Genomic DNA, 144,179 nt, shown 5'->3' with positions numbered 1-144,179 from the left:
AAGCTAGCCTAAGTGGGAGATTTTTTTCAGATTCTAGGCAAGTGGTTCTCAAAGCGTGGCCCCAGACCACAGAAGCAAGCTCACCTGGAGCTTGTTAACAATGCAAATTCTGAGGCCTCATCCCAGGCCTAATAGAATCACTATTTCTGAAAATGGGGCCCAGGAATCACCAGCGTCCAGCTGATTCTGATGCCAGCTGAAGTGTGAGAACTGCTGCTCCATCAGTCTAGTGTGAGAACAGGTGCCTTGAATCGAATCATGCTACGAGTACAGAGAGCACATTTCAGCTTCCTGTACTGCAGTCTAGCCAGGTTAACAAATACAGGGTCATAGTTAATAGATGGAACATTGAGGACCACTTCTCTTTTAAAGTGGCTTGTGGCTGGGGACACCATTCCTAAGCCTTAGTTAATGGCGTCAGTAATTACTTGACTGCTTACAATTAGATAATGGTGTCAACAAATTGGATAGTTAGTAGCCAATCTTCTGAGGAGCCACCTGAACATGGGCACAGCCCATGGCTGAGTACCCAACCATAACAAAGGGCACATCAGAGACAGATAACCAGATACTATAGAACACATTATTTCTTGAACTGCAACAACCTTGATACTCCAGACAGAAGTATGTTAGCACTTAAGTAACCCAATCTCTGTCTCTGCTCTGTTTTTCTGTGTCCTTTAACAGCCTCCGTGACCCTTGTTTTAAGTGCATGTCCACATCTGCGTTTTACAATGGTTCCTATAAAATTGTGAAAAGAACATTCCATCGGAATGTGCAATCAAAAGATAAGTGCTGCCATCAGCACTTTTTTTTTTTTTTTTTTTGATGGAGTCTTGCTCTGCCGCCCAGGCTGGAGTGAAGTGGTACAGTCTCGGCTCACTGCAACCTCTGCCTTCCGGGTTCAAGCCATTCTCCTGCCTCAGCCTTCCTAGTAGCTGGGATTACAGGCATGCTTCACCATGCCTGGCATTTTTTTGTATTTTTAGTAAGGACAGGGTTTCGCCACGTTGGCCAGGTTGGTTTGGAATTCCTGACCTCAAGTGATCCGTTCTCCTCGGCCTCCCAAAGTGCTAGGATTACAGGCATGAGCCACTGCACCTGGCCCATCAGCACTCTGAATAGATCTTTCTAATCACTTGAACCCAGGAGGCGGAGGTTGCAGTGAGCCGAGATTGTGCCATTGCACTCTAGCCTGGGTGACAGAGCGAGACTCCGTCTCAAAAAAAAAAAAAAAAAGATCTTTCTGGGCCTTAACTTCAGCAATAGCCAGAAGAGTGTGTGTGCACCCAGCCTGACCAGGACAGTCTTCTCCCTTTCTCGTGCATTTCTCTCTTAATGAGATGGGCAATTGCTAAGGAAAACTGCAGTGCCAGAGGATTGCAGCCAAAGCCTACCTGCTCTGGGCTTCTCCCTATACATGGAGACACTGCTGCCACCTAACCCACTACTACTCTGCCCCAACCATGGCCGGTTCTTCCTCTTGGACACGTGTGGGAACTGTTGTTCCTTTTTGGGAAATGCCATCATTCTTCTTTGTTTCACTGTTGTCACTATGAGACCCAGGGACCTGAAAACAAATCGATTAGAACAAGGTAGGAATTAGCATGTATCAAATAAGACTGAGGAGTAATTACTGCCTGGGTGAACCTGTGCAAAAACAGTCACGCTGGTCACATATTTATGTACTGCCATTTGTTAGAAACTTTCAAGTGTCTACTACTGTTACTTTAAAAATGTCTACGTGGAAATTCTATCCCCAGCCTAACCTGAACTTAAGCCTGCAGATGAGGATCAGACTCCCCAGCCTCCCGGCACAAGCAGACAGTTATTAATGGAAATGTTCCACCAGTTCAGGTATGTGCTAACGTCTGTTAAAATTGCATTTGTACATGATTGCATGAATTACTGATACATGAACACATTGCTTTAGCCAAACACAAGCTTTTATGATGAGGCTTCCCAGAGTTCTAGGTTACGACAACCTGACTTTCAAAGTTACACATTAAAGCAATCTGCTTGCATCCCAGGCTGACTATGCAGAAGAGATTTGCGGTTGGGACAATCTGCCATTTAAAGAGAATGAGGTGTCTAGTCATTAAGGGAGCCAGAATCTGTGGCTGGGACTTTTTCTGGGGTATCCTGAGTAGGTAGCTGTGTGGCCTGTCACAGTGCAGTTTTTCAGAGGAATGCGTGTCATGTTCAGGATAGAGAAATTTACTCCTGAGCATTTTTATTTTTTTTAGCGAAAAGTTCTTGCTCTGTCACCCAGACTGGAACACAGTGGTGCAATCATGGCTCACTGCAGCCTCAAACTCCTGGGCTCAAGTGATCCTTCCACCTCAGACTCCTGAGTAGCTGAGACTACAGGTAATGCACCACCATGCCTGGCTAATTTTCTTTATTATTATTATTTTTTTAGAAATGGGATCTGACTATGTTGCCCAGGCTGCTGTTGAACTCCTGGGCTCAAGCAATCCTCCCGCCTCAGCCCACCACAGCTTTTGGATTACAGGCATGAGCCACCTGGTCTCTTGAGCATCCTTAAATAAAAATCAGCAGGTGCAAGTGCCAGGGCCTTGTCAAGCCTCCACTATTGCTGGATCGACATCTCTTCTGCCCATGGCTTTTCCCAGGATCATCTCTGCATTGCTATAGACTCCACCATCTGTCTCACCCTGCTTTTGAGTTGGTGCATCTTACTGGGGGCTCTAGACAAATTAAGCATTGTTGTGAAGTGCACTGGCTCCGTGCTGAACTTGCTTTTTATTCCACCTACCTTCTTATAAAAAATGTTTTGGAAAGTAAGGCATCAGAGAAGGTTTCTACAGTTTTGGTGCATTATTAGGCCAGGTCCTTGTTTCAGTCTCCACTTAGCCTAACTAAAGACACCTTCCGCTTTGTAAAAAAGGTTATCGTTACGGACCCTGTGGGAATTGGTGGCATGAAGGGACCACTAGGGGGCGCCCAACGCCTCAGAATAGTCCACCTTTAAGCAACAAGGCGGGCAGGTCGCCAGGCCTGGTCCTGGAGGCTCTGACTGCAGGCTCCGCTAAGGTTCCTGGAAGGCTTTCATGTGCTATTACTGGTTGGATAGAGGAGAGCACTGCCAGCCCCAGATGGGAGTGAGAAGGCCGGTCGGGGAGAAGGTAAGCAATTGAGAAGGCGGAAGGGGCAAGAGGAAACTGGACAGGGCGGCAGGGAGAGAGAAAAGGAAGAGAGCAGAGGCGTGGAGAAAAGGAAAAGAGCAGGGCAGGGAAAGGGGAGGCTGCGTTTTGCAGGACTGGGCAGCTCCAGAGACAGTGGAACACCGCTGTCTTTTTGGACTCTATGGTACATCGGGGGACAGGGAAGGAGTCAGGTTTGGGCTTAACTGGGGGATGCTGGGAGTCTCTCTGGTCCAGGAGGTCTTAGGCATCTGTGTGCCTGAGGCTATCTGGGTCTCCCCAGTGTCTCCCCCACACCTGTGCCAGCTTGCCCACTTCATACTTCTCCTGTTGCCTTCGATTCTCAACTTGCCTTGCTCACGACCTTCTAGAAAACAACGATACATGTTGATGTCAATACCTCCCCGTGGAAGCAGGAGGGGTGGGTGGAGAAAGCGGATTTAGTCATCACTTCCGGCCCTTTAGAATCACACTACCGGCCAGGCATAGTGGCTCACGCCTGTAATTCCAACAGTTTGGGAGGCCGAGGTGGGCCGAGGATTGCTTGAGCCCAGGAGTTTGAGACCAGCCTGGACAATACAGTGAGACCCCCATCTCTACAAAAAAAAAACTTTGAAAAAACTAGCCAGGTGAGGTGGCACGCACCTGTACTCCCAGCTACTAGGGAAACTGAGGCGGGAAGATTGCTTGAGCCTGAGAGGTCGAGGCTGCAGTGAGCCGTGGTTGTGCCACTGCACTAAAGCCTGTGCAACAGAGCAAGACTCCAACTCTAAGGAAAAGAAAAAAGAATCACACTTTATTATTAATTATTTTGAACCATGAGATAATTAAAAAGGAAGAACCTTTTTCCCAGTTAAAAATGTTTCAGACTAATAGTAATTGCTAACATTTACTGGGCTCTTACTGTGTTCTAGTAATAGGTGACAGCATTTAGAAATCTAATCATTTAAGGCACGCAGCAACCTGGTGCTATAGTCATCCCTATTGACAGAAGCAAAATGGCTCACCCAAAGCCACACTGCCAGCAAACAGCGAGGCTAAAATTAGGGACCCAGGTAATCTGACTTCAGAGCCTGCACTTAAGTAACTTAACAGAAATTAATGTCAGTTAAGTGACAGAACTAGAACTCGAATTTAGATCCTCTTTCTCCAAATCCTATTGAATCCTCTTTATCACTGTTCTTAAATTTTTTGGTCTCAGATCCCTTTATTCTCTAAATATTGAAGACTCTAAAGAATATCATTTCTGCAGTTTTTGTGTGTTGTTATTTACGGCACTATAAATTAAAGCAAAGTAATTTAAATATTTATTAATTCATTTGAAACAATAATAATAAACACACTCCATGTAAACATAAACAACATCTTTATGAAAACATTGTCGGCCAGGCACGGTGACTCACGCCTATAATCCCGGCATGTTGGGAGGCCTAGGTGGGTGGATCACGAGGTCAGGAGTTCCAGACGAGCGTGGCTAAGACGGTGAAACCCCGTCTCTACTAAAAATACAAAATTTAGCCGGGATTGGTGGCGGGTGACAGGAATCCTAGCTACTCGGCAGGCTGAGGCAGGAGAATCTCATGAACCCAGAAGGCGGATGTTGCAGTGAGCCGAGATCACACCACTGCACACTAGCCTAGGCGACAGAGCAAGACTCTATCTCAAAAAAAAAAAAAAAAAAAAAAAGAAATAGGTAAAGAAAACATTATGAAGAGAAAAAATGTTTTCATCTTCTGCTACATGTCAGTGTAGTAATATTTGATACAGAAAACTTAATATAGAAAGGCACAAAGATAAAAACAAAATCACCTGAAATGCCACCACCTAAGAGGGAACTACTGTGAAATTTGTTTTATATATTGTCCCAGCTTCCTGGGAAGATTATGAATTCCAGACATCGTGCCTTCCAGACACTGAAATAGTAACCTTAAATTGTGGCAATTTAAAAGTGCCTGTAAAATCATCGTAGGAAATCTTAAGCCTGCACCAGGACCTGAAGAGGGTCTCGGTGACCCTCGGCCACATATTTCTAGACTTCACTGGAGAGCACAGAGCTCAGAGCCCATTCTAGTTTATTAATAGTATAAAGCGCACACCAAAGGCAAATGATCTAGCTACATAAATTTTGTTTCCTGCCCCAGGAGCCAAAGCTAAGCCCTTCACTGCTTTATGCTAAATGTGCATTAAATTGCAGAGAGAAATTGGTGCTTCTCAGTGCCCCAAGTTTCCACCTGCCTGTTTGATACCAGGCGAGGGTGTGGCCATTTCCTCTTGAACTTTGGGTTAGAGAGAGCTGGGTATGAGAGGTTGGGGTTCAGGGAAGGTGAGCGAAAGCCCACTCAGGGGTCATCAGCTGCCTGGTGGTAATTCCTGGCCAGTCATTTCTCATTCTGTGTCTCCCTGCGGCAGAGCAGCTCTGAGCCTCCCAGGACACCACGTGATGCCTGCATTTCACTCCATGCCAAGTTCCACATGCCAGAGAGCTGTCGTAGAACTTTGGCAAGGAGAAGTGTCTGGGCCAATGGCCTGTGGCAGTTACTGCTCCTGGCTCTCACAGCCTTTGTAGAGTTTGTAGGGAATCTAGAACTTACTGTGTCCCCTAGAGAGGGGGTCACCAGACTGACAGAAGCCTGGAGTTAGAACAGAGAAACCGGAGAGCACACAGAATTTATGGACAGAGGCAAATGGTTGGGACTATGATACCAACATCGTATTCCCTTCCTCCTGGAAGGAAGGCCAGATGCCAGCAGTTGTCTCTCACTGGTCTCTTCATGGGGCCTGGTAGTCTACAGACCTCTAGTCACCAGATGCCATCTTGGGGAGAAATTGGGTGGGAGGCCATGCAGGGAAGAAGGAAGTCTGCCACATCAGTTATTTATCTGAAAGAGATTATCCAGAAAGAAATAGCAACTGATAAGCAGCAAGCCGAAATTTTTCCTTTCCTTTGCTGGGTATGGTGGTGAATACTCTTAAGAAATTTCAACCAGACCGGACACGGTGGCTCACACTTGCATTCCCAGCACTTTGGGAGGCTGAGGCAGGTGGATCACTTGAGGTCAGGAGTTCAACACCAGCCTGCAACATGGTGAAACCCTGTCTCTACTAAAAAACAAACAAAAACAAAAAATTAGCCAGATGTGGTGGTGCGCACCTGTAATCCCAGTTACTCAGGAGGCTGAGGTGGGACAATTGCTTGAACCTGGGAGGCAGAGGTTGCAGTGAGCAAGATTGCACCACTGCACTCCAGCCTATGTGACAGAGCAAGATTCTGCCCACCCACCCCCCCCAAAAAAAGTTCCACCCAATTCCAGACAATGGTTTGTTCTTTCTTAGAAACTCATTTCTTTTAATGTTGTTTTCTCTACATGGTGACAAATGTAAGGTTTTAGTTTACAAAGACAGCATAACACGTCCTACCCCATCTAAGACCTCACCATACAAACACCTGCTCTCTGCAACCAGTGGAAAGATCTTCCTTCAGCTGTTGGCTGTCAGCAACTTTTTGCAGACTGGTTGAAGTTGGACAGGAATGGTAGTTAGGGCCTGTGTGGTATTATCCATATGCCATGTAATCAAAATTATGTTTTCATGCAGGCAGAACAAAAGCAGGATTCCAAGTAGGTCTCAGATCAGTTCCAGATCCTCATGCCAATGTCTTATATCCAGTTCCCCAGCCTCGTTTTACATTTCAGCAAAAGACAGTGTCTTGCGAACCCAGCGGCGCTTATATGGCCAGTGTCATCTGAGAATGCAACGGGGTGGTTTGTGGTGGGAGAGCTGTGTTAACCGGGCCCAAACTGCTATCCAATATCCCAAACATAAACCTCTTCCTGCGCGGTTGAGAAAGAAGCCAAGGCTTTTGGAAAGTTCACCTTTCATGTGCTGAAGCCTTCCAATTTCTTGGTTGCAGCTGGACGTGCTCTCAGAGCAGATCAGACACCCTGAGAAAGAAAAGGGGTACCCCATCGTCCAGCCCGGATCGGGGTAGCGACAGCAGAGCCTTCCAGGGACGGCCCACCTGTGTCGCCTGGCCCCAGGGCTTGGCTGAGGATGGCAGGATCCCTGAACTGATTAGATTCTCCAGAAATAGCTTCATCCAACAAAACGACCTTTCATCCAACAAAATGACCTTTCAACTTCTATATATTTTATCCTCCCAGCCAAGCATCCTCTCATGAGTATTTATTAAACACCTACCATGTGGCAGACATTGTGCTTGGACACACTTGCCAATTGTTTCCTCGGAATTTGTTTTCCAGGCAAAAGGAGGTGTTGATGGATTAGCCACAAGCCTTAGCTCTCTCCGAAGCATTTCTTGACTTATGATTGGGTCTTGTAGGAAAATGCTTCATTTTAGTGACTCTTAAACTAATGACCAGTGTTTATTTCTGACGGACAGAGATCGTGTGATTTGTGCCAGATAAAGATGGGAGCTGAGGGGATTTGCGAGAATTGTAGGTTCTACTTTTGATGTTTTTCCGCAGTAGGTGGGAAGGAGGAGTCTCCCCAAATGAGAAAGAAGTTGGACAGGAGGGGGTCCTGCAGCCTTTGCTTCCTGGGAGGCACTTGGATGACTCACAGCAGGGAGTACGGAGCAGCCGCTGGCCGCTGCAGCCCTGGTTACTGCTGCAAATTTATCTCCCCAACTACGGCCTCTCCATCTGTTCTAATTGCAAATGCAAAAAATAGCTAATTTGCAATGGCATCATAAAGAGGAAAATCTAAGTGATTTAAGAGCTGCTCTGTGTTACATGAAGTGTGTTTTACACACTCCAGTCAGAAACTGCTTGCTTCCTGTGTTTAGAGAGTCCCCTCTTCTTGGCCAGTTTCTAATTTGCCCTGACTGTGGGAGAATTATTATAAAAAGTCACAAAGGGCAAGGAGCTGATCCTGAGAATGGGACACACCCGACTCTGCTTCTGACAAAAGAGGCAGCCACTGAAGTTACAACTCAAGGCCACTAATCTGCCTTGATTTCTAGATTATTTCAACTTCTTGGCAAAATATATAATGTGGACACAGTACCATAAGTCTAACTTTAATACAAGTTATTTTCTTTTTTAGCCAGGCATGGTGACTCACACCTGTAATCCCAGTGCTTTGAGAGGCCAAGGAGTGGGGATTATGTGCGGTCAGGAGTTCAAAAACAGCCTGGGCAACATAGGAAGACCCCATCTCCACAAAATTTTTTTTTAAATTAGCCAGGCATTGGCCAGGCACAGTGGCTCATGCCTGTAAACTCAGCACTTTGGGAGGCCAAGGTGGGCAGGTCACTTGAGGTCAGGAGTTTGAGAGCAGTCTGACCAACATGGTGAAACCCTATCTCTACTAAAAATACAAAAAACAAACAAACAAACAAACAAAACTAGCTGGGTGTTGTGGCGGGCACCTGTAATCCCAGCCACTTGGGAGGCTGAGGCAGGGGAATTGCTTGAACCCGGGAGGCAGAGGTTTCAGTGAGCTGAGATCGTGCCACTGCACTCTAGCCTGAGTGACAGAGTGAAGCTCCATCTCAAAAAAAAAAAAAAAAAAATTTAGCCAGGCATGATGGCACGTGCCTGTAATCCCAGTTATTCCAGAGACTGAGGTGGGAGGTGAGAGTGAGAGGATCACTTGAGCCCAGGAATTGGAAGTTGCAGTGAGCTATGATGGCACCACAGCTCTCCAGCCTGAGCGACACAGTGAGACTCTGTCTCTAAAAAAAATGAAATAGCAGCTATTTTCTTTTCAATTGTACCAGTGATGAAATGATGAGAATGATAGTATTCAGGACATCCTACCCCAAAAAAGCAGCACCTTGGCATACTGAATTTTTCTTTTTTCTTTCTTTTTTTTTTTTTTCTTCTGAGCGGGTGACACTCTCCCTGAGCCTCAATTATCTTAGGTGTGGGTGGGATCAAGTAGCACCTGTCCTCCCTCCCTGACCCAACCTTTCAGTTCATAGGTGGGAAAACAAGGCCCAGAGAGGCATCTGGCTTGGTCTCATGGCTAAGATCCTGCAGGGCTAAGAGGAGACCCTGGCCCTTGCATTTAACCCCTGCAGTCACAGCAACCCAGGAGGTGTTAGACACACTCTTGGGATCCAGGACTGTGCTGGCTGCTGGAGGAGAGTGGAGGAGAGGTGTGGGGTGGAGAGGGCACAAGCTCTAGTGTAAGCCATGAAACAAGAAGACACTTTCTCTGCTGTTGAGGAGCAGGCTGGTCCTCTTCACCCCTCCCTCAGGAGTAATTGAACTGCTTGACAGATTCATCTTGCCCACTGCCCAGATAGAGTCAATTGATCAAGACAGAGGAATTGCAATAGAGAAAGAATTTAATACACATAGAACCAGCTAAACAAGAGACCAGAGTTTTATTATTACTCAAATCAGCCTCCCCAAAACTTTGGAAGCCAGGGTTTTTTGAAGACACTTTGGTGGGCAGGGCACCAGGGAATGGGGAACACTGATGGGTTGGTTGGTTTGAGGATGAAATCATAAGGCGCTGAAGCTGTCCCCTTGCACTGAGTCACTTCCCCTGGGTTCAGACCCCAAGACCAGATGAGGCAGTTTACTGGGCTAGTTGGCACCCGCTGATCCATTGGAATTCAGGTTCTGAAGAATACCTCAAACACCAATCTTACCATTACGATAGTAATGGTATCCATAGAAATAATTGGAGAGATTAGTAATCTTGTGACTTCCAGCTGTGATATGGTTTGGATATTTGTCCCCTCCAAATCTCATGTTGAAATGTGATTCCCAGTGTTGGAGGTGGGGCCTGGTGGGAGCTGATTGGATCATGGGAGTGGATCACTCATGAATGGGATCCTTTTGGTGATAAGTGAGTTCTCACTCTGAGTTCACTCAAAATCTGGTTGTTTAAAAGTTTGTGGCACTACCCCCATCTCACCTGCTCCTGCCATATGATATACCTGCTCCCCTTTTACCTTCCGCCATGATTGTAAGTTTCCTGAGGCCCTCACCAGAAGCAGATGCCGGAGCTGTGCTGCTACAGCCTGCAGAACCGTGAGCCAATTACACCTCTTTTCTTTATAAATTACCCAGCCTCAAGTATTTCTTTATAGCAATGCAAGAATGGCTTAACACAGGCTGCATGACTCCTGGGCCATAACTTCTAATCTTGTGGCTAATTTGTTGGTTTTACAAAGGTGGTCTGGTTACCAAGCAAGGAGGGGGTTTGTTTGGGGAGGGGCTGTTATCATCTTTGTTGCAAAGTTAAAGTAAAAACTCAATTCCTGCCAAAGTTAGTTCTGCCTATGCCCAGGAACAAACAAGGGCAGCTCAGAGATTAGAAGCAAGATAGAGCTGGTTAGGTCAGATTTCTTTTACTGTCATGATTTTCCTATGTCAAATTTTCCTCACTGTCATAATTTTTGCAACAGCGATTTCAGTAAGAAAGTAACTTCCCTGGGAATGCTGAGACCTGTATTCTGAATCAGCATAGCCGGGAGTTTATGAAAAAGACCTGGGGCAAATCACTTTGCTCCTCTGGGCCTCAGTTTTTCCCTCGCTGTAAAATAAGATTGAACAAGATGGACTCTAGAAATCCTTCAAGCCCTAAAACTCTATTATAATATTATTGAACCTAATTGTAGCACAAGCCTTTGTTTCATTAACTGTAGATTCGAAACCCTCATTTGCCCTAGGAATCCTTTGGTTGCCGTAAGAATATTATGACTTGTTCTTTCTACCTTTAGTGATGGTATCTATGCAATAGGGAAGATAATAAAAAGTTCTTTCTGGAAAAATAAAAAATAAAAAGTAAATGGGTCATTCATGTAAGTGAACTCTGAATAAGCCGTAAGTAGACTATTTGAAGCAGGGAGAATAATCTATTTTCTAGGATACTATAATCCCTTTTAAGTGAATTCTTAGTGTGATTATCAGACAATAAGTTCTTCAGAGTTGTTTTGCAAATAAATGATGAAAGAGGGGAGGGTGTGTAGTGAGAGGGTAAGTTCCACTGGTTGATGAGACTCAATCCTCAGGTTGGTCTCACACCCATATTTGCAGGAGAGCTTGTTCAGAAATCTCAGATTACATGATACAGGATGAAACTACATCAGAGTCAACCACCTAGACTAGGCTAACCTTTATAAAAACAGCCTCCATCACATAATATTTAACATGTAAATATAAGTGCTAGAATGTTTCTTCCCTTGCTCACTGTTCTGTCACTTTGCATAAGAAAAAAGTCTTCATAACCCCGCGTACTGTTCACTTGTGTTCAACACATGCTCAGGAAGCACCACAGGTCACACTGTCTATACTGCAAGCTTCCATATCTGCCCTGTTTCTGCTCCAACTGCATACGCACTTAGGATTCTGTTCCAGAAGCTCAGTGATACTGTCTAGAGCACTTCAAACAGGAGAACAAGTTTTCTTCTATTTTTAATTTAAAGATTAACATAAGTTTTCTTTCTATTTTTAGTTAAAGAGTTGAGAGTTCAAACAGTTTTAAAAAAGGTTTTGAACTTAGAGGAGAGCAAATCAGGTGTCTGTTATTACTTTCTCTCTGGCCTCAGGCATTTTGCCCTATGGGCCGGGGTGGGGCTGGTTTGGATATGCCTTGCAGATGCATTGGACCTGCTGTCCAAGAGTTTCTGGTTAATACAGAAACGCTGTCCTGAGGTGCACAGGATCACTGGGACAGGTGTGTCAGAGAACACTCAGAATAGAAGAAAGGTTAGCAGACATAGACAAAGGAATCAGAGCCTTAAACACCACCTTTCAAAGTCCGGGAAACTGGGAGCAAAATTTCCATTTTTGTTTGGCATATTCTCAGGGTTTTGGAAGCTTTCAGAAGCAATACAGAAAAAAAAATGACAAAACAAAAGAAACAGCATTTTCTTTAAAAGGGAAAAAGGAAAAAACTGTTGGCCACTCATTGTCATATCTGGAGAATGGAGAAAATTAAGAAAACCAAAGGGCGTTTTACTTTTCATTTATATGCATGAGTAAAACCTTAGTTTTATCTTGTTGCTTTTAGTGGAAGAAAGACATTTTCAAATTGTATTCACAGATTGATTTTTTGGAATAGATGTAGCTTCTTTTGATTTCATCAGAAAAGAATTCTTTTCTATTTTAACTATTTGAAAACAATATATTTTTAGCCATTAAACAGAACTTTTGGAGCTGTGACCAAGTAGTTTTTGGAGCAGTCTATGAGTTTGGGTGTTTGTATGGATGGAGTTCAGAACACACTGCTCCATATACGATACGCTGACATTTGAGAAAACAGCAGAAGCAGGAAGGTCTCTTTCACCTCCTTCTCGCCCTTCTCCCCTGAAACAGGTAATAAGACCTTCATCTGAGAAGTTCCCACTCTACACCTGTCTTTATCTCTGAAGACACAGGGACACAGAGAACACTCTGAACAAACAGGTCTTGCTAACTTTGTAACCACAGGACCAGCCCAAACTGGGCCTAGTCTGTTGATAACAAAATGTCAAGTTACTTTGTAGGTAAAGCAGGGCCTAAAACTGCAAGCCATGTACTTTTAGGTAAAACAGGGCCAAAAACAGCAGGCATGCACAATAGATAAAGCTTTGACCTCTAACAACACCTGGAACCAGTGATTCCTCCCCTCAGAACCAAAAAGACCAGGGCGTGACCCGAACCTGAATGCTGGAACTCTTTCAGAAGATCTGGGGCAAAAATCTGCCTCAACATCCCTGTGATGGTTAACATAGAGTGTCAACTTGATTGGATTGAATGATGGAAAGTATTGTTCCTGAGTATGTCTGTGAGGGTGTTGCCAAAGATTAACATTTGAGTCAGTGAACTGGGAAAGGCAGACCCACTCTCAATCTTAGTGGGCACCATCTAATCAGCTGCCAGCGTGGCTAAGATAAAAGCAGGCAGAGGAGCGTGGAAGAACTTGAGTTGCTGAGTCTTCCAGCCTTCAGCTTTCTCCTGTGCTCAGTGCTTCCTGCCCTCGAAGATCAGACTCCAAGTTCTTCAGCTTTTGGACTCTCGACTCACACCAGTAGTTTGCCAGCAGCCCTCGGGCCTTTGGCCACAGACTGAAGGCTGCACTGTTGGCATCCCTACTTTTGAGGTTTTGGAACTCAGGCTGGCTTCCTTGCTCCTCAGCTTGCAGACAGCCTATTGTGGGACTTCACCTTATAACCATGTGAGTCAATACTCCTTAATAAATGCCCCTTCATATATACATCTATCCTGTTAGCCCTGTCCCTCTAGAGAGCCCTGACTAATACAATACCTTATCATAAATGGTGAAACTTGAAGCCCTCCAATCAGACCCTGCCAAGCCAACATTCCTAAATCCTTTCCCGTTCTCTCTGATCTCTTAAAACTTGCCCCAGATCCCACATCTCAGAGACAGATTTGAGCCAATCTGGCTGAATTTGTAATAAAGCCTTTCTTTTCTTAAAAGCTGGTGTCATAGTTATTGACTTCTGTGCACATTGGACAGCGAGCCCATTTTCTTGATCACAACTTTCCCCACAGGTTATGATAGTTAGATCATTCCCCCTTTCTCCAATCATACTTCACAACTATCTACTGAGTTTTTCATCAGACTTAGCATAAAAATAACAGGCTTCGCTGTGTCTTCGGGTTTTCATTTCCTTATGAAGGCTCTCATGCTACTTAAAACTAACATTAAATAAAGTTGTACACTTTTCTCTTGTTAATCTGTTCTTTGTTATAGGGGCCTCCGCCATGAATCCAGCCATGGGAAAGAAAGATGTTTTTTTTCCCTACAGTATTTTATTGTACTCAGGCACAGAGACTTCAGAACCTGAGTGAAAAGGCCTCCCCCTAAGCTGTAAATGACACAGTATAAAATAAGTTGTTGCTTTTGACACGGAAATCCAGTCAGAGCAACTCCAAGAGCGAGTTCTCCGGTTAATCTGACATGACTAATTCAACTAAAGTGGATTTTAAAAAATGACTTTAAAAGTAGATTGCATCCCAATTGCTTCCATCTAAACCACCCTCATTTCCTGTTCCTCTACATTTTCTATTCCTGCTCTCTCCCCTCCTAGAATTCTGACCTAGCGTTTCCATAACACCCCGTGAACTGGAGGAGCTTTCTGGGTAATTAGCATGCAAATGCGCATTTCAATGCACAATCATCGACAAGCCTTCAACTCTCCTGCTGAGGAATTGATTTTGTTAGAGGGCCTGGAGAAGGTATGTTTTTCATTTAGACATGCTTGTGTGGCTGTGAACACAAAGGGTAAATTCCATCTAGGCAGTAATTGATAAGGAACCATACGTGAAATGAGACATATTGCCATGGCAAAAAAAAAAAAAAAAAAATCCTGTGCTCTGGATTGGTCTATTAGGTGGTGGCTGAAAAACGAGGCTATCTCGAGGAATATTAATTTTGAGCAATTCTTTTTTTCATGTATTTAAAATATTGTTGTAAAGAAATTTATTTTAAAAAGCTTCAGATTACCTGCAAAATGACTGTATTAGAAGTTTATTAGATCATACAAACTCAATGTATTATATCTAAATGTGACTCCCTTAAAAGTGAGAGAATAGAGCCTTTGTTCCTTCCTCTTTTTCTCTTTTACTGGAGAGAGGTTAGTAAAGGTTTACTCTGGTGGCATTTGGAAATGACACTGGGCTTGCCATTTTCTTTGGTAAACAGTTCTGCTTGGAGTGCCTAAAACATGTATCCTTAAGACCAGATTTCCCAGGCTTTCAGATGAGTTTTTAAAATGTGGTTTTTTGATAGGAAAATATTGTTCCTGTCCATGTTGGTATTTCATGGCTGGGATGACACTTTTTGTTGTATCTGAATGAGACTGAGCAGCGGGGATTTTGCAGCTCAGTTGTCAGGGGAGCTAGAAGCTTTTGGAGCCATCTTTTGGCAAGAAGGTGGTTGCCTGAAATTTGAGCTCTCTGCCTTTTCAACAAGGAGAGCTCAATTGACCCATGGGATGGAGGAGGTAGGGAGGGGAGCTTTGAGGATGAAAATGCACCCCTTCTTAGCATCCAGAACTGTCAGAAGCCTGTGAACCAGAGCAACTCCTTCTTGAATAGGAGCTGGGTAAAATGAGGCTGAGACCTACTGGGCTGCATTCCCAGATAGTTAAGGCATCCTAAGTCACAGGGTGAGACAGGAGGTTGGCACAAGATACAGGTCATAACGACCTTACTGATAAAACAGGTTGCAGTAAAGAAACCAGCTAAAACCCACCAAAACCAAGATGGTTACGAGAGTGACCTCAGCAGTCCTCACTGCTACACTCCCACCAGCGCCATGACAGTTTACAATTGCCATGGCAACGTCAGGAAGTTACCCTATATGGTCTAAAAAGGGGAGGTATAAATAATCCACCCCTTGTTTAGCATATAATCAATGAACAACCATACAAGTGGGCAACCAGCAGCCCTTGGGGCTGCTCTGTCTATGGAGTAGCCATTCTTTTGTTCCTTTACTTTCCTAATAAACTTGCTTTCACTTTACTCTATGGACTCACCCTGAATTCTTTCTTGCTCGAGATCCAAGAACCCTCTCTTGGGATCTGGATCAGGACCCCCTCCCTGTAACAGAACTATGGGTACATCTCTTTTCTTTTTGTTTTTTTAAGCCTATAAGGGGACAAAATGTTAGCAGTAGTTAGTTACCTCTGGTCATGGGACTGTGAGTGATTGTTAGTTGCTTCTTTAAATACTTGTCTACATTTGACTCTACAATGAGGCTGTATTACCGCGATAGTCCTAAAGTGTCAATTATTTTTAAAGCTCTCCATTCTGGAGAAGGTCGAGAGGTATCAGGCATGGAGCTGGCTGGTTGTCAGCAGGAGTGAGCCCCGTTTTAGCTGGAACCTCATCCTGAGCTGCCCAACTCTGTACGGGCAGCAGAGTTCTACTGGCCACAGCATGGTGCATCTGGGGGTGTCTGCTCCCCACGAAGGAAACTTCCATTCTCTGCAAGGTGTCAGAAGAGCTGCCTCTGCTCTCCATGTTCACCTGGCAGGGCTGCAGTGCATTCCTTACAGCTGCTCTTGACTGTGGTACCAGCTTCCAGAACATTGCTTTACAAAACTATTTGGTGTCAGGTGATTTCTCATCAATATCCTATCACCCAGCTTTTCATGGCTTGTGGCTGCTATTCCACAAAGCTCAGGCCTTTGAGAAAGCACCAGTGACTCAAAGCACAGGAGAAAGAAGAAGGTCCAAAATGCAACTCCCCAGTTTGCTTCTTACTGCTCAGCTTTCCTTTGAACAAATGACAACACTAGGGACCTGGGAATGGTAGCTGCTGAGGATAGTGTGACTTCTGAGCACAGGGGTGTCCCCAGCCCCTCTCCCACCCCATGCCTTTCCTCAATAAATGCCTGTGTTCTATACTCCAGACAGGAACACAATCTGCATATTCAGTAGGCCATTAAGTTTAAAAAAAAAAAAAAAAGGTCCTGATGAATAGACTGGAAACAAACAGATCAAAACACATACTCTGTGGTTGATAGAAAAAATATTTTCCTTTCTTGCTGTATCTTCCATATTGTCCATAATAAGCATGTATCTATTAAACAAAATATACATTTTCTATTTCTTCACCCATACGTGAATTCCACAATGAAAGAGTCAGTCATTTGGCTTCAAGTTTTTTATGCTTTCATGATGCAGATTCTCCTAGAAGGTCTTTTACAGTCATATGGTGGAGTTCATCCTTCTAGAATGAAGGTTTTGGAATTGAGGGACCCCAGAGAGCAGGCCCTGATAAGCCTGAGGAGGTGTGTGGCAGGAGGATGCAGGGGACTGGGAGAAAATGCTGGAAGGTGAGTTGGAAAATCAGGTTTGCCCATCACGGGCTTTGCCAGGGGTGGAACCTTGTGACTCAGCACATTTTGAATCTTAAGTTCAGACTTGAAGAGCAGCCCTCCTTCTACACACCCTCCCCACTTAGCAATACTGGAATTCCTAGAAAGCCCAGCTGTTGCCTGGAGCCCTCAAGATCAGGAAACAATGGCTCTTCTGAGCCCCTCCCTCACCCTTGAATTTCCAGGGCTCTAGTCTTGAGCTCTGCTCTTTCTCTCTGGGAGAAAGGGAAGCGGGAGTCTTTGAATGTTTCACAACACAAAGTCCCACTCCTGCAACTGAGTGATTAAATGTGATTTTTCTTTTAAAAAAAAAAGAAGCCTTTTATCATACTCCTAGGGCTGTCAGAAACCATTTGGGCAGATTTTCCTACTCTTGTTTTTACATGCAAAAATGGGAGGTGTACGGGAGGGGAAAAAAATCTTTCTCTTCTAACCATTTTATGTTCATTGGATGAGGCCCTGCACATTAGGCTTTCAAAAGATAGATTAACAAGAGGAAGTCCTATTAATTTACTTAATCTGAGTTTTATAAGACACGGGAACCTTCATGAGAAAATGAAGACTCGAAGAAATGGTTAAACCTGAGTGTTTTTATGCTTGATTTGGTGAAGAGTGGAAAGTCGTGGAAAAACGGGATAGGGCAAAGGTGTATGAACAAAAGTAGCCAACTGGAAGAAACTTGGCAAGACCTGTTCATTCAAATTCTTCTCAGCATCCTTCTGTCTTCAGAAATAAGGATTCTCCTTTCCTCTGGATAGAGGTGTTACCAGAAAGGGATCCTGATCCAGACCCTTGGATCTTATACGCAAGAAAGAATTCGGGGCAAGTCCACACAGTAAAGGGAAAGCGATTTAATTAAGAAAGTAAAGAAAAAAAATGACTACTCCTTAGAAGACCAGCCCTGAGGGCTGCTAGTTGGTTATTTTTATGATTATTTCCTCATTTTATGTTAAACAAGGGGTGGATTATTCATGAGTTTTCTGGGAAAGAGGTGGGGAGTTCCTGTAACTGAGAATTCCTCTTCTTTTTAGACCATATAGGGTAACTTCTGGACATTGCTATGGCATTTGTAAACTCTCAAGGCACTGGTGGGAGTGTCTTTTAGCATGCTAATGTATTATAAGCAGTATATAATGAGCAGTGAAAGTGACCAGGGGTTTATTTTGTCGCCATCTTGTTTATGTTGGGTTTGGCCGGCTTCTTAACCACATCCTATTTTATCAGCAGGGACTTTGTGACCCGTATCTTGTGTTGACCTCCTATCTCCTCCTGTGACTAAGAATACGTAACCTCCCGGGAATGCAGCCCAGTAGGTCTCAGCCTCATATTACCCAGCCCCTATTCAAGATGGAGTCGCTCTGGTTTAAATGCCTCTGAGAGAGGGAGAGCACTTGAACGTCTCATGACCTGCTTCAAGGGAAGGTGAGAGAGACCTGTCTGCTTCTGCCGCTTTCTCACATTCCTTTGGCTTAAAATATTCAATATTCTAAGGTGCCATGTTTTGGAGTAGCACTTTCTGAACCCCATCAGAGGACATACCTGTCCTCACCTTGGCTCATTCTTACAAAGCACAGCAAGAACAAGAGAGGAGAATTTTCAATTTGCTCAGAAAAATGTCACCAAACCAAACTTGGGTTCACCTACCCAGCGCAGCAAAGCCAAACACTGACATTGGGATTTGAAGCAAGAGAAAGTGAGGCATTTATTGCAGGGCACCAAGCAAGGAGAGTTGGCAGCTCATACTTAAGACCCAAACTCTCAGATGGTCTACAGGTATGGGTTTTCAAAGGCAGAGAGGCAGAGGTTACAGGCAAAGTCATAAATTCATACACGGAGGCTATACATTGGTTTGACCTAAAAGGCAGGACACCTGAACAGAGGGGACACAGGCCATAGGTGGATTCAAAGATTTTTCTGATTTGCAGCTGATTAAAGAGGTGATGTTTTGTCTAAACATTTGGGCTCAACAGAAAAGAATGTTAACTCTGGCTTGTGGAAGTGACCTCCTCCCGGCCCCTCAGGAAGAAATTTAGAACAAAAAACTACAGTCAGAATGCAGTCCTTAATTCCCCCCTTATCTAAGGTCTACATGCCAGTGGAGAGTTTTGTTTGTTTGTTTGTTTGTTTGTTTGTTTTTTGAGACAGAGTCTCGCTCTGTCACCCAGGCTGGAGTTCACCCAGGCTGGAGTTCAGTGGCGCCATCTCAGCTCACTGCAAACTCTGCCTCCCAGGTTCAAGTGATTCTCATGATTCAGCCTCCCAAGTCACTGGGATTGCAGGCATGCACCACCACACCTGGCTAATTTTTGTATTTTTAGTAGAGACAGGGTTTCACCATGTTGGCCAGGCTGGTCTCAAACTCCTAGCCTCAGGTGATCTGCCCACCTCGGCCTCCCAAAGTGCTTGAATTACAAGCGTGAGCCACTGCGCCAGGCCTAGTTTAGGGTGTTTTTCATTTAGTAGGATCTGGGTTTCTGAAAAACAGCTCAGGGACATATGTTAAGATCTTTAGTTTCTATGGGGAACCCAACATTTTGTGACTCTAACTTCCTGGGTTATTCTTTTAAGTTACTATTACCTTCTTGCTTATCAACTTGCTCATTTACTTCTCAGGGGTCGCTTAGGGACCTGGAATTTTCCCTTGAAGGAACTCAAGATTTTCGTTTATTTCCATGCTTGTGGGTGTTTCCCAGCAGGCCCCTAAGAGGGCTCCTTGCTCCCTCTCAAAAGTGGTTTGATCGACTGTTCTCTTTACTTCCAGTGGAGCCCTAGCTAAAAGGAGAGAGGCTATGGATTATTTCTATTTTTTTCTACAAGTTACCAAATAATTCTTTCAGCTTTTAAAAATTAATTTTATTTTCTAATTAATAACTACAAGCTGTGTATACATTCAGGGTGTATGTGGTAATTTAATATAGTCATATAATTTGTAAAGATCAAATCAGTGTACTTGGGATATCCATCACCTTAAATATTTGTCTTTTCTTTATGCTGAAACATTTGAATTATTCTCTTGTAGCTACTTTGAAATGTACAACAGATTATTGTAAATCATACTCTACTGATCTATCAAACACTAGCTCTTATTTCTTCTATCAAATTATATATTTGTACCCCTTTATTTTTATGTCTGAAAATCTGGGTCCCAGTGTTACCGATCACAGATTCTTAGGCTCTCATGCAGTGGAAATTGACAGGAAGCTGAGAAAGTTTCCCAGACAAGCTTTATTGGGGCTTATGCTCAAGCACAAGGCAGACAGTATAGGAGCAAGAATTCTACAGCTGGCTCCTGGAGGGTAGGTCTTTGCAGTGTTTCAAGGAGGGTGATATGAAGATCATGAGGTATGTGAGCATCATTACATGTGCAAGATAGAGCAAGGGGGTGCAGGTACAGGGAGAAATCATGTTAGTGCATACATTGCATGATCAAAAAATGGCACATCAGCCCCTCCTGAGGTGGGGATTTTAGTAGTATAATAAGGCAAAGAGTCAGGATCAGTTATTCTCCTGGTCCTGCATGCATGCAGGTGATTGAGATTAACTCCCTTGGGTAAGAGGTATGGTGGAATGCTGCTTCTCTTAGTTTTCTCACATAGTTTGCAAGGCCTCGTGGTCAGCAGGTATATATGGAAGAAATACATTAGTGGGGTTGGTGCCAAGTTCCGTCTGTGCTCTGTCTAACTGGAGAATAGCATGAATGGGCTGAGGATGGATGATGCTCATCAGGGGCAACCTCTGTGTCAGGAACCGTTTCCACTGCTTTATGTTCATTCATCCACTTACTTCTCAAACGACCATATGAGGAGGGAGCTATCGTCATTGCCGTTTTCCAGGCAAAGAAACTGAGGGCCAGGGGGTGACTTATCCGAGGCTGCTCATTTAGTAGCAGAGCTAGGATCTGAACTGGGTTGTTCTCGGCTGGCGTGTCAGCTGAAAACCACTACACATCCTGCCCCCAACCATGGTGCTTGTGGAGGGTCTTTTCTGATTTTGCTCACATCTATATGTAGCAGTTTTTTTTAAAGTTTATTTTAAGTATCTTTCCGGGTGTCATGCTAATTATAATGTACTAACAATTTACATCTGTAATTATGTACGAGTCTAGGGAGTGAGTGATTCTGTAGCTTGGAAAGAGACGATTCACTTATTATTGCTTCTGAAAGCCATATTGCCAAGTCCCAAGAATAGCAATAGTGTACCACCGGGTACTGGTGCCCAAAGGGAACCCATCATCTAAATATCTTCAAGGCCCAAGGATTTCAGTGCTTATTCCGGTGGCATAAGAACATAAAGGCAAGGAGGTAGGACAACCAACTCCAGTGTGTCTCCAAAACTTTTCATTTCATTGTTTTACAAACAGCAAAACTGGAGTGACAAAACCTTCAAGCTGATGGCATCTTGCAACCAAGTCATTTAGTACAACATGTGTCTCCAATTTTCTTTTCTTTTTTTCTTTCTTTATTTTTTTTTTTTTTTGAGATGGAGTTTTGCCCTTGTTGCCCAGGCTGGAGTACAGTGGCGCGATCTCAGCTCACTGCAATCTCCGCCTCCCGGGTTCAAGTGATTCTCCTGTCTCAGCCTCCCAAGCAGCTGGGACTACAGGCATGCGCCACCGCGCCCAGCTAATTTTTTGTCTTTTTAGTAGAGTTGGGTTTCACCATGTTGGTCAGGCTGGTCTTGAACTCCTGACCTCAGATGATCCGCCTGCGTCGGCCTCCCAAAGTGCTGGGATTACAGGCATGAACCACTGTGCCTGGCTGGGTCTCAAATTTTCTAGACAATTTATTTCATGTATTTTTAATTGTCTTTTTTATGAGATAGGGTCTTATTCTTGTACTCAGGCTGAATGCTGTGGCATGCTCTTGGCTCACTGCAGCCTTGACTTCCTGGGCTCAAGCAATTCCCCTGCCTCAGGCTCTGAGTAGCTGGGACTTACAGGTGTGCACCATCACACCTGGCTAATATTTTTTAAAAAATCATTTGTAGAGAAGGGGTCTCACTGTTTTGCCCATACTGGTCTCAAATTCCTGGACTCAAGATATCCTCCCATCTCTGCTCCCAAAGTGCTGGGATTATAGGCATAAGCCACTGCACCTGGCTAATTGTCATATATATATATATGTACACCCATTAACAATGGCTCCAATTTTGTTTTAGAGAACAATCTCATATTTAAGGTTAAGTGTAGACATTGAGACCTTAATCTGAGCAGAGATTTCCAAGTACACTTGACCTGGGGGAATAATTTGGAGCTGAAAGGGCCCAGAATATGCTATTGTGGCATATAAATTATTTTGAGCAGAGGCATTTGAGTTCCTGAAATCTGTCTAAAAGTAGAGCCTCCCAAGATAACTCAAAAGAATTCAATTATCTTAAATTCTCTTCCTGGAAGCAAACAGAGAAGACTGACTCATCACCAGAGGCTAGAAGTCAGCACCACACCTAAACAACCATTGTGACCAGACGATCATATCTCCTAAGGCTCTATATATCTTTCCAAAAGGTCATTTGTTTTCCCTAAGTGCCCTTTTCTCCCTCCTCTTCCCCAGTTAAGACAGTATAGAAGCCACGAATTCTAACCATCTCTTTGAGTGACACTTTTCTGTGAACTCCCATAAGTACATGATTAAGTCTGTCTTTTGCTAATGTTTCCCGTCAGTTTAATTCACAGGCCCCCAATTACAGAATCTAAAAGGTTAGAGGAAACGTTTCCTCTCTGTCAGAACACCTGCTAAGATCCATTCTGACCTTCTCTCTGGCAGTTCCTAGCTCTTATCTGAGCTCTAAAGGCTTTTGTATCCCTTCTGCATGGTGTCTTTGAGAGACGTCAACTGCACATGAAAACTAACAGAACATGCCCGTGGTGGACCTACTCTCCATGCATTCTCTCCCATGTTTCTGACTCTGAGGGCTCTGAAACTCAACCAGTGACAGGCGGAGGGCAAGAACTGGCTTCTCTCCTGCAATGATTTACTTTAAAGCTGTGGACTGTGATTCCTGGGGGGAAGCCATTCCCCTGCTCTCACCCTGCCTGCATTTTGGGGCCTTTGAAGAGTGGAAACTTAGCAGTTTACAACTATGCCAAAAACTTGATGGTGAGACTAAAGCTAAGCCTAAAAGAAATCAGATGGTTGATATTAAGAGATTTACCGAGACTTTTCTTGTTTCTTGATTTCCTTTCTGGGGATTTCATATTAGTGAGTACATTCCCTGAATGTAATGGTTTAGCAGCATCAGACACAGCAAACTTGAGTCTCCGGACATTTATTTTGTAAGGAACATGTTTGAAAAGGGGCATTTTAATTATCCTGTAAACGTTTTTAACTCAGCAGTAATGTTTACATACCTAGTAATCATGGCTGTCAGGCATGGTGAGAGTTTTACTGTTGTTAAGTTTTGTGATGCTCTTTAAAGCCAGCTAGGATAGGTTTCATGTTGTTACTTCTGAGTGGGACTCTGAAGTCTGTTGCTGGCAATTCATTGCTCCCTTTTTATTATTTATTCTATTATTATCTTATTTAGCTAAGGAAAATAATAACTGCATAAAGAAAATCTCCTCATTCAACAGTTAATTTTTCTTTTCATTCTAATCCTCAAAAGAACAAATAATTGCATACAAGAAAAATAAGCTAAGCTTTCTATCCTGTAAGAGTCTATGGAACTAGCGTATTTATCTCTCTTATTTGTATTAATAAAATGAGACTTTTAATAAAACAATTTTCTGGAAAGCTAAATAAATGAAATCACAGAGCTAGAAAATTGTGTATGCAGATAATGACTATCAATGAGTTAGCAGATAAATGACTTGATAATACAGATATAAATGCATTCATCTGGGCTTTTTAAAGTTTTTCTAAAAGTAAAGACTGTAGAATCAAAAGGACAGCTAGACACAAACTCATATTTTTCAAAGAAAGGAACCTATAAATAAACTAATTGGACTATCACTCGATTTGTATGTCAGATATCTGAGTACTTACAGAGGCCGCTGTTTGCTTCAGCTGTTCTCATCAGTATGATTAACGACTACTTAAAAGTGCCTGATTCCATTTGTATGCCAGCTGTTCTTGTGTAAAACAAACTGGGACTTTCTCAAGATAATCAGAGCCTGACTGTCTGCAGCATTTGGGGGCTGATACCTTTGAGCTGGAAAAGGAAATTAATGACTCTTAGCTCATCGCTCTGAGGTCAGACCCAGACGTTTGTGACTGAAATATACCTAAAGCAGATGCTGCTCACTGGGGACTTGTCAAAATGGGAGCCCGCTCCTTTCCAAGTTCTGGTGGGAAGAAAGCTCTTACCCTATATGGAGCCTTATACATTGTTAGCAGGTTAACAAGAGCCCAAGTCATCTTAATTACACAAACAACCATACTTTAAAAGGTGATAAGGCCAAGTGCGGTGGCTCACACCTGTAATCCCAGCACTTTGGGAGGCCTAGGCGGGTGGATCACCTGAGGTCAGGAGTTCGAGAGCAGCCTGGCCAACATGGCGAAACCCCGTCTCTGCTAAATATACAAAAATTAGCCCAGCATGGTGGTGGATGCCTGTAGTCCCAGCTACTTGGAAGGCTGAGGCAGGAGAGGCTGGGCTCAAGTGTGAGCCCAGGAGGCAGAGGTTGCAGTGAGCCAAGATTGTGCCACTGCACTCCATCCTGGGTGACAGAGTGAGATTCTGTCTCAAAAACGAAACAAGAAAAGGTAGTAAGTATGCCAGTATGCAAGGGGAGGCATTCAAAGTCACAGGTAAGCTCTGTCCACCAAGCAGCAATACTGAGTCATATAATCATAGGAAGTAATGCTGTATCCTCTCTTAATGAAACATTCACACACAGGTAGCAAAGGTGTTGGTGATGGGGAGTAATTTCAGACATTAGCTCCAAAGACAGAATTTCTGCATTTTGACATTCTATTCTACAAATTCAAAAGTAACTGTGTGATGCCAGGCACCGTGACTCACGCCTGTAATCCCAGCACTTTGGGAGGCCGAGGCGGGTGGATCACTTGCGGTCAGGAGTTCAAGACCAGCCTGGCAATATGGTGAAACCCCAACTCTACTAAGAATACAAAAATTAGCTGGGTGGTAGTGGTGTGCGCCTGTAATTCCAGCTACTCGGGAGGCTGAGGCAGGAGAATCACTTGAGCCTGGGAGGTGGAGGTAGCAGTGAGCCAAGACGGTGCCAGTGCATTCCGGTCTGGGCAACAGGGTGAGACCCTGTCTCAAAAAAAAAAAAAAGTAACCGTGTGGTCGTCATATTTGCTACACTGAAAGGCCAAAGGAAATCAGTACCTAATCAGCAATGGGAGTGATTTTCTTTACCACCCAACTACTTTCAAAAATATCCAAAAGAAAATAAAAATGAATTCGAATTCCATTTTAGTCTTTAAGATCAGTTAGTTTAAGGCATTCAGATAGTCAACAAATATTATTCACGTTATCCCTTTGCAAGGAGCTCTTGATAGTAAGGTGTATGCCCAACATAAAATTCTTTTCCATCTCATCGGGAGAGATCAAAGCATAATAGCTAATAATTGTCAAATGCTTATAATTTGACACAGCCCAGCTGCCCGTAGCTGTGTAAACAAAACTTAAGTCATCCTGATTTTCCCAAACCTTTCACCATAAAGGTAAACATAACACAAATGTAAGCTTTTTGTCTTTATCAGCCTGATTCAGTGAAATTAAACCAATAGCCTATCAATAAATCAGCTTAAATAGTTTGGTTTGCCTTAATAAAGACTATATGACAGCCAATCATGAAAAAGACCAAAATGCTTCCTCCTTTGTGCTCTATGAACTGCACTGTTACTGCTGTAAAATTGAGACATTGAGGTCTCCCAGTTTGTGAACTATTCTTTTTTATGCAGGATAAACTCTTAACATTCTAACTGGATCTGATTTTATTTTTTACATTATGTTCAGTACTGTACATGGACTTATTTACTTCTGAGAGCAACCTTATGAAGTGGCTACTATTATTACGTCCCCATTTTAGAGATGTAGAAACCAAGACATTTGCTAAAGATCCCACAGCTAAGAATGGTATAAGTAGGACACTCCAACCCGAGCCTCTCTGACTCCAAGGATCTGCATGCTTCTAATCATGATATCACATACATGTGCATTAAGAAAACAACAACCCCAGGCAGTAAGCATATGAAAAAATGCAAAATGAGTGCCAAAGATGCTATGATAGAAGGTCCCCAGTAGAGCATAAGGCATCAGGGGAAGCTTAGGGAAGAAAGTGAGGCTTGATCTGAATTTGGACTTGAACTTGTAGACAAAAGATTAGTAGGGCAATGTAGTATGATATAGCAGATAACCACCATACTTTTTTACAAATATTCCTTTGGGGTTGCCAGAAAAGAAAATTGGCCTTAATGACTTATGAGGCCCAGCTATTGTGACCTTTTTAATGTAATTATAAATAATATACATATATAATAAGTTTTATATTATATATCTGTATAAAACATGTGAATATCTATATTTATACATATTATAGGGATACTGGCTAGGGTAAGTTCACATATCCATGTATGAATCGTCTCTATTTTACAGATGAGAGATTTCATAAAGACTGTTAAGTATTGATGAAGCTATTGGGAGATAATGATCCATGGGTCTCCCTTGTTCTGCACATTTTCCTGATTGACTTTTGTTCCAGACTATCTTTTCAAGGGTATTGGTGAATAGCCTTGGCAAATAATATAGTGTCTCTCTTGCTGCTAATTATACTCATGTTTTTTTTTTTTTTTTGAGACAGAGTTTCACTCTTGTTGCCCAGGCTGGAGTGCAATGGCGCCATCTTGGCTCACTGCAACCTCCACCTCCCAGGTTCAAGCAATTCTCCTGCCTCAGCCTCCTGAGTAGCTGGGATTACAGGCATGTGCCACCATGGGCGGCTAATTTTGTATTTTTAGTAGAGACGGGGTTTCTTCATGTTGGTCGGGCTGATCTCGAACTTTCAACCTCAGGTGATCCTCCCGTCTCAGCCTCCCAAAGTGCTGGGATTATAAGTGTGAGCCACTGCGCCCAGCCCTTCCTGCTCGTTATAAAGGATTTGGGTTCTCTAAGCTCAGAGTTCTTCTCTAACACAAACCACTGCATTGATAGGCATCCATCTGGGTCTATCCATGTTTTCCCCATGAGACTTGGGAGCAAGGAGATTTGACACAAATAGCCTGGCTCATGCTGCTTGCTTTGCTGTGAGTAATAAAATCCTTTGTCTCTGATCCAGATATCTCATGTCTTATTCCAGCAACAATAAAATTGGCAGTTAGCTTGCAAGTAGGATAAAATCTCAGACCCTTCACAGTTCTTGACAAAAGTATAGAAGATAGGAGGTTTATTTTCTTATGTAGATTGGTCAAATCTGTCCTCATCCCATTGAAAAATAAGGCATCTGTGTTGGCATCCATTGGAATAACATCAAGCAGATCCGTCTTAGAGCCCAGAGAAACCAGGAAAGGCAAATGCCAGGGTGGGAGTCTCCCCTGAATACTTAGCTAAGGTGCCCAGGGATTATACTAAGTAAAGTGAAGCCTTTCCATGTCCTTATCCTCAAAGTGCTCATCATCTAAAGCAAGGGTTGACCTACTATGGTCCATGAACCAATCTGGCTCCCCACCTGTTTTAGTAGATACAGTTTCATTGGTTAGGTATTATCTATGACTGCTTTTGTGCTGCAATAGCAGAGTTGAGTGGCTGCAGCAGAGATGGAATGGCCTGCAAAACCTAAAATATTTACTCTCTGGCCCTATAGAGGGATCTAAAGAGAGAGACAAATGCTTGAAGAATGAGGAATTCCCTTAAAACATGCTAAAGGCAAACAGAACATTATGTGTGCATAGAATAGAGAGCTACACACACACACACACACGTGCACTCACATATACAAATGCATATGCCACCCCCCACCTGTCATTTATATGCATGGTCTTATTTCACCCTCACAACAGCTTTATGAGACATATAGGTTGGAAGCATGGCCTCTGAAGCCAAACTATGTTTAAATTGAAAGCTTTGCCACTTACTAGCTGGACAATCTTGGGCAAATTACTTAACCTCTCTGTGCCTGGGTTTTCTCACTTGTTAACTGTAGGTAGTCCTACCTATGCATCACAGGATTACTCCAAGAGTTGAAACTACAAAGAACAGCTTCTGGCACATTGTAAACGATATATAAATATTTGCTATTATTTTTCCTTACTTTCCAGAAGACTAAACTGAGGGAGAGAGAGGTTAAGTAATTTTCTCAAGGTCACACGGCTAGAAAAAGTGAGAGACAGAGCTTAATCTCAGCTCTGATTCTAAAGAGGTGCTATTGTATTGCTTCTCAATAATAAAGACTTATTGAATTTTTTATCCCTGCTATTATTTTAATTCTCAATAATAAGGGCTTATTGAATTTATAAGTAAAATCACCACAAGAAAATTTCTTTACCTTTTCCAACAATGCTTTTTATTTTTTAAATTGTGATTTGTGGTTTATTTATTGGTAGATCCTACAGGTCTCTTGTACTATGTGAGTTCCACAAGAACTTTATTTGAATTCACTATATTAATATATTCCCACCTGACACTTCGATGATTGTCCTTGGAAATGAAGTCCACTTTTATTATTAAATTAATTATATTCATGGCTTTAAAATGTTAAACCTAAGCAAAGCTTTTGCTAGTGATCTATATAATACTACTGAGGTAATTTTAAATAAAGAATAGGACTTTTAAATATTAATCCCTAAATAAGTGACTTGACACTATTGTATTGCTCCTAGAATATACCAAGAACAGTGATATTTTTCCATATAGTGTTTAGTAAGTTCATCCTACCCCTGTATTCAGTTGAGTTTAAAAACAAACAGTGGCTGGGTGTGGTGGCTCACGCCTGTAATCCCAGCGCTTTGGGAGGCTGAGGTGGGCGGATCACCTGAGGTCAGGAGTTCAAGACCAGCCTGGCCAACATGGCAAAACCCATCTCTACTAAAAATATAAAAATTAGCTGGGTGTGGTGGCAGGCGCCTGTAATCCCAGCTACTCGAGAGGCTGAGGCAGGAGAATAACTTGAACCCGGGAGGTGGAGGGTGCAGTGAATCGAGATGGCACCACTGCACTCCAGCCTGGGCAACAGAGTGAGACTCTGTCTCACAAAACAAACAAACAAACAAACAAAGAGCATGTAAATACAGCCTCTCTCTAGATAGTTCTAAGGAAAAATGCACCATCTCTTGAAACCCCATTCCTCATCTCCAGATTGCCAACTCTGGCAGGGGAATACTGTAAGAGATATCTTGCTGAGAAACAAGTTACTTGCCATTGAAAGTAATGACAAAAACCGTAATTACTTATGAGATGGGAGGATCACCTGAGCCCTGGGAGGTCGAGGCTGCAATGAGTTATGACTGTGCCACTGCATTCCAGCCTGCGTGACAGAGTGACCCTGCCTCAAAAAATAATAATAATCCATTTGATTTTACATGTTATTTTGAGCTTCTGGAAAAGTATTTTTCATGGATGAAGTCCTGCTTCTTTGGCAAGGAAATAATACATTTGATGTGTACTTATTAAAAGTATTAAACACATTTGATGTGTACTTATGAAAAGCACAGTGCAAACTTCAATTCTCATTTATGATGCTTGCTTAAAGATCAAAGCTTGTGAAATGGATTTTATTTAACTGTCCATTTTCCATTTAATTAACAGCTATTTTTAAAAGTTAGTTATTAATTTTAATGAAATGTTTTGATCTCCAGAAGTAAAACTCTGGATTTTGGATCTGACAGAACAACTACAAGTTACTTTATATAAATTGTCTTGAAATGTCACCACCACAACAATTGCCAGGGTTTTAAGGGACATCCAGGATTCTGACTAAAATCTCTGTAGTTTCAGATATTACCCCATATGGTTTGGGTCTAGTTCTGACCAAATTACACATTATTCCAGGCCAAAGCATATAATTCCTGAAGGATATCCTTAGCACTTTTCCCTCTCGCTGTAGCAACTGAGGAGATCTTGTATTCCAGGTGCTGCAGGTACAAAATGGAGGAACTTCTGTCAGCCTGGGTTCTTGAATGACTGTGTGGAACCGAGCTCCCACTATTGACCTATGTTTGATATGTAATGTGATAAAAGACCTAAGCCACTGAGATCTGAGGATTATTACCCCTATAGAAAAGTGTTGTCATCTCTGTCTATTTTTCAAGTGTATTGTCTTTTTCTTATTGATTTTTAGAAGATCTTTGCTTATTGAGAATGTTAACATTTTGCTTGTTAAATATGCTGTGTTTTTTTCTCCCTGTCAATAATTTTGCTTACAGTGTATTTTGCTGACAGGAATTTAAGAGTTTTATGTAGCCAAACTTGTCATATATGTTCTTTTATGACTTCTAGTTTTTCTGGCATAAATAGAATCTCCCTTCTCACGATTATAATTTTCCCCAAACCAGTTACTGAATAGGCTATCATTTTTCCACTGGGCAAAAAAGCTACTTTTAACAATGCTAAATCCTACCTATATGTATGGATTTGTGTCTGGAGTCTTAATTTTTTTTAATTTTTATGACTTTACCTTCCTAATTTGCTTTTTATTTCTTTTTAATACATGTTCTGATAAGTGAGACAATTCCTCTGTATTTTTCTATTTCAAAATATTCTTAGTTTTTATACACATTCATTCTTCTAAATAAATTTTGCTGTTTGTCAATTTCAGAAAAGAAATGTGTTGGGATTCTAATAGAAATTATACTAATTTTAGATATTAATATGGGGGACTGAAATCTTTTTACTACTGAATTTCCCATCAAAGAGCATGCTGTTCCTGGAAAGGACATCTCCATTTATTCGAGTCTCATTAAAATTCTGTAGTTTTTCTTGCATAGTTCTTGTTAAATTTATTTCTATGTATTTTATAACTTTTGTTGCCATTGCAAATGTATTGTCTTTGTATAATTGGCTGATTATTAAATTTTATGGCTCTACATTTAAACCAAGTAAAACAGAAGAAATGAACTTTGAAAACCTGTATGAGAACTAAATTTAAAGTATCTCTGTTCAGTAATTATCTAGAAACTAGTTGAAAGAGACATTGTACAGAATTGTCTCAAAGATTAAAAAAAAAAGATCTTTGGCATGCACCAGATTTTAAAAAGTAGTGTATACCCGGGCCCTATCCTAGTGGCTCTGCATAGAACGTTTGCCTAATTCCACTTTGATGTTGGGGCCTTGGCCTGTGAAACTTCTCTTCAGAACTTACTAGGAGGTTGGTTTTTGACGATGTTATTTTCTATATTACATTTTGCCATCTCTATGAATCTACCAAAGAGAAATTCCCCTGATATTTGTTCCACCTGAGAAATTGGTCTGTGCTTTTATCTAGCAGATCCTAGTGTAAATCACATAATGGATAAATAACATTTCCCCTCACACTGGCTGCCAGTGAGTATAGAGGCAAATTTCCATTCATCTCTAACAAATGCACTGCATTTTTGTGAATTCTAATCTTTGGATCCAAATCTTATTCCTGCTTTGTTGGACTTTTCTACACTTATGCCTGTATTTCATTTATTTTTTTTCCTTCTTATATCCCATGGATCTTTGTAATCCACTTTAAATACTTTCTGGATCAAAACAGACTTTAAAATGCAGAGGAAAAACCTACAAATAGGTTTGTATCCCATAATCCACACTTTAATTTTATAAAATTCTATGATAAATAATTACCACGCCATTTGAAATAAATTTATTCTGAAATAAAGAATTATATTATTTGAAATTACAAATTAATACAAAATAATTTTAGCTTTAATTTCTAAAATCAAATTCACTTTAAAACGTCTTCTAGGAAAATGACTATACAGGTCAACACTGGACTTTAGGCGTGACTAGGCAATATGTACTTCATGAGATTCATCACATTAGTAGTTTTTGTCTTATCATTTGAAATGTGAATTTACTCCCCATTTTGTGCTCAATACTAAAACACAGTTCCTCAGCAAAGATTTGCTCTACCTTTATGCTTCAAAGTTTTCCAAAAAATAAAAATTTTTAGTTCTATAAATTGAAAATAATATATTAATGGCCCAGCATTAAAATGTGGAAGAGCAAATCAGAATTGTTTTTAGCTGAAGGTATGTTTCCAAGCTAACACAGACAAGATGAAACCAAAAACATTTTATGGAAATATACTTTAGAAATATTTTTAATTCACTATATTAAAGTGTTTTTAATGATGAATTTTTAAAAATAGAAACAAAAATTTTTAGAAAGGAATTTTTAACACTCAGACAGATCTGTGTTTATTCTATCTAAACTATCAAAATCTTAAATGAAACTGAGACAAGGTAACTGCAAATACTAAAAATTCACTTAGTTTGCTTAACTGAGCGTGCCTGAAGCATTCTGGGCACGAAAGATGACAGTCATGAGGCCACAGTGTTGTCTTGGGTGCAGCAGCTGAGCACTACATGTGATTCCTATATGACAGAGACGCTCCTCAGGACACAGTAGGCTGGATGAATTTCGACAACAATCAGCTTTATGTGAGGGTCAGTGAGCAGAAAATGACCTAATAAGACAGAACTCTTGCCAAAAGCCTGAAATCAGAAGCACAGCAAAGTTCACTCCAAGTTTCCTAATTTCTACGCAGAGAAAACATTTCTAATACTTTTATTTAAAGTTTTTATTTAAAGAGATAAAATCAATTTGGAGAATGTCTTACAGAGTGTACACAGTGAATTTCTTGTTTGAGCCTCTCTTGTGTTCGTCTGATGGCTTAAAGGAATCTGTAAAGATCAGCCTCTCGACTTCTCAACTTCATCAGTCCGCCTGGATGGAACATGAGGTCAACCACGTACATCTCAGGAGCGGGGAGGCCCCCAGTCACTCCCTTCCGAGATTCATTCTGCAGCATGACTTCATTCCACGCTCTACCGTACTCTCCGCGAACTAGGGAGCAACCAATGCCAATTCTGTCAGCCAGAGCCTGCAGGAGAAAACAAGAGATCAACCAAGGGTGATGCGGGAGAGGGGTGGGGAATATCCTATTTGTAATTGCACACCTTGATTGAAGGTGAAATACACAAGTCTTGCAAAGAAATGTTTAGATAGGAGGCTGAAAGATGTGGGCTACTGGTATAGGGGCCAATCAAATGTGATAAATTCCCTTTATCAAATGTGATAAATTCACTCAAGTTTCTGTAGATGCAAAATCTCTGTGTAGGTCCTGCTGGGAAGTCACCTTTTTCAGGTAGTAACACTATTGTATCAGATGGGGAAGGTGGTTGGAAAAAAGCTATTCTGTGCACTCTTGGCACTAGTGCATCTATCCATCTTTCCAAACTTCTGGGCTCTCCCTGGCTGTGAAATGCAGTGGGACTGAATGGAGGCATCACCCTGGGGCGTGGGCTCTTTCCAGCTAAACTATTCTGCGTGCCATGGGGCAGGAGAGGCAGAACTGTCGGTGCCTGGTCCTAGGGCTTCTTGCTGCCACCTCACCAGAGACTACTTTGGTTCCTTGGAAATTGTCTCTTCAATTTGCCCTCTGATGATTCCTGATTTTGAGGTTATTAAAACAAAGTATCTCTAATCTGGAGACTACTCAGCCACTTTATAGTAAACAGGATAGCTGGCTCAGCCTGCCTGGGTCTGGATTGTAGCCCAGATCTGAGAACGACTAGCCGTGCACCCCAGCGAGGGACTTGGCATCTCTGGGCTTCCATGGCTTCATCTGAGAAATGAGGGGAGCAACAGTACGTTCTTCATAAGGTGTTAGGAAGATGAAGTCAATTATCTGTCCAGTGCTTAAAGCAGCAAACACCAGCAAGGCTACATACTCAGTTAATACTCCATAGCACCAGAAGGCAGGAATTGTGTTGTTTTAGTACCTTGTATATGTATATATTAATTTATTGATTACTGACAATATAATGACTGCACCAGGTCACTGTGTCTTGGGTGGACCATGATGATTAAGACATGGTTATCATTTTTAGAGCCTTACATTCTACATAGACCTACTGGTAAAGAATCAACTATAACACAAACAGTACCTGAATGTATGGCACTCACAGTTCAGTGGGGTAGAGAGACAAAAATAAATATATAATTATAAGATGTTTCCAAAAGTAACACTCCATGTCAAAGCCTTGTGAATCATCAAAACAACCAACCCTGTGGAATAGATGCTATTGTTTTTCCCGTTTTATAGAGGGTAAAACTGAGGTCGCATAATTTTCCTAAGGTTATGGTATGTGGTGACGGAGAGTGAGAGTAAGGGCATCTGTCTCTGGAGTCTGAGTTCTTAATGTCACGTTAATAACTGCTGCTGACTGAGGTGAAGGAATTCCCATCTGAAACTCCCTGTTTTCTTTGTGAAGCGGGACACAAGGTCACCTGCTTAGAGGGGAGCAGTGCAGATGGAAGGGCTTGGCAAAGGGCAGATGTGGGGCCCAGTAGCTGAAGGAAATAGGAAAAAGCCTGCCACTAGGAGCTGGGAAAGGGTGGCCTATAGAGGAGTGGCCTGTAGGTGGCGTGTATGAGTGAAAAGACAGGCAATCAGAACAAGGCCTGGTTGGCAAGGCAGAGGGTGGAAGGATGGGAGGAGAGGGAATGGGGGAAATTAGTGAGCAAGTGAATTATTAAGGCTGTGGTATATTTGTCTATCCTGCCTAGGGAAGAAAGTAAAGCCAAACAGGCCAAAAAACTGGAAGAAAATAAGGGAGATAAAGAGTATACATAGAAGGGCTGAAGGATTTAGGAGGAGGGGAAGGATAAGATATTTTACCAGTGAGTATTGGTGTTCAGAATTTCAGTGGTGGGAGATTTCTGGCTAATTAATTGCATGACTCAGTTGAGATGTGAGGGTAATTCTGTTTGGCATAATGAGCTTAAGATGCCTGCTATGAACTGAATGTTTGTGTACTCCCCCAAATTCATATGTTGAAGCCCTAATCCCTAATGTGATGGTATTTGGAGGTGGGAGTCTTTGGAAGGAGACTAGGTTTAGATGAGGTCATGAGGGTAGACCCCACGATGGGATTAGTGTCCCCATAATAAGAGACAGGAGAGCATGCTTGCTCTCCACCATGTGAGGATACAATGGGAGCCTTTTCTCTGCCATTTGAGGATACAGCAAGAAGGTGGCTGTCTGCAAACCAGGAAGGGAGCCCTCACTAGACACTGAATCTGCTGGCACTCTGATCTTGGACTTCTCAGCCTCCAGAACTATGAGAAATAAATAAATGCTGTTTAATCTTCCAGTCTATGGTATTTTGTTATAGCAGCTCAACTTGACAAATACAGTGCCTATGAGACACTCATATAGAGCTAGCTGGATATTAATCACATACATAGATCTGGAATCAGGGGAGGTTTGAAGGATGAAGGAAATAATCTGTAGATTTTAGGTATTTAGGTACTATTTAAGGCCATATGAAGGAAAACCTCGCCCTGCAAAGTACATAAAGGGAGAACAGAAGAGTGTCTGGGTCAGAACCTTGAGGAACCCCAATATTTAAGAGAGACCTGGAGGTGTTCTCCAATTCTTTGACCTGTTAAGAAAGGCAGACAATAGGGAGATCACTAAGGTCCTTATTGAGAGAGTGGGAGCAAAAGCCAGATGGCCGTGAGTTAGGACAAAAATGAGAGGTGTGCCAAAGAATGACAAGGAGCTAAGATGACTCAGAATTTTGACCAGGAATGGGAATTATCTATGGGTAGAAGCAGTGTGGTAGGTCTTTTATTCAGGTAGGTGTGGGCTCAAATTTCAGCTCCACCTATGGTTGACCTTGGGTAAAATTATTTCTCCAGGTATCAGTTTGCTCACCTTTAAAGCAAGGGTAGTCATTTCTATATTTGGCATTTTTGAGACTCTTCACAATTATAGTTATCAAGACCCTGGCATATAGTTCAAAATGATGTTAGTCATGGTAATAGGATTTAAGGTAGTAATTGTAGCTATTATGATAAAAGCTTTATATTTTCTCCTTATATACTGCAGACTTAAGCATGTTTAGATTTTAAAGGGGAAAATAGCTAAGAGAGAGAAGAGTTAAGACAGGAGAGAAGGAAGAATTGATAGAGCAGGCAATCCAAGGGAATAGAAAAGGCTGGCACTTAGATAATAGGATTAGCTTGGAACTGGAGGTAAGATGCATGTGAATGCAATGATGTTTATAAGTATTTGGGAAAGGGTAGGAAATTTATGCATTTAGTCTATAGTTCACATTTTCCCAGCTTCTGTTATATGCCAGACACTGGATATGATGGAGCAAAAGATCACCCCCTCTCTTCAACCTGATCCTTCTCTGATGTCCCCATTTCAGGGAATAATGCCATCATTACCAGCTGCCCCACTCAAAGCCCAGAAATCGTTTTGTTCTTCTCATGTACTCTCTCGCACCACGCCTAGGATTTAGCATGGATCAACCACATTTCTTGCTCAGTCACCTTCTAACTGGTTTTCCTGCCTCTAGTCTTACCCCTGCTCTAATTCATTCCCCGTTCTGTTGCCTGAATAGTGGTTCAAAATGATGTTAGCCTCTTGAAAACTTCCAGTGGCTACTGTTATATTTTAGGGTAATAAAATAATGGCCAAACTTACATGATGCGTTATGATCTAGCATTCGCCCCTCCTCTTTTCCTCATGCACACAAACTATTCTACCTTCCTCAGATAGACCACTGATTCTCATACCTGTATTATTTTGCATAAGATGTTTTCTCTGTTTAGAATACACCTGTTTTCCTTCTTTACTTGATAAACCCTGTGCAGCCTCTCATACTTGGGTTATATATCAGCTCTTTCTCTGGAATTTTCCCTGACTTCACTTTGGAAGCTGCAAGTCTGGTTTAGGGACTGTCATTTTAGTATCTCTGTGCTCTCAGGCCCTAGCAGAGGCCCTCACCATAGTAGGTGTATGGTCACTATTGAATAAATATGCTTCTAGTAGTCTGGTGACTATATAGGCAGGTATGTGTGTGTATGCATGCATATATTCATATATATGTATGTGTATGCTTGTATATATGTATATATACACTTATGTGTCAGATATAAACAAATCTAAATGGTAGAATTAATAATATCCAGTTAAATGTTAGCAACTGGCCTACTCCAATATGATAAAGACAAAGCATTTTTACTTAATGGCAAATGAGGCAAAATACTTTACATACCTTGAAAAGCAAAGCTCGATGGTAGAAGATCCCTTTTTTGACATGTCCAATTGGTATAACATTGGATTTAAGTTGAAATTTCAGTTCACTTATGTGAAGTTCCCAGCTGAAATCAGGTAGTTTCTCTTTTGGAATCTTACCACCCATTTTCTCTGCCACATACCTGTGTCAATTACATTGAGATCAAATCAGTCAATTTTAATAACTCACTTAGGATGCTTTGAGTGTAATTACATGTAAATATACATGTAAAAATGACATTTGCTGTGACTTTTATTGTGTTTATTTTTGAGAAAGTACTAACCATAAATAGGTTAGCATGCTTACTGTATGGAAACCATCATATATAAACGGAAATTCTAGCAATTTCATTCAATTTGAAGGAGAAAATGGGCGCTAATTTTTTCCAATACTTATAACAAGATAAAATCAATATAACACTAAATATCAATGCAGTTTTACAATTTTATCTTACTCTTGAAAAGTATTTTTTAATATTTTAATCTGAAATCCAAGGAAGGAATTGAAGTAACATACCGTTCTTCTTTTAAGGAATTTAAACTCAGAGACAAGACACACACACAGAAAATTTTCCCATTAGATTTACGAACATTTTCAAGTTTTATATTTTTATTTTTTCTTTAAAAATTTATTTTAATTTAGAGAAAGACATGGTGTGACTTAACACTGAAGTCAGGAGCAAGGAAGAAGAGGAAGAGGCAAAAAGAAAAATAAAGTCACAGATCTGCGGGCAAGGCAGGATAAATGTGGTATACATTGCTTGTGGATTTCTCCTAATATTAGGCTCTCACTGAAGAAGTCAGTAAACACACCTGCAATACCCTTTGTCTCTGAAGACCACTACATTCTTGGAGTAAAGGCAGAATTGCAATTTTATTTTTTAATTTGTATTTATAAAGAGAGATGAGAGTCTCACTATGTTGCCCAGGCTGGTCTCAAACTCCTGGCTTCAATACATCTTCCCATCTCGGCCTCCCAAAGCACTGGGATTACAAGCATGAGCTAGTGTGCCTGGCCCAAATTGTGAATTTTAAAGAAATTCCTCTTGCTGCATGTGAAACCAAGCAAAGAAGAACAATGATTTAAAAAAAGAAAAAAAGAGAGAGAGAGAGAAAGAGTTGGAGAGAAAGCTGTTGAACTGACTGCAGTTCCACCAAGCCAGGGGTACTTTAGTGAATGCCAGAGAACGAGAGCCATGGGAACATATCTCTGCCTCTCTCTGTATCTTGGTGTGGGCTCAGGTTAAAAAAAGACAATTGTTTGAGAATGATGAAAAGTGTTACTGATAGGAACAAAGCATGAAGAGATTTGACAAATGTTCACATAAGCCAAGACAGAGTTCCACTTGAGCCATCACTTCTCAAGGACATCAGGAACACTTCAGTAGCCAAAAATGTTCTCTTCCAGTTCTGGCTGACAAAAAGTCAATGATCTGGCAGCTGTGTTACTTGCACTTGTCACATCCAGGTTTCATGATAGCAACTCACTGCTATTTGGAGGAGATGCAAGCTCCCATGGAGACCGCAGCTGTTGCACAAGCCAGCAGCTTACCTACTGAGTGGTGTCAGTCACGAAGCCTGTCATCACTTCTGGTGATTCCTAACCCCTTACAGCTACCAAGTCTAATTCCAGCCTTTACCTGGTGTAATTAAACACTCTAATGAAGAAGACAACTTCACTGGCTTATACAGAGCCCTGAGCCTGCCTAAGCAGCCATTGTTTAGAATGCTCACACCCCACTTAGAGTAACATGAAACACGAAATATCAGAAACAGATCAGAAAAAGAGACATTGGACATTTGTATTAGAAAATTTATCAGTTTACAAATAATTCACAGTAGGATTCCTTTAACTTATGAACACCCCATCCACCTAAGGGATGATTTAATTTTCACACTTTTGATTCATTCATAACTTCTGCAGGATCACATTGAAAGATGCTTTTCATGGTCTAGCTGAAGAAAATGACAGGCATTTTTCTTGAAGCAATTTCCAGCTCCTATCTCTGATTCCTAGTGAACATATGACCTAAATAGAAACTGAGGACTTTTCCAGTTCATTGTGTTTCTGTGTCAGAGTCAGAGTGCTGTAAGCTTCAATTTTATTTATGGTGTATTTGTCTAAAACATGGCTAAAATGTATATGACACTAAAATTTTTTCAGAAATTAAAAACACGTATATACATAGACAACTTACTTTGCCAGATCCTCAATCTGTTCCTTAATATTGGTTATTGGCAGTATTGATTTGGTCACCTCATACACATACATAGAGAAATCAGGGTCAGAGGGAGGACACCATTCTTTGTCAGAGCTTCCTTCACCAACAAATTTTGGTACCGCCATAACCTCTTCCTCTTCTTTCACTTTTTCCTCTTCTTTTTTTCCTTTGCCTTTCCTTTGAAAGTAAACAAGGGCAATCAAAATCACATCTTCTGCTAAACAAACAAACAAACAATTGCTCTTGCATTTCTGAGAAGAGCATCACAGAAAAAAGGTACAGTGAACTCTTGAGCAACACGAGATTGAACTGTGTGGATCCACTTATATGTGGATTTTTTTTCAGTAAATACAGTTGGCCCTTCTTATCCATGGGTTCTGCATTCCACAACCAAATGTGACTGAAAATACAGTATTTGTGCTATGTAAAACCCGCAGATACAGAGAGCTGACTTTTCATATACGTGGGTTCCACAGAGCTGACTGTGGGTCTAGAGTATGCATGGATTTTGGTATCTATAGGGCTTCATGAAACCAATTCCCCATGGATACAGAGGAATGACTGTATTTTATACATACATAAAGTTTTCAAATTTTCATTTTCAATGACAATTGGAGAATTTTACAGAGTCTATATTAGGCAGGACAAACTAATTTTCAAGAGAACATTGTGTGATTGATATATATTATTAAAATCATATATTGGTCTTCTGCACAATTGCCTAGCAAGGTGTCTGGCACATAGTAGTAGGTATGTAATACATATTTATTGAATTAGAAACAATTAGGTTGCCTTCTCAGAGAGTCTAAGCCAGCTACATCATCTGTTACTTCAGTTAAGACCTTCTGCAGGAATAATTTGGATTGCTATTTTTAAGGAAAATTATTCAAAACAAGGAAATAAAGCAAAAAAAAAAAACCTACAAAATGAGAATGGCATGTAATCTCCATGACATATAAGAACAAAGACTCATCCAAGGTTTATATAGAGAAATGTACTTAGTTTAGTACTTAATAAAAATGAAATTTTAATTAAAAGTTCTGGCCTTAGAGAATTACTAGTTAGCATGTATATTTTAACATGTAGCGATGCAAATAATTCCTGTCCAATGGAAAAGATACTCTCAAAGGTTACAGTTTATCGTCCTATAGGATGTTAATCAATTTGGCATGTAATTCAGCAATCTTTTTCTAATATTCCTTAGTTAAATTGGATAGAAATACCTTCCACCTAAACGGTTCTTTGAACCAGTATGAACATCTTACTGGTTCCCTCCCTAATTAATGAGTCAAACAAAAACAATAGCATGGGTTCTTATTCCAGGTAATGTGGAGTAAGCATACTTCACCCTGTCTGTCCCATTGAATACAGTCACAAAAGCTGGACAGGATGCATGCAACAGCTATTTGAGGACTCTGAAAAGTAAATAGCAGCAGGAAGAGCAGAGAAGAACAAAATTTGAATTAATACTCTACTGATGATGAGTTTATCCTTCTATTGAATTCCATAATTCCCCATGATGAAATAAACTTAGCCCAGTGACTGGAAGTGAACATGAGCACAGACAGAGAAAGCTCAAGAAGATGCCCTCTTGAGAGAAAGAAAAAGAATAAAGGAAAGCCCCAGTTTTCATTTTTGTTCTTTCTAATTTTTCTTCATTCTTGCGCATTCTAAGCCCATAAGGAATCCTGTAACAGTGGTGGCGCTGGTGGCACTAGGATCCTATAAGAGCCTAAAATTGCCTTATACTACCTCAGACCTTCTGCTGTTTGGCTGCAGATATGGGTGCAGTCATGGCAAGAGTGGAGTAGATCAAAGTAAATAAAGTTTTCTGGCTGGAGGACCTAAAGGGAAGCCCCCAAAGAATCAGAAAAAGCAAGGAAGATTATGGAAAAGAAGGAGCTCAGAAAAGCAACCCCATTAAATTATTTATAAATTCCTAGGCTTATCCTGAGTTGTGCATGCATGGCTTGACCCTCAACAGCGCATACATAGACTTTGAAAACTGAACTACTGGATAGACTGCCATCCAAGTCCCAAAGTGGATACTGGTTGGCATACATGCAGAACCAATCCAAATAGCACTGCAAAGACTTTGAAAATTCAACTGACATGGGAATGACAATCCACAGAAGCCTGGTTGGGATTGGAAGCCTGAACTCAACTTAGTCAATTGCCTGCTAAAACATACCCAAAAGGAATATTCTTAGAATGTAAATACAACCCATAAATAAGACTCATAGGACTTATAACTTATTATAATCTAAAATTACTCATTATATGAAGAACCAAGAAAATCTCAACTCATATAGGAAAAGACAATCAATAGACACCACTGCCTAGATGACCCAGATGTTGATTACACAAAGACTTTAAAAATGCTTCAAGAAACAAATCAAATACTCTTGAATAGAAGTTTAAAAATCTTAGAAATAAATAGAAGACATAAAAATATAATTTTGGAACTGAGAGATACATAATTAAAAGTTTAAAAGAACATAACTCCCTAAATGGGTTTAATAGCATAATGAAGATAAAAGAGGAACTAGCCAATGTTGAAGATAGAACAATAAAAATCATCCAATCTGAACAACACAGAGAACAAAATTGTTGTTGTTGTTGTTGTTTGTTTGTTTTTGAGACAGCGTTTCACTTGTTGCCCAGGCTGGGTTGCACTGGCTGCCACCACTTCTCACTGTAGCCTCAAACTTTCAGTGCTCAAGTGATCCTCCCACCTCAGGCTCCTGAGTAGCTGGGAGCACAGGTGTGTGCCACCATGCTCAGCTAATTTTGTTTTTTATTTTTTTGTAAAGACAAGGTCTCACTATGTTGCCCAAGCTTGTCTCCAACTCCTGAGCTCAAGCAAAACTCCTGCCTTGGCCTCCCAAAATGCTGCAATTACAGGTTTGAGCCACTGTGCCTGGATAGAAAACAAAAGATTGAAAAAAACAATTGACAGACACTCGGGGACCTGTGATACAATTAAAACGGTCTAAGATTGGTGTCATCAAAGTCCCAGACAGAGAAGAGAAAGGGTACAGTATAGAAAAAACACATTGAATAAAGAAGGAAAGGCTGAGATGGCTCCCTCAATTTGGTTGAAAACATAAATCTACACAGTCAGGAATTTCAGTGAATGCCAATAAGGTAAACCCAAAGAAATCTACTCTCAGATTCATCAAAATCAAACTCTTGAAAACTAAACACAAAGCAGATGACATGACTGTCTATGTAGAAACTCCCAAGGAATTCTCCAAAAAGACTACTATAAATGAGTTCATCAAAGGGTCAGGATATAAGATCAACACACAAAAACCAATTGTGTTTCATATAGCAAGTAACAAGGAACATGTGCAAATCAAAATTAAAACCAAAAAACTGTTTGAAGCATTTACAATTGCTCCAAATAAAATACTTACAGATAAACTTTGCAAAACATGTTGAATTCATACATGATCTGTGTGCTGAATATTAAAAATGCTAAGGAAAGCAATCAAAGAAGACTTAGATAAATGATGAGACGTACTGTGTCCATGGATTTGAAGATGTAACTATTAAAGATGTCAGTTCTCCCCCAAAATGATCTCTGGTTTTAATGCAATTCCTATCAATATCCCAGCGGTTTTTTCTAGACACATAATAGAAAATCTTATTCTAGAATTTATATGAAAAGGCACAGATTTTAGGATAGCTACATCAATCTTGACAAAGAAAAATAAAGTGGGAAGAATCACTGTACTTGATAGTAAGGCTTACTATATAGCTACAGTAATTCAGACAGAGTGATACTAGTAGAGGGATAGACATATGGATGGATGTAACAGAACTGAGGACCAAGAAATAGAAACCAAAAAAATATGCTCAACTGATTTTTGACAAAGGTGCAAAAGCAATTCAATGGAAGAAGGATGGTCTTTTTAACAAATGGTACTGGGGCAATTCGACTTGAGGGTCCATGTGGTGATGAAACTATTCATTATCTTAACTGTGCTAGTAGAGGCATAAACCTACACATGTGATAAAATTGTATAAAACTAAATACACATGTAGAAGAAAAATAAACTTGAATAAAATGATTGGATTGTATCAATGTCAATATCCTAGTTATGATATTGTTCTATAGTTTTCAAAATTGTATAATTATTAGGGTACATGGAATTGCTCTATAGTACTTCTTGTAACAGCATGTTATTACCTCACAAACATTTCAGTTAAAAACTTCCTTGGCCTTACTTTTGTCATCTATTTCTAGGCTGTATTCTGTTCATTGATCTGTCTATCCCTTCACCAATACTACATGATCTTGGTTATTGTAGCTTTATGGTAAGTCTTAACATCAGGTAGTGATTATTTCAACTTTATTGTCCTTTTTCAAAATTATTTTGGCTATCATAGTTTATTTACCTTTCCATAAAAGTTTTAGAGTCAGCTTGTTTATATCTATAAAAAATCCTGCTAGAATTTTGATGGAATTGCATCAAATCTATTGAGCAACTGGGGAAAAATCAACATTTTTACTATTTCGCATTTTCCAATATTTGAGCATGGTATGTCTCTTCACTTACTGATTCTTTGATTTCTTTTGTAAGTGCTTTTATAGTTTCAATATACAAGTCTTGGACATGTTTTCTTTCACTTTCATTTTTATTTCATATTTCATTTCTTAAAGCTATTTAAAATATTTACAAAATGTTTGGTTTTCAATTGTTCATTGCTAGCATATAGAAACATGATTGATTTTTGTATGTTGACTGTATTGGCCTTATATCCTGATATATTACTGAACTCATCTATTAGTTCCAAGAGTTTTTTTAAAAGTGGATTTCTTAAGGATTTTCTATTTAGACAATCATGTTGTCTGCAAATAGAGACAGGTTTTTTTTTCTCCCACACTTTCCAATCTGTTTAACTTTTAAAAATTGCCTTATTGCAATGTCTAGGAATTCCAATACAATGTTGAACAGGGGTGGCAAAAACAGATATTTTGTCTTGTTCATGATCTTTGCAGTCTTTTGCCATTAAGTATGATGTGATCTGTAGATTATTTTGTAGATGGCTTTTATCAAGTTGAGGCAATCCCCTTTTATTCCTTTTTTCAACAGTTTTATTTTTATTTTTATCATATCAACATCATAAGTAGATGTTGAATTTTGCCAAATGCTTTTTCTGTGTCAGTTAATATAAATTGGTTTTTCTTCTTTATACTGCTAATATGATGGATTACATTGATTGACAAGCATGACAGAGGCTTGCATTCCTAGGATAAAGCCCTCAAGTTGCTCAGATAAATTATTCTTTGTATATACTGCTGAATTTGATTTGCTAGTATTTCATACAGGATTTAGGGATCTATGTTCATGAGGAATATTGATCTGTAATTTTCTTGTAATGTCCTTGTCTGATATTGGCATTAGAGTAACCTAATGCAAATAGATTGGCATTAGATTCTCGCGAGTTGAGAAGTGTCCTCTATTTTCCTATTTTCTGAAAAAAATTGTGTAGAATTGATGTTAATTCTTTAAATGTTTGGTGAAATTTGCCAATGAAACTATCTGGATCAAGAGATTTCTTTTTTGAAAAAAATTTTAATGAATTAAATTTATTTAATAGTTACAGGGCTGTTGCCTATTTCATCTTTGGTGAGTTTGGGTAGTTTGTAGTTTTTGATAAATAATTGGTCCATTCATTGCATCTAAGTTGCTGAACTTAAGTTGCTTGTAGCATTTCTTTATTATCCTTTATTGTGTGTTGAGGGGTTGTAGTAATAATTCCTTCTTTCATTCCTGGTTTTGGCAATTTGTGTCCTCTCTCTTTGATTAATTGTCATCTTTGCAGAGGTTTACCCAAGTTATTGAATTTTTTAAAGAAACAGATTTTTATTTCATTGATTTTCTCTATTGTTTCTGTTTTAAATTTCATTGATTTTTGACCTTTATTATTTCCTTCTTTCTGTTTGTGTTGGGAGTGTTTTGCTCTCCTTTTTCTAGTTTCTTGAGGTAGAAGCTCAGACTATTGATTTGAGACCTCTTTTTGTTTCTAACTTGAGCATTTAATACAATAGATTTTCCTCTCAACACTCCTTGAAGTGTGCCCCACAAATTTTGATATTCTTTATTTTTAATTTTCTTTCAGTCCTATGTTCTTAATTTTTTTTGAGATGTCCTTTTATGTCCCATGGATTATTGAGAAGTGCATCATTCAATTTTCACTTGTTTAGAGATTTTCTTGTTGCATTTCTGTTACTAATTTCTAATCTGATTTATCATGATTGTTGTATATATTATATATAATTTCAAGTATTTTAAATTTCCTGAGTTTTTTTTATGGCTCAGGGTATTCGTGAATTTTCACATGCACTTTTAATGAAACATGTATTCTGCTGTTATTGTTGGAGTGTTCTACATATGTCAATGAGATCTTGTTGGTTGCTGCTGTTGCTCAAATCTTCTGTATCCTTGCAAATTTTCCGCCTAGAAGTTCTATCAGTTGCTGGGGGTTGGGGGCAGTGTTGAAGTCCCAATTATAACTGTGAACTTGTCAAATTCTCCTTTCAGTGCTATCAGGGTTTTTTTGCTTCATTATTTTGAAGCTTTGTTGTTTGGTTCACACACATTAGATCATTATGTCTTTCTCATAAGTTAATTCATTTGATCACTAATATAATGTCCCTCTTTATTTCTAGTAATTTTCTTTGCTCTGTAGTCTAATTTATAAGATATTTTAAAACCCACTCCACTCCTGCTCCATAAAAATTTAATGTTTACATGGTATTTTTGTCCATCCTTTGACTTTCAACCTACCTATGTCAAATGAATTTGAAGTTAGTTTCTTTAAACAGCATGCAGTCGGATCATAACTTCTTATCCACTCTGCCAGTCTGTCTTTCAATTGGTTTTCATTCCTCTGCTCTTCTTTTCTTGCCTTCTTGTGTGTTACTTGAACATTGTTTTTAGGATTCCATCTTGACTTATTTATGGCTTTTTGAGCATAGCTTTTTGTATAGGTTTTTTAGTGGTTACAGTAGGTATTACAATATACAAATATGGCTTATCACAGTTTACTGGTATCCACATTTTACTGCTTCAAGTAAAGTATGGAAGCTTCACCTCCTTTCAGGTGTCTTTACTTCCTTTACTTTAAAATATCGTTGTCTTGAGTATCAGATGTTATACATTTTGTTTCAATCATCAAATGTGACGTATAATACTCATGAGGAAATGGATAGTCTACTGCATGGAGATATATATATATAGCATTCCTCTGTCTTCCTGATCCTTCCGGATTCTTTCATCATTTCCTTTCTGTTTGAAGAACATTCTTTAGCCAATCTGTTAGGATAGGCCTGCTAACTGTAAGTTGTTTAGTCTTCCTTTACCTGAGAAGGCCTTTATTTGTCTTCTTCATTGCTGAAGAATGGTTTCACCAGATACTTGTAGTTGACAGTTCTTTTCTTTCAGCACTTGAAAAACATGCCACTTCCACTTGGCTTCTACAGTGTCAAATAAGAAAGCCACTGTCACTTGAGTCGATGTTTTCCTACAAGAAATGCGTAGTTTTTCTTTGGCTGCTGGATTTCAGAAGTTTGATTATAATAAACTTAGTGTTGTTTTCTTTGGGTTTATCCTATTTGGAATCTTCTCCTCTTCTTTAATCAAAAGGTTTATATCTTTCACCAAATGTGGGGAGTTTTCAATCATTACCTGTTTGAATACTCTTTCAGTCCTACCCTCTCTCCTCTCCTTCTGGAACTGCAATGATATGAATGTTGGATCTTTTATTATTGTCCCATAAGTCCTTGAGGCTTTGTTCATTTTTTTTTTTCCAGTTAATTTTTCTCTTGGTTATATAGGTTGAGTGAATTCTACTGCTCTGTCCTCAAGTTCACAGATTCTATCATCTATCAACTCCATTTTATTATTGTGTCCTTCCAGTGAGACTTTTTATTTATGTTATTATATTTTTCAGTTCTATAATTTCTATTTGGTTCCTTTTTTATAACTGCTATTTTTGTTGTTGAAATTTTCTATTTTTTCAGTTATTTCAAGAAAATTTGTAATGGATTGTTGAAGCACATTCATGATGACTGCTTTAAAATCCAGGTCAGATAATTCCAACAACTGATTTATCTTCATGTTGGCATTAACTGATTGCCATTTCTCATTGGTATTGTGATTTTCTTGGTTCCTGATATGATAGGTCTTTTGTTGGTCATAATCTGGATATGTTGTCTATTATATTGGGAAACTCTGGGTCTATTTATTTATTTTAGCAAGCAGTCTCCCTGGAGTTCTGCATAGAGGTCCTGGACTACTTTTATAGGCAGTGATTCCAATGACATGTTAATTTTCAGAGACTTTCAGTGAGTGTATGTGTTTTTCTGCTTGGTTTAACTAGGCTGCTGGGACTCCCACTGGTCCCTCCTGGTGTTATCTGAAGGAATACGAGGGGTTTCCCCGTTCTGGGACTCTCTGTGAAGGATAGGTATTTCAGGGCTGCAAGGACCCAGAGGCTTCCCTAGGCAGGGGCTTGTTGTGGCTGGTTTCCCCCAGTCTGTGTAAGATGGATAGGACCCTTGTGGCAAGATGTCTCCCTACTATCATCCCCCACTCCATGTCTCTTGGTGAGAGAAGGTAGCCTCAATGCCATGGGGACAAAGGAGTGCCCTGTGCCACGGTACTTATTGTGCTTAGGTCCTTCTTGCAGGTTCCACCCACCTGCCCAGTGTTTCTCAGTGGGAGAGGGAGTCTCAGGCTTATTGGGACAAAGCAGATTCCCAGGCTGGCCACATCCTGGGCTGAGCAGGTCCCTTCTGGCCACTCCAGTATCTCTGGGTGGGAGAAGCAAATCTCAGCTCCTCAGGTACACTTGCTGTGTCTAGGTCCCTCTTGCTACTCCTGCCTAGCTGCCTTGATATCTCTTGGCAGGTCTAGGGGTAGAGGGGGGAAAAGGGAAGTGGTCTCTGGCTGTCAGAAGAGGCATTTGCTTACCCTAGACTCCTAGTGTTAGTGGGGCTCCAATCAACCCCCTTGTCATTGGCACTGAGTTTGCCTAGTGTTGTCAAATGACTACTAGTTACTTTCTGTTGCTAGACTTGGGGGGCCTTCTGTTAGATGAGGGAACATAAGATGCCCTGCTGCTGTGTTTTCCCCCCAGTCATAGGGTCTCCAGCCAGTTCACCTTCTTCTTGCCTCCTTTGGAGTTCTCCTTTGTTTGCCTCTTGCATTATTTCCAGGGTTAATAGTTCTATTTAGCAGGGAGGAGCAAAGAAAAACTAGTCTGTGCCAACTTGATCTGCAGGAAGTCATCAAGTGATTTTTGACAAAGGTACAAAGATAATTCAAGAGAGAAAAATGTTGCTTTTCATCAAATGTTCCTGGAACAATTAGACATTCATATGCAAAGTAAATTTCAACATAAGCCTCACATTGTATGTAAAAATTAACTCAAAATTAATGCTAGCCCTAAATAGAAAACCTAAAAGCAATGAATATTTTGAAGAAAACAAAGGAGGAAATCTTCTTGATCTAGGGTTAGCCTATATATGTACATAAACACTCTATAGATATAAATGAAAATATACGTATTTTTTCAAGGCATTCACCAAGAAGCAGGGAGTCTTTAGACATGACACCAAAAGCACAATCTATAAAAGAAAATTTTGACAAATTTGACTTCATCAAAATTAAAAACTTTTGCTCTGAGAAAGATACTGCTAAGGGAATAAAAAGACAAGGAACAGAGTGGGAGAAAATATTTGCAAGCCACATGGTCAACAGAAGACTTATATGTAAGACAAAGAATGCTCAAGACTGAACAGTAAAAAAACAAACAGCTTCTGCACAGCAAAAGAAACTATCAACAGGGTAAACAGGCAACCTATAGAATGGGGAAAAGTATTCACAAACTATGCATCCAACAAAGGTCTACAAATATGCAGAATATATACAGAACTTAAACAATTCAACAAGCAAAAAATGAATGACCCCATTAAAAATGGGCAAAGGACATGAACAGACACTTCTTAAAAGAAGACATACATGCGGCCAACAAATATATGAAAAAATCTGCAACATCACTAATTATTACAGAAATGCAAATCAAAACCATAATGAGAATACCGTCTCACACCAGTTAGAATAGCTATTACTAAAAAACTAAAAACTAAAAAAATAACAGATGTTGGCAAGGTTGTGGAGAAAAGGGAACATTCACTCCCTGTTGGTGGGATTGTAAATTAGTTCAGCCACTGTGGAAACAAGTTTGGAGATTTCAAAGAACTTAAAACAGAACTACCATTCGACCCAGCCATCCCATTACTGGGTGTACACCCAAAGGAAAATAAATCATTGTACCAAAAAGACACATTACTCCTATGTTCATTATGGCACTATTCACAATAGCAAATACATGGCATCTACCTAGATGTCCATCAACAGTGGACTTGATTTTTTAAAATGTCATATATATACACCATAGAATATGATGCAGCCATGAAAAAGAATAAAATCATGTCCTTTCCAGCAGCATGGATGAAGCTGGAGGTCATTATCCTAAGTGAATTAATGCAGGAACAGAAAACCAAATACCACATGTTCTCAGTTATAAGTGGGAGCTAAACATTGCATACACATGGACATAAAGATGAGAATAACAGACACTAGGGCACTTGGGGGCTACTAGGTCGGGGAGGTTGAGAGGTGGGGAAGCGTTGAAAACCTACCTGTTGGTATTGGGCTCACTACCTGGGTGACAGGATCATTCATACACTAAATTTCAGCAACACACAATTTACCCACGTAGCAAACCTGCACCTGTACCTTCTGAACCTAAAATTAAAGTTGAGAAAAAGCAAAAACAAAAGCCCAATTTAAAAAATGGACAAAATACTTGAACAGATACTTCACCAAAGAGGATATAAAGATGGCAAATAAGCACAGGAAAAAATGTTAACAGCATTAGCTATTAGGGAAATGCAAATTAAGATCATGATGAGATACCACTATTTACATATTAGAATGGATAAATAAATACTAACAATCCCAAGTGCCAGCAAGGAGGTGGAGGACCTGGAGCTCTCATACATTGCCGGTGAGAAAGCAAAATGCTATTGCTATTCTGGAAAAGTTTGCTAGTATCTTGTAAAGTTAAACATACAGTTACCATATGACCCAGAAATCCCACTCCCAGGTATTTACCCTAGAGAAATTAAAACTGGCTGTGTATGGTGGCTCACACCTGTAATCCTAGCACTTTGGGAGTCTAAGGCGAGTGGATCACTTGAGGTCAGGAGTTTGAGACCAGCCTGGCCATCATTTAGTAGAGACCATCATCCATCTCTACTAAAAATACAAAATTAGCTGGATGTGGTGGCACATGCCTATAATCCCAGCTACTTGGGAGGCTAAAGCAGGAGAATTGCCTGAACCTGGGAGTCGGAGGTTGCAGTGAGCCAAGATCATGCTACTGCACTCCAGCCTGGGCAACAGAGCGAGACTCCACCTCAAAAAAACAAAACAAAAACTTACATTCACACACACACACGAATGTTTATAACAGCTCTATTCATAATCAACAAAAACTGGAAACAACTCAAATGTCCTTTAACAGGTGAGTGGACATATACTGTGGTATATCCACACAGTGAAATAATACTCCAAAATAAACTGCTGATACACAAAACAATTCAGAAGAATCTCAAAGGCATTACACTGAGTGGAAAGGCGAGTCTCAAAGGTTACACACTGTATGATCCTATTCATGTGGCATTCTCAAAAAGACTAACAGGCGTGGCTGCATGGTGATGGCTCGCACATGTCATCCCAGCACTTTGGGAGGCAGAGGCAGGTGAATTGCTTGAGCTCAGGAGCTCCAGACCAGCCTGGGCAACATGGCGAAACCTTACAAAAATTAGCTGAGCATGGTGGTGCATACCTGTAGTCCCAGCTACTCAGGAGGCTGAGGTGGGAGGATCACTTGAGCCCAGGAGGTTGAAGTTGCAGTGAGTGGAGGTTGCAGTGAGCCAAGATCACACCACTGCACTCCAGCCTGGACTACAAAGTGAGACCCTGTCTCTAAAAAAAACAAAACAAAGCAAAACAGAAAAACAACAGTAACAGAGAACAAATAGAAAATACCAGGGGTTAGGATTATCTGGGGTGATGGAACTGTTTTGTATCCTGATTGTGATGATGGTTATACAAATCTCCACTTTTTTTAAAATTCATAGAATTGTATACAGAAATCAATTTTAAAATAAATCTTGCTGTGTATTCACTTTATATTTACATGAGAGTTATGATTTTACTTTTACACAAATTATATTCTAACACCATAGATGGAATGTCTGTCTTTATTCACTTTCTGCATCTCACCCTAGGGGATGCAGGGTGATGACCTGCACCCCACTTTTTACTCTGCACCAAACACCCCTAAACAGCTTGACACAAACTGGAACATTTTCAGTAGCAAAGGAGGCAATCATTGTTTTGCTAAAATACTTCTGAGCTGGTAAATAACGGCTTATCTGTCATTTGTGCCTCGGCAAGGCTTCCTTTCTCTACTTTCCACTGCTAGCTGAGAGCCCACATTGGGAGAACCAGCAGTGAGGCTGGACAGCCCTCTGGGAGGCAGTGGGGAGGATGTCCACGGCCACTCACTAGAGCAGCTTTGCAAGGAACTCACGGAAATCTAAAAGGGAAGATGCAGGGGTCAGGGGAGTCACAGACTCTTCACTTCACAGCTGTGCCAGGACGCAGCCTATCCTTTTCCAGTTTTTGGCTTTAGCTGTTTTTCCTTAAAAATTACCAAGGTGCGGCCGGGCGCGGTGGCTCACGCCTGTAATCCTAGCACTTTGGGAGGCCAAGGCGGGCGGATCACGAGGTCAGAAGATCGAGACCATCCTGGCTAACATGGTGAAACCCTGTCTCTACTAAAAATACAAAAAATTAGCCGGGTGTGGTGGCGGGCACCTGTAGTCCCAGCTACTCGGGAGGCTGAGGCAGGAGAATGGCTTGAACCTGGGAGGCAGAGCTTGCAGTGAGCAGAGATGGAGCCACAGCACTCCAGCCTGGGTGACAGTGCGAGACTCCATCTCAAAAAAAAAAAAAAAAATTACCAAGGTGCAAGTCTAATAAATGATACCATTATAGGTGCCTTTTTGGTTTTGAAGCACACAGGCTCTCAGCTGACCCACAGTTACGCAGAGACAGATCAAGAGGCACCATCTATGGCCAAACATGACTTTGGGCAGAGGGTCTAAAAATGAACGCAATGAGAACCTAAGTTTCCAGGACTCCAGACAGTTTGGTGACTCCAGTGTGGCCTGGGAGGCTGTCCTACAACCCCAGCCGTGACCACAGACCTGCTTCCCTGCCCAAGGACTTTAGCTGTTTTGCATGATGAGAGAAGTCTCCAGAACAGGCCTGGGTGGGACTTTGAGTAGGTGGAGTTCCAAGGAGCACAATGCTGTTTCTAATACCTGACTTGCAGTCAACACTGCTGCTAGTTCATTTCCATTTTTCCAGCGGAATTTTGTCAATTAACCAGTGATATGCAAATAAATGCTTCTGTTTATTATTAAAAAGAATTGTTGCCTTATCTAAATATCTACCACACTGCTCTCTGTGACATTAGCCTGCTTTCTGAGGGCAGATTTTCTTACACACCTTGTTCATTATAATAGGATCTGACAATATTAAGATTAAACAGTAGCTTTGATTGCAGCTTTTATTTTGTTACCTTCTTGAGAACAAGGAACTTAAAACAACAAATGTGTCAGAGGGTCGAGAAATCAAGAAAATGGGGCTAGGCCAGACCAGGCAGGTGAATTACCTGTTTCGTTTTGTTTTGTTTTGTTTTTTGAGACAAAGTCTCGCTCTGTTGCCCAGGCTGGAATGCAGTAGTGCGATCTTGGCTCACTGCAACCTCTGTCTCCCAGCCTCAAGCTGATTCTCCTGCTTCAGCCTCCCAGGTAGCTGGGATTACCAGCATTTGCCGCCATACCCAGCTAATTTTTGTATTTTTAGTAGAGACAGGGTTTTAGCATGTTGGTCAGGCTCGTCTCAAACTCCTGACCTCAAGTGATCCGCCCATCTTGGCCTCCCAAAGTGTTGAGATTACAGGCGTGAGCCACCATGCCCGGTCAATCACTTGTTATATACTCACGCGTATTGAGCATCTGTTACACTAGCAGTAAATTAGGGGGTTTGGGAATTATTTATCTTTAAGTATTACTTGAAGCACAAGGTAGGAGGGAAGAATTGACTGAGGTCCAGATGAATTTTCTTTTTATTTTGAAGAAAAGAATAGAAAAATAATCCTGTCAACTGCTATTTGAGAATTACAAAGCTCTATATTAGTTTTAACAAGTACTAAGAGTTTTATACTTTCTAATTAAATATTATATTTGCTGCAGCTAAGTAAAGGAGAGAGGTTAATCCTGTATCATGAACGCACCCAGCATGCATTCTAATAAAATCTCTAAGCAAAAGTTAGTATTTCCCAGAGAGATCATCTTAATCCCTTTCTCTTATTTGTAAAAAAATAATAATAATAAATTGGACATCATCACATACATAGTTAAGATTTTAATAAATTAGAAACCAATACTAGGAAGGTCAATTAGAAGTGCAGGAAGCACAGATAGGTTCACCTGTTTTGTAAAATTGCAAGGTGGCGTTGTAAGATTGGAAAGCTCAGTTCCAACAGTCGGTCCAATACTTAGTCACTGAATAGAGTAAGTATTGACAGTTACCTACAAAACAGAGGCAGGAGTGTTTCTCACAGAGCGTGCTGCCTGATGTAAGAACAAGGAGTCATTTGGCATGAAGGAGAAAATATCTGATACACCTCCAGGAAATGCAATCTTATGAATGATTAAAAAGAGAGAATTTCCTGGAACTCCTGAACTGTAGTTTCTTATTGCTATAAATAGAAGCATTTCTTTTGGACTTCTTTCCCATGGAGCCTGCCAGGTTATATTAATAAGGGCTTCAGTACTTAAATACATTTCATTTCATGCATATGGAAATAAACACTTGGAAATTATAAAATTAACTCCGGTAAAATTAATTCTCAGAGCATCAGTTTTTGGTTAAAGACAGCAGAACTTTTACCTCTCCTGCAGAAACTTTAGCAAAACTACCTCAGGAAACAGAGATTTACTGTGGGATCCAAAGCTCTAAGGTTATTTTTCTACATTCATAGGTGGGTGAAAAGGAGAGCAGGTAAACATATAGAATATTTGCTTGGCTCTAAATCGCTTATTGACATTTTCGACATTTTTAAAGTTTAATCCCTTGCTCCTTTTTGATACCATCGACTATTTAAATACATAATTTTAGGACAAGGCTGGTGGGAGAAATACAGGTCATGAACCCAGCCCTCTTGGGGTTTCAGTTTAAGCAAGAAGATTTTGTTATGTGGAAAATAATCACAATACCAGGCAGCATTCAATAAATTCCACATGAGGGATAAAGACGTGAAAGTCTCCAGGAGTTCAATGATGAAAGAAATGTATTCAAATTGGGTGTCCTATTCCACCCAATTTAGTCCAAAAGGATGGGAACAAGGCGTTGTTCAAAGTAGAGAGAGGATTTGTTCTGTGTAGTGTCTGATTGTGTGAGTGTGTGTGAGTGTGTATATTTCTTTCTTGTCTGTCTTCTCACTAGGATGTAAGTTCTATGAAGGCAAAGGTTTTTGTTTACTGCTGTATCTCCAGCACTGGAACAATTCCAGGCACATAGAAGGTGCTCAATAAGTATTTGTTGAATGAATGAATTGCAGAAAAGAAGGTGTGAAGGTGTTTACATGTGACTAAGAGACAATATCTGTTTCTGAAAGACTTTAGTAGTCAAGATTTGGGGGAAGAAGCAACAACAGTTAAGTTATGGGTAAAAAGAGGGTAGTGGGAAATTATTTTAAAAACAAAAATGTTTTAGGAAATCATTATCCTGTAGATCAAGATTGTCTGAGTGACAGAAGTATTAAATAAAGCATTTGCTGTAAATATCTAAAAGGCTCTAGACATGAGCAGCGTGGAAAGAGGATATGAAAAATAAGACAGAAAAACAACTAACTTTTAAATGTGTGTAATAAACTCATGTTCAGTCAAGTGAATGTTCATGAAAACTGGTCTGAATACAAAAGAACAGTGTAGACAGAACTTATCATACATTTCACAAACAGGTCTAGTGAATGCTATTTTTAAATGTTTACATTCAAATGTCCTCTATAAGGAAAAGCTTTAGAAGAAATGTTAGATATGTTGGTTTTGGTGAAGCCTAAGGAAGGAGGAGCGTGGATAACCAGGGAACGAATTAATCACATCTCCTATGAGTGTTTTGCCATGAAGGGGAGTATAACTAAAGCCTTCGAAACCAAAAGTAATATGGTGCCTGGTCACCCAGGAGCCAGAGATTAAAATTTACATACTGCATTATAATGATATTCATCAGGAAAAAGAAATCCGTACTTTCCCTTTCTCTTCTCCATATTAGAACACTTCACATGTAATTGATCTTACTTCTTTCCCATCTCTTCTCTCGTCTCCCTTTCAAACATGTAGCACTCCATGGTTCTCAATGTCTCATTATTCTTTGTCAGTATCTCTCACTTTTTTAATTTATTTTTTTCCTTTATGACCTTCTTTTAATTTTTTTTTAACTTTTATTTTAAGTTCAGGGGTATATGTGCAGGTTTGTTACATAGGCAAATTTGTGTCATGGGTTTTTTTTTTTTTTTTTTTTTTGTACAGATTATCTCAGCACTCAGGTATTGAGCCTAGTACCCATTCATTATTTTTCCTAATCCTCTCCCTCCTCCACCCTCCACCCTCCAGTAGGCCCCAGTGTGTGTTGTTGTTCCCCTCTATGGGTCCATGTGCTCTTATCATTTAGCTCCCACTTATAAGTGAGAACATACAGTATTTGGTTTTCTGTTCCTATATCAGTTTGCTAAGGATAATGGCTTCCAGCTCCATCCATATCTCTGCAAAGAACATGATCTCACGCTTTTTTGTGGCTGCATAATATTCCGTGGTGTATATGTACATTTTATTTATCCATTTGATCATTGATGGGCATTTAGGTTGATCCCATGTCTTTGCTATTGTCTCACTCTTTTTAACATAAAATATTCCCAATAGCTTATCAGATAAATGCAGTTAAAATATTTTATTCTATTTCCAGGAGTCCAAAGTTTTAATAGTCATAAGACAAGAAGGGTTGACCAAAAGATAGGCAACAGGACAACAGGGCTATGGCTAATCTACCCCTCAATGGACCAAAGGCTAAGAAGGGAAGAGAGAAGGGACACACATTGAGCCCCTAAGTGTGCTAGGTGATGGTCAGGCACTTTCCTGACACCATCTCTCCTCTTACGGCAGCTCTTTGAGGCAGGGATCATCATTTTCATTTACAGTTCAGAAGACCAAGGCCCAGTTGTGTCTGAATCCAAAGTCTCTATGTTCTCCCTCACGCCAACAATCCTATTAAATCCTAGGAGTGCTTCAGGGTTTATCTTGAAGTGGGGAGTGAGCTGCCAGAATGTGCAGAGGAAGAGGGAGAGTGAAGACAGTACAAAGAAGGAATAATTATTCTCATTTGTTTATATTTGTTCTCCCTGGCCATACTGTAAAGGAGTCAAACGCCTGTTCCTTTCAACAAACAGCATTCAATAATTAATTTTTAATGTTTAATCAATAAGTAATTTTTTACTGCCCCTGATGAGCCTGATACTATTCTAGGCTCTATGGATATAAAGATTAAAAAAAAGTGTGGTCCCAGATCTCAAACAGCTTATTATTCAGTAAGAAAGACAAATAAATCAACACAAATCAGTGCAGGCGATGGATGAGATAGAATCCATTCACAAAGGAGTTTCAGTTTCATGGGATGACTAATGGCTGTGTTCTGGAGATCTAAGGTACAGCATGGAGACATTATATTATATTTAATAATACTGTATTGTACACATGAAATTTGCTAAGAGAGTAGATCTTCAGTGTTCTCACCACGAAACTACAAAAAATGAAAGGGAACTCTGAGGTGACAGAAGCGTTAATTAACTTAATCGTGGTAAACATTTCACAATGTACACAGATATCAAAATATCATGTTTAAATGTACGTAATAATTTGTCAATTAAGCCTCGATAAAGTGAGAAAAAAACTATAGCTAAACAATTAAAAACCCAAATTCACAAAAAAATGGGCACAAAATAAATGTTTACCCTGGTGTGATCAGAGAAGGCTTCACAAAAACAAAGCTCTAAAGAAAATAAAGAATGAATAGGAACTTGCCACAAAACAAGCAAGGTATTCCAGGGTGGGCCATGCTTGGAGTTTGGGCTTCAGCTATAAGATGAGAGGGAACTTCGTTTTAGGCAGAGTCATATGATCTGACTTTCATTTAAAAAGGTGTGTAGTGGCCAGCCATGGTGGTTCACGCCTGTCATCCCAGCATTTTGGGAGGCCGAGGTGGGCGGATCACGTGAGGCCAGGAGTTTGAGACCAGCCTGGCCAACATGGCAAAACCCCAACTCTAATAAAAATTAAAAAAAAAAAAATTAGCTGGGCATGATGGCACGCACCTGTAATTCCAGCTACTTGGGAGGCTGAGGCCCAAGAACTGTGTGAACCTGGGAGGCGGAAGTTGCAATGAGCCAGGATCACACCATTGCACTCCAGCCTGGTGACACAGTGAGACTCTGTCTCAAAAAAAAAAAAAAAAAAAGGTGGGGGCTAGCACCTCTGGGGGCGCATGCATGGAGGACGGGTTTATGGAGGGCTATGCGAAAGTGGGAGGATTTACAGTACAATAAGGAGGTTGATGTGATTGGCATGTAACATAAAGGCCCGAACTAGGGAAGTAAAAGTGAAAATGAAGGGAAGAAATAGATGTAGGAGAGTTAAGACATAGAGTGGATAGGACTGTCTTGGTCATTCCATATTGGGGATAAATGAGAAGGACTTCAAGATGATTCCTAGGCATGGGTGATTGTATGGGAATATGGTTAACATGAACAAGCACAGGGAAGAGAGGGGGAGGGAGCTTGGGAGCTGCGGTGAACAATGAGTTCAGGTTGGAACATATTGAACTTAAGGTGCCTTCAGAGTGACAGGGCAGAGGACTTCACCAGGCAACTGGACACACAGGTCTGGACTCAAGAGAAGGGTCTCAGCTTTGGAGTGGGAGCTAAAACTATGGAGAGTAGGAATAGGAGTACCACTCCTGGAGAACATTGATATTTACGGTATTGCAAAGGATGAGAAGATAGCACCAAGGGCCAGAAAAGAAGGGATTTATCTATAGAACAAAGTGACATGGATCTAATGAGATCAAGATGTGAGTGTTTCACAGTTTTATGGAAAATATCAGTGTCAAATATCACAATAAAGCAAACTATAGCTGTGTGAAGATCAGCAGCTTGATATTTACAAGTACACAAAATGAGTTCCCACCCAGAAGGAGTGCCCAAAAAATTTAGGATTAAGAACCAGATTGAGCTGTAAGAAAAATAAGACAATTTTAAAAAGCCAAGAAGAGCAGAAGAACCAAAGATGAAAGCTGATGTGTTCACTCGTCCGGGTGAGGACCAGATTGAAAGGTGCACTTTGATTGAGGGACTATATGTACAATAGGGTCCTGTGGCTGCTCATCAGTCAAGTGGCCTGTCCCTAGCAAGGGAGCAGAAGGCTGAGTCTTTCCCAGGGACATAGCTGGGTGGACTAAAGGGGAACACTTGTCTCAGAGGCAGCCAATGTTCTGGATGGCCTGTGAAAATAAGATTGCGTCTCCTGAAAATGCACGAAGAGACAGAGATTGTACTTGATTGCTGCCAGGCTTTTGAACTGGAAGCCTGTTTTGGAATTGGGGCCACATTTGGTCCCTTAGCAAACCAAGGTCACATGCAAGCTACAGTTAGAGGAGAGGCCCTAAAAAAAAGCAAGCAAGGAAGCAAGTGCAAGTAAGTTACCATGCAGGTGGAGGGAGAAAGAGAGAAGGGAAGAGAGGTGGGCGGGCCCTGCAGTTGTCACCTGTCCCACTGAGGACGCTCTGCATCCCTGCACTGAATTCCTTTATATCCTTGTATGGTTGGAGTGGGTTTTGGCTCCTTGCAACTGTTTAGTACAACAATAATAATAGCAACAGGAGCTAACATTGGTTGACTGTTTACCACGTGCCAGGCACTGTGCTAAGCATTTCACACGTAGTGACTTACTTGAGGCTTACAACAGCACTATGAAAACGGTTCTATTTTTATTTCAGTTTTACGGATGATGAAATGAGACAAAGAGAAGGTAACCTATCTGCTCCAGATGCATCATTTATAAGTATGGAACTTGTCAGAAATAACGTTTTCCTGCCAAAGTTTGGATTTCTGTTCTTTTGAATAAATGTGAATGCCTATGAGTGCCAGCCAGGCACTGAGCTAAATACAGGAGATGAAAACAAATTATTCAAATAAGAACATTTCTTTGTTCTTGAGGAGCTTTTAGTCCAGTGGGGAGAAGCTCAGAGAGGCCAAAGGGTAGGACAGAGCAAACCAAATAAAAGAGAAGGACAAGGAATGGAAAGGAAAGGAAAGAGGAGAGAGGAAGGAAGGGAAGGAGAGAGGAGAAAAGGGAAGGAGAGAAGAGGGAAGGGAAGAACAGGGAAGGGTAGGGAAAGGAAGGGTAGGAGAAGGAAGGGAAAGGAATGGTAGGAGAGGGGAGGGAAAGGAAGGAAGGGGGAGGGAAGGGAAGGAGAGGGGAGGGAAGGGAAGGAGTGGGAGGGAAAGGGAAGGAGAGGAGAGGGAAGGGAAGGAGCAGGGAGGGAAAGGAGAGGAGAGGAGAGGGAAGAGAAAGAGAGGGAAGGGAAGGGGAGGAGTGGGGAGGAAAAGGGATAGAAAGGGGAGGGAAAGGAAGGAGCGGGGAGGGAAAGGAAGGAGAGGAGAGGAAAGGGAAGGAGAGAGAAGAGGGTAGGTCAGGGAATGGGAAGGAAGGGAGAGAGAAGGGAAGGGAAGGGAAAGAGGGGAGGGGAGGGAAGGGAAGGGAAGGGAAGAGAAGAACAGGGAAGGGAAGGGAGACAGGAGAGAAGGGAAGGGAAGGAGAGGGGAGGGAAAGGAAGGAGGGGGGAGGTAAGAGAAGGAGAGGGGAGGGAAGGGAAGGGGTGGGAGGGAAAGGGAAGGAGAAGAGAGGGAAGGGAAAGAGAGGGGAAGGAAGGGAAAGAAAGGGGAGGGAAAGGGAAGGAAAGGGGAGGGAAACGAAGGAGCAGGGAGGGAAAGGAAGGAGCAGGGAGGGAAAGGAAGGAGCAGGGAGGGAAAGGAAGGAGAGGAGAGGAAAGGAAGGAGAGGAGAGGAAAGGGAAGGAGAGAGAAGAGGGTAGGTCAGGGAATGGGAAGGAAGGGGAGAGAGAAGGGAAGGGAAGGGAAAGAGAGGGGAGGGAAGGGAAGGGAAGAGAAGAACAGGGAAGGGAAGGGAGAGAGGAGGGAAGGGAAGGACAAAGAAGTGGAGGGAAGCGAAGGAGAGGGAAGCTGGAGAGAAGGGAAGAGAAGGGGAGGGAGGGAAGGGAAGGACAGGGAAGGGGAGGAGAGAACAAGCAGAAGCTATGGGACTGGAACCACAGGAACAGATGAGAAGCAGTGATGAGAATATTGAGCAACAGAGACTCTAACAACAGAGAAGAAAGCCAGAGCAGAAAATAAAGCAGTCTGAGGAGGAGGGCAAACCACTGCCTATGCCTTGGGAGACTTGGGGCCCAGCCTCCTTGGAAAGCAGGGGTCTGGTATCCATTCCCCACAGCCTCCAATGCCACCATGGCCCTTACAGGCTTAAGTCTACCATAACTTAATACAGTTTTTCAAAGAATCCAGGAAAGTTCTCACAGGAGAATTATGTTTTAAATATATGTAAACATGTAGGGCTGAGCAGGGTGGCTCATGCCTGTAATCCCAGCACTTTGGGAGGCCAAGGCAGGCAGATCATGAGGTCAGGAGCTCGAGACCAGCCTGGCCAACAAGGTGAAACCCCGTCTCTAGTAAAAATACAAAAATGAGCCGAGCCTAGTGGCGCACACCTGTGATCGTAGCTACTCAGGAGGCTAAGGCAGGAGAATTGCTTGAACCAGGGAGGCAGAGGTTGCAGCGAGCCAAGATGGGAGATGGTGCCGCTGCACTCCAGCCTGGGCGACAGAGCGAGACTCCGCCTCAGAAAAAAAAAGCAAAAAACACAGACCTCAAAAGGACATTATAATTGTCCCAACCACGTAAGAGCGTTGCCCTATTTGCCTCTCCTCCTCCTCGTTCCTTCTCCCATGGAGAGTCAGAGACAGTGAGGGAGGTGAGGAAGGCTGTGGAAGCAAAAGTGGGGCGGGAGGAGACAGCGTGGGACCACACACCTGGGTGTGGGGTTCCCCACCTGCAAAAGTCAGCAGCGGGAGGCAGAAACCCTCACACCAAGTTGGTTACCCAGGGTTGGGCTTTCAAAAGACTGACTAGAGACTGCTGTCCCTGTTGCCATGTTTTCATTAAAGTGACTGTAGGACCTTGTTGTTCCTACAAGTGATCCAAGTGACCCGAGTTTTTGGCCAGAGCCAGAAGAAAATTCTCTCCGGCTAAGTTTTAAAGAGATGGTAAGAGACAAAAATCAAGTCCCTTTTTAATTTCATCTCATGAGTCTTGCCTGGTTCAACACACTGATGTCAGAAGAAAACTTCCTACTTCCTACTGAAGAGCCACCCTTCCCTTCCACCAGCCTGGCTGGGTAATGAGGAACTCAGGACACTTGCTTACCTCCATCCTTTTTCCTTGGTGGCGCTTTTGCTGAGAACAGTATTTCGTCCAGAAGCTGGCTCCGATTTGTCTTCTATGGGAGATCCAAATCCAGCACTAAAATGATAACTATTTTTTCTTGTCATTTGAAAAAAAACCACAACCAATTTCAATCATATGGAAAATAACAATACATTTGCATTTAGAGCTTACAAGGTATTTTTACTTCACTATACAATTTTTACTTCATTACATAATTTGATTCCTTTCCCAATGATGAAGCCAGGGACCCGGCGTTATTTCATCCACAGCTAAGGAAACGAAACCCACACAGACACTAAGTCATGTGGCCCAAATCACTGCAGGTCCACAGGGCGAAAGAGAAGGCGAAACCAGATGTCCTGGCTCCTATTCCAGAGATCTTTCCCATAGCAATGTAAAAGGCAATTGTGCAATCGTATTACCATAAGAAGAATAAAAGTCAAGTTGCCCGAATCTAAAATCTAAAACATTTTTTCACACTCAAATTAAAGGGGAAGTTATTTGCATACAGATAAAACATCATTTTCTTACTTGGTCTTTTCTTTACTCGATCTTCTTAAGGAAGATGAAGAAGAAATACTTCGTCCATAACCAACATCTGATTTATCTTCCATAGATGAAGGTGGAGAACTAAAATTTTACACATTTAAAATTATATATAGATTAAAATAATCTATTTGTCAATAGATTATTGTTTTATTCCACGAAACAGAATTTTTTCCGAAAGTCATAACTGAAGCTGACTTTTAACAGTGACATACTATTTTTAAAGTATAAAGGAGAAGTCATTTTTTCTTTGTTTGTTTTTTGAGATAGGATCTCACCCTACACCCAGGCTGGAGTGCAGTGATGCGATGATGGCTTACTGCAGCCTTGACTTCCGGGGCTCAAGTGATCCTCCCACCTCAGTCCCCCAAGTAGCTGGGACTACAGGCATGTGCTACCATACCTGGCTAATTTTTGTATTTTTTGTATAGATGGGGTTTCGCCGTGTTGCCCAAGCTGCTCTCAAACTCCTGAGCTCAAAGGATCTGCCTGCATCAACCTCACAAAGGGTTGGGATTATAGGTGTGAGCCACTGCAAAAAGACTATTATAAAGCTTTTCATAAGCTAGAACAGAAATTATTTGTATAAAATGTATCGCATAACTACTATATGGATATATAGATATATACGATCTCTCTCTCTCTCTCTTTTTTTTTTTTTTGAGAAGGAGTCTCGCTCTGTTGCCAGGCTAGAGTGCAGTGGCAGTGCAATCTCAGCTCACTGCAACCTCCGCCTCCCAGGTTCAAGCGATTCTCCTGCCTCAGCCTCCTGAGTAGCTGGGATTACAGGCGTGCACCACCACACCCAACTAATTTTTGTATTTTTTAGTAGAGACAGGGTTTCACCATGTTGGCCTCGATCTCCTGACCTCGTGATCTGCCCGCCTTGGCTCCCAAAGTGCTGGGATTACAGGCGTCAGCCACTGTGCTCGGCCATAGTCATTTTAAAGAAGGTGGAAGCTTTAATTTTTAGCTCTATCATTTACTTCTTATTTCAAAGAAAAATGTTGGGTGGTAACTGTACTCCAGCACATAGTCCTGGAGAATCGTAAACATGATTCATCTCGGTTTGCTGCTTTTTACACTTTCTTCGATGACTCCATGGTAAGAGGCCTTGACTTCAGAATACGCTTGAAATTGACTGGCAGTATAGAGTCAAAGAAAGAGAGCAGAGAGTGCATTGATTTGCAGTGGTGGCTACTTCATGGTTATTCCATGTCAGGCTATGAGTTTATGAGCCAGTGTTTCTTTTCATGGAGGTGCTAGATACAGGAGAAAAGAGTCTGGGAATCTTTGCATATTCACGTGTTGGTGGAGAAACGATAACAACAAGCAGTATGTGCTTCCCTTCATCCCCTCTCCCTGCAGAGACTCACACGTAAGATTTACTGTTGATTAAGAGTACAGCCCGTAGGTCACTTGGTTCTTGTAAGCAGAGCTCCTTCAAAGGCAACAGTTTGGTGCCGGGATTTATCTGTAAGATAATTCAACGACCAAAAAGTAGTATCTGCATGGGTCTTATTTTCGAAAATGAATACAGATAGAATATATTCTCAGCTGTTTGTGGTGTCTCATTTCACACACACAAACACGCACATGTACAATATACATATACAAAATTAGAAATAGGAACCTGAAGCTTGTGGATGTTCTTGCCTTTGGGCAGGACAGATCCAGTTCCTTATCATCTCGATTGCTTTACACTCGGCTGTTTCATCCCATCATTATCATCTTGGCCCCTGGAAGTATTTGGATCGGCAAATCCATCTATATACCTAAGGGAGAGCTGACTGCCTGCAAAAGTAACTGAATACTGGAACAGATGACTAAAAGTGTTGTGACTGTATCTAAAAGTAGGCTAGACAAAGCCCTGTGTGGGCAGTTTCACCAGCCTGGAGGAAGAGGGCTAGACTGGATCACTTTTGAGATCTTTTTCCAATTAAGTTATAGTTGAATCCCTTTCTCATCCAAGATACGTTTCATGGTCCTTTGGGAAGAAGGCAAAAGTGAGCCTTTTAAAATAAGACCAATCCTGTCATTCTTCTGCCCGGGACCCTGCCACGGTTCCTGTTCCATTCAGAGTAAAGGCCTTTAATCTGGCCTTCATTAGCTCTCTGGTCTCGGGTTGGCTCTCCTCCCACTTTGCTAGCCCAGCTCTAGCTGCACCAGCCTTCCTGCTGTGCCTAGCACATGCCAAACATATATTCACCTCATGGCTCTTGCACTGGTTGATTCTGCCTAGAAAACAACCCCAGATTTGCCCAGGACTTCCCCCAGCCCCAGATTTGCCCGGGACTAAGGCCCTCGCCTGCTGCAAGTTTTGGCTTGGAAATGATCACCCTCTCAGTGAGACCCACCTGACCACAACTTCTAAAATTGCAGCCGCCCACCTCAGGGCTCCCCAGCATTTCAGAGCCCCTCACCCTGCCTCTGCCCTGCTCTCTTCTCCCTCCATGGCGCCTCTCATTTCTTTTTTTTTTTCCCCCTTTTTTGAGATGGAGTCTAGCTCTGTCGCCCAGGCTGGAGTGCAATGGTGCCATCTCAGCTCACTACAACCTCTGCCTCCCAGGTTCAAGTGATTCTCCTGCCTCAGCCTCTCAAGTAGTTGGGATTACAGGTGTGTGCTATCAGGCCCAGCTAATTTTTGTATTTTTAATAGAGACAGGGTTTCGCCATGTTGGTCAGGTGGTCTCCAACTCCTAACCTCAGGTGATCCACCCGCCTCGGCCTCCCAAAGTGCTGGGATTACAGGCATGAGCCACCACACCAAGCCAGTGCCTCTCATTTTTACCCTGGGATATTTATTTCATTTATTTCAGTATCATGTTTGGTGTTTATTCTCTGTCCTCCAGCACTGGTACCATGGGAGTGGAGACCTTGGTCTCCTTTGTTCACTGACATATTCACAGCCTCCAATATCCGAAACTTATAACAATATTTACTGAATGAATCAGAGCATCCCCCTTTAAAAAAGAAATTGTCTCGTTAAATGTTTTAAAAATTCATGACCAAACACATTTTGTCACGATTTTATCTGATCTACGGCAAGGTTTTCCTGGTAAGTGTTCTGCGATCGTTTCTCGGCTTTTCCCCTCAGTTTTCTTGTTTGTTTTTCCCCCTTGGTTTGGTTTTCTTTTTTTTTTTTTTCTTTCTTTCTTTTTTTTTCTTTTTGTTTTTTGAGACGAGTCTAGCTCTGTTGCCCAGGCTGGAGCGCAGTGGCGTGATCTCGGCTCACTGCAAGCTCCACCTCCCGGGTTCACGCCATTCTCCTGCCTCAGCCTCCCGAGTAACCGGGACTACAGGCGCCCGCTACCACACCCGGCTAATTTTTTGTATATTTAGTAGAGATGGGGTTCCACCGTGTTAGCCAGGATGGTCTCGATCTCCTGACCTCGTGATCTGCCCGCCTCGGCCTCCCAAAGTGGTGGGATTACAGGCGTGAGCCACCACGCCCGGCCCCCTCTTGGTTTTCTTAAAGCAGCTTTGTCCTGATGCTGCGACATTCTCTTTAAATTATCATAATTGGAGGAGATGGGCTTCCTGGGAGCAATTTCTCAGTGGTTTGTGTGTGTTATGGGGTATGGCAGTGGTGGCAGGAGGTGGGGGAGGCAGAAGCGAGAATAAGAGTCAAGTTTTAGGCAAGCTGTTTTGAATTATTCAAATTTTCTCTAGTTCTCCACTACCACGATGGAGTGCTTCCTGCAACTGGGGCTCAGTGATGTGACTTATGGCTCTGTCTCCTCTGCTTCTTGGAACCAAGTTGGTCCAAGAAGGCTTCTGCTGTCAGCCTCACTCCCCATGTCCTGAGTTCTCGCACCTGCCTAGCAAACCACACTTACAGTTTTTGCACTTCTGAGTTTTCCCATGACCTCAGGAAGGATACAGTGTTAGTGGTGTTTGCTCTCCGAGCTCTGCCATCTTTAGCCCTCTTGTTCCTGTCTGTGTTTTGTTTTGTTTTTTCCTTTTCCTTTTTCTTCCTGCACAGCTTCTGCCTGATCTTGGGAGCTTTTGGCAACCCTTAAAATTGTTTGAAGTCTGCAGATCATATCTGCTTCCTAGTTTTGCTTAAAATGGGATTTGTGGGTTTTTAACATTTTCCCCATTCTCCTCATTGCTTTTGGTTTCCAGAAGAAGTAGAAAATACTGACTAAATCAGTCATGTAAAAAGTGTCCTTAATATTTTACTTTCTAGCTTCTCACTTCTCTCAACATTCATGTAATACAAATAATAGAGACCCCAAATTTTAAATGCTTCCTTTTTTTTTAAAGACAGGTTAGAGGGCAATGGTGTGATCATAGCTCACTACATCCTCAAACTCTGGGCTCAAGCCATCCTCCTAACTCAGCCTCCTGAGTAGATCAGACTACAGATGCATGCCACCATACCCAGATAATTTTTTAAAGTTTTTTATAGAGACAGGGTCTCACTACATTCCCCAGGCCGATCCTGAACTCCTGCCTCAAGTGATTCTTCTACCTCAGACTCCCAAAGTTCTGGGATTACAGGCATGAGCCGTGTCACCTGCTCCTTCACCTTTTTTTTTTTGACAGGGTCTTGCTATGCTGCCTAGGGTGGAGTGCAATGTCTGTTCACAGGCACAACCATAGTGCACTGTAGCCTCCAACTCCTGGGCTCTTGGTCTCAAGCAATGCTCCTGCTTCAGCCTCCTGAATAGCTGGGACTACAAGTATGCATCACCAGGCCCACCCAGCTCTTCTTTTGTATCTTATCTGAAACTCGAGACTGCCTCTAGCAAGCTGATTTAATTACAAGTAAGCAGATTCTAGTTAAAACTGAACAAAAAATGCAAAATCTTATAACTAAAGTTAAGAATGAAGTGCTGATTTTCAAGTTTCTGCCTGTAAAAATATAAATTACATTAGGTGATTATGAAATGGCAATGTAATGGCATCAGGATTAAAGAAAAATTATTATTGTACATACTAAACTACAAATAAATGCTGTCACTTACCCGACCACAATCATAGAATCCATCGTTAATTATGTTACTTGATGACAAATAGCCAGTCTGGCTGTATTTCAGGGAAAGATTGTTGTTGAGCAACTTATTATAAGCTGCCTCACTGAATTTATTTTTCCGAGTTCCTGATAGGTTAACTTCTTCAAGGATATCTAAAGCCCTGTCAATAAAAGCAAAAAGCATTATTTGCTTTATACAAGCCATCCAATACTGAGTCTCCATTTATATACCGACTTCAGATCCTGAAGGAAGAATGGAGATGGAGCTTAAAGCCTCCCCCACCCTCTTAGATAAAGTAATACTGACAGAATTATGAAGACAAATCTGCCCTTCTTAAGGATACATATGCCAAGTAGTAACTCATGTTCAAACAGGGGAAAAGGATGCTTTTGGGGGAAAAAGTTCTTTGTTCATCTAGAAGCAAAATTAGTATTGGACCTCAACTTTTTCATCTAACTAGCCAATATATGCAAAAAAGCCAAATGTTTAGAAATTAATAAATGAAACCTGTCTATAGAAACTTAAAACCTAGGGCTAGATATGATGGCTTATGCCTGTAATTCTAGCACTTTGGGAGGCTGAGGCGGGCAGATCACTTGAGGTCAGGAGTTCGAGACCAGCCTGGCCAACATGGCAAAACCTTGTTTCTATTAAAAATACAAAAAAGTAATCCCAGCTACTTGGAAGGCTGAGACAGGAGAATTGCAAACCCAGGAGGCAGAGGTTGCGGTGAGCTGAGATTGCGCCACTGCACTTTAGCCTGGGCAACATAGTGTGACTCTGCCAAAAAAAAAAAAAAAAGAAAGAAAAAAAAAGAATAGAAAGAAAGAAAGAAAAGAAATGAAACTTAAAACCGTATTCGCTGATGTGTTAAAGGCAACAAACTCATCTGCTTTTGGTCAACAGAACTGATTGGTGAGGGTGGTGAAATGTGGAATTCTGGTGAAAGTTTTAGATGGGTGGGAAAGAAATAGAGGTGATAGACACAGCTCGCCCATTTAATTTTAGCCTTGAAAGTTGGGAGACAAATAGGATTTGTTTGGCAGTAGCAGAAGAAAGTAAAAGAGAAGCATTTATCAAGACAAAGGGGTGAGAAGAAAATATTGAAGGTGATTTTTTCAAGGGCAGTGAAGGAGCGGTGAATGGGGACCCCTTTGCCTGCAGGCGGTTCCTTTCAAGCCAAGGCCCACCCTGGGGACATGCAGAGCTTCTGGGGACTGAGAGAGCAGCGGAGACTTGGCTTGAAATTCCTTGGGCCTGAAGAGCGTGCCTCTCCATCTTCTGCTCTTTATCTGAGCCAGAAACTTGAGATGGCATCCACTCACCCGAGCCTGCATAATTCATTGGCCGTCAGCTCGTCACCAGCACAGACCATCACTGCCCAACTGGCGTGCTTCCTCACTTCATCATTCTTGGAGCGTAGCAGCTCTACCAGGGGCTCCAATCCACCAGAATTTCTTAACTAAAAGCAGAAACCAAAATGTTACACATTAAGAGTATAGAATGTAACTATTTGTGCTTTTTAAAAAATCTCATTATTTGATTGCTAAAAGGTTTTAACTATGTAAAAATGCTTTAGAATGCGTCTATCTTTAGGTTTATTAAATTCAGGGGTGAAAAATCTATTGCAAACCATTACACGCAGGAGCCCGGTTTTCGGGCCCCAGGAAAGTATCCCAGGGAGGTCATCCTGATTTTGCGTGGGATGGGGACTGCAGCAGAAGTCTGTCTTCTCACTGCCCACCCGTGGGATGCCCGATGCTTATTCACTCTGCTCCTGAACACTGATTGTTCATTCGGCTCTGTGATAGACAGAATAAGGGGCCCCCAAAGACATCCTTATCCCTGGAAGGGACTCTGCAGAGATGATTAAGGGTCTTGAGATGGGGAGGTTATCCTGGATTAGCCAGGAGGGTTCAGTGTAATCACAAGGATCTTTATAAGAGGGGGACAGAAGGTGCTGGAAGCAGAAAAAAGACACATGATGGAAGCAGAGGTTGCAGTGATGCACTTCGAAGATCCAAGGAGGGACACAAGCCAAGCAATGTGGGAAGCCCCTGGAAGCTGAAAGGGCAAGGACATAAGACACAGCTTCAGACTTCTGACCTCCCCAACCATATGATATTCGATTTGCATGGCTTTAAGCCACTAAGTGGTGGTCATTTGTTACAGTGGGAATAGGAAGTTAACACAGTCCCTAAGGTTGAGGCTGGATGAACCGATGCCAGCAAGGACCCCCCACATCACTGTGCATGGCCACCAAGTCAGCACTGCAGCCAAAGCAACACTCAAGCAACTCTCCAGAGAAAGACCCATCTTTGCTATCTATACACAGTGTCTTCTCTTCAGTTCTCAAAGGACTGAAGAGGAGAAGAAAAAGAAAAGAATTGGATAGAACTTCATTAATTACATTATTAAAAGACATCACTCATGTATAAAATTATTCCAATCAGAAAAAAAAAAAGACTGGGCAGAGTTCTTGTCTCATGTCTGAAATGTAATGCTGCATTATCTACGCGCCTGGAGGATAAAAAGAATGTTCTTATTTTACAAGCTTGAATGTGTAGTATCCTAAGGCAGGATCCCCGTGGAATCTGTTCCACTTTCAGTCACTCTCATCACAAACACAGGGGCCCTGGTGGGGCTTACATGTTATCACACATTACTTGGACAGCTTAGAAAGTTCACTTGAAGCATCCTTATGCTTAGCAAGCATAAGGTATAATATGAGATAGTAATCTAACGCCACATGTCCTTTAGGCAAAGACTTAATTTATTCATTAATGCCTCCATTTATTTGTTCACTCATTCGTTTAACAACTGTTCATTCAGCATATATTATGTGCCAGGTATATATTAATGACATGGACACAGGGAATAAAATCTCAGTTCCCTTCCCTAAAGTCTCAAGGATCTTGTAGTCTTTTACACAGAACCCTAAAATTCATAAAAGGAAGACAAGGGGTGAAATGGGAGCATAGAGAAAGATGTACCCTAGTTTGAAAACTGAAGTAAAGGCCTCCTGGGGGACAGGAGGGTAGAGCTGGATTTTGAAGGAGAAATAGGAATTTATCAGGTGGGGGAAAAGGGAGAAAGCAGAGAAATCAAGCAGGTATAGCTGTGAGAGCAGAGCATTCTGAAATAATTACAAGCAGTGTGGCATTTCTGGAGTGTAGAGTTCCACCTGGACAGAGTTGGAGCTTACACCTTTAGGTAGGCAGGTTCAGGTCACTGAGGCCCCTGCAGATGGCGCTGAGCAGCTTAACGTTCCCATTGAGGATGTGCGATGATGTGACCAGGGCCACGGGTTGGAAAGATCAGCCTGGAGCCAGTAAGGGGAATAGGAGGGGAGGGAAAAAAGTAAAGGGTCTCCTGCATATTCCAGGAACTAGGTGGGCACCCCTGCAGGCTGCGTGGAGGCATAAACAGGACCCTTGTTTGTCACTGTGTTCTTGATACCCAGGAGAGCACCTGGCACGCAGTGGTTGGTAAATACGTATCTGGTGCCTACTACTGCCTGAGTAGGTGAGCACAAATGAAGTGAGTTAGTGGGAACAAACAAGGGAGATAGAATAGATAGAGATCAAGGAGACAGAAGAAAAAGATTAGGCAGTTGTTTGAGCAGACAGGATAGTGTGAAGTTTGGGCTCTGGACCCAGATGTGTTCTCATATCCCTGACTCGCCACTTACCAACTCTGCTTTGAGCATATTTCTTTAAGCCTCATTTTCCTCATCTGTAATATGGGGATTACAAACATACCTATCTCAAATGAGGCTTAAATGCGTGTAAAGTGCTTAGCACTGGCACATAGTAGGTGCCAAATAAACTTTGGTTTTGTTATTTTTATGGGACAGAGAAGAACAAAGTCCCAGGCTGTTCAAATGAGTGCCATGGTGACATGAAAATGTGAAAAAATCGAGAAAAATAAAAAGATGTTTGTTGATTTAAGTCCAGTTGTATTTTTATTCTTTTAGGAGGCAGAGTCTTTTTGTAGAGATGCAGAGCTCCCTATGTTGCCCAGTTTGGCCTCGAACTCCTGGCCTCAAGCAATCCACCTGCCTCTGCCTCCCAAAGTGCAGGGATAACAAGTGTGAGCCACCGCACCTGGCCTAAATAAAGTTTTTCTGAAGATTTAATAGGATCACCATAAATTATCAAGGACATTTTTATATAATAGATTTTCAGATAAATGCAATTGTATGTTTTAAAAATAAGAAATATAAGAGAAACACAAGAGTACATATAATAACCCACATGTATAATTTAAAGAGTCCTAGTAAAAAGCACACCTGTTTGTCTACTATCCAGCTTAAGAGATGACCATTTCAATGACACCGAACCCCTAGATGTTCCACCCAATTACATGCCCCCCTTTCTCCCTACAGAAGCAACCGCTTTCTTGAATTTCGGATTCAGCATTCCCTCAATTATCTTTATAGTTTTAACTTATATGTATGCATGCCAAAACAGCATAGTGCTTAGCTTTGCATGCTTTTGAACGTTACATAAATGGAATCGTAAGTACGTATTTTTCTACAACTTGTTTTTGCTTGGCATAACGCTTGTGAACTCATCTCTGTTGACATGTGGGGCTGTAGCTCATTAATTTTCACTGACATGAGATTCTATTTGATGGCCACAGCACAATGCATTATCCATTTTCTTAACAATCGGACAATTTGTTTGTTTTAGGTATTATTTGTTTAAATATTATAAACAATGCTTCCTGGTACACAGAGGCAACAGATTCTCTTAGGTATATACTTAGAAACAGAATTGCTGGGTTTATAGGGCATGCTCACCTTCTTTGCTAATAAAACAAACAAGACAAGACAATGCCAATTCGTTTTCCACTGTTTTACCGGTTTTGAAGGACTTAAATGACAGGTAGGTTCAATCACTTAAAAATGTTTCAGATGAATCCACCAGTAGGTACTAACCAGAAAAATGAGAGAACGCATGTTATTAAAATTCTCACCTCAGTCCGGGCCTCAACATCACACGCAGTTGCGGTGACAGCGAGAGCAGCTTTGCTCTGCACGACTGTGTTTGCAGAACGCAGTGGGCTGATGATGGCATGCATGATGTCGTGATTCTGTATGTTCAGGCGCAGGGGCTCCTGCATGGCCATGTTCGTTAATACTGTAGCAGCGTTGGCAATGGCTCCATCTCGTTTACTAGACAGGACGTTTATTAATGGATCAATACCATCAGCTTCAGCAGCAGCGCTGAGTAAATGAAGGAGAAATGAATGTGATTCATCTGAATTCAAAAAATTATCTTTGGAGCATGCAACTAAGCTGCTAAAACAAATGAGTACAAAAATATGATTTTAGAAATAAATTAATTTGCCATGCAATGAACCCAGAATTGAGTGCTAGTGATTTAAATGGAGTCTGGGAAATTTTGAGCTATGAATGAATTTAAATTATTCTTTTTCTACTTGTACAGCTTTTGGTTATAGAAAAATATATCATTACTACTTTTTAGAAACCTCAGAAATAGATGACTACTACTTCTTAAAAAAACGGTACAACCATTATTATTATTTTTATTTACTTATAAGACCAGGAAATTCTATTTAAAGAAACTCTTGTGTGATTTCATACATGAACCATAAAATTCTTAGAAAGTTTTCTTGAAGATAAAATATTCCTAGCTATTAAGAAAACCAAAGCCTTAAATAGTAGGAATGAGTGAACATGGGAACTCCTGATTTAAGTTAAAATTCATTAGCCTGTTTTCCTCTTCTTCAAATTAGGTTGTTAATTGTAGGCAAAGGTTAACAGGTTTGAAATCAGCAAATCATTCTGCATGTGAATACTGCTTTTACAAATTAAACATTAAAGATCAAAGTCATGATATGGATATAAATAGATAATTTTAGTAATGTACGCATATTCAGTTATTAAATTTCCTGTCTCTAGTATAAAAAGACTACAATTACTATTAATATACTAACATTTTTTCACAATTAGATAGCCTAAATCTTCTTTTAAGAGCACAGAATAGTCCTTGTTTTTGAGCACCCGGTTTTCCCAGGCAGTCTCCCATCCAAGTTCTAGCCAGTCCCTACCCTGCTTAGCTTCCAAGATCAAGCCAGGGTGGAAGGGTTCCAGACACCAGCTGTCCTTATTTTTAAATCAGTTTGAAGCTCATAGGTAGTAAAAATAAAAATTAGAGCATTTTAATGAGTGGAAGATACTTTAGTTATGTTCTTCAATGTTTGGAATTGCTATAAATAGGAGATGTTCCAAGCAATAAGATAAAGAGAGTATCCTGATTTTAAAGGGAGACCCAAAATTCTGTTTTCAAAATCCATTTAAATCGTCATAGTAATAGAAGTCAAGACAATAAAAATACTTGAGATGTCAATAATATGAACATCTCTTTTAAGTTTTTGACACATTTTTTCATTTAGGACTAAATAATAATAACCAAAATTAAAAAAAAAAAACAACTGAAGCTATATGATTCAGCCCATCACCCTGTATTGTGATGAATTAAATTTAATTTGGTACTGTCACTTCAATTTGCTTATTGTGAAGGAGGACTCACAACCTCAAGAAAAGAAGTTACGACAACTGTCCATTAGAGAGGAGGTAAATGAAATCTCCATAAAGAGACTGGTAGCCATAGGTGTAAGCAGGCTGTGACTGGGGCACCAGCTCTGAAAGAAACTGAACCACAGTGACTGGGCAGGAACGTAATGAAGAGGGACAGCAGCTCTGGAGAACGAAGGGCTCAGTTGGTGTCACCCTCGCAGGACCACCTCCCACCCTGGCTTATATAAACCAGTCCATCAAACACACCACATCCCACAAAGGCAAAAGCAGAGCCTCGTTTCTTTTCTACTCATTCTCCAGTCCTGGTACATTTAACCGTTCTTTTGGTATCTCCCATTCTTTCTCTAGGATGTCGTCCCTTAAAATTAAAATTTGGTTGGATGACATGTAACCAAAATTTACCTCTACAAAAATATCCAAAGGCCCTGCATCACTCACTATAATAGCCCAAGGGTCAGCATTTAATTTCCTTTCTTAGGGGATAAAATAAGCATTCTTAAGATAATTTCACTTTTCATCTTCTCTCCTATTATTAATTGGCATGGCGTTCATTAGGTTTTATGAAAGAGGGAGAAGTTGGAGGTTCTAACATATTAGTTTGTCAGAAACATCTCATATTTTTGCAATGGAAATATTGAATAGCTTTTACAACTGCCAGCAAAAATGTTAAATTATACATATTTTCTAATTAATAATATATACTTAACCTCCTTAAAAATCAGTTTTTTCCTTTGACTTATTTTTCAGGTATTTAATGCAATCAGCCCCTTAAACCAAATGCCTTGTATTTTTTAATCATTGTAAACATGCCTTGGCCAAAATGCATGATTCCTTTGTCACTTGGTGGTTTTCCCTTGAGAATGTTCACTTTTTAAAACATCCTGTAGAGTTAAGAAAGAGCATACAATTGCAGGGTACTTCAATGGCATCCAGGATAGAAACAGAAGTATTTTAAGTAAATGTATACAATAAATTCTCAAATACTTTGTCTTTTGTGTGTACCAGGGAGTTTTTGGAAAACTAAAGGAGTTCGCAGGGTCATACATCATCTTCTTCGTTCATCTTGAAAACTAAGAAACTAAGAAAAATTGGATCATGGAGATACAGGAATTTACATCAGGTATATCTGAACACTCAGCCTTTCTGCTTTGATTTTGTTTCTTTCTTTCTCCTCTACAAAGGCATATTTTGACTTGGTTCATTTATATCTCTACCTTCTGCTCTTTTCTTTGCTCTTCGTGGAGACAGTAAAGGGAAATGCATAAAAACCTAGCTATTTAAAAAACCAAAGATTCTAGTACACAGTGGAATATAGCTTTTACTAAATTGAACATAAATGCCAGCACAGAAAGACGAATCGTGCAGGCACAGCTGGCACAACCTGCATTATATGTACATATTTGCCCATAATTTGCTGTATGCAGCACTAAGTCTAAAAAGAATAACTGAGATTAACTTATTATGGTGAAAAATTAAACTAGTATTCTTACCTTAAAAAAACTAATTTTATATATAGAAGTAGAGTCCAGAATTTGTACTTTAAAAAACAAAAAAGAATTGAACAAAATTCTTTTGAAACAAAATTGTTTGTTTAAAAAACAAAAAAGAATTGAATTAATTCTGTTTATTTCAAACCTCAGACATTCTGTTGTATTTTTCCCTGTACACAAGCTGAAGCCTGTCATATTTTTAAAACACATTTCGGTTTCCCAAATAGTATAGCATTATCCAAATGAATGGGATGGAAGTCAAACTGCTTTGTTTTAAAATCCAGAATTATAGGGCCATATGTCATCACAATAATTTGAAAATATTTTCTGATATTTACTATCATTAGTCTCCATCCAGTTGGAGTTTAATCAAGTAAGAATTTAAAATGTAAATTGGGAAAAAAACAAACTAAAAAACAAATATGGGAATGTATAAAAACATCTGTTTATATCATTTGATATATGTAAACAGAGGTGAAGCTTGACATGTCATGTGACGTCAATCTATTAGCAAGTCCTGACTATTTTCCTCCCCCGTATTTCTCAAATCTCTCCCTTCTCTCCATCCTCCCACAGAATCCAATTCAGCATCCTCTCTTGTGGGTTGATATAAATAATCTCCTAAGTGGTCTCTCCTCACCCCCTCCAGTCCTTCCTCCGTCTTACAGCTAAAGTGATGTTTTAAAATTATAATCATATTGCTCCCCTACTTAAAACTTTCACGGTTTCCCATTGCTTAGGATAAAGTTCCCAATTTTTTCTTTTTCTTTTTCGTTATATTTTTAAATTATTTTTCCAGAGATGGAGTCTTGCTAAGTTGCCCAGGCTAGTCCCAAACTCCTGGCCTCAAGCAATCCTGCCACCTCGGCCTCCCAAAGTGCTGGAATTACAGGAGTGAGCTGCCATGCCTGGCCTACCCCCAAATTTCTGACATGGCCTCCAAGGCCTTACACAAGCGGCCCCCACTTCTCACGCCAGCCCCATGCACCCCCTGCCCCTCACCGCCTCTTCCTGTTGCTCCATGCTCTAGGCTTCTCTTGCAGCCTTCAATATGCCAGGCTCTTTCCTACATCAGGGCTCCCCTGCACTGTCCCCATTTCCTGACATCCTCTTCCCCCAGGACAATGCCCAGCCCTCTTTCACAGCTCAGCACAAATGTGTTTTCCTCAAGGAGGCACTTCTTGATCCCCAAAGGACATTTCTTTTTAACATGAGCTCAGAGCATTTGTGTGCTAAATATACACATGTTTTTTTGTTTAAAAATATGATGTCCTGGCATAAATGTTTACATCAGAAAAAAGTAACAATTTAAAAATGTTATTTTGCAGCACTCATGAATAGAATTCAGCAGGTTTTTCATTCAAATGCCCAAGCCCCACAATAAAAGAGCACGTACAGAAAGGACGCTAAGAACATCACTGAAGAAAAATTCAAACACAAATAGCGTCTATGGCTCACTAAAAATATTGTGCGATTTCATGTCTGTGTCTTTGCACCTGGGTCCCTTTGTCCCAAACACCGTTCCCTATCCCTCTGGCACTTGTGGCTGGAGAACACTAGCTCATTCTTCTCTCTCTGCTTACCTGTCCCTTCCTCTGCAAAGTCATCTGTGACCATCACGGCCCTCCTTGTTAATCACTCCCTCTGCTGTGCTATGTCTGTACCTCGTACATACCTCTTAGAGGTAATGTTTGAGTCTTATTTATATTTCTGGTGCTGAGAAGATCAATATATTTTAATTGACTTGAATCAACTCAAGGTGAGTGAGCAGAAATCCACTGCAGGTATTGAGAAGGAGGGAGGGGGAAAGTGTTTAGCTCAGCTTTAAGTTTGCAAGAAGGGATAGGATCCAGCAACACTGGGATTTCCAGTTTTATCACTTACAGCTGCTCTTGAAATTGGTTCATTTCCTCCCTGCCTTCATGCTTCTCCAATCATACAGTGAGGTAATTTTTAGACTGGTATTCAAGAAATAAAATTTTGCACTTTAGACAACTTCTTGGGAATGTATTCATCTCTTTTATCAAGGGACGTCTCTATTTTGTCTTTGCAGACATTGTTGACTCTGTTTATTTGAGTGTGCACCAGATGACACCATTTGGTACCTTTCGCTGCAATTTGAGGTTCACATTCAACCCATCTGCAAAGTCTAGTAACATGAATCAAGGGTGACCTTGGGCAGAACAGAAATCTGTTTAACAGAGCCCACATACAGGGTAATACGTGGAACCCGATGGAACAGATGGTGATATTGGCAATAAGAACCTTGTTTGTTAACAGTGATTACAACCATTCCCACCAGCATGACTTTTCATATGTCTCTGTGAGTTTTGTCACACCAAGGAAGACACACTGGCGGCAGACACTCTGCAAGTGGTCAGGGGCGGTGTGTACGCAGCAGCAACTCAGAGCTGGCATTTTTAAGCCTTGCCGGCTGCAGGAAGTCTGGACAGGTGGAACACTGGTCGTTATGATAAACAGGTCTCCTGGTTATCACAGCCAGATTTGGAATGCTATAAACAGAATTCCTGACTCTTGTTCCAGCCAGTTTCTCAACAAAGGTAATGATCCAAGAAGTGCAGTGTATTTGCTAAATTGGTCAATTTCTGAGTCCAGAACAACGATCATCCCGCCACAGCCCCATAGCTGCAGGATGCTAGTATATGTGCCCCTAAACTCTGGCTGAACTCCAGGATTGACAAAACTAGCCAAGAGAATGTTCTTCTTTTAAAGAAATATTATTTAAGAAGTTTTTCACAATTAAAGGAGACAACCAATTAATTGTAGGCATATGCTTAAAACGAAGGTTTTAAAATTAACATAATTAAAGTAAAGCCTAGCCACAGGGGAAAAAAATGTGTTTGCATCTATAACAAAATAAGAAAAATGCCCCCCAAAAAATGCTAGGAAATATGTGAAACCAAATTGATTACATCATATTGATGCACCTTAGCAGGTTTCATTTTGAGACTTTCAGAATTCGCTTTGATGTTGCAGCCGCGGTGACATTATGCTTTCTCAAAGAGAACAGCATGACTGCAAACAGAATAGTGAGTGCTACCCTGGTACTTCCACAAAGAGCATGCATGTTTTTGCTACCGATTTTGAGGCAGTCAATCAAAGTCTGGGGAAATCAAATGTAATTTCCTCCCAAGTGACACGGAGCCTTTATTGACCTATCTGTTCAATCACAATACTTCACTTCCATACATGCTACCTTCTGTTTCAAATGCTAGAATGCCCTACTCGTAATTAACTACCTGCCATCAGCAAAGAACAACTCTCTTTTGCATGGCTGACTTGTCTCCTAATAAAATAGGAATGATGGTCAAAGAGTTAGGATATTCATAATAAATGACTTTTGCAGCTACCAAATGTTTCTGTTTAGCCTGGAAATCAGCCTATTTACATATCTGTCAATGACAAGGGATACAATCCCAAAGTAATTAGAGATACCATGTTGTTGATTTTCTTAACTAAATAATAAGGATGCTGACTGCTCTAGTGCGACAGCAAACAAAAAAAATCCCTGCGCTTGCCAGGACTGGTTTATTCTCAGCAGCTCAGATGTCACTTCTTCAGAGAGCCCTTCCTTAACAAGCCCTGTATCATTCTCTAGGCCCCTTTCCTAACCCCAGGGCCATGGCCCTCTCTCCACATTATGCTGTTTTAAGTTTACCTATACTGTAACAATTCTGCAATTACCTTTTTAAAATTACTTGTGTACTGCTGGCCTCCCTGACTGAAATGTAGGCCTGATGTGTTCCTTTCCTGTGGTACCCCAAGAGCCTAGCACAGGGCCCAGAAGGTAAAGAATACCCAGATAATGGTAGAATCATTACCAAAAAAAAAAAAAAAACCCAAAACAAAACAAAAAAGAAAAAACAAAAAAAAAACCTACACTCAAGGTGGTAAGTTCCCTATATTTTGGGGTGAAATGATAACAGCTGTACAGACGGATGACGTCTGGCCCCCAGTGGAAGAAGCTGGATTCCAGACTCCCTGTGATACTGGTTAGGGGGTAATCGCTTACATGCACAAAATACAGTAGATTATATAGATTCATTTTTACTTGTTTGTTTCATCGTCAAAAAAGACAGGATGCAGAGAGACTAAAACTTGCTCAAAAGTAAGTTAATCAACAGAGACCGGAAAAACAAACACATGGTTTTCTGACCTTTAATTTATTAGTTTTTACATTTTTCAACCTCTTAAGCTTTAAAAAGTATAGTATTTTCAGGAAAACAAAAACCAAAAGAATTTACTTGCTTTAGGACATCATTCCTTAGGGAATGGAAAATGAGAAAGAGGAGGAGGCAGAGGAAGCAGAGAGGAGGAGGCAGAGGAAGCAGCAGGGGGAGAAGGGAGACTGGGGAAAGGAACCCGGGGAAAAAGGTGGAGGGAGGGTCAGAAGCAAAGAGAAAGGGAAAGGAAGGGATGAAAGATTATTCCAAAGGTGCCTACCGGAGTGAGTAGAAGGAGTGCTGGAGGAATTCAAAGAGATCATGAATTTCAGCACAAGGGAAATTTCTGGTGGGGAAAATGTGGAGAAGTTAAGGGTCCTGGAGGCACTGATGAGGAAAGAATGAGAGAAAAGTTGCCGGGGTGGAGAGTAAGAGGTTCAGCTCCTACCAGCTCCGTGGGGACCTACAGAACAGACCACCTCTGTGACTGTGAGGAAGCACCAGGCCTTGGTTTCCTTATCTGCAAAATGGGCATGACAATAATATTCGTTCCCCCATAGGACTGCTCTGGGATTTAATGATATATTCCACTCAAGGACTTAGCTCAATACCTGGCCGATAACTGCCAGCTTTCAACAACATCATCACCATCCTCTAACATTCAGTGAGCCACAAGGGTAGAGAGTTTCAGATCATGGAAACGTAAGATCATATTGTAAAACTTGTGTGTGTGCATGAAAATTTCTTTTTCAGACAATTTTTAGCTAAACAGCAAAATCTCCTACACCTGCAGGGCTAGAGCTGGGGCAGTTTCCTCAGAAATCCTACTCAAGCCTTTCCACTCAAGTGTAATCAATGAGCGGTAAGGACCATTTCCACAGTGAAGAAAAATCAAGAGAAATGATTAACATAAAAAGTCAAGGATTGGTAAAAATAACCTTATATAGGTTTCAGTATGCTTCAAATTGAAAGGGGGGGGAATCACATAATATAAAGATTTCCTCTGAAAATCAGTAATGTTGGAAATTAAACCTGAAGGACAGTACTAGCAACTTTAAAATGAGGTTATGCAAATATCAGTCTCTGCACTGTAGGTAATAAAAGTAGCACGGATAATTTTCTAATTGAACATTTTATGGGATTCACTTGGCTTCCTCACAAAATCAGTAGCTAATCAAATTCAAACTGTCGGTCAAGGTCAGGTGGGCATCCACTGACATGAAATGGGGATAGGGAATCCACTTGTTCTATTGCAAAATTCAGCTTTTCATTCTATGTTTTCCAAATTCAGTATGATTTTTCCAATCCAGTATAACCAATGTTTAGAATAAGATTCCATCAGACAGGGAGGAATCTAGGCTCTAAGGGGCAGAAAGAAAAGCATCCACTCAGTAAACTTGGACAGAAATAATGCAAGAATAATTCTCAGGTTTACAATGAGGACTTTTCCCACTTATTTTATCTATTAATTCCAGAGGACTTTTAAGGTATTAATTAACATGTTAAATATGTTCTTCCAGAGCTCATCCTTAATACAAAACAAAACCTCCTAAAAAGTTATGAAATTAGCCAAGTTATCTTGCAAGATACTCATCTTGTGAGTATTCTAATTCAAAGGATCTAGAATTTTACAACAAAGTGATATAAATAAGAATGTAAAACAAAATCTATTATACAAAATCAAGAGCAAAAAATCAACTGTAGAGAAACCATAATAGCAATGAGATTTCTTAGGTTATGTTGTTCAAGAGTATTACATTTATCCTATCTGGTTATATAGCACAGAAGATGTCCAGCTACCGGTACAATGAATGCGTCAAAACATTTGTAAATGACTACACCTTAACAGGGGACAAAGTCAAACACAAGCATCTGTTAAACACACGTTCAGCAGTAGAATATTATCTCTAAAAGCACCATGTTGAAATGATTTTCAGATCGGAATCTTTTAAAAATGTTTTGGAAATATTATCTTAGGTACACTGGAGAGTGCTTCAAATTAAATTAACGTACGTTTCATTAAACTACAGAACAATCCTTCCATTACCTTTTTTGCCCCTCCCCCAACGTCCTCCTAAACGGCCACTAGGGGTCAGTATGAAGACGCAGTTCCTTGCATTGTTAGAAAATGGAACTCTCCGAAAATGAAAAACCCTATGCAACAAAGACAATAGCTGTACAACCTTAGCAATATTAAGTGCAACCTATACATCAAGTCTACAACACGAACTCGCATTTTTCATGGGACTACGTTTTAATTTTGTAAATCACTGTGGATTATCTGTATGGTCAATGCTTCTTTAGTAAAAAGTATTCTGAATGACAGGATTACTTATGTAAGTGGGTCTGTGTAACTGGCCAAGAGGTGTGCTCTAAGAATAGGGTGTTAACATTTATTTTTCAAAGGGTGATGGGACACATGTCTAGCCATTTCATCTCTTCCTGTACAGGGATGGAGAAGGAAAAGTGAAACTTGTGGTTTGTATTTTGCTAACTTTAAGAGATTTTTCTCCCCTTCAAAATGACCATCATCATTCACTGCACTCAGCCTTCATTTCACCAGGAAACATAGGCAATTCTAAGGAGAAACCATTAGCCTAAAATCAATAGAATAAAAGAAATGGTAACAATAAATACACAATACATTATCTTCCCACCAACTTTACTGAATGGGATAGAAATTTTTCAAAAGGTTTGAAAAGTGCATTCTATTTCTGCTGGAGAAACTTAACATTCCAGGAAATCATTAAGATCATGCCCCTCCCTGACAATACTGAAATGATTGATAAGGACTTTGGTCACTGTGAGTAAATGCAGCACTGATTTTTGTTGAAGCACTAGATGAAGTATTGACTTTTCTTGAAACACTGTGTGAAGTTCTGTATGTGGCATACGTTCTAAAGTTTTCTCTACAAATTGCATGGCATTCTCGGGCATGATACTCCTTGAATAATTCTAATAAGTATTAAAATTAGTCAATGCTTTATTTCTAGGTTAGCGAAAAGAATGTTTAATACTGATAATACAAAATGACAAGTCATCCATATATAACGAGGACATTCTAAGGTTCCCAAAGCACTCAAATGCACATCCATATAATCTGGGGGCATTCTATCTGTTTGTGGAGTCCCTTTGGAGTGTACTGCTTACAATTTCATCATTCCCTTATGCGGTCCTGACCATAGGGAACACAACAGCAAGACAGTTTCTGGGGAAGAGCTTTTTGTCTCTGGTATTGTAGAAGCTGGCAATGGGCCAGTAATCAATCAATTAATTTTTTTAGTCACCACTATATGTGCTAACATTTAGAACTTTCTTGGGTCACTGCTGTCATGGAAAGTCAAAAGGGGTACAAAAAATAAAAAATAAAAAGCAAAGAAATGGAAATAAAAGGGTCTCTAAGATTTAGGTAAATCACTCAGTTCTTCATGGGGATGACATGGAATAATTATGAAGAATCAGAGTTAGTGTGATCTGTGTGTAAACAAGGGGCTTATGATCATACATTTACTGTAACAAAACTTCAGTTCTCACTTCTCTATAGTTATTAAAATAATTGTAGTTATTACTGTGTATATTTTTATTTTGTTCATTGCATTTTATTTCCTAAGATAATTGCATCTTTTGAAAACTATCTAGCCAACATTTATACTAATCTTTATTAGTTCTGAACATTTATTCTAATCTTTTCATAGTTTACCAGTGGCCAAATTTAGTTAGCATTGCCAAAAGGAAGTGAAAAACACTGAACCCTTTTTCTTCTTGGAACAACTTAAACTCTAATTCTGATCAGATCCAACAGATGGCAGTGATGTTATAAATTAATAGTTTAAAACATTCTTTTAATATGTAGGGTCTGCTCCTCAGAGAATAAGTCTCTCAGTACTTGCATAAATAATGTGGAACTTTGATATGATTAATTGGATAGAAGCATACAGGATAAATGTAACATGAAATTTAGCTGAAAACAGTATTTCCTATGTCAAAAATAAACAGTTTTCTCATTTCCAAAAGGCATTACAAATTGTTAACTGTAAAAGAGATTAGCAGTATACCAAGAAAGGATATGTGTCCAAACAACTACATTTTTCTATAAAATTCATTATTGCTTCTTGGTTTCCATTTTTATCTGTTCCTTTCTACGGGCATTGTTTTAGCCTTCTCACCTTTTATTTATTCACTTAAAAATAGTTTTACTTTGCTTTCTCCTTCTTTCACTGCTAATAAGTGAATCTGGCTGTTCTTGTCCCCTTTTACTATGCCTTTATAAAAATAGTTATTTTTATTCTTATTCATTGCCTTTTCATATTTGTACCCACTTTAAGTAATCTTTATTCTGTAGATAATAAAGAATTAGAAGCATCAATAGAAGGCTCTTACAGGGAAGCCTCCACTGTTGCTTCTGTTTTCCAAGTTATATAAAAACAAAGAAAACAACACTGATGATTGCTTTCTGTTTTAAGTAATGGCCATTATTGATTGTTTGACAACAGACTTTGTTTGTCAAATAGACTTTGTTTTCCTCACTTTTCTTTTACTTTTGGGTTTTTTGTTTTGTTTTGTTTTGTTTCGGTTTGGTTTTTTTTTTTTTTGAGATGGAGTCTCACTCTGTTGCCCAGGCTGGAGTGAAGTGGCGCGATCTCGGCTAACTGCAACCTCTGCCTACAGGGTTCAAGCAATTCTCATGCCTCAGCCTCCCATGTAGCCGGGATTACAGGTATGCACCACCATTCCTGGCTAATTTTTGTATTTTTAGTAGAGATGGGGTTTCGCCATGTTGGCCAGGCTGGTCTCGAACTCCTGACCTCAAGTAATCCACCCGCTTTGGCCTCCCAAAGTGCTGGGATTACAGATGTGAACCACCTTTGCCTGGCCATTTTTTGGTTTATTTTTGATGTAAGCCTATTTTCCTTCGAATGTCTACTATGGGATGGAGACTGTTCTAGATGCTTGGGATGCATCAGTGAATTAAATAGATGAAGGCTGCTCCCTTCATGGATGCTAGTGGTTGGTGTGTGGCAGGGGGCGGGGGGCGGTGCAGGGGGGTGAGTGGTGCAGAAAATAAATGATGATAAGTGTACCAGGTGAGTTACATGCTATGTTAGAAAATGATAAGGGTATGTGAAAAGGGCAGCAGGGAAGGAGCGTTGAGAATATGCATGTGTGGAGTGCAATCTTAAGCCATGTGGTAATGCTAAGTAGCTTCGCCAAGGTGACATTGTAACAGAGATGTAAACGGGGTGAGGGAGAGAACCACAGCCTGCCTGGGAAGAGGTTTTCCAGGCAAGAGGGTGTCACTACAATGACCTAAGGCAAAATACTCCCGGAAGCGGAATTTACTTCCAGGATATATTTTATGTCTATTTTACTGTACAACATTAGCCCATTTGTAAGTAAAAGGATTCATGTTTGTTAATAATTTTTAACTACCATCCATATCCACGTATCCATAACTCAAATACCTGGAAATTTCACATAACCACAACATACATGAGAATTATCTGTGGGGGTGGGGAATGGCCTCTGAGAAGCAAAAATTATGTACACATAGAAGAGGCATCAGGCCCTCCTGTATGGCTTTTATGTAAAATTTGATAAAGCTGGGTTACCTGGAATCCAAGCTTTTCATGGACAGAAAGGAAGGATTTGAAAGGAACTCTGGCAGGGAGTAAGTTAGAGCTCTGCCAATCAGATCCACTGATAGCAGTGAAAATGAAAAACTGACAGCTCTCAGAAGCTTGATAAGGAATCCAAAAAATGCATCGAAGGTCAAAGGAGCTGCCCCCCCGCATTTATACCCAGTGAGTGGGACAAGTAGCCCCCCTTCCCCAAGGGGCCCTGAGAACACCTCCAAGGGTCACATGTCAGCCACTTAGTCAAAATGGCAACCATAACTTTCCCCACCAAAGTTTAATAACAGCGTAATCAGTTCAAAGGGCTGAGAGGCAGCTCAATGCAGAGGCTCAAACCTGTAATCCCAGCACTTTGGGAGGCCAAGGTAAGAGGATTGCTTGAGCTCAGGAGTTTGAGAGACCAGCCTGGGCAACACGGTAAGACCCCATCTCTAAAAAAAAAGAAAATGAAAAATTAACTGGGTGGGATGGTGTATGCCTGAAATCTCAGCTACCTGAAGGGCTGAGGCAGGAGGATTGCTTGAGCCCAGGAGGTTTTGGCTGCAGTGAGCTATGATTGTACCATTGCACTTCAGCCTGGGCAATAAAGTGACACCCTGTCTGAAAAAAAAAAACAGAAGGTTGAGAAGGAAGGATTTTAGAAGATTTTAATTCAAATTTATCACAAATTTTTAAAAGTTTTTTTGGATTAAAAAAGTAAATTTTAAAAAATCCACTAAACTTGAGAATCTAAGAAACCTCATTCATAAAGAATACCAAATAAGTAAGATCTTTTGGCATCAATTAAGGTGATGATCAGATTACTTCAATAAAGTTGAAAATCTTCCACATAGGGCTATGACTGGTCTGACTATTTATTTATGATTGCTACTAAAATTGTTCATCATCATACTATTTTATTACATTTGAGTGTATTTTTTTGTTATGAGAAAGCAAGATGTGTGAAAATCTGAAATCAGATACATTAGACTATAAATTAATTTACATAAAGATTATAAAATTCTATTTTTAGATTATAAAAGGATTTTAATAAAAAAAGCATTTGTTAGTTTTACAAAAAGCGTTACCACAAGTACATTTCTCCTTCCCTGGGTTGATTATTTAATTTAGAAAATTTTGATCTACCCACAATTTTCCCAGCAAAAACCTATTACATAAAGGAAATTGCACCAACATTATATGTTACCATGACAACACCAGTGATTACTCAATGCATGAAATGAGCCTCCAATTCCAGAACATGCCCTGAGTTTAAGAATTAGAGTTTAAAAATTCACTTTAGGCACATTAAGATATGCATGTAGGAGAAGGGTTACATTTTAACTACACAAAAATAGTATTTGCAACGCTTATGTGCATTTTTAAAAATTAGGATAGCAATGATCAAATATTCAAACACCTATCAAATGCACCTGGAGGAAGTTAACTCTGGGCTTTTGTCTCCTATGCTACTTACGTGTGACAGAAAAATAATTAGAAAACCTTGATTCTAACCACCCCAGCAGCAAAGCCACGATGCTTCCTGGGGAAATGATTGAATGGACGGCTACCAAAAGTGATGCCAGAAATACTCACCAATGCTCAGTTTAAGCTAACAATTTTTAAAAGACGATCTGAGTAGAAAATTATTTTATTAAAAATAACCAATCACATTTGTTGTCACTTCTGTTATATTTGGCATTACTAATTAAACTCAAGGAGGCTTCTAGAAGGACTATGTGGTTTATTCGTGTTCATTCCTTTTGATTGACTCCAGAATCTTTTGCAACTTCAGTCTTCAGCATTTGGCATAAATCTGTCACATTTGATTCCATATCCTCCTTAAAAGCATTCATCTTCAATATTTTTTAGCTCAGAAAATCCCAAGTAAAAATTATATAGATCTCAAGGAATATTCAGAAAGCCACTTTCATTCATGTTCCATTTCCCTTACAAAATACAAAATTAAAAAAAAACCAGAATGGACAGTATACAATAGGTTAAAGAAATAACTGCAATTAAAAATTTACAAGAATAAAATTAAATTACGTAACTAAAGTTGACTGTAGTAGAGAAGTCAGGCATCATTTAGCCCTGACTGACCTTTCTATGGTAACAAAATGGAACTATGAGTCAGATGACAAAAATCTGTAAAATAGATAATTAAACTGAGAGAGATAATCTGAAGGAAGTCCCTTTTAGAACTACTTACCATCCTAATTTTCTATGATTTTATGTAAAATAAAACAAAAAATATAAGCCAGGCAAACTCACATCAAATCAAGACACCTATACACTCTGGAGGCCTGTTAAAAGTATTCTAGATCATATACAAATCTAAATGGACTGGAGAGAGAAATGATTTAGTGTCTCTGATAAGATTTTTTTTTGCACCATGTGACCATACTGGAAAAACCACTGAATATGCTATTTTCAAATTGCTACTTAGAAGGACTCAATATTCCAGAAATTCGCGTGCTTTCATAGAGATAATGATGACCCTTAATTTAGGAAATTACTGTGTCAAAGACTGTAGCTATTAAAGGAACACAGTTTTGCTTTGACACTTAATGCATTCCTCTTATGTTTTTATCAGGCAGTTAGATTTGTAGTCATTCCATTAGGATCTGATAATTTGTGTGGGAGAACAGAAAGGGAAAGAAAGGCTAAGAACTATTAAGTATGTGATGGAGGCAGAGGGAGATTTATTTCAAGTTAGAAAAGGGTAATTTTAGCCATGATATCACAAAGCAATAATAAATGAAAGCTGACTAACATACCAAATGAGATGGAGGCAGGGCAAATAATTATTTTATTTATGGAAATTGCCTTCAATAAATTCTTACTGTCTTATAAGGCAGTCTTATCTCTGCCTTATAAGACAGACCTGCATCTGTCTGACAGACCTGCATTGACTTCCAGCTCAGCTATTTTGATAAAAATGTGTACCTGGGAAAATTAAGTAAGCTTGAAAAGTCTCAGTTTCCTCAATTGCTGGCAGATTATTTTGGTAATTTTTAAAATGAGTATAAATTACACACCAGAGTTCTTGGGATACTGAAGGCATTCCTATTCCTTAACTTTTCTTCACAGTATTTGCCCATAATATGCTTTGGTTGGTTTGTTTGTTTGTTTGTTTGAAGTGGAGCCTCGCTCTGTCGCACCCAGGCTGGAGTGCAATGGCACGATCTCGGCTCACTGCAACCTCTGCCTCCCGGGTTCAAGCGATTCAGCTGCCTCAGCCTCCTGAGTAGCTGGGATTACAGGCGCATGCCACCACGCCCAGCTAATTTTTTGTATTTTTAGTACAGATGGGGCTCCACCATGCTGGCCAGGCTAGTTTCGAACTCCTGACCTCAAATGATCCACCCACCTTAGCCTCCCAAAGTGCTGAGATTACAGGTGTGAGCCACTGACCTTTTTAATGTTTCTATATTATCTAATGTTTATACCCTTTTAAGATGGATCTTTAGGCATTTTTCCAGATTTATCAAATGCTCATCCGATCTTGTCTTTAACGTTTCCAGCATTATTCAGTCTTATTTGCAGAAGCTTCTACAAGAGTCCTCCTGGTCCCTGAAATCAAATGGCCTGCATATTTTCCCAACAAACTCAGAAACAGTTAAGATTTTGTACTATTTTTGGAAAGCAGGCCCATCTGATGATTCTATTTTCATAAGGGATTCTGAAGAATAACCCCAAGATAGACCACCTGAAGAAATTCATAGACTATCGTGAAAGTCAATATACTAACATGAGAACATCTTGGACTGTGAATTGTCCCACAAGTCAGTGCTGGGTGAGGATCTCTGAACTTACTTTGCATTAGCAGGGTTGCAAGTGGTTAGGTTTGCCAGGGCTAGAGCGGCCGCTTCCCGTACCTCTTCATTGTCACTTTTTAGCAACTGAATTAACTGTGGAATCCCTACAGAAAGAGAAGGTAAAAATGTGACTTTTAAAATGCCCATGTGCACTAAAATATGGTAACCTAAAAATGCTCAAAAGAGTCGTTTCCAGTTGGCTTACCCTGATTATTGAAAAAATCTTTGCTGCCTGAATTCTCACACATTGCTGAAATAGCTTGGGAAGCAGCAATTTTCGTTCCATCATTTTCAGAACCCAAAAGGGCTACAAGGCACTTTTCAACCTCTTGTTCGTGAAAAAGTTTTCTATTTTCAGCTTTCATACACCAAAGGGAAAAAAATTGAGAATTTTAATGCAAAAACTGCGAAGTATTATTACTTTCCCATCCAAAGTCTAACAGGAATTCAAACCATTTGGTAGTTTTAGTACCAGAGTCTAAACTAGACAAAATCTACAACCATTTAACTTTAGAATACAGTAATTATGCAAAATGAATCATGGATGTTTTTTCCTATTCCCTTGTATGAGATCAATATTATGGCCAAGAAAATTCTATAATAGGAAAAAGGCAAGTTTTTGGATTTAGCAAGCACTGATTTAACATCCGTCATGCACCTGACCTGGTACTCAGTGTTCACAGGCTATTTGTTCACTAAGGACAAAATCCAGTTTATCTGATGGTTCTTTTAAATATAAAACCCAATATTGGAAGAATGCCTAAGATGTGCAAACTGGTGAGCTGGATGCTTATGACCTTCAGGAGAAGAGCAGAGGAGAGGAGAAAGTAAAAATGAGTTGTAAAGTATGATCCCGAGTCTTAAGAAATTTATAGTCTTATATCAAAATATAATCATCACTTTTTTCTCAAATGACAATACATACTTAAGTAGCAAAAATTAAAATAATTATTTAATTAAATAAAGTTATGCCTAAGTACATGCCATTATATTCATCCCATTTAAAACACTAAGTTTGAAACCAAAGTATTTTTAATGTTCTTTTGTTCCCTAAACATTGTCTTCTCTTGGCTTCATTTGATTTTTTTACAAATGACAATCTCATTACTATACTAACGTAAATACTGCATTAAGTTAAATGAGAAAATTAAAATAATTTTTTGTTTTGTGTTCTATTCTAATTTTTTTTATGTTCTAGCTAATTCTAAAGAAGTTCCTCTTTATTAAAGTATGTTCTAGAAAAAATATATTAAATCAAACTGCTTTGATGAAATAAAGATGCACCAGAGGCTGGTATAAAAAGAAACAACCTACAAATAATTCCTTGCTAAATAATTTGGTTCCTTCAAAAAATTGTCATAGATTTGATTATTTATTAATACCCTTTGTAAAGTTTATAAACTTAACCTTTATAAATTCTATTTTTGTGATTAAACTGGAAGAATGTGTGATATGCACTCTTAGGATATATGAGAGAAGAATATTCTATTAGAATAAGAATTTTTGCAAAACAATGCTGATAATAATTTAGATTACAATATTTACATGTGGAACTAGTTCATTACTTATACATATGTTAATTAACTTGTTTGTTTCAGAAATGTTTTCAGAAATTAACATCAGCTAGGTTTCCATTGTCAACTTATGATTTCTCCCTTCCTTCAACGATGACTTAAAAAAAATCGTCCTTTTTCACAGAAGCGGTGTCACGTTTAGATGGCACCATATTTGCAAATACTTTTGGCCTTTGTTCACCTGATACACAGATATATATTAAACAGTCTGGCCGCAACTGGCACAGGCTAAGTTATTAACCCTCCTGCTCATTCATTTTAAACCAATCATGAACCATGTCCTGTAATCCTATCATTTTCATCTCTTGTTCCTTTCATTTACCATTAGAATTCAGGCAGGCCATAACTTTTTTTCATAAAAAAGCTTCAGTTAATACTTAACTCTAAAGTATGTGGCTACGAAAATGTTTTAAATATACACAGTTCTTATTATTTTTTGCTGAATAAGTAATATCCAAAACTTTTCCAGAGTCTCTGACCTAAAATGCTTAGATTTCTCATTAAGATTTCCCTGATAGCTCTAAATCAAATTTTCTAAACAGAACCCTCTTAGCATGGATTCCATCAGGAAAATTGGCCAAAATGATTTATTTGAAAAAACGAACTTTGGAGTATGTAGATGTTGCATTCAGAAAACAGTATATTTACAATTCTTGAAAAGATTTTTTTTAATAATTTAAATAGATACTGAGGGCAATTAGTTTCTCAACCTTGCTGGGACTGTTCTCAAAATGCAGCTGTGTTCACTAAACCTTAAAAGTGCTGACTGCAGCGTGGCTATAATAGATTTAAAAGATGAATTAACATATTAACCAGATACTTTCCTTGAATTGCTACACCAAGGAGTATTTATGTTTTAATTACACAGATCATAAAGATGGCAAGATAGTTATGCTACTAATAGCATAATGTCCTTTAAAAATAACATTTGTTCAGTATCCCTAAAATAAAAAGCATGACGTTTTCTTACTGGAAACAAATCTGTATGTAATGATGCTTTCCTTCATCCATTCTCAGAAGTTGCTATTGTGCCACTTTTGCTCCTGCTGAGATGTTAATGCCAGTTCATAAACCTCATGGCAACATGGTAATTAACACCTTCCTCCTACTGGTACCAGGTCAAAGGCATATTGATTTGGGCTCTCCACAGTTGAGATGCATGTTAAAAGTTTACTCAACAAACAACACTTAAAGAAAGTGTGTTTATGAGTTTGGATGTTTCGACTGTGTTTCTGACATACAATGGCAATGCACGAGCTTGTCTAAAAAAATTCTTATGATGATGGAAAGTAAAAATAAGTGTATAAATTGCTATTGATAGTTACACTGTATAATAACAGTATAAGGAGAATGTTTGTCAAAATCTACTTATATATGGAGTTTTCTAACTGTGGGAAATTTTTTAAACTTCTTCATGATTATATGCTTTCAATACAGGAATATTAGGATATAGCTTTCTTATTCATTGTTAAGTTTTTAAGAGTTTGCCACTGTAACTAATATAAAATAAGACATGTCTGATTAAGCTGGCTGGGTCTGGCAGATAGAGGTCAAGGCAGGCAAGAGTTGATATACAAAGTAGACAAATGTTATGGTTTGGCTGTGTCCCCAAACAAATCTCATCTTGAATTGCAGTTCTCATAATCCCCACATGTTGTGGGAGGGAACAGGTGGCGATAATTGAATCACAGGGCCAGTTTCCCTGATCCTGTTCTCCTGATAGAGTTAGTTCTCACGAGATCTGATGGTTTTATCAGGGGCTTCTCCCCTTTGCTGGGTATTCATTCTCTCTCCTGCCACCCTGCAAAGAGGTGCTTACTGCCATGATTGTAAGTTTCCTGAGGCCTTCCCCAGCCCGCCAGAACTGTGAGTCAATTAAACCTCTTTCCTTTATAAATTACCCAGTCTCAAGTATTTCTTCATAGCAGTGTGAGAACAGACTAATACAACAAGAAATACAGGTAGGAGCTGAAAAGAAGGCAGAATCTAGAATCTGGGCAGGAGGAAGAGGTGGATATGATAGATCTGGCCAGATAATAAGAGTTAAGAGGTAAATAAATCAACCAAAATAGAGGAGAATAATTAGGCAATGACAAAGATGTAACCTATCTTCTAGCACTGGCCTCAAAGATGTTGGTTCTGCCCTAATATTGTGTTCTGGTCAGAAGTGGGCAGTACTGCCCAAAAATGTCATGGCTAAGGCAGATCAGAGTCCTTAGGGGAAATCCTGCTTCTGGAATGGAAAGATTTTCTCAAAGCCCTGCACTTCCAATGAGAAGAGCATTCACTCATAATAATTTATTGGGATATGTGAACAGAGAGAAAGTTTGAATCTTCGTGGAATCATCTATCTTTCTAGAGGTTCCAAGAATCAAGCTTTCAGACCAGATATCTCCTAGGCTATAAGAAAATTAAACCACCTCTGCATTCACTGAATTTGAAGACCCACCTAGCATACTTTTTCAGTTTTTGTAGAGTTGCCAAAGATGAAAACAGTTTAAGAAGGAAGGAGGCTATGTCATAAGGGATGGAGGAAGATTACCAGTTGAATAAGTTGAATTATAAAATGGAAGTTTTCACAGTAATAGAGGAAACCTGCAAGACCATGGTGAAGGAGCCCGACTGTAATACAGATGGGCAGTTGGTTGAATGATGTTAAGGTAGATCTAGGAAATGGAGGTTCTGCTCAGCAATGGAAGTTAACTTTTGTGCTGTGCTTGCTTGGTATTCCAATGAGGGTTGGGTTACTTTAGTTCATGCACGGGTTGTTACTTTAATCTACCATAGTGGGAACAGGTGAAGGTCTGGTGTGAGAAAACTGGTAGCAGATGTAGAGCAGAGTGGGCTATACTAGGTTAAAGCACGAGGAAGCAGGTTTTTTAATTTCTTAAGGACAGAAAGAGAAACCAGTTATTTTACTGACACCTTGAAAATTAACAGAATTAGAAAATTTGAGATTTCCTCTAAATCTAGCTGTTTGAAGAACATGGATACCAATAGATCAAAACAGCATTTCCCAAACCAGAATCCAGACAAAAGGCCCAAACCAGAGCAAATGAGTATAAAATTATGGTCGAACAAAGTTTTACAATCAAGACCACAAGGGAGAGTATCTGAGGAAGAACAAATTGATAACCAATGGCCATGTGCTTGTGTAAAATAGAAGAATCTCTGATGCCAAGTGGGGCTATCTGGATTTGATCCTGCTTATTCTAGCTCAAGAGTTATTAACCTGGGGTCCCTGGATTCAGAAAACAGGTGGGCTTCAGGCAGTCCGTGAACTCCCTGCAATTATATGCAGAATGTAGTGTATTTGTACATTTTCAGAAGGTTACTCTTTGTTCAGATTGTCAAAGAAACTTAACACTCCCCAAAGTGGAGTGTGGGCAGTATAGCTGGATGTGCTTGGAAGCTGTCAGAAATACAAGCAGGAATTCAGAAGACAGGTCAGAATTAGAAACAGATTTGGGATTCATAAGCAAATAAGGAGGCAGCTGAAACATTAGTCATAAGTAAGAGTGCTCAGGGAGATTTTCAAGAGAACAAGACATAAAACAGAAGGCAAGTTTAGTGTTGAAATAAGCTGAGGAAAGTGGTAAAGGTGAAGGCTGGTCTGGTAATTTGAAGAACAATCAGGAAAGGGGGGGTGTTTTGGAAACGATGGGATAAAAGAGTTTACAGGAGGAGAGGGCAATCAACAGTGTGGATTCCCACCCAGAGGTCAAGTTAAAAAGGACTGAAAATGCCTCTGCAGGATTTGGGAGTTCAGAGGTCCATGTCAAATTCTACAAGGACTATTTTGGCAGAATGGTGGAAACAGAAGTCAGGTGCAGCAGGTGAAATGTTGGAGCTGAACTGAGGAGATGGGGCTATTTAAAATGGACTGATCTGTCAAAGAGGTTGATAAGAAAAGGAGAAAAAGAGGACCCTGGGGCAAGGGGAAGAGAGGAAGAAACAAATTTCCACAAGTCACCCAGGTCACAGACAATGAAGGGCCTCTTAGAAAGCTCTGAACTTATATCACCTTCCTCTTATATAAACCAGTGGGATCAGGAGAAGAGAACTCTGGCGTTGCAATACTGCATTATGGGAAAGTCTCCTCGTCATCCACAATTGGGCTAAAGGAGTCCACTGCCCTCTCAACTGATGGGAAAACAGGCAAAGGGCACCCTGTAGGCTTCATCTATTCATTAAAACTAGGCCCAGGCAGAGTCCTCTGCATTCCCTGATGAGCATTAAAAACCAAAATTATGAAACACTGCATAGAAAGGAGAACAGAGATGGTCTAAAAATAAGTATTCATGAGGAAAAAAGATTAAGTGAAACAAAAACAAGAATCCAAAGTATAGTGGGAAAAACTAGCTTCCTGAATTAGGGGAAAAAATCATGACTCTGGTGATCAGAAGGCTTGCCTGTGTAGTAGAGACAGCGGAGAGGGGGACTTAGACATACTTCGGCAAAATTTTCAAACTCGGGATAAAAAATTCTACCTTAATACAGCAAAAAAATCATATATGTAAAATAATGCAAATCAGGCTTGAACAATACAAAAGCCAGCTTCACAGATAAGCTTTTCGTTTTTGTTTTTTTGAGATGGACTTCGGCTGTTGTTGCCCAGGCTGGAGTGCGATGGTGCGATCTTGGCTCACTGCAACCTCCACCTCCCAGGTTCAAGTGATTCTCTTGCCTCAGCCTCCCGAGTAGCTGGGATTACAAGCGTGTACCACTACACCTGGCTAATTTTTTTGTATTTTTAGTAGAGATGGGGTTTCACCATGTTGGCCAGGCTGGCCTTGAACTCCTGACCTCATGTGATCTGCCCGCCTCGGCCTCCCAAAGTGCTGGGATTACAGGCATGAGCCACCGTGCCTGGCATCACTTCCATAGATATTTAAGGAGAAATATTATGATGCAACAATTCCAAACCCAGTTAAATTGTCATATATGTTTGAAGGCAACAAACCTATGCACAGGTAAGGTAAGGTCTCGAAGCATATCACTACTGGATATACCTTAAAACAATTTTAACTGAAAAATATACTCTGGTTAATTTGAGAAATGAATCAAATAAAATAAGGACAGGAAAGCTTTATTATGAGAAACTGACAGCACACACTGAAACAGATTCAATATGTATATAACTCTAAATGACAAATGTGGTTAAAATTGAATGTAATGACAAAGTGATTCTTAAAAAAGAGAGTCTTTGGCCGGGTGTGGTGGCTTATGCCTGTAATCCCAGCACTTTGGGAGGCCGAGGCAGGTGGATCACTTGAGGTCAGGGATTCAAGACCAGCCTGTCCAACATGGTGAAACCCTGTCTCTACTAAAAATACAAAAATCAGATGAGCATGATGGCACGCAACTGTAATCCCAACTAGTCGGGAGGCTGGGGCAAGAGAATCACTTGGACCCAGGAGGTGGAGGTTGCAGTGACCTGAGATCACTCCACTGCACTCCAGCCTGGGCAACAGAGCGAGACTCAGTCTCAAAACAAAACAAAACAAAACAAAAACAGATTCTAGAGAGGGGAATCTATAACTTCTTATTGATCTTAGAAACATCAGAAAGGGAAAGAATTGTGGAAGCAAAATTGCTAAATATCTAAAATAACTATAGTAACTTTATCTTTAAAATAACTGTTTATAAAAGTTTTTAAAATCTATACAAAGAAATGAACAGCATAAAAAAATAGAAAGCATAAAACATAAAACATGATGTCAGAAATAAGGGTGAATATCGTAGCTATAAAAATAAATCTGACAATATTTATTTGCCTTGCCTTTTGGACCTAGTGGTAGTGAAGGTTTCCCAATATTGCTAATCTCTGGGGATCTCATCATCTCTTGCTTATTCCCTTAACCCTAATTATACTTCTGAAAGTAGTTCCTTCATTTGTCTCTTTTAAAACCATCAGGAGTGTCCAGAATTTTTTTTCTGCCAAGACCATGTTTGATAATACATGGTAATCTTAACATCAAATTAGAATCAAAAGCTAAACAGCAATAAAAGTGAGATTAAAAAAAATCAGTAGTGGATATAAAACATAAAGCAAAGTCATTTAATATAAAATTACAAGAGAAAGGCCGACCGTGGTGGCTCAAGCTTGTAATCCCAGCACTTTGGGAGGCCCAGGTGGGTGGATCACGAGGTCAGGAGATCAAGACCGTCCTAGCTAACACGGTGAAACCCCGTCTTTACTAAAAATACAAAAAATTAGCTGGGCCTGGTGGCAGGCACCTGTAGTCCCAGGTACTAGGGAGGCTAAGGCAGCAGAATGGCGAGAACCCGGGAGGTGGAGCTTGCAGTGAGCCAAGATCGCGGCACTGCACTCCAGCCTGGGTGACAGATCGAGACTCTTTTTTTTTTTTTTTTTTTTTTGAGACAAAGAATTACAAGAGAAAATAAAAATAATACAGTGGGAAACTTCTAACATACTACTCTTCATCTGTGACAGATCATATAACTAAAAAAAAGAATAAGGATAAAACTGGACGATATAATTTATAAAATTGAACTACAAGATAATTAAACTGCATTCTACAGGAAATATATCTTTTTGTCTATTAAGAAAATATTTATTCATTCCATCCATTGTTTATCCTTATCTTCTGGAACAATACTTTGCATGTAGCACGCATATGATAAGTGTTTATTTAAATAGTAAGCAGAGTGTGCCTTTCCAAGTTTTAATAGAACACTTGTACAAATTGGTCCTATAACAGGCCTCAAAGAATATGCAATACTAGTCCAAAGCAAAGTTTGCATTTTTAACTATAAATCAAAAATGTTAGGATTTATTATTATTATTATTATTATTATTAAGGGTCTTGCTCAGTTACCCAGGCAGGAGTGCAGTGCGATGATCACATCTCACTGCAGCCTCAAACTCCTGGGCTCAAGTGATCCTCCTTCCTCAGCCTCCCAAGTAGCTGGGACTACAGGTGCACACCACCACACATGGCTCATTTTTAAAAAATTTTGTGTAGAGATGGGGGGTCTTGCTCTGTTGCCCAGGCTGGTCTTGAACTCCTGGTGTCAAGTGATCTTCCCATCTCAACCTCCCAAAGTGCTAGGATTACAGGTGTGAGCCACCATGCCCAGCCCCAAAATGTTACAAATTAAAATGAGGAACTTTGAGCTCTGGGTCCTGACTGAGAAAGATGATCTGGGGGCTCCCTGCAGGTCCTTCCCTCAAAGGGTTGGCCCAATATGCTAATGTAGTTAAGAGACTAAAATACTTGCTGCATAAGACTGAAATGGAAAATAATGATAAATTAACCTATCTATAGATAATATAAAATGATGGTGCATACTTTTAAAATAGCTTTCATAATACTTATCAACACATTTCAAGGAGGGTATAATAAACAAGAGGAAGTCCTGAAGAGGTAAGAGAATGATCCCAGGATGGCCTGAGGACATGTGTGCAGAGGGACTAAACAAGATCTGAATTCTTCGGTCTGAAAAAGTGATGTTTGAAGGGAACATAGTACAATCACAGATGACATATATGAAGTAAACACAGTCATTAGATTCTAACATAAAGACTGAGGAGACACAACTTGAAACTAGAATGTAGTTATTTTAGGACTAACATAAGGAGGTAGAATCAGAAAACATTAAGTGCCAGAAAGGATTTAAAGACTGTCTGCTTGAATTCCTTTCTATTACAAATAACCAATTTCAACAAATGATGCTAGGAAAAATTTATGTCTACATGAAAAAGAATGACCTGGGACCATAATTTTATACCCTATATAAAAATAAACTCAAAATGGATCAAGACCTAAATGTAAGAGCTACAGCTGCAAAACTCCTAGAAGAAAACATAGGGCAAAAGCTTTGATATTTGGTAATGAGTTATTGGATACGACACCAAGAGCAAACAGCATAGGCCACAAAATAGATAAATTGGAATGCACCACAATTTAAAACTTTTGTGCATCAAAGCACACAATCAACAGAGTAAAAAGGCAACCCACAGAATGGGAGAAACTATTTTCAAATAATATCTGATAAGGGGTTAATATCCAGCATATATAAAGAACTTCTATAACTTAGCATCAAGAAAACAATCCAATCAAAAAATGGGAGAAGGACTTGAATAGATGTCTCCAACGAAGATATGCAAGTGGCCAATAAGTACACGATAAAGATGCTCGAAGTTGCTAATCATTAGGGCATGCAAATAAAAAGCACAATGAGATAGCACCTCACACCCATTAGGATGGCTACTATCAACAAACAGAAAATAACAAATGTGGGCCAGGACGTGGAGAAATTGGAACTCTTGTGCATTAGTTATGGGAATGTAAAATGGTATAGCTGCTACAGAAAACAATATGTCAGTTTCTCAAAAAAATTAAAAATAGAGGACGGGCATGGTGGCTCACACCTGTAATCCCAGCACTTTGAGAGGCTGAGTTGGGAAGATTGCCTGAGGTCAGGAGTTCGAGACCAGCTTGGCTAACATGGCAAAACCGTGTCTCTACTACAAATACAAAAATTAGCTGGGTGTGGTGGTGCGTGCCTGTAGTCCCAGCTACTCAGGAGGCCAAGGCAGGAGAATCGCTTGAAGCCAGGAGGTGGAGGTTGCAGTGAGCTGAGATTGCACCACTGCACTCCAGCCTGGGTGACGGAGCGAGACTGTCTCAAAAAAAAAAAAAAAAAAAAAAACTGAACTAAAAATATAATTACCATATGATTCAGTAACTCCACTTCTAGGTATACATCCAAAATATTGAAATCAGGGACTCAAAGAGATATCTGTATACCCACATTCTTAGCAACATTATTCACATTAACCAAAAGGCAGATGCAACCAACTGTCCATCCATGGTTGAAAGGATAAACAAAATGTGGTCTATACAGACAATGGAATATTCTTTGGCCTTAAGAAGGGAGGAAATTGTGACACATGCTACAACATGAATGAAACTTAAGGACATCATGCCAAGTGCTGTGCATTTGCAAAAGGACAAATGCTGTATGATTCCATATATATATGAGGGATCTAGAGTCATCAAATTCATAGAGACAAAGAATAGTGGTTGCCAGGAGTTTGTGTGAGGAAGGAGTGGGAATTATTGTTTAATTGGTATACTTTTAGTTTTGCTAAATGAAAAGATTTCTGTGGATGGACAGCACCACAAAAATGTGAATACATTTAATGCCACTGAAATGTACACTTAAAAATGATGAAGACGGTAAATTTCATAGTATTTGCATTTCACCACAATTTAAAAAGCAAGACTAGGATTGATTCCTTTTCTTCAAGCAAAACCGCTCCCCTTCTTGAGTTCTCCATTTCTGTGAGTGGCACCATTTTACTTCCAGCTGTCTAAGCCAGAAACCTGGCCTCATCCTTGGTATCGCCTTCTTCCTCTTTCAACCAACATAGTCATTCAAAAATACTCACACATGTGCTGGTGGTTCTCCTTGCAAAGTGCCTTGAGCCAGTCCCAAACATCACATCTCTGTTTCAGGGCACCTTCGCATCTCACCTAGATTACTACAGCAACCCCCTTTTGGTCTTCTGGTCATAAACATTTCCAATCTCTTCTCCACTTTGCAACACGAGTTCTCTTTCTTTAACAAGTGAAAATCCGTGATGTTCCCTCCCTTCTGAGTAACTTCAATGGCTCTTTGTTGTCATTAAAATAAAGTCCAAAATCCTTAACTGGGCTTACAATGTCCATGAGCACTGGGCTCCTCACCACGTCCATAGCCTGAGCACTCAGTGTTCTGTGGCTTTCTGGTCATTGGCCATTCTGAAAACTTTCGGTTCTGGAACTTGCCATGTTATCCCTCCTCTTGGCTTTTATACACACTGTTCCTTCTCAGAACCACTTCTCCTCCATCCCATCTGAACCTTCTTTGACCAGACAATTTATCTTATTTACTCTAGGTCCTAGCTTGTTAATCACTGATTTCAGGAATATTTTTCTGATCCAGGTCTGTGCTGGGAGCCTTCCTGGGTGATCCTGTGTTTCCATCATTAATCACTTTGAACACTGCATTGTGAGTGCCTGTTTACTTTCCTGTTCTGGGTGAGAACTCAGTAAGAAATCATGAGTAAATGAATATGTACATTGTTCTGGAGAAGTTATACTTCACTCAAAATCACTTAAGTAGGTCATTACAATGCCAGTAGTGGAACTAGTACTAGAACTCTAGTACCAGGAACTCTGTGCGGCATACTTTCCAGTACTGTGGCACATGATGGGTAGGCATCATCAAACTCACCACCTCAAAATGAGTGAGAACAGACTTAGAATGACCCAGCCACATTTGATAAATATAAATACTCTCCAAAGAGATGCTGAGATACGCAAACATTTTAGGTGACATTGTCCATGTCTTCCCATTTTACTTCTCTTTGGGTCTCAATTAGCTAAGAAGGACTAGGATAGAAGGAAGAGAGAATTGAACAGCTATAATAATGTTTAAGTTCCATTTGATAGAATACTGGGTAAACCAACTTTTGCCAATATTAAAAAACCTTGATTTCACAACCAGTCTCTCAAATAGGCGTTTATAATGTAACTCATGAGGCCCCTCTATGCACATTACATACTGGATGGTGAAATCTTGCTTACTGCATTAAAGCTTTGTCCTGAAGAAATCCAGTGTATGCTGAAAAGGGAGTGTTTCCCATAGTATACATATAGATATACAGATGTGAGTATATATGTTTAGAATATAAATCACTTAAAATAGTCAAAGCTGTCATCATTTATAAAAGTAGTGGTGCAGAAGGGGAAAAATAAGATCACATCTTTTATTAGATAAGACTCCAAATATACATAAATTAAAACTATAATTTCATCTGTGCTTGTGCTGTAATCTCTCATATTTTACAGATTTATGTCAACATAACTTGTCACTGAAATGCAAATTGTATTATGTATATAGTATGAGCGTATTTTTCACAGCTATGTAACATGGTGCTACTAGACTCCAGCTGAAACTTGAAAATTACTTTACAGATATCATTGTGAATGTGGATTTCTTCAGTGCTCTCAGGTTCACAGACAATGCATACATTCTATATAATTCCAAATTCAAGCGAAACAAAGGCCTAAAACTTAATATAGAAATGAATTGTATTTTGAAAAATAGGATAATGAAATCGTACTGAGTTCTTCATATCCCTGACAAATCTCTAACTCATTGGAAGTGAGATGAGTTTGGACTTAAGTAGTAAATATAGCACTATTCTCAAATGGTTTTTTAAGAGCAGACAAATACTCTAGTGTTGGTTAGTACTAATCAAAATTGAGACAAGAGGAATTATATATGTTTTGTTTATGTAAAATAAGACATGGCAGGGTGCAGTGGCTCATGCCTGTAACTCAGTCAAAGTGGGCAGGTCGCTTGAGCCCAGGAGTTCTAGACTAGCCTGGGCAACATAGCAAAACCCTGTCTCTACAAAAAATACAAAAATTAGCCAGGCATGGTGGTGCATGCCTGTAGTCCCAGCTACTAGGAAGGCTGAGGTGGGAGAATCACTTGTAACCTGGGGAAGTTGAGGCTGCAGTGAGCTGTGATCACGCCACAGCACTCCAGCCTGAGAAATAGAACGAGATTCTATCTCAAAATAAATAAAATAAAATGAGACATACGATCATAAGCTGCTTTAGTAATGGCTTTTGCTGCATTCTTCTGAATATCAGGAATTGTAGAGTTTTCTGCAAATGACAGGAGCTTTTTAAGACCCCCTGTCTGCTGAATCTGCACCACAGTATCCATGTCTTCAAGGCAATTGGCTATCACTGCAAGTGCTTCTATATGAAGGTCATTCAATTCCTGATAATAAAAGCAAATACAACTTTAGGAAGTTGTACTAAAATGTACACTTCCCAAATTTGACTACAAGAGGAAACAAAGTCAGTCAGAACACAATGTAATGATTTTTATTGTGACAGAGGCCCCAGGGAACAGGAGTTGTGCTTATCAAAGTAACATCACTCTTCTTGGCCATGCGCCCTGTCTTTTCTCCTTTCCCTTACTCCAAAATGTTTTATGGATAAAAAGTAATGCTAGGGAGGAAACTTCCAGAAATGGTAGTCAATGAAGTTGCTCATACAGTCTTCCAGAAAAAACGATTTTGAAATCTGGAGAAAACATTTTTTGAAAAAGCAAGACAGAAGCTGATGAAAATACATACTTTAAAATAATTTGTGACTATAAGAGAAGTATTGCTAATGTGTGGCCGTCTTGCCTGAGGAAATCTACTGAATCTCCACAGCCTTGGAAAACTGCAGTTTTACCTAGATAGCTAGAAATGTAAAGGGGAAATCCCAAAAGTGAGAAACGCTCAGAAAGGATAATCCACCATCATGAAGGGAAGGAATTCACTTTCACAGCAAATACATTGCGGCCAATGTTCATGGAATTCACTGGTTTTACCATGTTGCCCACCTTTCTGAAGCAGCTGGCTTGATAGAATGGCCTTTTGAAGACTCAGTTACAGCACCAGCTAGGTGGCAATACCTTGCAGAGCTTGGCAAGGTTCTCCAGAATGCTGTATATGCTCTGAATCAGTGTCTACCATATGGTGCTGTTTCTCCCATAGCCAGGATTTGTGGGTCCAGGAAGGGTAAACATCACCCAAGGATTTTGCATCTTCTTCTGGGGTAAGCATTGGGAAATATTTGGCTGTATATAGGATAGTTGAATCATGTTAGGTAAAAGTATGATCTCATTATTGTCTGAAGATTATGATTTAAGAGGAATATGGGTACCAAATTGACAAGGAAAAAACTTGTGATGAATTTTTATCTAGGCCACAGTACCCAGATATTTGGCCAAATATTATTCTAGATGTTCCTGTGAAAGTACTTTTTACATGAGATTAATGTTTAAAACTGACTTTGGGTAAAGCAGATTACCCTCCATGATATGGGTGGACCTCATCTAATCAGTTGAAGGCCTTAATAGAAGAAGACTGATCTATCTGGCCACAGAGGGAATCCTGCCAGTACGGCACCCCTGGACTCGAATTACAACACTTCTCTGGGTCTTCAGCCTACTGGTCTAACCTGTGGATTTTGGACTTGCCAAGCCTCCAAAATCACATGAGCCAATTCCTTAAAGCAACTACCCACCCCTGCCCCCTAACACACATCCATTGATATGGTTTGGCTCTGTGTCCTCACCCAAATATCTCAAATTGTGATCTCTAGGCAAATTAAGTAACATAATCCACATGTGTCAAGGGAGGGACCTGATGGGAGGTGATTGGATCATGGGGGTAGTTCCCCCATGCTATTCTCATGACAATGAGTGAGTTCTTATGAGATCTGATGGTTTTATAAGTGTTTGACAGTACCTCCTTCACATGCTCATCTGCTGCCATGTAAGATGAGCCTGTTTCCCCTTCTGCTATGATTGTAAGTTTCCTGAGGCCTCCTCAGCCACTAGGGTCTGTGAGTCAATTAAACCTCTTTTCTTTATAAATGACCCAGTCTCAGGCAGTTCTTTATAGCAGTGTAAAAATGGACTAATACACCCATATACACATGCACATGTACAATATACATGCATCCTGTTGGTTCTATTTCTCTGGAGAACTCTAACATATGGTATAACCCAAAATCTGAGTATAAACTATGCCCAGACCTCTGGCTGACTACTAAACTATACATGTGTGGAGGAGACCCCAGGGATCCTGGTGAAAATAAACAGGCAAGGACGAGAAAGCATATCTTATCCTTGAAGAGGGAGCTGTGCTAGGTGAGATTGATTAATTTATTGCTTTTAAATATAGTGCATTCCTCAATCCATGTGCAGCTCATTTGGCAGAATGCTGAAACCTTACTGGTCTGAGATGTCAGAGGTCAGAGCCTGAGACTGACAGAGGAGCCATAGGTGACTAGCAAACTGCAGAAGCTCTGGGGAGAACTCCATGGAGTCAGGCTAAAAACAGCAGCAAACAGAAACTGTAAGAACTGAGCAGAGATACCAGCTGCACCACTAGAGAGACAAAGTGTGTAGCTCACCGCCTAGTACAGCAAAATAGCCACAATCCTCAGAACGACACAACAGAATCTGGAATAACTAGAAAGTATTATCTACAATGCTCATTCTTAACCATGCAAAGAAGAAACAGGAAAGTGTGACTCAAAGTCAGAAAAAAGTCAGTCAATAGAAATCTGTTAGGGCCAGATGTTGGTGAATTAAGTAATTAGAGACTTTAAAGCAGCTATGATAAATATGTTCACAGAGGAAAGCTCAATAGAGAAATGAAACTTCAAACATGGAAATGTAAGACTTGAGAAGTCCAAAAACTAGAAAGAAAAATTCACTAGGTGAACTAAACGGCAGATTAGAGATGCCAAAAGAATCACATAAATTGAACAGAGATCAAAAGACATTATTTAATCTAAAAAATTGAAGAAAAATGAGCAGAGCCTTAGAGTCTTGTAAAATATCAAGCAAGACAACATATATGTAATTGGGTTCCAGAGGGAGAGAAGGAATGGAAAAAATATTTGCATAAATAATGACTGAAAAATTCCATGATTGGCAGAAAACATTAATTTACCAGATCTAAGAAGGTCAAGCACCCCAAGCAGGATATATAATTATATCACTTCCATGCAGAAGAGAAAAGCAGAAAGCCAAAGATAAAGAGCAAAGTGTTGAAAGCAGCCAAAGAAAAGTGACACATCACGTACAGGAAAAGAGTTCAGCTTAATGGCTGAATTTTCATCAGAAATACTGGCATTCAGAAGAAATTTAAAAATGCTAAAAAGAAAAAAAACTAGCAGCCAAGAATTTTGTATCAAGCAAAAATCTCTTTTCAAAATTAAAGGCAAAAGGAAGCCACTTCCAGATAAATTTAAAAGACAGAGTTTATGCCATTATATTTACACTATAAGAAATGCTAAATGAGGTTCTTCACATTGAAGGGAAATGACCCTGATGACAACATGGATCTACCGGAAAAAATGAAAGCATCAGAAATCATACATATGTGAGTAAATATAAAATACTAAATACTGATGGATAGATGAATATATGGATAGGTACTACACAAACACATAGGAATATATAATCCTTAATATCTTAAGGACACATGATATAGGACTCATCAAAACAAAAATTACATTGTATTGTTGGGTTTGTAATGGACACGGATATAAAACATATGACAATATTAAGAATAGGAAAAGTAGAGATATATTGTTAAAAGGTTCTAGTATTTTACTTGAAGTAGTTCGATATTAACTCTAGACTATTATAGGTTAAAGTTAAGTTGTATATTGTAATCACTACAGCAACCACTAAAAATAGAACAAAGAAATATAGCAAAAAAGCCAAGAGATGAATTAAAATGTAACACTAAAAAAATTAACACTACAGGAGCCGGGTGCAGTGGCTCATGCCTGTAGTCCCAGCACTTTGGGAAGCCAAGGCAGGAGGATCACCTGAGGTCAGGAGTTCGAGACCAGCCTGGGCAACACGGTGAAACCCCCCTCTCTACCAAAAATACAAAAATTAGCTGGATGTGGTGGCACGTGCCTGTAATCCCAGCTACTTGGGAGGCTGAGTAGGAAAATCACTTGAACCCAGGAGATGGAAATTGCAGTGAGCAGAGATCGTGCCACTGCACTCCAGCCTGGGTGATAGAGCAAGACTCCATCTCAAAAAAAAAAAAAAAAAAAAAATTAACACTACAAAAGGCAGGAAGAGAGGAACTGTGGAATAAAACAGATCAGACAACTATAAATGGCAAGCTTAACTATAACCAAATCAATAATCATACGATAATTGAAAACTAATCAAAAGGTAATTAAGTGGAAACTGACATATTAATATGTGTTCAATCCATATACACATATTATCTCTTTAGTTCCTTTTAAAAAGTTTTATATTTTTCAGTGTATAGATTTTGCAAAAATTTTGATAAATTTATCTCCATGTAGTTCATATTTCAGGAATGTATTATAAGTTCAATTGTACTTTTTCTTTCGCTGTTTTGTTCATTGCTCACATACAGAAATATGATAAATTTTTATGTATTGAACTTTCATCCTGTGACCTCGATAGATCTATTTATTAGTTCTAGTAAGTTTCTGTAGTCTTCTTAGGATTTTCTGTATAAATGGTCATGCAATCTGAATAAATAACAGATGCAATCTGTGAATAAATACAGTTTTATGTCTTCCTTTCCAGTTTGTTAGTCTTTTTTTTTTTTTTTTTTTGTGAGACAGTCTCGCCCTGTTGCCAGGCTGGAGTGCAGTGGTGCGATCTTGGCTCACTGCAACCTCCGACTCCCGGGTTCAAGTGATTCTTCTGCCTCAGCCTCCCGAGTAGCTGGGATTACAGGCACATGCCACCATGCCCAGCTAATTTTTGTATTTTTAGTAGAGACGGGGTTTCACCATGTTGGCCAAGATGGTCTCGATCTCCTGACCTTGTGATCCACCCACCTCAGCCTCCCAAAGTGCTGGGATTACAGGTGTGAGCCACCATGCCTGGCCCCAGTTTGTTAGTCTTTTGTGTCATCTATTTATTTATTTGGGCTTATTGCCCTGATTCCAACCTCCAGGACAATGCTGAATAAAAATTATGGGAGCAGACACCTGTGTCTTGTACCTACTCTTAGGTGAGGATGTGGAGAAGCATTTTTATTTTTCACTCTCTATATTTTTGTGCTCTTTGAATTTTTCCCACTAGAATATATACATATATACATACATATATGTACATATATATACGTATATACATATATATATAAGAAGGGTTCTTAAATGTATATATACACATAAATATATATATATACATATATACATATATATATATAAGAAGGGTTCTTAAAAAACCCTTCTCACGTATTTCCTAGCTCTAACCATAGGCAAGTTATTCAACCTCTTTAAGAGGCATTTTTCTTATTTGTATAATAGGATTAACGCTATAATAGGTATATATGATTATATATGTAATGATAGAATTATTATCAATACTTTCATTTTATAGATAAAAATACCATCACATTCCTCAATGAATTACAAATTTAATAAAATCACAATGCCTGCCACCTAGTAGGTGCTTCCATCCCCTTTCCTAATTAAAAGAAGACAGGTAAAATATCAGATAGGTGAGAATACTATGGCATATCAGATAAACCCTGTGGTTAGTCACTTTCTACGTGTGTGACATAAGGCAAATTAAGTAACATTTCTGGTTTCAGTTCCCCTTTTAAAAAACAGGATAAAATGTTTGCTATATAGTGTTACAGGATTTTGCATCACAAGTGTAATTATAGGGGATCACATATGGGATCCACAAATCAAAGGCAGGTAGGTCCACATGGCTGGGAACATGCTTGTGCCATCACTGCTCTTTTATATTGTACTTCATTTTCCCAGTGCTGTATCATCAAACTGAATTCTGGTTTTTTTAGAAAAAAATTTAACAATTGGATAGTTTGAAACAGAATACGAAGTTATTACTCCGTTTTTCTCCTTCAATATGTTCCTATCTCTGGAATTTCTAAGAGGTACTTCAAGTAGATTTCTGTTATTAGAATTAATTTAATTTACTAAATATTAAAGTAGGGATACTGGATCTGAAATCTGTTTATTACTGTTTCACTAACGAATTAGTGGCTAAAGACACAGGACACATTCAGAAGAGATCTGAACCACTCAAGTCAATTAAACGGTTTTCAATAAACTGCTAGATGAGTTTTTGTAACCAGAAGATCCCAGAAGGCACAGATATTCTTAAAGTTTGATTCTTAAGGAGCTTATTAGCAACTATGGACATTTAGCTCCAATATTATTAAAAGGTATCTAGAAGGTAAATTACGCTTCTGCTTTATCCCAGAGAAAACCATAATGAAGGTTAAAAGACTAACCCTAGATGTTTCAGGAAATCAAGAGGAAGATCATAGACAAGAATTTAAAAACCTTAAGTCTGCTAAACTAGAAGACTTTTAAAATTAGTTTATAATAGTCTCTACAATTAGCCTGATTTAAGCAGGCCAATAAACTTTATGTAGCAATAAGCAAATTAATCCATTACACTTAATACACGTTAAGTATAATAAAATTTCATTTTTAAACATTTGGGAGAGATACATTTCCTTATAGAGGGTGGAATGAATGAAGCTAAATACCTTAGTTTCTAGGATCTTAATAAGATGGTCCAATCCTTGATTGTCTCTTAGCATTGTTCGAGACTCCTTATCATTTGTAATAACACCTAAGGTTTTGAGAGCCAACAACTGAATCACTGGATATTCTGACTTCAAGAGATCTAAGATAGGAGGTATTGCATTTAGTTCTTGAAGTGTAGTTCGACACTGAAAATCCTGCCACAAAATACAGATGATCAAAATAATTTTTTTAAGCAAAATACATTCTCAAGAATGGAGAAATTCTGTTTTCTAACACAAGAACATAAGTTATAATTTTCCCATCTTTTATTCCAGATTCCCTTCCAAAATAACTCACAAAAATAAGAAATCTTTCAATTGACAACACCAAAATTTATTTTAACTGTAATATGTAGACATTGTCTACAACAGAAAATATACATGATCTATGATTTTTATCTATTGTTTATTATACAGCAAATTCTGATTAAACAGCAGTAGAATAAAATCTACGCATAATGAAATTCTTTTCACACTTGGATATATTGCTTCAAATAGTAATTAATACAATGAAATGGCATTGATTCCTTATCTCATTCAAATGGATTGTTGATGAAATACCTATTAGCATGCAGTACTGTTGACAGGCCCTCTGCATGCAAATTTACAGCAGGTTTATTCAGATACATGACCTTTATTTAAGACATTTACACAATCAAGGGGTCATTGTAATCTAGACAATTGTTGTGCCTGTATGTCTATGATTCTGTGTGAGTGAAGAAGTGGGTGGTTGGGGGATTTTAAGAAAACAAGCCAAGAAGCCATGAAAAGCTCCCAAACTCTTTTAAGACATGACACCTTTAATCAAAACATGGTAAATATAAAATAGTACTAAAGGTGGAAAAGGCTCCAATTATAGCTTAGCTTTCCCCTGTCCATCCCTCAATTGATTGCTAATATTCAGCTTCCTTTAGACACAATTGTAGGTTGCTTTTTGTCATGGGTTGAATTGTGTTCCCCCAAAATATATACTGAAGTCCTAACCCCAGTACCTCATAATGTGACCTTACTGAAAACAGGGTCATTGCAGATGTAATTAGTTAAGATGAGGTCATCCTGGAGTAAGGTGGGCCCTTAGTGGTGTCCTTGTACAATTGGTATCCTTAGGAGAGAGAGATGACAGAGGGAGGGCTTGCTGGGATACAGCCACAAGCCAAGGGATGCCACCAATGGATGGCCACTACATGAAACTGGGAAGAGGAGAGGAAGGGTCCTATCTGGTCTCAGTGGGGACGTGGTCCTACTGACACCTTGATTTTGGACTTCTGGCCTCCAGAACTGTGACAGTCTGTAGTTTTAAGCCACCTAGTTTGTAGTACTTTGTTACAGCAGCCCTAGGAAACTAATACACAGTTTTTAGCCAGTACTGCTGTTAAGAATTGTGGAGGTAATCATTTTGATTTCTTCTTGATTAAGACAATAGGGAAATATTGCTCTAAGGAGTCTTGGGATTTAAAACACAAACACACTTACAGGAATATTTAATCGAATGAGTTAAAGCCAAAGTGACCAGAGAAGCGAAAAGAGGGGCTGAGCTTCTTTTTTAGGGTTTTTTTTTTAGGGAGGGAGGGGTGAGGGTGAAACCAGTCCTGTCGAGTAGCAACGGCATACTGGGCCAGGAATTCTGCTTTTGCTGCATTTTGACATGAGCCTATTTGTCCCTCTTTGCCTGAATACATTGCCTCTCCATTAATCTTCTTCTTCACTCTTGTTTTGGTATCTCCTCATTCCCTACTCTATTAATGGCCATTTAAAATTTGTGTCTTTCCAATTTCAGGTGATCTAAAGCTCATCAAATGTGCACGCTAATTGTTAAGGAATCTAAGCAGCAGAGAAGGCTGTTCAAAGTGTCAGGAAGCTGACCTGCTGTGGGCATGAGGGTGTGTGTGTGTGTGTGTGTGTGTGTGTGTGTGTTCTGGGGGTGGGGGTGCAAAGGACAGGACTGTAGGGGAGGGGAAGTTTGGCAGTTTCTTTCCGTGAGAAAGGAAAACAGCACAGTGAGGTAGCATCTTGCTATTGTGGACAATGAATTCTGTCCTGCATACTGAAATCACTAGATTTTTAGCAACAAATAGGCCTAAACCAAAATCTCAGTACATTGAATAGAGTATATATTATATCCAATGTGCTTAGACCACCAGGGTTCAATCATTAGTAACTGTGCAGTTTCCACATGTTAGATTTCCTGTTTCAAAAGAAGTACATTTTATTTGCATGCCATTCTATTCTTTAAAAGCAAATACATTTCCAAAATACTTTTTCACAGGAGACAATGACTTACAAAATGTGAAAATTGAAAGATATCTACATTAAGCTTCCATTATTTTTTTGTCTGAATGATAAATACCAGTAACAAGAAGATCTGATGATGCAAAACTGGTGAGTTTTTAAAAGCTTTTCTCTATTTTTAATGGGAAAATAAATTCTAAAATCAGCTTTTATCAGAACACTTTTTAGAAATTAATCTTACCTGCACCAAGTTGTAAATGCATTCCATAGAATTCTTCTTTACATCCGGGTCGGGGCTACTCAGTAGTCTGATGAGTGGCTCTAATCCCCCATGTTCAAATATTTGCACTTTACTGGTGTACTCTGCAGACATGTTTGCTAGACAAAGACTAGCAAACTCATGGATAACTACTTCTTCTGTGTATCAAAAATAAATAACACAAGTATGCCAACTGCTTATTATTCAGCCACTACTTTAACATATGCTTTGGAAACCAAAGCTCCACAAATTGTATCTTGCTTAAAGCTCGCCTCTTTTATAAACTCAAAATTGAGCTGTGGTTTGAGAGATTTTAATAACACTTTATAATATTTCATGAATGATTTTCAGTATATAGTTTAATCAAGTGTAAAAAACCAGTTCCATTTTTTAAAATGATATAGAATGCAAAGTTACCTTCTGGAGCAAGCTGGGCAATGACAGAATTCATGACATCTAACTCCCTTAACAATTTTTTAACGTCATCTACAAAGGAAGAAACAGAATACTGATGTTTATTAATAATAATAATAGGCCGGGTGTGGTGGCTAATGCCTGTAATCCCAGCACTTTGAAAGGCTGAGGCGGGTGAATCACTTGAGGTCAGGAGTTCGAGACCAGCCTGGCCAACATGGCGAAACCCCTACCCTACTAAAAATAACAAAAATTAGCCAGGTATGGTGGCTTGTATCTGTAATCCCAGCTACTTGGGAGGCTGAGGCAGGAGAATCGCTTGAACCTGGGAGGCAGAGGTTGCAGTGAGCTGAGATCACGCCACTGTACTCTAGCCTGGGCAACAGAGTGAGACCCTGTTACAAAATAATGATAATGGTAGTATCTACTGAACAGTCCCTTATGAGACAGGTAATATTATTACCTCATTTTACAGATAAGGAAATTGAGGCTCAAAACCACAAAGCAAGTGGTGGGGCAGGTTTCATGCCTAAGTGGGGCCAACCCCACACATTCTCTAGCCTGCCTATATTCCTCGATCATGAGCTGTACTTCCTTCTAAGACACTAGAAACAATAACCATAAAAGTGCAAAGTGTGCCTAGAACACATATCAGGAGAGTTGAGTTACTGTGCCCTACATTTATTTATTATGTAATAGTAATTTTTGTGTGTGTGTTGCTGGGAGGGTATTTTTAAATTCTGATTTGAATAAATCTTGTACAGAATGCAAGTAAGAATTATCTAGCCTATTTTAATTAATACATCTTGATTGCTTATATTCAATTTGATTATTAGAAATGCCAAAAATGCTTAAAAATAAGTATATTGACTGTTTTAAAGTGCATTTGTATACTATTTTTGTCAACCTAATTAAAGCTAGACAGGTATGCCTGTGTGCAGAGCTCTAACCTCAGTTCCACTATTAACCACCTGCATGACTTTGGGCAAATAAACTAATGCTTTGAGATATCTATCCTACTTTTCAAATAAAGAGTTGCATAAGACGTATTACAAAGGTTTGTGTGTGTGTTTTTGTTTTGAGACAGGGTTTCGCTCTGTCACCCAGGCTGGGGTGCAGTGGTGTGGTCATGGCTCACTGCAGCCTCAATCTCCTGAGCTCAAGCAATCCCCCCACCTCAGCCTCCCAAAGTGCTGGGATTATAGGCGTGAGCCACCATGCCTGGCCACAAAATATTTTTGTTTCTCAAATTCAATGGTATGTAAGTACAATAAAACATAAGAAATAAAAAAATCTTCCCTTTTTTGGTTATAATTTTCCTTTTTTTGTTTTTGGTTAAACATTCATTATGATACTAACATAGAATTGTTACACAGATAATCCTTGTGATAAATTTAGGAAGGCTCATAATTCAATTGAGTACTGCCTTATTTAACTTCTGTATGCCTCTGTTACCTCAGATGTAAAGGGAATAATAATAGTACCTACCTCACAGGGCTGTTAGATAGGATTAAATGATTTAATATATCAATAGCACTTAGCACAGTGCCCGGCCCCTTGTCAGTGTATGTAAGTGTTAACTAGTATTATCATAGTCTAAGTTGGTGGGACATGCACTCCGCCATGACTGTCCTCATCCTGTTGCCATCTCCGGAAACACTCCCAGGCCCCTGCCTTACAGCACAACTACCATCAGAGCTCCCAAAGTCACTGCCTTCCACTGACTCCTCGCACAGGGCCCCATCTGCTTCCAGCACCGCAGCTGCCCACAAATGCAGTCTCTGTAGCTGAGGCTGTAATGGCACAGACGCCACACAAAACCGCCCTTCCACGTCTCTCCCCAACTTCCACTCATAACCGTCCCTGAACACACTCATACCACAATCCCTGCTGGGCAAGGAATAAGGAGGCCTCGCTGTCACCACATGGGGTCCAGGGAAAATGGCCGGGGGCGGGTGGGCAGGAAGACTAGCAAAGAATCCGTGCTTGTGTTTTGCTGAGATGATCACAAGACGGGGAAAGGATAATGATTTCGGCCATGTACCGTGATAGGCATGTGTTTATTCAGAGCAGCCTAAGTTTCATGTTAGAATTCAGTCCACTAAGAGTGTCATTTAAAATTTATTATGAGTTACAGGGTTTTTGGTGGCTGACTCAAAAACTACCATTAGAAAATGACAAGGAAAATATACCCTGTTCATAAGTCAGAGACTGCTTTTATTGGCATGGTGTTCAAATTGATATTCTAATGGACATAATAGCATCTTTTAACTAATATTATACCATCATATTCTATGATACTAATATGTTATTTAATATATAATATAATTACATATTAATATATTATACTAATATATTAATATATTGATATTAATTGTATATTGCTATTAATCACATATTAATGTTAATCATGTACACATTATTAATGTTACATAATATATTAATTATATATTATATATTGTATATTAATATAATAATATGACATATATGATTCCAAGCAAGTAATAGGTCTGATTTAAGGAGTAAATGCACTTTCTAAAATTCATTCTTTTGAGACACAGTCTCACTCTGTCACCCAGGCTGGAGTGCAGTGGCACAATCTCAGCTCACTGCAACCTCCACCCCCCGAGTTCAAGCGATTCTCCTGCCTCAGCCTCCCAAGTAGCTGGGATTAAAGGCACCCGCCACTATTCCCGGCTACTTTTTGAATTTTTAGTAGAGACAGGGTTTCACCATGTTGGCCAGGCTAGTCTTGAACTCCTGACCTCAAGTGATCCACCTACCTTGGTAAACGCACATTTAAATTTATTTTTTGCAAAATATAGTTTGCAGTTTCAAAAAAAATGAGTTTATCAAAACTCTTTAGGCTTTGCTCACTATGAAATATATATGAAATGTAAGATACATATAGGCAGGCAAATTACATTACACTAACTCAAGAAAAATGATTTTAAGAGAAAATGATTGCTCTCTCAGCTTGTAGGACTACATCACCATTTCTGAGAGGAGTTTTTGCATGGATGTGCTTGCACATATTTTCCTATCTTAAAATTATCCCTTAAAATGTGAAATCACACATTTGCTGCATTATACTGATAAAATGTTTTTTGTGAACATGAAAGTCAGTTTAAATAAAATTGAAACAAATTCCTTGATGTTAAATTTAAAAGAATGATAATGCATTAACATGGGATTATTTGATTATTTTTAAAAGTTGATACTTACTATTAGAAGCCAGGATTCCAAATATCATAGTAGCATTTCTTCTTACAATTTTGTCTTCATGGGTGAGTAGCTTAGTTAAAGGTTCCACAGCTCCAAGTTCAAGGAGGGTTGTTTTATTTTCCTCACCTGACATCACACGTAAAATAAAACCACACGTGGATATTATCGATCTCATCAGCATTCTGCCTCGTGCCATTCCAATTTCTTATTTGCCATTTGCCTTTCACATTACTCTTGGCTTCTGTTTGTATTTCCCTCAGAATAAACTTAAAGGACAGGCATCCCGGACATTTCCTCCTCTCCCTTCCCCTGTTTACAAAGCTGGCTTCATCTTGTCTTCAGTTCTGAGCTCACACTGTACCTCCTTGGAGCAGTCCCCCGCAATCACCCTATCTACTACTGTCACCACATCCAAGTCTGTCTTACCCCTCTTTATCCTGCTGTATTTTTGTCATATCACTTAACAACCTCTGTGTTTTGCTTGCCTATTCCACGATAACTCTCCATAAGGACAGATGCCCTTTCTGCCCTATTTTCTCATACCCTTGGTGCCTAGGACAGTGCCGGTCATGTAACAGACATTCAACAAATACTTCCTTGCATAATTAATTAGTTCTAGCCCTTTTTTGTAGATTTGTTAGAATTGTCTATAGATGTCATCACATTAATTTTAATGTGCCAAAGCGACTGAGCTAAGGGATGCACAAATAGCTACTAAAATGTTTCTGGGTGTGTCTGCAAGGGTGTTCCTGGAAGATATTAGCATTTGAATCTCTAAACTGAGTAGAGATGTGAGCTCACCAATGTGAGTGGGCAATATCCAATCTGTTGAGGGCTTGAGTAACAGAGGGTGTAAAAAGGAAAAATCCTCTCTTTGTGAGCTGGGACATCCATCCTCTCTTGCCCTGGGACATCGGAGCTCCTATTCTCAGGCCTTGGAACTCTAGGACTTTATAGCAGCTTTGGTTCTCTGGCCTTAGGACGCAGACTGAATTACACCCCTGGCTCTCCTTATTCTCCAGCTTGCACATGGTATTGTGGGACTTCTCAGCCTCCACAATCATGTGAGCCAATTCCCATTACAAATCTTTTCATATATATCTACATATGTCCTATTGGTTCTCTTTCTCTAGAGAATCCTGACTAATACAATGCAAAAGATAACTGTAATAATAGAGAAAACAAATTGAGGAGGGGTGTTTATGGGAACTCTACTTCCCATTTTTCTTTTCTTTTTTCTTTTTTTTTTTTCTTGAGACAGGGTCTTGCTCTGTCACTCAGGCTGGGGTGCAGTGGTGTGATCATGGCTCTCTGCAGTCTCGACCTCCTGGGCTCAAGCGATTCTCTCACCTCAGTCTTCTGAGTAGCCGGGACTACAGGCAACCACCACCATGCCTAGCTGATTTTTTTTTTCAAACTTTTTTGTAGAGATGGGGTCTCACTATGTTTCCCAGGCAGGTCTCAAACTCCTGGGCTCAAGTGATCCTCCTGCCTCAGCCTCCCAAAGTGCTGGAATTACAGGCTCCACAAGACACTGTGCCTGGCCTCATTTTTCTATAAACCTAAAATTGCTTACAGAAAAAAAGTCTAGAAATTTTTTTAAAAGATATTCTACAAATTGTGAGAAAAATTCTGCAAATATATGTCTGATACAGAAGTAAAGGATATATATCCAGAATATATAATTTCTAAAACTGAATAAGAAAACAACCAAATTTTAAAATATATGTGAACAAATGATTTGAACAGATACATCACCAAAGAGGATATACAATGACAATAAAGTACATTTTTCTCTACATCATTAGTCATTAGGGCAATGCAAATTAAAACCGCAATGAGATACCACTTCACACCCACAAGGATTGCTGTAATCAAAAAGATGAACAGCAACAAGTGCCAGCTAGTGTAGAGAGAAATTGGAACCCTCATAAATTGATGGTGAGAATATAAAACAGTACAAATCACTTTGGAAAATGGTTTGGCAGTTTCTTAAAATGTTGATGTACACCTACCATATGACCCAGGAAAACTGGTAAATCCATATAATGGTAGCAATAAAAAGAAATGCTATAATATGAATTAATCTCAAAATAATTAGGGTGAGTGAACAGAACCAGATTATGTCATCTTCTATAAATCAAATAGAGATAGTTCTACCCCTTTTTCTAATCAGTGAGAAAGTTTTTTTTTTGTTTTGTTTTGTTTTTTCTTTTTATTATTGTTGTTATTATTATTATTATTATTATTATTATTATACTTTAGGCTCTATGGTACATGTGCGCAACGTGCAGTTTATTGCGGCATTATTCACAATAGCAAAGACTTGGAACCAACCCAAATGTCCAACAATGATAGACTGGATTAAGAAAATGTGGCACATATACACCATGGAATACTATGCAGCCATAAAAAATGATGAGTTCACGTCCTTTGTAGGGACATGGATGAAATTGGAAATCATCATTCTCAGTAAACTATCGCAAGAAAGTTTTTAACTACAAATTTTCTGGATGCCTTCTATTTCTTTTTCTTGCCTGATTGCATTGGCTAGAATCTCCCATACAATGTTGAATAAAGGTGATGATAGCAGACATCCTTCTCTTGCTCCTTATCTTAGGGGAAAAGCATTCAGTTTTTTACCATTAAGCGTGTTGTAAGCCATAGGTTTTTTTTGTAGATATCTTTTATTAGGGAGAGAAAGTTTATATCTATTCCTACTTTGCAGACATACTTTATCAGGAATGGATGTCGGATTTTGCCAAAAAGGTTGTTTTGCATGCATTAAGATGATCATATGGTTTTTCTTTTTTCTTTTAAAAAATATATTTTTTTCTTATTGCTGCTGTAATAACAAATCTAGTGGTTTAACAACACAAATTTATTATCTTATGGTTTGGAAGTCAGAAGTCTGATATATATCTCAGTAGGTGAAATTCAAAATGTTGGCAGAGCTATCTGTGCTCCTTGGGAGCTAAACTCGATGGCAGAATCCATTTCCTTTTCTTTTCTGGGTAGCATTCCTTGGCTAGTGAGCCCCTTTCATCTTCAAAGCCAGAAATCACGCCCTTCTGACCTCTGTGTCCACCATCATGTCTTCTCCAATTCTGACTCTCTTGCCTTCTTCTTTCACCAATAAGGGCCTTTGTGATTGTGTTGGCCCAATCTAGATAATCCAAGGTAATCTCCTTATCTCAAAGTCAGTTGGTTAGGAACCTTAATTCTATCAGCATTCTTATTTCTCCCTTGTCATGTAACATACTATTTTCATAGCTTCCAGGGATTCTGATGTGTATATTTTGGGGTTATTTTTCTACCTACCACACATGGTAAAATACTTTGATTAATTTTCAGTTATTAAACCAACCTTGCAATCTGGGAATAAGTCATTTAGTCATGATGTGTTAGCTTTTTTTATACATTGTTGAATTTAATTTGCTAACATTTTGTTTAGAATTTTTACATCTATATTAATGCTTACTGACTTGCAGATTTCTTTCTTTTCTTGCCTTTAGCTGTTTGGGCCTTTATACAGTAGTGGTGGCTTCACAGAATGAATAGGGAAGTATGCCATCCTTTTCAATTTTCTGAAAGTATTTGTGTGTAATTGGTATTATTTCTTCTTTAAATGTTTGGTAGAATTCACCAGTAAAACCATCTGGACCTGGAGTTTTGTTTGTGAGAAAGTTTTTAACTACAAATTTCAGTTTTTGTAATATAGAGCTATTCAAGCTGTCTTTTTTTAGTGAGCTTGGAAATTTACGTCTTGAAATAAACTTGTCCACTTAATCTAAGTTGTAGAATTTATTGGTATTAATTTATTCATAATATTCCTCTTATCCTGTTAATATCTGTAGGATCTCTAGTGATGTCCCTTCTCCCACTCCTGATATGGATAATTTGTCTTCTCTCTTATTTTGTCCATCAATCCATCTCAAGGTTTATCATTTTTATTGATCTCAAAAAGCAGTTTTTCATTTTTATGGCTCATCAAATTTTTTTGTTTTCTATTTCATTGATTTATACTGAGCTATCTATTAAATCCTTATTATTACTAACTTTTGGTTTAATTTGTTTTTTGTTTGTTTTTTGTTTTTGTTTTGAGACGGAGTCTCACTCTGTCGCCAGGCTGGAGAGCAGTGGCATGATCTCAGTTCACTGCAACCTCCATCTCCCTGGTTCAAGAGATTCCCGTGCCTCAGCCTCCCAAGTAGCTGGGACTACAGATGCATGCCACCACACCTAATTTTCTGTATTTTGGTAGAGACAGGGTTTCATCATGTTGGCCAATATGGTCTCAATCTTCTAACCTCATGATCTGCCCACCTCAGCCTCTCAAAGTTCCGGGATTACAGGTGTGAGCCACTGTGCCCAGCCTTGTACTTCTTTTTCTAGTTTCTTAAGATAGAAGCTGAGATTACTGGTTTGAGACTTTCTTTGTTTTCCGGTATTGGCATTTAGTGCAATAAACTTCTCTCTAAATACTTTCAGTGGCATCTTTTGCTGTGTTTTAATTTTCAATTCTGATTTTTGTTTTGATTTCTTCTTTGATTCATGAGTCATTTAAAAGTATGTTATTTATTTTCTAACTACTTAACAATTATCCAGAGTTTTCTGCATTATTGATTTCTAATTTAATTCCATGGTGGTATGAAAATACATTTTGTGTTATTGGAATCACTTAAAATTTATTGAGGCTTATTTTATGGCCTAGAATATGATCTATTTGGATAAATGTTCTGTATGCACTTGAAAAAAAAAATGTGTACTCTACTGCTCTTGAAGTGTTCTGTAAATATTAATTAGGTTAAATTCACTGATATTGTCAAATCCTTTATATCCTTATATATTTTCTATCTACTTGTTCTTTTATTTATTGAGAGGAGTATTTAAATCTCCAGCTTTAATTGTGGATATCTATTTCTCCTTGCATTATTAGCTTCGTGTATTTTGAAGATCTCATATTTGGTACATAACTGTTCAAGATTTTTCGGCCAGGCGCACTGGCTCATGCCTGTAATCCCAGCACTTTGGGAGGCCGAGACAGGTGGATCACGGGGTCAGGAGATCGAGACCATTCTGGCTAACACGGTGAAACACCGTCTCTACTAAAAATACAAAAAATTAGCCGGGTGTAGTGGCGGGCGCCTGTAGTCCCAGCTACTCGGGAGGCTGAGGCAGGAGAATGGCGTGAACCCGGGAGGCGGAGCTTGCAGTGAGCCGAGATCACATCACTGCACTCCAGTCTGGGTGACAGAGCAAGACTCTGTCTCAAAAAAAAAAAAAAAAAAAAAGATTTTTCACAGTCTTTTGATTAACTGATCCCTTTATCATTATAAAATGACCTTCTTTATCTCTGGTACTACTCTTTTCTCTGTTTACTTTTATAATATTAATATTTCTGTTACTAATGCTTGGGCTTTCTTTTGATTCATGCTAACATGACATATCTGTTGTCATCCTTTTGCATTATTTTTGTCTTTATATTCTAAATGCACTTCTTGAAGGTGGCATGTGGTTTACTCTTGTTTTTTATCCAATATACCAATTTCTCCCTGTTAATCAAGGTATTTAGGACATTTATATTTAATTGATTTTTGATACGGTTAGATTTAAATCCACCATCTTGTTATTTGTTTTTTATATGCCCCATTATTCCATGTTTTCTTTTTTCTTCATATTCTGCCTTCTTTTCTATGTATTCTGTGAATATTACTGATTCCGTTTTATTTCTTTCATTGGCTTATTTAATATCATCTTTTATTTTGTTATTTTAGTGGTTGCATTAGGCTTGCAGTATACATCTTTAACTTATCACAGTCTACTTTGAAGTGGTATTATGCCACTTCACATATGAAATCCTAACAATAGTATACTTCCATTTTTTCCCTTTCTACCTTGGGGCTGTTGTTGCCATATATTTTATTTATACATATATATCAAATTGCACAATATATGATTATTTTTGTTTAAAATAATAAATTTGCTTTTGAAGTGATTCAAATAACAAAACATCTATGTTGCCATTTCTAGCACTCTGTATTCTTTTTTGTAGATCCATATTTCCATCTAGTGTTATTTTCCTTCTGCCTAAAAGGCCTCTTTTTATTATAAGTAGTAGTGTAGATCTGCTGGAAATAAATTATTTTAGCTTTTTTATATTTGGAAAAAAAAATGTTATTTCACCTACGTTTTTTGAAAGATTTTTTTTCTGGATATGTAATTCTGTGCTGAAAGTTTTTATTTTTCTTTTATTCTTTAAAGATTGTTGCTCTACAGACTTCTCACTTGCATAATTTCTGATGATAAATCATCCTGATTTATAATTTGTTATTATCTTTTGTCATCCTTATCTTTATTTGAATGTAACATGTTTTTACTGATTCTAGCTGCTTTTAAGATTTTCTCTTTATCACTGGTTTTAAGCAATTTGATTATAATGTACTATGGCATAGTTTATTTCACATTCTTTGCACTTGGGTTTTGACAAACTTTTTGGATCCATGGATTTAGAGTTTTCATCAGATTTAGGAAAAGTTTGGCCATTATTTCTTCAAATGCTTTTTCTGTCCCTGTCTCCCTTTTTCAGAGACTCCAATTACACACATATTGGACACTTGAATTTTTCTCATACCTCATTGAATCTCTGTTCATCTTTTTAAAATCTCTTTTCACTGTCCTTCATTTTGGACAGTTTGTGTTACTATGTATTTAAGTTCATTAATCTTTTCTTCTGCAATGTCCAATCTGCATTAATCAAAGCCTATGTGTTTTTCATTTCAGACATTGAAGTTTTCATCTCTAGAAGTTGTATTTGCATCTGTCTTATAGCTTCCATCTTTTCACTTTCTAAACATATAGAATACAGTTGTAATTAATCTTTTAATGTCTTTTCCTACTAATTCTAACATCTGGGTCAATTTGATTTACTCATTGATTTATATCTTATTATGCATTTTTTCTGCTTTTTTTCATGCCTGGTAATTTTTTTATTGGTTGCAAGACATTGTGAATTTTACCTTCTTGTGTAATGGATATTTCTGTATTCTTAAGATTTTTTTCAGGGACAAATTAAGTTACTTGGAAACAACTTGATCCTTTCAAGTCTTGCTTTTAATATTTACTAGGTAGTGCTAGAACAGTGCAAAATCTAGGACTAATTATTTCTCATACTAAGGCAAGACTCCTCGGTGTACTCTACACAATGCTCCAAGAATTCTGAAGTTTCCGCCTGGCTGATGGAAACAGGCATTACTCCTAGCCCTATGTGAGCACCAGGCACTGTTACCCCAATCCTTTGGGTGCCTCTTGTTCCAACTATTACCCTGATATGTACATGCTGCTCACTACTCTTCTAAATACAAGAATGAGACCCCTTACACATCTGCTGAGTTCTCCTTCTGTGAAACTCATTACTCTCCTTTACTCTGTCCAGAAAACTCTGAATGCCTTTATTTCTCTGGACTTTCAGGTTTGTCTTCTTAACTCAGAGAATCCACCAGGTTACCCTTTCCAGTGCTATGGCCAAAAAGCTCTCCAAAGTCAAAAATCTGAGGCAATCGTAGGGTTTACTTCCCTTATTTCCTGTCTGTCAGTGGTCACTGCCCTTTATTGTCTGATGTTGATGGTCTTGTCAACTGTTATTTCATATATCTGGTTTATTTTCTTCATTGTTTCCGCCAATAGAGTAAGTCTACTCTACTTTCACATATTGGGTCTGTTTCATTCATTGTTTCAAGCAGTAGAGTGGTCCGTCATGGCCAGAAGCCAAAGTCCTATCATTTTTTTTTTTTAATTTTAGAAAATACTACTAGTATAAAACATCAGACTGAAAATTATTTCTGTATTGATTTCATGTGAATTACATGCCTATTTCTTCATGTCATGCAAAAAGAGATAACACATAATAAGATACACGTGACAGCCAGATGCTGTATAATGACTCTATAAGACTGAATGGGATTCATGCTGCCATAGATGTACAATCCAATATCTCCCTGAAATTTGACCCAGGATTCTACACCATCCACTCATCCACTCAAAAAGATATAGTACCTTCCAGAAACACTCTGGTTTACATCTGGATTCCCAATGATGACCTGAGTGACAAAGCAAGGTGAGTATTGAACCCTTTGCTAATTGAATGATTTGTTGTTCTCTCATTCATTTTCCAACACAATATGTCAAGTATCATTTATTTAAAACAAAATTGTCCCTATCTTAGTTTGAAATGGTTTATTTAAAAAAACCAGTTTAGTTATACTAAACTCTCAATTAAATTAATATTCTCAATTAAAATGTCATGCAACATAATAAAAGTCTAATCTTATCATTTGTAATAATATGAGGACTAAAATATAAGCATCTTGATGTTTTTAAATCCTCTATGAATAAACCTTTCAGTAGAACCTGATGTGTAGTATTTATAATTTTTAAATAAGTTTTATGTTTTACAACAATGTTAGTTTTACGGAAAAGTTACAAAGACAGTACAAAGAGTTTGCACATACCTCAGACCCAGTTTCCCCTATTATTAACATTTGATATTAGTATGGTACATTTTTTACAGTTAATGAACTAATACGAAGACACTATTATTAACAAACGTACTTAGTTATTCGGATTTCCTTAGTTTTAACCTAATATCTTCTTTCTGTCCCAGGATCCTATGTCATTACTCACAATGCCTCCATTATGTGAATTTCTCAAACTTGATTGTTGTAGATAGCCATGACAGTTTTGAGGAGCATTGGCTATGTATTTTGTACCTGAACTGGGATTTGTCTGATTTTAAAAATCATTATTAGACTGGGGTTATAGATTTTTAAGAAAAATAACACAGAAATAAAGTGTCATTTTTATCACATCATATGAAGAGCACCTAATATTGATAGGACTTATCACAGTTGGTGGGGTTTTTTTTTTTTTGGTTGGTTGGTTGGTTTTTTGAGACAGGGTCTCTCTCTGCTGCCTAGGCTGGAGTGCAGTGGCACAATCTCAGCTCACTGCAACCTCTGCCTCCCAGGGTCAAGCAGTCCTCCCACCTCAGCCTCCCAAGTAGCTGGGACTGCAGACGTGTGCCATCACACCTGGCTAATGTTTCTATTTTTTGTAGAGGTGGGGTTTTGCCATGTTGCCAAGGCTGGTCTTGAACTCCTGGGCTCAAGTGATCCTCCCACCTCAGCCTCCTGAGTAGCTGGGACTAAAAGCATGTACCACTACACATGGCTAGTTTTTGTATTTCTTTTTTTTATAGAGATGGGGCTTTGCCACATTGCCAAGGCTGGTCTCAAACTCCTGGGCTCAAGTGATCCACCCACCTTGGCCTCCCAAAGTGCTGAGATGACAGGCATTAGCCACCACGCCCAGACGTGTGGTGTTGATTTTGATCATGTAGCTGCGGTAGTGTTTGTCAGGTTTATCCATTGTAAGCTTATTTTCCCGCATTTCTATATTGTACTCTTTGGAAATAAGTCACTCTGTACACCTCCCACTCAAAGAGTTGGAGGTTATATTTCACCTCCTTGAAGTCAAGAGTGTCTACATAAACTATTAGGAATTTTTCTGCATAGCAGATTTGTCTCTTCCCTTCCATTTATTCACCCATTTTATTTATATCAGTATGGACTCATGGATACTTATTTTCCACCTGGATTGTAAGCCAATACTGCTTTACTTTGTTGTTCTAATTGTTCCAGCCTTGACTGTTTGGAGTTCTTTTAGCTTCTGTGACATTTGCAATTTCTAAAACTACAATGAAACTTTCAGAATGACTGTTCTACCCAGTGACTAAATTACTCCTTAAGATTAAGCTAGGAACTCAGGAAGAGAGATTGCTCTTAGGTAATGCATTAAATAATGTTCTGGTTGTCTGAAATAATTCATCTGACAGCAAGTAAGTTAAAGACTAGGAAGAAAAGTGCCCAAGAGGTAGTAAATATTTTAAGAAATTAATGAAATGGAAAGATAAACTGAAAAAAATCCAAACCTTTTAAAGCAAATTTATAAATGGCTTCACATGCTTTAGCCAAAATTTCTTCTTCTGGAGAATTAAGCATTAACACGACAGTTGCTGCTTTTTTGCTTTCAATCATTAATGGATCAAACTGAAAGGCAGAAAGAAAACTATCAGTTTCACATATGAGCTTTAAAAATCACATTAAAAATGAATGGGTCTTAAAACTTAAAGAGAATGTAATCTTGCAAAAAGGATGTGGTCACCGCCCAATAAGTGCACTGCAAAGTTTTTCATTAAAAATACATCAACCGCTAGAGAAACAATTGTCAGCATTGGAATGCCTGGGGTATGGTGGGAAGAGCAAAATGTTTTGGAATCTGACAGGTCTAGTTTCTCAATTTAGCCATGTGGAATCAAATGAATTATGCTCCTAGAATGTCAATTTCTTTTTCTGTTTGATGAGGATAATAGTACCTATCTCAAAGGAGCAAGGAAAGGAGTAGAGGCCATGTATGTAAAGCACTTAGCACATCATCTGGCACATGACAGATGTTTATCAAATGATATATTATAATGCTTACTCAATACACAAAATCCTTGAATACCTGTGTATGTTTTATTCTATGACCATCTCAATAATCAATACTTGCTTTCCAACCACTAGACTCTAGAGAAGCAGGAACTACATATGTAAAACAATAAAAAAAAAGCAGTAGAAAACAGCATATAACAATGTAAAATTGAATAAAACCTGGAACAGGGGAAATGATAATATAGTCTAAAGAAAATATAGGACTCTAAGAAGACCTGTGTCCTGAGAATTCATGTGTAATTGAAATGTGTAATTGAACTATTGTTCATAGCACATACAGGCCTTCTGTGGTCAAAGAGAAAACAAATTATTACACTATTTTTCTTCCATTTCCAGAGACTAATGAAGGATGGAGTTCTGCTTAGGATAAAGGAAAAAAAACTGTATTTCAAAGCTTTAGCTGGTTCTTTGTGTTGGCTTTCTTATATAGACATCTTACTATGTCATGGAATATTTTTAAGATTGTTTTGTCTTAGGTAGAGAATGGAGAAATATATTACTCTGATTACTCAAAGGAAACATAATTGTGTGAGTTTGGAAGAGTAAAGAAGAAAAAAGATAGCAAGAAACAATGACCTGAAAGGACATAGCCAGTATAAAACTTCCCTTTTGGAGGAGAAATGGCTGCTGAATTTTAGAACAGCGTTGTCTAACACCCAAAGTAAAGCTGCTGTTTTTCTATGGCTCCCACTATACTAGAAGCTATAAAAGTTATAAAAGTCTGTTTGTTCTTAAAGCTCTTAGACCCTTTTAGAGAAGACAAATCTTCAGTAAAAAATCAGTTGTGTACAACAGGTTGGTGGCACTTGTGTTTCTAGACATGATCCAATGAGAAAAGGTGGCCTCTAGCTGAGCCAAGAGGAATGGCTGGGATGCTGGCTGCAACACTGATCATGAGAGCAGAAGGCCCTGGAAATCCACAGAAATCTTAAGGGAGGACTTCTGAATGTAGTTAGGGTTTGGGGCTTGAGAACCATCTTCTTTAGGTATTAAAGGGTAGCCCCAGAATGCCCTAGGACCTCACATCACCCAGGTGACACATGTGGCTTACTGACCATGGCTTTTTTTAATCTGAAAAGTTAGGAAGCTGGAGTATGATCTCTTCCAGATATAAAATTCTAGGATTTTATGAAGTGCAAAACATATGGCAGAGACAATAAATACTATGATGAGTGTGGGGAAATTAATTTGAAACTGGGGTAAATAGAGAAAGCTCCATGGATGTGGTAGAACTTCAGATATGATTTGAAGAACAGATAAGATGGGATGGATGGCGATAAGAAGGGAGGATATACAAATGGGGAAAATAACACAAGGTGGTTTAAAATGGGAATATTTGTTTATGGTGGATAAAATATTAGCTTGACCAAATAGAAAATATACAACAAGAAGCAGAAATAATATTGAATAATAAGAAGAAAGACCTCAGCAAATGACCTATACCTTTCCTTCTCCTGGCTGTTTATTAAAGATGATCAACAAAGGTCCAAGGGAAAAGGATTGTGACTCTGGAAGTTTATGTCTGGCTAGGTTATCATTCAGATGTTCAGGCATTCACAAACTCAAAAAGTATATCAACCATATACTCTTAAACAAATTGCTCAGGCAAAATCTCCAGCCACAACTTGGGAGGACCAAAATATAAAAACAATTGTGGTGGATCAAAAAATACAGTAAAATGTATTTTGCTGTTTAGCTTACTAAAAGTTGCAGATGATGTGAATCATAATCCAATTTTTTTTTTTTTTTTTTTTTTTTTGAGATGGAGTCTCACTCTGTCACCCAGGCTGGAGTGCAAAGGTGCGATCTTGGCTCACTGCAACCTCCACCTCCTGGGTTCAAGCTATTCTCCCTGCCTCAGCCTCCCGAGTAGCTGGGATTATAGGTGCCCACCACCATGCCTGGCTAATTTTTGTATTTTTAGTAGAGATGGGATTTTGCCATGTTGTCCAGGCTGGTCTTGAACTCCTGACCTCAGGGAATCCACCTGCCTCAGCCTCCCAAAGTGCTGGGATTACAGGCATGAGCCAACTCACCCGGCCAATGCAATTCTTAAGAAAGGATTCCTGAAGTGATAATGATTTATAAGGAAAAAAAACTAATAGTGGCTTGGAATTAAAACAGATTTTTTTTTTCAACAAAACAGGTAAAGAAAATTTTTGGTTTTAAAGAAAATTTTTGGTTTTAAAAAAAGAGGAATATTGCCTAGCTATTATTTATTTTTACATTAATAGAAAAAATGTAGGTTAAAATGTGTATTTAATAGATAGGCTACCAACAAGTAACCGAAGTTCCACACTGCCAGAAAGAAAGGGAAACAAAGGAAAACTGCTCTATTCAGAAAAGGGACAGAAAATACAAAAGAAATGACAAGACGAAAACATAGCAAAGAAAAACCACAACTTCAAATAAAATGATAGGAATAAAATCAAATATGTCAATGATCAAAATAAACATTACTAGGGTAAATAAATCCAACTAAGGCTGTTAGATTGGATTAAAAAGCAAAATTGACTCTCTTTGTGTTATTAGGTATTTCTTCCACTTGATCTTCCAGAATATTAATTCAGATCCCTCCAACTAAGATATAGAACATTTCCAGTATCTCTGAAGGTTTCCTCACACTCCTTTCCTAAGCCACCCTGCCCCCATGAGAGATAACCATTATTCTGACTTTTAAAATAATCACTTAATTTTCCATTTTTGAACTTCATATAAGGAATCATACAACATTCACTCTTTCATATTTGGTTTCTTTAGCTCAGTGCAATACCTGTTGCAGTTCTTTCACATTTCTGCTTATATAGCTAAGTCATACTTCTTATGGCTATATAATATATTCCAGTATGTAAATATACCAGTTTGGGTTCTTTTCTTTCCAGTTTGAGGAAATCATAAGTCACAATGAATATTCTTTTACATGTCTTTTTGTGGATACATACATTTCTCTTGGGTATTTATCTAGGAATGGAATTGATGAGTCATAGAGTAGACATATGTTTCCCTTTTGTAGGTACTGTTGAACAGTTTTCCAAAGTGGTTTTATCAATTTACATTCCCACCAGCTATGAATGAGAGTTCCAGTTGCTCTACATCCTCACCAACACTTGGTATTGTCAGTCTTTTTAATTTGCCTTTCCAAAGCTCTTCAATCATAGTTTTAAATCCATCTGCTTTTCATAGTTATTGTAGCTGGAGAAATGCCTGCTGCCAGTTGCTCTACATCCTCACCAACACTTGGTATTGTCAGTCTTTTTAATTTGCCTTTCCAAAGCTCTTCAATCATAGTTTTAAATCCATCTGCTTTTCATAGTTATTGCAGCTGGAGAAATGCCTGCTGCTACCTGCTACTACTATATCCTAGACAGAAGAGAAGTGTTCTCATTACTTCTGAAAGTTCTCTCCTGTCTCTTTTACTAATTCCGACTCAGTAGCATCCATCTATCATTCAGCTTTGTCTTCTGCTATTATGCTTGAGAATCCATTAATTTTTCTCTATCTGCCCATAGATGGGTTTCCTGCAGCACCCACAGTGTTCAGGCTCTGAGGGGTTCTTGGTAGCCAACCAGCAAGTGGTGAAAGATACAGCTTGACTTTTTCGATTACTCCCACTACAGAGATTCTTCAATTGCATTTGGAACCCCAGTCCATTTATTCCCTCTGCTTTCTCTCCCTTTATCAGCTTTCTCCCTTCTTCCCCTCTTAAGTTGCTTAGATTGCATGTTCTATTATCTGAATAACACTTCTGCTAAACTGTAAACCTCCTTGTCTGTCTTTTCACCAGATGAATCTTCTCAAACCCAAACCACAAGTGAACACTAGTATTTTCTTTGCATTTATACCCAAGTGTCCAGCCATTCTCAAAGAATGTTAAACTAGAAGAAAATTAGTATAATTATAAATTCATGACCAGAAATTGAGAGGGCCTCACTGCAAACCAGGTTTCTACATTTCTTTTGTAAACTTGAGTTTTCCTTCTCAAAAGAACAAAATTATTTCAAACATTTCTACTATCCTTGAACATTTAACACTCCTACTTCCCCCTTTCTTTCCTCCTCATCCAGAAAAATTTTCAGAAAAAATAAAGTTACCAGAGGGAAACTCCATCAACTTCCAACTTGCAGATTCAAATCTACCTATATCTGCACATGTTCTTCTATTACATGAGAGAAAATATCCAAGGCCAATCCCTAATAGGTGCTTTGGCTTTTTAACTCATTCACCTTCATTAATTCATTTATTTAATAAACATTTATTGAATCCCTATTAAGTGCCAGATGCTAAGACTAGCACATTAGATAACTCAATCTCCTATTCTCACAGAATGGACACATTCTCATCTTACTTTATATTATTAATCATCCCTTTTGTCTCATGAGTAGTCAACTCCTCCCTGTCAACGAAATTCTTCCTTCTTTTGAATCCAGCTTACAGAGGGCCAATTTAGATGTAATACAATGCAGTTATTTTCAGTGTAAGTTTGATGAGTTTTGAAGAATGTATACATCTGTATGGAATTTTAAGAAACATATACATCTGTATAACCAACCACTCCAAACAATATGTGAAGGTTTCCATGCCCCACAACATTCTCTCCTGCCTCATTGCAGTTGATTCCCCTCCTATGACTGGTCCCAGACAACCACTGATCTCCTTTCTTTCACTGCAGATCAGTTTCGCCTGTCCTATAATTTAGTAGTAATGAAATTACTACATAGGGACCCTTTGTGTAGGCTTCTTTCATGAGGCAGAATATTTTTGAGATCCGTGTTTCATGGATCTAATTTGTTTTTACCTTTCTTTTTACTGCTGAGTAGTATCCCATTGTATATCACGATTTGTTTATCCATTCAACTGTTGATAGACCTCTGGGTTGTTTCAGGTTGGAACCATTATGTATAAAAGCTGCCATGCACATTTTATACAAGTCTTCCTATGGACAAATGTTTTCATTTCTCTTGAGCAAATGCCCAGAAGTAAAATTTCTGGCTCGTCTGGCAAGTGCATGTTTAACTTTGTAAGAAAATATAATTTGGGTCTCTGCAGCTCATGCCTGTAATCCCAGCACTTTGGGAGGCTGAGGCAGGAGAATCACTTGAGGCTGAGAATTCAAGACCAGCCTGGGCAACATAGTGAGACCCTGTCTCTACAAAAAGTGAAAAAATTAGCCAGGTGTGGTGGCATGCACTTGTAGTCCTAGCTGCTTGGGAGGCTGAGGTGGGAGGATCGCTTGACCCGGGAGTTCAAGGTTGCAGTGAGCTACAGTCATACCACTGCATTCCAGCCTGGACAAAAGAGCGAGACCCTGTCTCAAAAAAAGAAAAAAATACAATTTATTTTTCCAAAGTAGTTCTACTATTTGCATTCCTACAAGCAGTGTATCTGTATCCAACATAGTACTTTTATCTCTTCAGTTATTTACGTCTTAGTTAATTGTCTCAGAAATGTTTTATAGTTTTCAGCATATAGGTATTGATTTTATTTTGTTAAACTAATGTCTAAGTATTTCATTGTTTCTTATGCTATCGCATAGCCTTTTTTGCCATCATGTATCTTAAACTTGTGTTATTAGGTGCATAACACTTAGGACCATTAAAAACAAAAAACCTTTGTATCATTATAAAATGTCCATCTTTTTCTCAGGTAATATTCTTTGTCCTGAAATTGTAATATATTTCATTTGGTATTAACATAGGTGCTCCAGATTTCTTATGATTTGTGTTTGCATGGCATATATCTTTTTTCATGTATTTACTTTTATGTGTACCTTTATATGTAAAGGAGGATTCTTATAGACAGGTTAGAGTTGAGTCTTGCTTTTTTACTCAGTTGGACAATCACTTTTTATTGGAATATTAGGTTATTTATATCCAACGTGGTTGTTGATATGGTTGGGTTTTAATTGATCATCTTGCTATTTGTTTTCACTTTGTCACATTTGCTCCCTTTTCCTTTTATCCTGCCTTTTTTCAGTTAATTGAGTTTTTTTAGTATCCCATTTTGCCTCCTCTATTGGCTTATTAACTGATTTTCTCCTGGTTATAGGTCACATTTTCCTTTTTTGCACATCTAATAATTTTGTATTGGATACTGGGCATTGTGAAAATTATGTAGCTGAGCATCTAGACTCTTGGGGACTGTGGGAGGAGGAGTGTTCCTTAAAGGATATTGAATTTTGTTCTGGCAGGCAGCTATCTTACTTATGGATCAGGTTAATCTATTTAAAGCCCGTTTTTAAGCTTTATTAGGTAGGGCAGGACTAGAGAAACCTATACTATAGGGCTGGATAGTTTAGCCACACGACTATTAAGGCATGACTTTTCTGGGGACTCTTCTTAATGCCCCAGGTATTCAATAAGACCCTCCATGCCTTCCAAGCAAATTACAATGCTTCCCAGACCGCTGTGAGCTCTAGAGAGGGTTTGACTTAACGGCACCCTGAGAGTTGTTCATGCATATCCTTCGCCATGTGGAGTTTCACCCCATACAGATTAGATTTCAGAGAATCCAGAGGACCATTAACTGGATTTCTGGAGCTGTTGCTGTATGTTGGTCTCTTCCTTTTGGTACTCTACCCTGCAAACTGCAGCCACCTAATCCTCCTTGAACTCCGATTTCTTGAAGCTCTTTTATTTTAAAATAAAAACCAGCTGTCCCTAGATAGTAATCATCCTCTGTACACCACATTACCCTTCCTTGTCTTTCACAATCAAAAACCTTAGGAATACTTACTTTTCTCACTCTCGCTCCTTGCTGCACATATCCAATCTGACTTTCATCCTCAGTAACTTACCAAAATCGTTCTTACTAAAGTCACCATCTGGGAGCGCCATGTCACATGTCACCCAGGACTTCTTGGGAGTTTTATTTCATTTCTAAAGAAAATAATACAGTAATACTTGAAACTATAGAGAGTTATGGTGTATTTAATTGTCAGGCCTCCATCTCTCTGGATACACTTTTTATTGTTTTTATTCATGGTGGTTTGGGGGTTGAAATTCCTTGGGTAACTGGGCTTGCTTGCTTTTCTTTCTCTTCTTCCACAGCTGTTATTTTTCTGAATTTAACACACTGCATTATGTCTTTGATTTACGTGTCTATTTCAGTATGTTGTACTTCCATTCACTCCATTGCTCAGGCTTGATCTCTCAACTTGTCCCCTTCTCACACTCCACGGCCTACCCATCAGCACATCTTGCCAGCTCGACCTTCAAAGCTCATCCTTACTCTGGCCACATCTCATCTTCTTCATGATGACTTCCTGGGTCCAAGCTGCCATTAGATCTTAACTGCACTACTGTAACAGCCTCCAAGCTGGTCTTCCAATTTTCATGTTTCTCCCACATTGTAGCTAGAACGATCTTATTTTTCATTTTAAATATAAATCAGATGTCTCTACTCCTCTCTTTGTCACCTTCCAACGAATTCTCCTTTTTGCACATTAGGAAAAAGTCCAACTTGCTTAACATAGCTTAATGTCCTACGTGGTTGCCACCATCTCACTAACTTTGTGACCCTGTCCTACACCTTGCTCACTAATCTCCTGTCACACCAACCTTCCTGGCATTCCTCAAACACACTGCGTAAGGCTTTAGTTACTGTGGTCTGGCTGGGGTCCCCTCCCAGATAGTTGCACAGATTACCCCCTCATTTCATTTAAGTGTGTTTTGGTTGAGATCCCACCAAGAAGGCCTGCCCTGACCAAGATTCTATTTAAAGAGGCCCCATCACACTCCTTACCATATCATACTTTATTTTTCTTCATTGATCGTATCACTACCTGAATTATATTATTATTAATTGACTGTTTCTCCCACTATAATATAAGCTGCCTTGGGGCCTGAACTTTCCTTTCTCCCCATCTTTATGCCCAGGATGTGGAAGAATGCTTGCATATGGTAGGCACCCTATATTTGTCCAGCAAATAAATACATTTCTTTAGGCAAAGGACCATGCTGTTTCTCTGTCTCCATCACCTATGAGCAGTACTGGGGTGATGGTAGTACTTGGAAAATGTCTGTAAAGGAATGTATTAAAGTCTCCTGGAAACTTTTTCTATGCTTGTGGCCTTAAAGTGCCTTAACTGTGTACTGTTTGCTGATGTCAGGAGAGAGGGCTCTAAATCTGAGGTCCATGGAGCTATCAGTAGGCTTTGAAGGTACATTCTCTATGTGAAATTATATGCAAAATACTTGGAGTACATTTCAGAGGGAGGAGTGTCCACAGATCCCAACCTACCTTCATAAGGCTCCTTGATTGCCCCGCAAACTCCTAAGAACCACAGCCTTAGATCATCTTCACCACTTAAGGCACTTTCCCTCACGTCCCAGCTGGCCATCTTCTCCACCAACTCACATCCAAAACAGATTTCCCTTCCCTCTTGGAACTTTCACCCCAGAGACCTCTCATGTTTCTATATTTTTAAAGCTGTGTGAATATAAGCGTGTGAATAAGGATACTGTGGTTAAGGACGGGTATGTCGTGATCACCACAGAAGAACAAGTCTCAGAGGAGTAGGTAGAGTACACGAAAATACGTTTAAACATAAGCTTTAGTAAATATCATTTAATAGTCACGTGGTTATTTAAATGTGAATCTATAATAATTAAAATTAACTTTAAAGACCAGGTGCAGTGAGTCATGCTTGTAATCACAGCACTTTGGGAGGCCGAGGTGGGAAGATCTCTTGAGCCCAGGAGTTTGAGACCAGCCTGGATAACATAGTGTCACCCTGTCTCCACAAAACATACAAAAATTAGCTGGATATGGCAGTGTGTGCCTTTAGTCCCAGCTACTCAAGAGGCTGAGCAGGGAGGATTACTTGAGCCTGGGAGGTGGAGGTTGCAGTGAGCCATGATTGTGCCACTGTACTCCAGCCTGGGGGACAGAGCAAGACCCTATCTCAAAAAAGAAAAAAAGATAATATGGGGTATGAGAAGCTCAAAGGGAAGCTTGAGACTGTAAGAGTTGCAATCCAATGGGCTGACAAAGGAGAAATACGAATGTTTGGCAGAGAGTAGAGAAACGTGGCATGACATTTGTTTCTCCTACAGAGCCTGCACCATTATAGTAATTTTTTCTTAAAAAGGACACTGAGAATAAATGATAGCTACAACAGAGTGCCACATGACTAAATAAATAATACTGTGCTGTCATTACATATCCCATCTGCTTTCCTATGAGAAAGTCAGTCACCAACGAGCTCGTTGAGAAATTATAATTTCATGCTCTGTGTAAAATAAATGATAAAATTATTTACAAAAAAGAATGAAAGAAAATGGAAGCATTTTAGCTAAGTTTTGAATTTTAAGCCCAGTCAATTAGAGTGGCCATAGGCTTCTAGAGATATTTTTATGTCTCTGTTAAGGAATAATACTGTCTAGAATAGCGCTGTCCAACAGAACTTCAGCAATGAAAATGTTCTGATTTTGTGCTATCCAATATGGTAGTCGCAGGCCACAAGCGGTTCTTTAGCACTTGAAATGTAACTAATGCGACTGAGAATCTGAATTTTTAACTTCTTTTTTAAAAAATAGAGACAAAGTCTTGCTATGTTTCCCAGGCTGGTCTTGAACTCCTGGCTTCAAGCGATCCTCCCACCTCAGCCTCCCAAAGTGCTGGGATTACAGATGTCACTCACTGCACCTGGCCTTTAAAATTAATAATTTTAATCATTATAAATTCAAATTTTAATAACCACATGTGCCTAGTGGCTATAGTATTAGCACAGGTCTAAAAAAATACAAAATTATGAAGATGACCTCAGCGAAAATAGATCATCACAGTTGAGTGATTTTTATGGTGCCAATAAGTATAAATAAAAAGCTTTTAAAATTTCTATTTCAATATGTTTACTACATCAGTGGTCCCAGATCATGAGGTGCTAATTTTATAGGAAAAGAGAGAGATAGATAAACAGGAGGAGGTAGACAGCATTCGTCTAATAGGAACTTTCAGTAGAGAATATCTAGACATCAGGAAAAATTTGCTAAAATGTCTAAAGATTAAAATGAAAGTAGCTAAAATACCTTTTAGTTTACTTTATAACCTGATCAAAGTAGCAAACTTTTGGAGTAAGGTGAGCAAGCTGAAAATTATCCATATGGTTTCATATATGTATATTGTTTATGAATGTATATTTTTTATTCATAGTGTCTAACTGTCAGGAGGGAGAAAAATGGGAAAAGAAGTCCTTATACCTTCTTTACATAGCAAAATAAATGATAAAACAAAATTATTTACAAAAAGAATGAAAGCAAATGGAAGCATTTTGGCTAAGCTTTGAATTTTAAGCCCAGTCAATTCGAGTGGCCATAGGCTTCTAGAATATTTTTATGTCTCTGTTAAGGAATAATACTGTCTAGAATAGTGTTGTCCAATAGATCTTCAATGATAAAAATGTTCTGAATCTGTGCTGTCCAATAGGGCAAGCACAGGCCATTTATTTATTTATTTTGTAAAGTCCATAGTAGTGTTGTCAGTCTATGACAAAGAATGAAAGGTTGAGTTCTGAGATTGATGAAGGAGGTCCAGGAAAACCCAGGAGACCTCACCCTCTTCCCAGGAATTGGATTTGTTTGTGCAGCTGAGGGGGCATGTTGTACTACTTTCCATTGCTCTGATTCTATACTCACCCTGCTTAGCTTCCTGTGTGCATTTAACTAAGGAAAGAAAGTCCTGACCCATTAACATAAATGTTCAGTTAACTTGATACTTAATCATCATGATTCCAGGGCCAGGTCATAGTCTCTTGGGCATTTAGAGCTTGTGGCTTTATCCACTGAAGCTCAATCACCTCTGAAATATTAAAAGACTACAATTTCCATGCTTGCAAACTCAAAGATCTGACCATAAATCATGATGGCCACACACCAGGCCTCAGGGGACTTCAGTGGCCAGCTGGTTTTCCATGCCTCATCCCTGACTTCCCTATCTCCTTTGACAGTTCATACAAACTTGTTCAGTTCTGTAGAATGATGAACAGCACCCTCAACTGTATCATTAATAATAATATCTACCAGGCTCTTATCTAATGCCAGGCACTGTTCTAAGCATCTTACATTGATCTAACCTTACTTCACTGATGTGAGTGGGTATTCCTATGAATTAAGCAGTATCACATCCTCACTGTGGGTGCACAGAGGTTAGAAAGTTCACCCAAGTTCATAGATGGGCATAAGTGGATAATGGACTAAGGACCCAAACTCAGGCTAGATAGCCCCAGAGCAGGTACTCTTAGACACTGAATATCTAGTATTCAGTGTCTAGTAGAGTCATTTCTATTAGGAATTCTTTTACGCAATATTCCACAGTAAATTTTCCTTTTATTAAAGCATCACAAACAACCTTTTGGCCAGATATGGAAATGATTTGGAAAGGAAGAATATAGTTGTATTGGTCGATCAAGCCATATCTTTTCCATATGTAGGCATCTTCTTAGCTAGTGTCTCTTTTATGAGAAGGAAATGTAAATCAGTACCATGTCTGCATATATTGTTACAACAAATGAGAATATTCAGAAAAGCAAAGGGAGCTTTTTGTTCTAATCCTAATACCAACACTTTTCTTGCTGTCTTTATTACTCATTTTAAACTATAGAGGAAAGCCTGATAAAAATTAAAGTCTTTGGAAACAATATTTCTAGGAAACATATAAGAAGCAAATTACCATTAGTTGACAGAGGAAAGTTTATTTTCTTAAGTAGTTATATTTCTCTTTAAATGTGGTTTTCATTTACAATGTGTACAACAAATCTTCATTGACTTTAGAGGTATATTCTGGAACAAGTTCCAGGTTAAGATACTATAAATTGTGGCATACTGCTTTGAAGTATGAGAACAAATACTGTAGAAAAGGGCTTAGATATTATTTTAATACCACTCTGTCAGTTTTTGTTTGTTGGTTGGTTGGTTGGTTTTTTGAGATGCAGTCTCGCTCTGTTGCCCAGACTGAAGTGCAGTGGTGGGATCTCAGCTCACTGCAAACTCCGCCTCCCAGGTTCACGCCATTCTCCTGCCTCAGCCTCCAGAGTAGCTGGGACTACCGGCGCCCGCCACCACGCCCGGCTAATTTTTTGTATTTTTAGTAGAGACGGGGTTTCACCGTGTTAGCCAGGATGGTCTTGATCTGACTCGTAATCCACCCACCTCAGCCTCCCAACATTCTGTCAGTTTTATAGTCAGAGTAGAAGTCCCCTGGGAAAGGCAGGGAAAAGTAAGGACCATTGGTCAATGTTACACCTGCCATTGGCTACCTCCAAGGCTGTTGGGAGCTGAGGAAGAAAGAGCTCTATTTTGTTAATGCTAGGACACTGTGTTTCTCAAGTTCTCCATCGTGTCCCCAAGGATTGGAGTCCAGAGGACAATATCAGCAAGACATGAAGTTATAGAAAGTGTATTGGCCATATACATCTATTATTTATTAGCTCCGTAATTCTAATTTTAATCAGAATATGTTTTTGCTAATAAGATGCCATTAATGCTATTTGGTAGCAAAAAGGGGTGTAATACAAACTGTGGATGCAATGAAAAAAAATAAGACAATCTGCAACATTTTAGGAATATGTCCTAAGAGAAGCAGTCAGAATGATGAAACATCATGAGATCACAATGTCTACCCCTGCACAGCCTTCCTGGACCCGGGAAGATGGGCACTTCTGTAGATTTTGTTCCCAACTGTATTGAAGTATCATACCTAGTGGATTGCACAGGGGTGCATGTGTGTGTGTGTGTGTGTGTGTGTGTGTCTCAGAAGCAGAGTCCAGAGGATTCTCATGATAATAGATCTTATTTTCCAAATGCTACATGCCAGGCACTAAGACCTTTATGTAATTTATTTTGTTTTAATTCATGCAACAACAGGAATGAGTTTGATATTATGATTCCCATTTAGGAGCTAAAGAAAAACCAAAATAACTTGGCCAAATTTGGCAAATTGGCCACAATGACACAGTTGGCAAGAGGCAGAGCTGGCTCAAGGCCCCCAGGGTCTTAACCACAAAGCTCCCAAGGGGGCAGATTTCTGCCATTAGCCCAGTTTCTTTCAAATTTGAAATTGCTGTGAGTCTGTGGACTCCACTTATTTCTTTTCTATTCCTGATTTATCTGAAGGAAATCACACCAAATGTCTGTTTCAAAATAAGTTTCTAAACTGAAAATTGTCCAAGGTCATTTTTCACTTTTAACACAACCTTTCAATAATTGATAAACTTTAAAGAGAGAAGATAAAATCCTGTTTTTAAAGAGAGAGAAGAGCTTTCAGTGGGGAATGAATTACTTAGCATTTGGAATAAAGATGATGATGCCAGACTAGTCTCTCGATAGAACTGGAAAGGATAGGGACTTCTCACGTGCAATGGTCATCACCAGACAACCTTATATACATATCTAATAGCTATAGCAGAACTTCCAGTTATTTTTGAAAATTTGCTTGATTAATTAACATAAATGAGAGGCTGGCAAATGTAAATGGTAAGTATTTAAAAGAGCAACCCAAACTATTTATTCATTAACTATGCTATAAACATGCCATCTACATACTGGAAAAGCTAATAATTACTCTCTAATTGTGCTAATTATATAATGACAATGTTGTAAATGTTTGTTTATATAATGTTAGATTTCTCTGACTAATCTTATCATTAGTCAGACTTTGGACTTCTGCCACCGCGTATTCATGTATATACTGGTACATGCCAAACTGTGTGAACAATTTATTTTTATAACTGGTTGTTAAAGTGCTACTAGTATTCAAATCAGAAACTTACCACATCCTTAGGAGGAGGCTCTACTTCCTTCTTTATCTTTTTACCCATCCTGGAAAAAGATGCAATATATGGTTAAACTGACATTTGCACATACATTTCCCAATTACCTGTGCCCTTGAGAGGAGGTTTATTTTCTCCTTTAAATTTTTACCTCCTAAAACACAATGCAATACATGTAAAAATTATCACATATATACAAATATGTCACCTACATCCCAATTTCAAACTCTGCAATTTTAAGGAACTTATTGATAAGATCATTGAGCGTTAGTCCTGGCTTTCAGTTTAGAAAGGAGGTGAATATATTAGTGGCATAACTTAAATAACAAGAAATCATTTACCATTTTTATAGCTTGCTTATGATGGGCTTAAGAGACTAAGCCCATCAAGTTACTTCTGAGACCTGCAAGAATGTACCACAAAGGCAGAGGTTTTTGTCTATTTTCTTGCACTGATCTATCCCAAACACCTACAACAGTGTCTGGTACATAATTGGCATTTTATATTTATAAACCTCATTAACTCCATTTTTCCTAGGAGTAATGATCTTATAAATGGTATACAAAATCTACCAGGTCTTGAATCAACATTTGTCTCCTTTTCCCGGATAACAAAAAGTTTTCTCTCATAATCCACAGCTCAGTAAAAAAGCAATTAAAAAATCTGAAGAGATACATTCTGGGGAAACTGAGGTTACTTACTTTCCACTTGTCCTCATAAGTCCATGTCTGTGTGGAAAAAGTGAAAGGAATGGAATTTATACATAGTTAACATACCACAGAGGAGTAACCAGCCCGGGTTCAAAGAACTTTTCAGCCCGGGCAGGTGGCTCGTACCTGTAATCCCAGCTCTTTGGGAGGCTGAGGTGGGCGAATCACGAGGTCAGGAGTTCAAGACCATCCTGGCCAACATAGTGAAATCCTGTCTCTACTAAAAATACAAAAATTAGCCAGGTGTGGTGGCACATGCCTTGTAGTCCCAGCTACTCAGGAGGCTGAGGCACGAGAATCACTTGAACCTGGGAGGCGGAGGCTGCAGTGAGCCGAGATTGCGCCACTGCATTCCAGCCTAGGTAACAGAGTGAGACTGTCTCAAAAAAAAAAAAAAAAAAAAAAAAAAAAAAAAAAAAAAACCTTTTCAAGATGTTAATGTCTATTAGAATAACCCAGGAAATCTATCTAGTTTTCTTCAATGAGAGTTTGTGGAATTATGTTCAGCATCAGAGCCATCTTAAATGGTATATGGTAGGAGCAATCTTAAACGGTCTATCATAGCCTTAAGGAAATTACCATAGTCTCAATAGAAATCCTAGGAAGTAGAAAATCCTTGGGGAGAATCTACAGTGTCAGGGTTAGCTCAAATTGCATGTCAAAGGTCAAAAGCAACTCCTAGCATTAGAGACAGTGACCAGAATTTATCACATACATTAAAAAGCCACGTCTTCATAGAAACTCCTAGATACTTCTGAAAGGCATTTATTCTAGGTCTCTAACTTCAGACCACACTACTTTTAAGACTTTTGAGGGCCTGGGAAAGCTTATTCACACTATAGCCAATATATTAAAATGTTAAAATGTGCCTGCATCGCCCATTAAATGTCATTTGTATCATAAAAACTTTTGAAATTTGTATTTGAAATTACTCAGCAATCAGTACATACACCTGGAAATTCTTGTAAAATGAGAAAATTGTTTTCAAATGTAATAAAAAATTCATATTAATAAAACATTTAATTAACACTAATTTTTCAATTCTCTTTTCATATTTTAGAGCCAATATAAGCATTTTTTTCAAATCTCAAACACCTTCCTTAGGTGCTTGAAAAGTGAACAGGCCCTAGACCTTGTGCCTATAATATTTCAGGCAGACATGCAGAAACTATTCTGGGCAAATGAGAATCTATCCTACAATTAATCTCTAGGAAAAAAAAAAAAAGAGAGTTTATGGCACTCTATAACCAATTCCAAGACAGAGCAGCCTTTGATTTATAAAAGAATTGCTTATGAATAATATTCAGGAGGCAATTTAATTACACCTGCATAAAGTTGTTTTAAATCATCTGATTTTCACTTACGAACTAATTTTTCCTACTTCAGGATAGTGTTTTTGAGCAATTGCATAGTGCAGAGGTTAGAAGAGCTTACACAGACAGTATTGCAATGATAGAGTGTCTCCTAAGCTAAAGAATGAAGTTTAAAGCCTATGTGTTTTATCATGGCCCGGCGTGGTGGCTCACTCCTGTAATCCCAGCACTTTGGGAGGCTGAGGCGGGTGGATCACTTGAGGGCAGGAGTTCAAGACCAGCCTGGACAACATGGCAAAACTCTGTCTCTACTAAAAATACAAAAATTAGCCTGGAGTGGCGGTGGCATGTGCCTGTAGTCCCAGCTACTGGGGAGGCTGAGGCAGGAGAATTGCTTGAGGCCGGGAGGCGGAGGTTGCAATGAGCTGAGATCATGCCATTGCACTCCAGCCCGGGTGACAGAGCGAGACTCTGTCTCCCCCCCAAAAAAAGCCTATGTGTTTTATCACCATATTGGGTATGATAGAGACGGGTTTCCCCACACTGACCAGGTTGGTCTTGAACTCCTGACTTCAGGCGATCCACCTGCCTCAGCCTCCCAAAGTTCTGGGGTTATAGGCGTGAGTCACCGCACCCGGCTTTGTGGGTTTTTCTAAAGTGATCTTAACATCCTGCCTCAATTTCTGTCCCCTACTTTAACCTTCCCTTCCTGGGTTCATATTCATACTAAATTCTTATATTAACAAATAAATTCATGAAGTCTCAGTTTCCCTTCATTGCTTCAATCATCTCCAGTGGATTAGCATAACATGCCATTTCAAATATTTTAAAATCCATTAGCTATCTAGCCAGTCTCTGATTGTTGAAATTTGTTTCTAATTTTCTGGAAATATGGACAGGGCTGCAAAGAACGTCCTTGTACATAAAATTTTCATCCATATCCCCAACTATTTCTTTAGGATAAATCTCTAGCAGTAAATTAACTGGGTGAAAACTTCAGGGCATTGGATATGCAAACAACTCTGCTCTAAAAATGCATCTTCTTGACTACTGGAGCCATTTTTTTTTCTCACGAGTTGATTGGTCCTTTGTATTTGTTCTTCGTGAACGTTCAGTCTATGATTTTAAATGTTTTCTAATGAGTTCTGCTTTGAGAAGATTTAAAGAGGAGGAGGGCTCGAGAAATCGAGGCCACTTCTGAGTTGCTCACAGCCAAGTAACAGAATCTGACTTGATCTCACCTCAGATCCCCTCTCGGGCCTCAGTTTTGTCACCTGTTGAATGGGAGGTTGCGGGATGCTTACGAAACCCACCCCAAGCCCCATCTAACCCTGCGGGCGCGAGGCAGGAACTAACAACGCCCAGCAAGGTGTTGCCTCACTGACCCAAGCAGTCTGCGCCCACGTGGCACCTTCTCCTTTCCCAGGTTTTCCTCAGGCCTCTGCCTTGGGCCTCCCCACCCCACGGGTTACCTTTACCTGCCGGGAGATCCCGCCGAGGAGCTAGCTGCTCCGCAAACCCAGCAGACGAACCCCCAGTCCCTTGTTGTGCCTCGTTGCTAGGCGACGCCGCGCCGCGCCGCGCCTGCGCCCTGGGAACGCTCGGGGCTGCGAGGGCTCCCATTGTCCCGCCGAGGGCAGCGGTCAGTGCGGGAGGAGCCAAGTGCGTTCGCGATTACCTGAATCCAGTGCTTTAGGGGAGAATGGAAACTGGGTGTGGAAGCTGTAAATCAAGAGGCAGTTCAGCCTCAGCTTCTGGCCCAAGGACTGGCTGTAGTTTCAAATACGCAAATACTGTTGCATTCTTCCAAATACAGGCGTCAGCCAGAATCTCTGTGCAGATGAAACCCACATCAGCCACCTCCTGCCCAGGCTCCGTTAAGCTGCAGACCTGCACTGCCACATCTCCTTGCTCTAGGATGTCCAATCCGTTTCCACAGAACTTTTCATGGCCCTTCAAAGCCCCGTTCTCTTCCTCTTTCTTTCCTCTTCCTGCCATTCTTCCAATTGCCTAGACTCAGAAGCTTCAATTTCCCTTCTTCCTCCCATGCCGCCCAACCACAGTCATCACTTCAGCCACTTCTTGGCGGCTTACGTTTTGTTTCCTGCTTGTTCCCTTTCTCATATCCTTGTTGTCACTTCAGCTCGTCATTTTTTGGCCTTCTGGCTGATAACTTCAGTTCCTCTCTGCTTACAGTTCTTTCTACATATCACAGGCAAATCGGCCTTCCAGAAATCATCGTTCCAGTCTTGTCACTTCCCTACTCAAATGTCAGCGGCTTCCTAAGATAAATTTTCAACACATTGGCCTGAAATTTAAGACCGTCTGCTCCATCTCTACTCCATCTGTGCAACCACATTTTCAACCTATCTCCACCATCCAAGCTCCAGCCAAACTTACTGTTCCCGAAATTTTCCACACTTTTCTCTAGATTTTTTTGCTCATCTGTTCATCACTTCATTTTTCAACAAATATTTATAAAGTAGCTTCTATTTCCCAGGTCATGTGCAACACCTGGAATATTCTTTCATTTCCACTTAATTAAGCCCGGCTCAAATGCCATCTTCATAAAATACTTT

At 39.4% G+C, this 144,179-nt stretch overlaps 1 protein-coding gene across 10 annotated transcripts; it reads right to left on the bottom strand.

Moving 5' to 3' along the window:
- Positions 1–31,705: 31,705 nt before the first annotated feature.
- Positions 31,706–143,194, bottom strand: ARMC3 (armadillo repeat containing 3). 10 transcript variants are annotated; one of them, XR_008510342.2, is made up of 21 exons: positions 143,079–143,149; positions 140,279–140,305; positions 139,578–139,626; positions 125,251–125,368; positions 115,263–115,388; positions 112,041–112,109; positions 111,606–111,781; positions 109,097–109,291; positions 102,591–102,774; positions 89,595–89,747; positions 89,388–89,493; positions 72,695–72,944; positions 69,040–69,176; positions 67,706–67,874; positions 64,109–64,206; positions 62,718–62,816; positions 62,166–62,282; positions 39,373–39,573; positions 37,155–37,317; positions 32,699–32,962; positions 32,261–32,573 (listed from the first exon to the last, which is right to left on the bottom strand). XR_008510342.2 is itself a non-coding variant. In XM_054522057.2 (20 exons), the coding sequence occupies exons 2-20, from the start codon at positions 140,293–140,295 to the stop codon at positions 32,753–32,755; spliced, it is 2,616 nt and encodes an 871-aa protein (XP_054378032.1). In that variant the 5' UTR covers positions 140,296–140,305; positions 143,079–143,149; the 3' UTR covers positions 32,359–32,752. The 10 variants fall into 10 exon arrangements, 7 of the variants coding, with proteins under 7 accessions (XP_024109517.1, XP_024109518.1, XP_054378032.1 ...); XR_008510343.2 differs by having other exon boundaries at positions 62,166–62,261; XR_008510344.2 differs by lacking the exon at positions 140,279–140,305 and having other exon boundaries at positions 62,166–62,261; positions 143,079–143,194.
- Positions 143,195–144,179: the final 985 nt, after the last annotated feature.

This window comes from Pongo abelii, chromosome 8 (genome assembly GCF_028885655.2).
Source record: "Pongo abelii isolate AG06213 chromosome 8, NHGRI_mPonAbe1-v2.0_pri, whole genome shotgun sequence".
Classification (NCBI taxonomy): Eukaryota; Metazoa; Chordata; class Mammalia; order Primates; family Hominidae; genus Pongo; species Pongo abelii.
This window is presented reverse-complemented; position numbering and strand designations above follow the sequence as displayed.

Coding starts and splice junctions, on each gene's coding strand:
- ARMC3 (XM_054522056.2), bottom strand. Junction 111,782..112,040: donor TGCCCAGCTTGCTCCAGAAG/GTAACTTTGCAT, acceptor TTTGATACACAG/AAGAAGTAGTTATCCATGAG. Junction 109,292..111,605: donor GCATTTACAACTTGGTGCAG/GTAAGATTAATT, acceptor ATTTTGTGGCAG/GATTTTCAGTGTCGAACTAC.